Here is a 132,863-nt window from a genome sequence, read left to right as displayed (position 1 = left end):
GTACTTCCTGCTGCTCTTTTTTTGAACAGCAAATTCAGTTTCCTCTTATATCATCAGTAGACTGTCTAAAACAGTTATCATATACAACCAATCATAACATCAAATGATTCCTAGCTACTTTGCCCCCCACAAGATAGCTTGTCCCCTCTATGTCTAACTAAGATCAGCGACGATTCAGGGGAGGACAGGTCCAAAAAGATTTTTCATTACCCTACTAAAATCCCTTTCTTTTTCATCCTTTTCAAGCAAAGTTAATTTTCCGAACATCCACTCATCACTGATATACCATATTCAACACAGTGACAACAAAACCTGACCCATTGCAATTTGAATTACTCATTACAACGTGCACAAATATCAACACAAAAGAAGACCCTCCGGGATTTTAACAAGAACATAACTGTATAATCAATGATGAAAGTCAGTGAAGATTCATGGAGTTACAGACATGGTTTTCTGAGCTGAAATATAATACTAATGATCATGTAACTGAACAAAAATGAATGAAAAGCTTCAAAGTCTTGAGATATGAGTGAAGTGAGTAACTGATAGAAGGCTGAAGAGCAAAGACAAGTAGCATTTTCCAGAGGCTCCTCTGTCATAAACTATATCTTACCCTGAATGATTTACTCATTGCACTTTTGACGTTTCTCTTACAAGTTTTTACGCATGTGAACCAAAAAAAAAAACAAATGGTCTTCCTATAAAATGCATACAATGATCCAACTTGGGAAGTTGGGCCTTAATACTTTACCCAAAATCCAAAACTTGGAAGAGCCCAGGGGAGGAAAAAGGGTAACAAACGGGAGAGGTGGCGACAATTTGAAGGAAGCACTGTCTTGACTGCTTGACTAGCCCAAAGGAGCCTAAACCAAAAATGTCTAAAAATAATGTCACAAAAAATAGGACAATTTTCATGAAAAAATCCAACTGTTTATAGATTGCTTGTTACTAAAATTTTCAAGTCAAAGCCCGCTGAAAGCCTCTCTCATCTTTTCGCCTAATTCCATGTTACTTTCTAGAGTAAGCTTCGAATTCGTATAATTTTAAAATTTGAATATTCATTATGTTTCAGATCAATTTAATTATTATAATTTATATTTTTATAAAATATTATTTACTTTAATTCTTTTAACTTCATAATTTTATCTTATAAAAAATATTTTTTAAAATAAAAATAATATAAATTTTTTTTATATCTCAATGATATTTTTATTATATTAAATATGAAATTCATGATTTTTTTTAAATCGATGATATTAGCACTAAAAAATAAAAGTGAGTGTTCTTAGAGAATGTGCGTAATTCTCAGTCTGACCCCCAAATCCAAAGGCCAAGAAAACGTCAAAGAAAAGGTAATCAACCTGGCAAAGGCTTGAGATAAAGTGAGTGAGGGCCCCACAATTTAAGACAAAATCAATCTACTTTAAGAAACTGACAAGTAAAAATAATATTGAGAGACTTTGTCACATGAGTAGTCGCTTTTCCTTTTTGATTAAGTTTTTTATATACGTGATAATTTATATATTTATATTATATAAAATATTAAAAATTTATATATTTATATATTTATATCATATTTTATATAAAATTATATATTATAATTCATATCAATATAAAAGTATAAAATATATTTTTTAAATTTTATTAAATTTATTTATAATCTTTATTAAAATTTTAAATTATATTATTTTTATATTTTTATTTGTTTTATTTTTATATTATATCATTATATTTTGTTTGAATTATCGGATCTATCTTTTTTTTTTCTTCAACTGGTAACATCCATAAGTAACTTTTCATGCAAAGTAAGGCGTAATAAGAACTTTCATTTTCATGGAAAATATAAGAAAAAAAATCCATTTTCTTGGTTTTTTTTTTTTTTTTTTTTTTGCATGTGGCATTTTGTCTAACCAGAATACGAGCAAAAACAATGTTTTCTCTTGGACCAACCACATAAACATAAACATACATGCAATTTAGATTTTACCACTCATTTGCAAAATCTCAAAATCAAGGAAAAAAAAAAAAGGAAAGAAAAACTAATAATTAGTTTCAATTGTAAGGATAAGACGTGGATTTTCTTGTCCGAAAAGAGAGAAACCAATCTTTTCTTCTTCTATGTATATTGGTTTACATGTGATCAAATATTATGATCTCATATTCTAAATTGCCATTGCACTACTAAAAGAAGAATAAATATGATAATTTTAAACATAATAAGGTGACATGATATAAAAATATTACGAATAAAAAATTTTAAAAAAAATTATAAATAAATTTAATAAAACAAAAAAATATATTTTATATTTTTGTGTCGACATGAATTGTGATACGTAATTTTCATATAAAATACGATACAAATTCATAAATTATTAATATTTTATATGATACATATACACGAATTATTATATATAGATAGGAAACAAATCCCAAATTTACATTTGTTTCTTGCAAATCTTTAGTGGAAGAGTGAAGGGTCATAGATTCTAATTCCATTAATCTACATCCATTGTCATTCTTAAAAGAAATGAAAATAGTACAATTTTATTTGGTCCATTTTTCAATTTGGTTAATGGCAAAGCATTTGTAGAAATTTACTTATTAATGAATGAAATTTCAACATCCAATTCATTTTATTAATAAAGTGATATTATCTAATTCACTGAATGTATTTAAAATTTATATATTAATAATGTATCAAATATAAATCCAAACGAAATCTAATAGCTTAAATGGATTTGATTTATTATTTGCATCATTAGAAATGATAATCCTTATTATAACTAAAATACCTTAAAGGTAAAGTTTATGTGTTTTTAACAAATATCAGTTTAATTTAAGAAGATTTTAGACAATAATTAATAAATTTGAAAGAAAGACATAACGCATATGATGCGTGGTGAGAATAATTTTTATTATATGAAAAGTATCATTTTAATTAAATATATAACGGTTTAATTATAAAACGATATCACGAATGAGTTCAAATCACTCTCTTTAAAAAGACTTCTCTACTTGACTTATTTCATCACACTTAAGATTCCAAAAAACTATCTCCCCTTTCTCCTATAGATCTCTACATTTCCAGCCTCTCCTATGCCTTTCCTTGAGCAGCAGCATTTTCCTTTAAAGAAACTCCACTGCTATATTTATAGAGATGTCCACATCAAAACCTTGGATAAATCTTTTGGATATGAACCTGTTCAAATTCAAGCAGGTTTTGCTCTGCTGGAAAGGAACACATCCCCAATATCTCAGTCTTGTAACAGGAGATCAGGAAGAAGAAAGCAGGCCGATCAGCCCAGGAGGCTTCATGGAGTGAGGCGGCGGCCTTGGGGTAGATATGCTGCTGAAATCAAGGACCAAACAACAAGGTACTGGCTTGGCAACTTTGATACAGCTCAGGAAGCTGCTCTTGCTTATGATAGAGCTGCACTTTCCACGAAAGGAACCCAAGCAAGAACAAACTTCATGTACTCTGACAACACTACTACTTTCCATTCTCTTCTGTCTCCCTTTGATGTCCATGCCTTTTTACCAAAGCAAGCAACCAATATTCATAACAGTGAACCTCAGCCTGACATTTCCCACAGTAAAACTCCCATCCAACCTAATAATAATGACCCATCATTATCAGTTGATGATATATAATAGTTTCTTTTTCTGTGATAGTAACTCAGGTTACTTGCCCTGCATTGTTCCTGATAATTACTTGAAGCCTCCTTCCACTCCAACCAGCTCACATGTTTCAAACTTCTGCTCCATGAACCAAAACTCCCATGAAAACCAATCACATTCTGATAATTATGTTCTTCCTCCAGATACAACAAACTTGCCCAAAGTCTAATAACATTGAATTCCCCGGTTTTTATGAAGTACTCAGTCGGGTTTTGGAGTGACCAGCAATCATGGGAAATGAACTCCAATGAACTCTCAGCTATAATCAACCCTCCATTGATGGTTGAGGATGGGTGCATGGGAGCTTCTTATCCCTACAATGACAATCCTAGCTGCTACAGCATGATTCCACAAGCCACTACTTCAGTTACTTGCTCTCCTTCAGTGCCTCCTTTTGGTGATACAGTCGACTTTGTGTATTCACTCTTCTGATCAGTTTTATCAGAGTCTATCGTCTATGATCATCAGGGAAGTGTATTGTGCTCTTTCCCACCCGCATGCAATTTGTTATTATATAGTGTCGTTTTCAGTTTTTCTCTTATTCACTGTAATTAAACTTTTTGCTCATTTGAGGTAGAAATTAAGAGCCAAATTGAATGAAAGTTATATTTGAAAAGCAGCTTAAGCAAGTTTTTCAATCAGAACATGATGAAGCTCCACTTTGAGTAGAAATCAATGAATATGGACTGCATGATTGTCTGTACCTTTGCGGCTACTTGCTCTACAAATTTTCTCAACAACCCTAGCCCTTACACAAAATGCATGGAAACACCTAGGTCTTCAAGATGGTTTCATTCACCATTAATCTTTACAGCTGTTACCTTTTTACATTATGATTAATGATTGAATATCACCTTTCAGATTTTTTTTGCATTTCCATGCTTTCTTACTTTATCATTATAAAGTTCAAAACTCAAACTTTTTGAGTGTATATTTTTTTTATAAAATCCATGAATCCACACTCCCAACATTATGGGAGCGAGGGAGAGAAATACCAAGCACCTATTTTAGAACCACAAATGTCATATGTCCAACATATATTCGAAAAACATGGGAATAGAGATCTGGCCCCTTAAAATATATATGTATATATATATAATTTTTTTAAAAAATAAACATACTCGTGTTAAACACATTTGAATTCTACACTCACTTCCAAATCCGAATAATATAGTAGATTGATGAGCTCATGATAAAAAACTTGATCACAGCAAGCAAATATTGATCTCTTTTTAAATGCATTTGTAGGCACAGTTATATTATAATACCAAACAGCTTAAAATGTGTTTAAGATAGAAGATTGACAATTAAATATTACTGTCAAAAGTATACCCTAGACAGTACTAAAACAACATAACACCTCGTCTTTGAACATTTACAAAGGATTACTTTTGCTAATTGCTGGAAAATATATCTTAATGGGAAAGTGGACCTGTTTGTTTGTTTTCAACTTTCAGCACAACTGACCATAGGTGTAGTACTTGCAATTAGTTTTTGTTATATTATCAGCCTAGGCATGCACTCGCCGCTGCTTCCTCTGAAGAGAAAAGTTAAATAAAATCCTTTTCTTTTCTTTTCCCCTTTTTCTTATTGCGCAAAGAATTTAGAGCCTAAAGGGCTGTGAAAGTGACTAACAAGGTTCGCCCACAGTCTTTGACCCAGTTTTGATCCGTGCATTTGACTCAACGATGATGAATAAACTAATCTCAAAAAGGACGGTTTGAATTCCCTATTTTCAAATTAAAAAATGGCTAACATGGTGCAGAAAAGTAGCATTATTATCAGAACCAAAGGGGAAAATAATGGCAGCACAAAACTTGGCCATATCAGAGGAAATTTGTTTGAGAACAGGGGTTTAAAATGGTGGAGTGAGAGGAAAGACTTGCTAGGTTGAAGAAAATGAAGGAGAGATGATTCCCTATTAATCTAAAAATAGGAGACCATCCACTTCCTACTGAACATCACAGCTAAAAATGCATGTCACATATTCGGAAATGCTGATAATCACTTGCACAAGCAATATTCAAATCCAAATGATCTCGTCTAAATCAGGCACATTTAAAAGAAGCTTTGCCAAACAATAAAAAAGGTAAAATCTGAGGAGCTGGAATTCAAGTAAAAAACGTAAATTCTCATATAAGCATTTCCATTCTCACACCATAATTATGTATCTAATCCCATATATAATCATATTTTGATGCCTCCTTGGAGTTTTTCTTAAATTACTTCTGTTCTTCACAACAAACCTGATAAAAAGTGGGGGAATAAGAACACCTTCAAGTTCCTTTCTAGGTTGAATTGGAAACTTGTCCCCAAATTGAAAATAAAAATATGAGGGACGTGAACACACAGTTGATGTAAAGGGAAGAATGCTGCAGGTCATAACTTTTCGTTTTGGAAAAGATCAGACCATAAACAATGCAACAGACTCCAAAAATTGGACGGGTTGACACGGTTCTCCCTAATGTAACTACAGGTTCTTCAGTAGTTATTCAAATGCAAGGTGTATTCGGTTTGCTAAACCTTTTACGGTTTGGCCGTGGGCTTATTCAAGATGGAAGAGATGGCCCCATGAAGATTATATGAACACAGATGATCAGATCTGCTGTGTGCTAGACCTGAACCATGGAACCATGATAACAAAGAAATGAAGCCTCCTATTTTTGAAGACTTGCACAAAAAATAATGCTTTGGTTCATGAACTTGATCAAAAAAAGGGATTTGCTTCTTTTTCTCTTAGCTTGAGGTGTGCGCCTCACTGCTGCTGCCACTGCCAGTAGAAGGGGCAGAACTCCGACTAGACTGTTGTGTGCTTGAATGAGGAACGGGTGCAACTTTAGAAAAAACTGAACCAACTGATTCACTTGATGCACTCACTGATGATGACGATATGGCTGGCGCAGGGTCCTTGCTAGACCCTGAAAGAAGTTCTGGTCCTAACTCTGAAGATAAGGATGTTGGAGCTAGAGTACCATATGTAGATCCAACAGGAAAGGGTACAAAAGGCATATCAGTAAGAGAAGACACAGATGGACCATAACCTAATGTTCCCATAGAATGATCAAATCTGCAAGCAGCTCCGAACTTGCACACTCCATGTTGTGAATAATGAGTGCAAGGTGGTGCACCCTGATGCCATTAAGAAAAACACAAATAAATATATGAACAATTTACGAGGAAAAACTCAAGTTAATTTTTACATGATTAATAAAAAAAACCATAAGGCCCACTGTTTTAACAGCTAGCAAGAGCAACAAGAACTCATGTTGGAGCTAATATAACAAGTTTGAAAATAAAATGTTAAGGCAAAGGAAAAGATTGACAACAGAACAAACAAATGCAGGATAAAAAAATTACAGATCCACGAGAAGTTCATTCTCTCAGTGGAGAGTTCCTGCTATGAGTTGCAGGCAAGCATGAAGCTTACAATAACCATCAGTAGCATTGACAACTGTATTTCAATTAGAAGACCCCAGGGAGAGCATTGTTTGTTCAATAATACTTTCTACAAATTACAAAACCAAAGTTTAACCATACTTTAACTTACTTTGCTAATTCAACTTTATCAATGCTCTTGCAAATTGTTTGTAGAGGAAATAAAAGAGCGTGCACATAACACCGTTATGTCCTATCACAAATATATGTTGCACGGCTAATGTACTAAAAAGAAACCATAGAATAAAACATAATCAGACATTCATGTAACCATTTGATAGCAAGTCTGAATATTAAGTAGCTGGTTGTTAAAAAAGTCAGCATAATGACATCCAGAAAGAAAGCTAATGCACCTAGACCAGCACAGCCAACCGCAAGCAATAGAAATATATGAGGATAAGGAACATGAATAAATAAATAAAACTACTCGATTATAACAAGCTTCCTTCCTTGAACTTTTGTGGTTTTCAGCAAGCAGAGTTTACAAATGTATGAATTACAGTTCCAATCATGAACAACCTCACTCATTTTGGAGAGTGCAATTAAAGATGGTAAAGAAGGCCTTAGCTCATGCAGATTAAAAATTTTCTCCAAATCCTAGGGTTCTTCTTCGGCCAGTCATTATAACCAAAAATTAAGCTTTCCATCAGAAACCCTGCAACCAAGCTAGCTTGGAAGGGATGGCCAAAAATAAGGAGAAGACTGTTTTCAGTATCTTGGGCTGACTAAAGTCACCTATGCCACATTTATGACCATCCTGACTAACTCAATTTTTGCGCATTCTAAATTCCAAGGTAGAAAATGCTCAAAAAACTTAAAACATATAACTTAGGTGTTGTCATGTACAATTTATCAATATCCATCCATCATCCAAAAACACATCATCAAGCCCTTAAATTGACTTGGTCAAAAAGTATTGCTTACAATCATTCCTCATCCCAAAAGACCTGGAGATCTGTGTTGAATTTGGAAATCAACGCATCAAACATCATAAGGAACTTTATAACAGCCCCCCAACTTGTGCAGTTGACAGAACAATTATAGCTACTCTTTCACAAAAGAACTACTCAATCAACATCTATAAATTATCTAAAACCCCAATCTAGGTTAACTTTGAAGTTTACAAAGATGGCATAATATAAAAATCCTAGAAAACATGAATCACAAATCAACCCCAGCAATGTTAGTATATCCTTAATGGTAAATTAATAAATGTAAGAAAGATCACACCATGGATGATAAAGATATTACATACTTTCTTCTAAATTAAAACACGCCTATGAAATCAAGAAGAAAAGTAGTAACCCAAGAAACTCTAAGATGCAAAAACAGTAAAACAGAACAATCTTTTATCTTCCCAAAATCAGCACGATGATTCATGAAAGTCACATAATATACTCATTCATCATGTAAAAGTATTAATATGCAAACAATGAAGGCTGGCACATACATCCATAAAACAACAAGAGAATTGCACACCAGAAGGATGTTCTTTAATTTCACAAGTGACATGTTAACAATCTATTGAATCCAAGTCAAGGATACTTCAAATCAATAGTTATGGGGTTGAACCAAACACAGAAGTTTGCGCTAGAAGTGAAAGTTTCACAAGATGCATATCAACTTTTGAATCAAATAACAGGTTAAATGCTCCATATGCCACACATATAACTAAGAGATTCTAGTTTTTGTATAACCTCATATGTAATCCTTTAAAGGATTTTGGATTAATTAGAAGCTTCTAGTTATCCGGGTGGTCAAAGATCTTAGTTGTGGCAGAACTTACATACTTGTTCAAAACTGTATGTCTGCTTTCCACAGGCATACATAGTCACCTGTCCTACAGAGCTGCAATATCTCTACGGAAAAAGAAAACTCTTGCACGTTTTATTATGTCTATTTGCAAGTTGGAACACACAAAAGGAACCCAAATAGATGCCAAATAAACACAGAAACATAATCAATTGTTTCAAAAGCAATTGAGCAAAGAAAACTCTGATTCAAGCTGACCAGTAGAATGTATTAAACATGATCAAAATTTTAAATTCAATCTTGTATAAAGCATCACATTTATAGGACATTTTATGAAATGCTTACGGGACGAAGAGGAAAACGAAGAGGGCTGAGGATGACATCTGCTTTTGGTGCAATCACTTCTGGTGGATGATGAAATCTACAGGAGGATCCATATTTACAATCACCTGTCTTCATATAATACTGACATTCTGGTTGGCCAGGTCTCTCTGGAAATAACTGCTCCTTCTGAATACTACTTGAAGGCCCAACAGAAGGTACAGATTGATAAGATCCAGTATATGCAGGTGCTGAAGGAGATAATGGTGTTACCCTAAAAATTGAGCTTGATCCAACAGTGGGTTGAGTACCAGGACTGACAGGTGCCTGCACCAGGTGCATTAACAACCTCAAAAATAAAAATTAATAAAGTGTACTAAACGTTGAGGGAACTGAATAAAGTTTTAATTCACCTACTGGATAGGGATTCCAACTTGGAACACCTGGGGAAAGCAGCAAAGGACCATAGAGGCCTTGCACATATGGGCCTGGCATCAGAGGAGGCCTTGCCATTACAAGTCCATATTGTTGAGAGGAAGGGCCAGATGGTGATTGCACTGCAGAATATAATGGTGGAGCAGGAACTGGTGTAGGCACAGGTGCAACTTGGGGAGCTGGAGATGGTGCAGGGTGATGGAATTTACATGTTACACCAAATTTACACTGCCCTGTCTTCGCATAGTAAGAACACTCCTTTTCACCCTGTTTTACAGTATTGCTAAATTACTACGTGATCTTAACACTACGTTTCTAAAAGATTAAGTGTCAATGTCAAGTGATACAAACCGGGCGTAGTGGGTATCCATAATAATTTAGTGACATAGGGCTAACAGAACCACCCCCCTGCTTCGGATGATGGTACTTACAGGAAGCACCAAATTTGCATCTCCCCATCCTCATATAATACTGCAAATCAATAAAAAGGAAAGCCATAATCAACGTTAAAAGCAACTTACCATTTTCCTAAACTGTCAAACCAAACCGAATCTATTCACCAAAAATACAAGACCTAACTCTATCCTTCAAACATAAAATGAAGAGACATAAAGTTACCTTTACCTCCAAGAATTTAGGCAACGCACATTTTTTAAATCGTAATCTTTCGGCGTACACACCTCAAATTTGTCAAACGTTTAAGAAACAATATAATCAAAAAGTACCTGACAAACTGGCTGGCCCACTCTCTCTGGATACTCCCCTACACCATCTCTTCCAGCACCCATAACCTAAGGCAATCATCATCATCATCACATTTCTTTCATCAATCAAAACAAATGAACATCAAAGTTCTACCAAAATCTCCATTACCAGTTACACTAGATCTTAATGCAGTAACAGAAAACTTTCCATATTTACCCCAAAATTCAAACCCCATCACTCCAAAGACCATGATCAAACAAAAGAAAAATCAAAACCTTAAAGAAAACATCAAGTCAGATAAAAAAAACAATAATTCAATCAAATTATCTATTGTTTACTGCAGCACGGTCACGTGGATGATTGAACCGACACCTAGAGCCGTAGCCGCAAAACCCAGTCCTCAAATAGTAAATACAATCAGCTTCGTCGGGTCGCTCCGGGTATGATTCCGACCCACCCCCTAATCCCAACAGCCAAACCGGCTCTACATTTCAAACAAAAACCTCGTATCACATCCCACATTACACCCAAAAAAAATCCAAAAAAAAAAAAAGTTAAAGCGTATTCTTTACCTTCGAGCCCCGTTTCGGGTCCCGGAGCTGTCCATTCCGGTTGTGGATCGGACTCTGGGTCCCGCTCCATTTAACGTACGGACAACAACCCAAATAACCCAAATTGCAATCCGATCAAACGGGTGTGTTTGTCTTCTTTTCAAGAGACAGAAAGAAGAACAAATAAGCAACCGCAACCAACAAAAAAACCTGAAACTCTGTCTCTCTTTCCCTTTTTTCTTACACTCAACCAAAACACACACACTGTTCTGTCCGTTGTTTCTTTGGGTTTGGTTTGTTTGGCTTGGTCAGTTTCTCAAAGTTATTTGCCGTTTGTTTGATCTTTCTCTCTCTTTTTCCTTCATGGGTCGGTTTATATACGCGCCAAATAGAGGGAAATAGAATTTCCTGAAAAAAATTAAAATTATTTTAATCAACTGATTATATTAATGAAGGTGTTTCAAATGACAAATATGTCCTCATTTCAAGGGAATTTCCCTGTCGGGATAAGGTTAAAATAGTCAAAAAAAAGGAAGGGATTTCTTTGTACTGCTTTTTCCCAATAATTTTTTTCTTTTCTTTAGCTTTTTAAAATAAAAAATGATAATTTTTGCCGACATATTAACGGCGTTGGATTATAATTTAAATGATTAAAATTTAATTTTTGATAATTTTAAATATTTAAAATGATAATTTTTAGATAAAAAATCCATTTAAATTTTTATTTTGTATTGTTTTTATTTTTAAAATATATTATTTTTATCAATAATCTTTTTTTATTTTTTAATTAAGTTTAATATTTGTGAGAAATACTTTGAAAATAAAATTTTAATATATATCAAATTCAAAGTACATCTTAAAAATAATTTGAAATTTTATGTAAATAAAATTTTAAAATATTTTTAACTATATTATAAAAGAATCGTTTATGAACATCATTAAAAAAATAAATTTATGTTAACAACTTATTCGGAAAGGTAATCTAGTGGTTGAATTAGAGTGAAAAGAACGATTGAAATCTAATGTCGAATATAAATCATATATTTTTAATTATTCTATATTATAATATATTTATTAGTTTAGTAAAAAAATAAAAACTTAAATGATTTTTATCATATAAATTAATTAGCTTGTTACGAAATTTGAAGATGATGAATAACTCAAAAATAATATTTTAAAATTTAATAATTTTGATTAAATAATTCAAAAAAATAAAAATTACATTAATATAAGTAAATTTCTACTCATATATATTCTCCAAAATAAAATTATCGACTTCTTTATAACAAGACATTACTTAATTGGAAAACAATTGTCGTTTACTTTGATTCCATCCCATGACAGCAAACAACAAAATCTTTTTGGCACAATTTTCAAATTTAGGACATAACCATGACAATCTATTTGTCAAAACTAAGATCCAATTAAAATAAAATATAGGAAAAATATTAATAAATGTCCTTAAGAAACTATTAAGATGATATTTGAGGAAAGAAATGTACAATTGTGAAGTTTTTTCTTTGTATATTAATATTTAATTTGAATAGATGAAAAAGATTTTTTCTTCATTATTATTTTGTTTAATTATAGATTCATCACTCGTTCAAATGAAACAAAAATATAAAAGGTTTTTTATAAAAATCTTGAAATAAAAACTTTTGGAGCAATCATTCCCTTTTAATTTTATAAAAATTTACTCAAGGCAAAGTCTTGATTTTGGTTATTTATAGTTGTTTGAATTTCCTTGGTTTATTGGTGGGATTAAATTAAATTATTTAATTATCATATATATTTATATAATAATTAAATGAACTAATAATAATATTTTTTAATTATATAAGTGAGATTAAAATCATAACACATATCTCTTTAGTGTTTATTCGCTATATGTTAAATAATTTTTGAATAAATTTGGTTATTTTAATTCAAAAAGATCTATTAGAGTAACAAAACTTAGATTATATTTTGATAAATAGTGAGATTAATTATGATGAGATTAAAAATAATAATAAAATTATTATAACTGCGATTAAAAAAAATTAATAAAAAATTGATACTAATTTAATTTTATTAAATTTGATATTTAAATTCAACTAAAAATATAATAAACTTAATTACACCGTAATGAAAGTATAATAAAACCCAATTAGGGACTTAGCGTCCTAAAAGTCTAAGTGGTTCCTTCATTATTTTGCACAAAAAAAAAAACTTAATGTTTAATAAATAAATTAATAATAATTTTCATGCATTTACTTAAATAATACTAAAATGAAATAATATCGACGAATTGGAAGTATTAAAGATTTTTTGTTAAAATTTTATTTTTAAAAAATTAAGTTATTTTATTTGAATTTTTGTCAATTTTATAACGAATATTTAACTCGAATTACATATAATAATTTATGTAAATTCAAATTGAAAACCTTTAACCTACTAAAATATTCACTCAAATCAACTTAAATTGACTAAGTCATAAAATAAAATGTTAAATTTTTTATTAACTCAAATTAATTTAAAATTTTTAATTTTTTTAATATCATCTCAATCTCTCCTTAATAAAAATAAAATAAAATTTGACCTTATTAATGAACACAATAGAGTCAAAGCTTTATCTTCAAAGGAGTACTTTTAGGGCTCATTTAAATTCCTTTGCACAACAAGTTAGATGGAATTGAAAGTCGTAAAATAAAATCTATTGTACAAATTTACAATACTTTTAACCTCACAAAATCAACGGCTGAGATGTCCTTTTTCTCTAGAAACCAATAGCTAATATCGCTTTCATGTCATCAGTATATAAAGAAGACATAATAAATCGTGTATTTATATTATAAAAAAATATTGATAATTTATATATTTATATTATATTTTATAAAAAGTTATATGCTTATAATTTATGTGATATGAAAATATTAAATATAAATTTTATTTTATTAAATTAATATATAATTTTTATTAAAATCTTAAATTATGTTATCATCGTATTTTTATTTTTTTTTAATTTTTATCAATTTTTTGAGTTTTTTTAATATAAAATTAAATTAAATTCACGCAATTTGATCAAAATTTGGCCACATGCCCACACGTGGGCACTTTTATAATATTTGTGCATTGCTCTTGTAACCGTATCTTTATCAGCCAAATGTCGGCGAGGTTGAATTCATGTGTTTTGTCAAAGGGTTTTGGACTTTGGATCTCTCTTAAAAATTAAAAAGCAATATATATATATATAAATTATTTTTTCTAAACAATGTAATTTTTCATGCCACATTAAAATTTTTTTTTTCATTAAATTTTTTTTTAAAAAATTTAAATTTAAAACTTTTAATATTACCATTTATAAATTAAAAATCTAATATTTTATTAGCATATCATGACTAATGATATATATCCTGTCTTATTTGATATTGCGTTTGTCCTTGAATTTAAAGATTATAACAAAATGTCAACTTTAATTATAATATCAAATGAGATCTTATTTTATTACAAAAAAAAAAAAAACTATTGCCTGATAGAAATCCTATTTTAAAAAACATGGTCTTGTTTCCTAGCATTTGATTTTTAACAATGCAATCCTTAATTCATAAAAAAATATGTGTATTTTGGTGCTGCAATCATGACAAAAAATTATCAGTGGCAGACAAAAATATTTGAAGGATCAAATGCCACAGTAAAAACTATTCATCCCTTCTTTTTTTTTTTTTTTAATTTTATTCTTGGGATGTATGTTAGATTTGATAATTTATATTATTGTATTATGTAAAATATTATATTTGTATAATATTTTATATAAAAATTATATATCATATAATTTATATTGATATAAAATATAAAATATAATTTTTTAATTTTATTAAATCTATTTATAATTTTTTTAAAAATTTTAAATTATGTTATTTTTATATATTTTGTTTATATCAATTTTTATGTTACCATATCTTATTTTAGTTTACTGAATTTTATGTTGAATTTTTTTTGAGGAACCATAGCTTTAGACACCACTCATGAAATATTCTTATCCACTATGACATTTTTGATACTTTTGTTTATTGCAAATTATTTTTTTCTGTCATTAAAAAAATTAAAAAATTATATTATTAATTTATAATTTTTATATAACAAAGAAAGCAACTTAAAAAAAGTGAAAAAAATTAAAAATATTATAATTTAAATTTTAAATTTATTAAATGTTATATTTTAAAAATAGTTATATAAATTAATTCAACCTGTCCATTGAAAAAATAGTCTAATCTAGTAGTAAATGGACGATGACTTTTTTTTTATTGGTTTAAGTAATAAAAAGAAGGTGTTTTTTTTTTATTGTCTCAGTTTGAATTTGTTGAAAGATTGTAAAAAAATAATTTTTCATAAATTTTAATATAAATAAATTTATTTTAATTGATTCGAAGAGATAATATATGAACAAAACTCAAAAACACCTTATTATTAAAAAAAAAAAATCTTTTTATGTTTGCAAATGAATTTATTTGATTTGAATGATAAAGAGTTTAGTTTTTTAAAAATAAAATCTGAATTTTAAGTATTGTAAATAAAAAAAATAAATTTGAAAGAGCTTATCTTTTTTATGAAATTTAATTTAATTTTACTTTAGATTAATCGAAATTTAGAGTAATTACAGAATATTTAAATATCTCAAAAAAAAAAAAAAAGTAATGGAATGGGCTTTTTGAATTGTGTATCAACAACAAAAAAAATATTTACCTAAAACTCAGTCAGATCCACGAAAGCATTAAGACTGCATTTGGTAAGAATATGAAAAGAAATCCAGATGAAAATTTTTTTAATTTAATAATTAAGTTATAAAATAAAAAAATAATTATAAATTTTAATTATTAAATTAATAAAATTTCGATCCTTAATGATTTTCATATTTCATTTCCATCTTTTGTATCAAACCAAAGCCCAATTATAAGGACAAAGGTGTTTTATGTTAAACAGAGTTACAAAATACACGGGATTATCATAATCATGAATTAAAAAAAAATTAAATAATTGAAAACAACCAAAAAAAAAAAAAATTGAAGAAAGAATTAGAAAAAAAAATCGCTTTTATTTAGCCATTACTTTTTGTTTTTGTTTTTTAATTTTTTATTTTAAAATTTCGCGGTTATATCCCCAAATTCTCCCATTTTTTCCTTCTCTGTTCCATCTTCAATCTTCAATAATCCCAAAACGAAAGAGAAAAATAATTACTCATCGGAGAAGAAGCTCGCGTTCTTTCAATGTTCTCCGAAACTGTGTCGTTTTCGATCGGTACTTGGTAAGCTTTTCGTTTCCGCTTTTGAAATTCTTTTCTTTACTTCGATTTCTTCTTCTCCGATTCGTCTTTAAAGAAGCAATTTAAAATTTTCTTTTCGTTTTAATTGAAGTAATTTGACACTCAATTGAGTGAGCTTTTGTGTTACTAGTAAAATTTTGTTTTCGAACTGCAAAATTTTCATTTTGAGTGTTTTTCTTTTGTTTTCTCGGCAACCAAACATCACTTAATCGCGGTGGTACTTTGATTAACAAACATAACTGACCTGATCTCTTCTCTTTCCTGCTTCTGTAACTTAGTTTCTTTTCATGATTTGTAGATTCTGGATTCTTATTTTTTTTTGTGAAGCTTGAATTTTTGCTTTTCTTTTTTAGAGCTCGAATGAAATTTTCAAGGTTAAATTTGAAATTCATGGACTTTGTTTTTGATTGTATAATTTGATTCACTGATTTGGTGTTTCTATTTTGAGTACGTTTCAGGTAATTGAGGAAGTTCCTGATGGCTCCATCTAGAAAACCTAAAATTGCAAATAAGAAGTTTTCTTATGTTAATGAGGTTGCTTCTAGTAAAGATGGAGACAGTAATAGTGCTAAGAAAAGCGGGCAACGGGTGAGTTCTTGATTATTTTTTCCAATATTTTAATTTTAATTTCATTTCATTAGGTTTTATGGCTTAAGATTTGTTGCTCGTCCCTCTCTTGGGTTGATTTCATTTGTTGACTATATACTGTTCATTGGAGGTTTTTGACTTTTGATGCCGGATTTAGTTTATTACTGAGCTTTTCTTTTATGTTTTATGGTCTTCCTCCTTGATGGTTTTCCGCCTTCTGTAACTTTTGGTTTGAGCTGATATGCTGGCAAATTATAACTAAGTTTTGTGTACAAAGAGGGTTTGATTAAGTTGTTGTGTTAAAAGATAATCAAGTAAAGCATGAAGTGGCGTTAGTAAAAGAATCAAATGCTAACCAGAATTTTAAGAATTGCAGCTTTGAGGTTTGCATATTGGTGCTGGTAGCATTGCTAAGAAGAGATTTAGAAATTCAGAAAGTCACAATAAACAAAGTGCCAATTGGAAAACAAAAGCAAAAGATTTTCTTTGATTTATATTAATATAGTTCTTTAAATATTTTGTAGGGATCTTTCTACAAATAATGAAAACTGATTTGGTAAAAATTTTGTTCTAAAATTAATTATGTTAAAATGTATTATGTGCAGAAAAGGAAGTTGTCTGACATGCTAGGGCCTCAATGGACTAAGGAAGAGCTTGAGCGTTTCTATGAAGCATATCGTAAGTATGGAAAAGATTGGAAGAAGGTTAGTTCTGATTACCGTACTGGGTTTTATTATTGGTAGTTGACTTGTTGTGATTATGTTTTATTTAGATGGCATATGTTTTGGGTATTGTTACTCTAATTTTTTATATTTTTTTTATAAAATTTTGAAAAGTGACTTTAATATAGTTGCTTTTAAGGTCATGTAGTTGGGACAACTGGCTTTTGGTTCTTATGGTTTTACTATTTTCTGATTTTGCATCGTTTGGGATTCTAGGTGGCTACTATGGTACGTAATCGATCTGTGGAAATGGTGGAAGCTCTTTACACTATGAATAGGGTAAGCATGGTTTTAGTAACATAATACATGATAACTTATCTTTATTTCTTTATTTGGTGAAACTTCTATTCCTTATGCCTATTTTCTTTCCATCAGTATTAATTTCTTGCGTTCCCTTCTTATCTCTCAAGTATGAGCCAATGGAGTTGCATAAGCTTTTCCATGTTGCCTCCTATATATCATGAATAACCATTCTTGTATGATACAAAATACTGAAAATAAATATCATATTTGACGCTTTTTGTCTTAATACTATTTTAATCATATTATTGTCATCTGGTAATGAAGGGATGCTATTTTCACTATAATCATGTGTGACAATTGTTTACATGTAATTTGACTACATGTGACTGACAATCAAGGTGCTTGGGTGGTTTTTAAGTTAAAGTCAACAATAGAAAATTTTACAATGTTTTCAGGCCTACTTATCTCTTCCTGAGGGCACTGCTTCTGTGGTTGGACTCATAGCAATGATGACTGATCACTATTGTGTTATGGTGAGTGTCTAATTTAATCTAGTGCCATTCCCTAGAATTGAACAACGAACTGATTGAATAGATTTGCACTTGTATTCTGCAACTTTGACTATTTATTACTCTGTTGGTCACCTTAGTGACATTACCATCGTCCCTTACTGTCAAATGATATAATTGACTAGCTCTATGGTTGACTGGATCATCACCTGCTGTCATTTTTCTAGTCACTGTCTAAATTCCAATTTTAGTGTCAATGGAAATTCCTTTTTTGGTAGTCCCTTATCTTTAAGATTTGTATTAGCTTATTAATGAGGTATCTTTATGGTATGGTGTTTTGGATTCTATCAATGGAGCTTGGTGATGCATCTTGGAAATGTAACCAATTATGGAACTGAAGTTAGGAAATGTAATCTTTAAGGTATGCTTTTTTTAGAATGGCTTTTATGGAACTTAAGTTACTGGATTGTGAGATGGCAGGGAGGAAGTGATAGTGAACAAGAAAGCAATGAGGGAATGGGAGCTTCTCGGAAACCTCAGAAGCGTAGCAGGGTAAAAGTTCGAGATCAACCCTCCAAAAGTGTAGATAAACCACTTCCTGATCTTTTGCAATTTCATTCATCTACATCAAGTTATGGCTGCTTGCCATTGTTGAAGAGGAGACGCTCTGGTACAATCCCTATATCGCTCTCTTTCTAGTTTTCCTACGCATATATATTCCACACTTACATTGGGGGGGTTGAGGTGGTATTTGTATTTGCCATTTAATAATAGAAATTAGGCTAGTCTAGGGAAGCTCTATTTTGTCTTAAAATTTTAGCTCTTCACATTAGGCTGCTATACCTCATTTCCTTCCTGTAGTTTTTACTTTTTTTTTTGGCATTCATTTCAGAAAGTAGGCCCCGTGCTGTTGGAAAAAGGACTCCTCGAGTTCCTATTTCTTTTTCTCATGACAAAAACAAAGGGGAAAGGTATTTTTCACCTATTAGACAGGGCGTGAAACCAAAGGTGGATGCTGTTGTTGATGATGTTGCTCATGAGATAGCTTTAGCATTGACAAAGGCATCACAAAGAGGTGGCTCTCCCCAAGTTTCTCGAACACCAAATAGAAAAGCAGAGACACCTTCACCTGTCCTCAACAATGAAAGGACGGTAATATGGCTTTATTTGATACTCACAATGCTTTCTCAACTACTTTCTTACATTCTGAAATTAATTGATTACTTTTTCCAGAATGCTGAAACAGAAACTACTAGTGCCAAGATTCATGGTAGTGAAGTGGATGAGGATGCTTGTGAATTAAGCTTAGGAAGCACTGAGGCTGATAATGCAGATTATGCTAGAGACAAAAATTATTCAAGGAATATAGAAGGCACTGGTACCGTTGAAGTTGAACAGAAGGGGAAAAGATACTACAGAAGGAAGCCAGAGGTTGAGGAAAGTGTAAACAATCATCCAGAAGACACAAAAGAAGCCTGTAGTGGGACAGAAGAAGGACAAAAATTATGTGATTTCAAGGGAAAGTTTGACGCTGAGGTTGCAGATGCCAAAACTTCTAGAGCCTCCATCAAGGGTCCAAGGAAAAGAAGTAAAAAAGTGTTGTTTGGGGGAGGTATGTATGATGGTATTTGGCTCTAAGCAAAGTGTTCTTTCCTCCTCTCTATCCCTTTCTTTTTTCCCTCTGGTTTATGTCCACAAATGCTACTGTCTCTGAGTTAATTCTATGATGTTGGATACATTATGTTTTGGGTATTGCTTATTTGTATATCTGTCATGCTTCTTGTATACCTATGTTATCTGGAAGTCAAATTTTGGCTTGTTACTTTTCAGAAAAATAATTTACTTTAAATCATGTTTCTTAGAAAGTTTTTCTGCATCCATTTCCACACTGCTTTTCTTGCAATATTCAAAGATAATTTGTCAAAATCTTATTAGACTGTTAATCATACTTGAGCAGCTTTTTTTTCCCCACCTTCTCTTCGTGAATTTATTTGAGTGAGCTTTGACTTTAACCTTACCATTTACTTTAAATCTGTGGAACTTTGTCTATGTCTTGTGTCATCAATTCTTTTTGACACTTTTCTCTTGTAGTCGAAGACACTTCCTTTGATGCCTTGCAAACTCTGGCAGATCTGTCCTTGATGATGCCTGAAACTGCTGCTGACACTGGTAAGATGCATATGCTTTGACCACTAACCAGAAACTTTTGAATTGGTATTATTGTAGGATTTACTATTATTGAGCTGGCTATTTTTTCCCTTAGCTAAATCTTATCATTTTTTGTTTATTCTTCCTTTTAGGTGCATGGTCCTAATTAGTTGTGTAAGTTGGATAGGGTTTGACATGAATGACTTGTAAAAGAATTGTCTATTTTCTGGTTTAGTGAAATGACTTTGACAAATAATGCATCCAATGAAATGCCGGGCTATTAGATTGTGTTTACAACATATAACCTTTTTAATCCAGAAGTAGCACCTTGTTCAATTATTATTATACATGTAGCAGCCATTATATGATAACTGCTAGATTATACCTCTTTTGCAAGTATTTTCTATATAATAAGCCTGACTTGCCACCTTATTTTTGCCAAATTCAGCTTTCTGTCATACATTATAGATCTGATTTGAAGTGCATAATGAGTAATGACATTAAAATAATACCCTGTGAAAGAAATCATAGAACGGTTTTAGTGGTCAAAATATTTTGGGTCATGTATAAGTATCTTATTTTGAACATAAGGATTTCATTTGTAATGTGATAAAAACCTGCTCTAATTTTGAACATAAGGATTTCATTTTTAATGTCTCTAGCTTGAACTGCACACCATAAATCCTTCTTGAAACTCTGGAAGATCTCTCTGTTGGATGTGTTTATGTAATGTGTCATATCCCATGTCTTTTTTTTTTTTTTTTTCCTGTGTCAGAGTCATCTGTGCAGTTTAAGGAAGAGAAAAATGAAGTTGTTGAGAAGTCTAAACTGAAAGGAAACCATCCTGTTCCTGGAGCTAAAGGCACTGCCTCCAAAACATCTAAACAGGGAAAACTTTTTGGTCATGATGTTCATGCTATTCCCGAAGCAAAGGAGGAAACACATCCGGGTAATGTTGGAATGCGAAAAAGGAGACAGAAGTCCTTGCCATATAAAGTAAGAGTTGAGGCAACCAGTTTGCTTGTTTTTATCTTTTGTAGGTCAATCCTTTAGTTTTCATTGGTTCTTTTTTGGAAAAAAAATTTCATTGGGTTTATAACATGAGACAATGACCATCTGCAACTTGCACTAGATGCAGATTCTAAAAGATGAAACTGATGCTGATTCTCATTTGGGTGAATCTCCAAACTTTGAGGTTTGTATTTTCACTTTTTTAGCTTTAAAGAGTTAGGATGGCTCCTTTTGGTGCTTTCAGGTAAAAAAGAGTAAACAAGGCTAAATGTGTGATGTAAAATTTCATTTCAGTCCCCTGATTGATATGGTGGTCTCTTAGGATACTTTTCTTCTGCAGAATGTTAGATAAACTTTTTACTAGTAAATGTGGTAAATGTTCTTAATTCTGTGATTAAGTTTATTGAACTTTCTGAATTGGGTGCCTGTTTAAGCCTTGTTACATTTTGGTGCTACTATATGTGGCACCCATAGCTTCAGTTTGTGAGAAAATGAATAAGAGATATAACAATAAATCTTATAGGAGAAAATACTATGAAAAGAATTAAATAAATCTTTTATGAAGTGAAGATAATTGGGAGATAAATTGGTAAGGGATAGTTCTTTCAACATGCCACTGCTATTTGAGAAAGGAGGAAGTGAATAAATAGGTAAAGGTTTGAGTTGGTGATGGAGAACATTCTTTCAAGTTTTGGAAGAATATCTATTATAGACGTAAGTTTAGGAAATAAGTAAATGGTTAACTCAGTTTGAACTCAGTTTGTGGGTCAGCCGGGGCATTCTATGTTGGTATAGATGTCAAGCCCTGTTAGTAATTGTTTTTTTCCTCCCTCTTTCCACCATCATAATTTGAGGGTCTTCTTTGTAACTTAAAAATGTGCTAATTGTTTACATAGGAAAATTCATAAATTTGTACTTTCTAGGGTCATGGTCTTCCCTTCATCACTTATTACTGGTTCTGATATTGCTATTTTTATGTGCATTTTTTAGGCTTCAGATGAGGTAAAGAATCTTCAGAGTAAAGGTAAACGCTCTAATAATGTTGCACATTCAAAGCAAGGGAAATCTGTGAGACCTCCAGAGCATACGTCCTCAAGTACCGATCATGGAAGGGACTTGAAAAATTCAGCTCCATCTACTATTCAGGTTTCATCTGTTAACCAGGTCAACCTACCTACGAAAGTCAGGAGTAAGCGAAAGATGAATGCACAGAAACCAGTGATTGGGAAGGATATAAAGTCCTCTGATAATATTGTAAAGGGAAAATTTAGTGTTCCAGTTATGTTATTCCATGACAGAGCACTCAATCTGAAGGTAACACTATTTACCTTAACAATTCCAGTGAAGTTGAGTTTCTATTTCTTGGGTTTTATTTCATATATGTATATTTTGTATGACAGGAAAAGCTTTGTAGCTTTCTATCTTCATATCAAGCTCGGAGGTGGTGTGCCTTTGAGTGGTTCTACAGTACAATTGATTATCCATGGTTTGCTAAAAGGGAGTTTGTGGAGTATTTGGATCATGTAGGATTAGGTCATGTTCCAAGATTAACTCGTGTTGAATGGGGTGTCATAAGGAGGTATAGCTTTTCTACTTTGGAATCGTAATAGGGTTTTGGGTGTTGATGCTCTACTTACATAATGTCACATTGATGCAGTTCCCTTGGCAAACCGCGGCGATTTTCTGAGCAATTTTTGAAGGAAGAAAGAGAGAAGCTTAATCAATATCGAGAATCTGTAAGAACTCATTATGCTGAACTCCGTGCTGGTATTGGTGAAGGACTTCCAACTGATTTAGCTCGACCTCTATCAGTTGGACAACGAGTCATTGCTGTTCATCCAAAAACTAGAGAGATTCATGACGGAAGTGTGTTAATTGTTGATCATAGTAGATACCGGATTCAGTTTGACAACCCTGAGCTAGGAGTGGAATTTGTCATGGTAAATTTTTGTTCTATAGGATTGCTTCATATTCGATAGCTACATGTTCATTTCGTTCAACTGAAGATGTAGAATATCACCATTAAAGCCTCAGTCAAATGGATTAGTTACAGGCTAAGGCTTTGGGAGTTTCCTTTCTTAAATTTCTTGTGTCTAAATATTCAAGCAGATGTATTTATGCCTGCTTGTACATTTGTGTTTAATCTAATTCTCTGCCATTTGCTAAATCTATTTAGCTTGTTCCTGTTTTTCTTTTGTTGTTCTTACCTATCAAGTATCATGAATAATACATTTTTTATTGCAGGATATTGATTGTATGCCTTTATATCTATTTGAAAATTTGCCTGCTTCGCTTCTGAGACAAAATGCTGCCATCAGTAAATTTGCTGAGAACTACAATGAGCTCAAAATGAATGGGCAGCCAAAAGAAAGCAAGATAGAAGAGAAAATCAAATTCACTCAATATGATAATTTGGAGAACGCCAATAGTCCCTCTCGTACTTCCTTCTCAACTTTCAATGTTGGCAGTTTTTCACATCCAGTTAAGGTAAGTTATGACTGCAAAATAGTACTCATTTCATGTATTACAGCTTTTCAAGAGTAAATTGCTTTTCAGTTGGAGTATTATCGCTAAAAGTGTTGATATGTGAAACAAAATAAAATCAGAATAACTGTTATCTTATATAAGGATAAATTGCTTTGGCAAGGTTGATTCATCAAGTCCTAATTTACAACTTAAAGTTGGGCCTATTGAACCTGTTTACGCTCAACAAGCAGCAAATTCTCAGCCATCTGCTCTGGCGCTGGTTCAAGCAAGGGAAGCTGATGTTGAAGCTCTTTCCCAGTTGACTCGTGCTCTTGACAAGAAGGTTGTACACCATATTAGCTGTTATGCATAAAAGTTAACTTACCGGCAAATGTTTCTCTCTTCCTCTTTCTTTTTTAATTTCTAGCTCATTTAGAAACTTATCTTTGTTTTTAGTGACATATATAGTTCCTGTTGAATGTTGCGTCCTTCTAATGTTTGAGCATTGTTTATTCCTTAATGTTGTTCCCACTCTTTTAGTTAGAATGCTATTTTTAACCTCTCTCTCCATAATTGGTTCTTTTTGCTTTGTTGGGAGCTTCACCATTGTGATTCACTTTGTTGTAGCTTATTGCATAGTTTGTGTTGCATGTTTATTGTGTTTATCTTAGGCTGACATAGAATCCCTTTTCAAATCATCTTGTTCACATTGTGTCTGAGAAATGAACTGAAGGTTGTGTTAGCATTTGCAGGAGGCCCTGGTGTCTGAACTACGACGTATGAATGATGAGGTGTTGGAGAGCCAGAAAGGCGGAGACAACTATATAAAGGATTCAGATTCTTTCAAGAAGCAATATGCCGCTGTCCTCTTCCAGTTAAATGAAGTCAATGAGCAGGCATGAGATGCTGATGAAGCAGTTTTCAGTTTAAATCTCTTCACCATTGTCATTTATCATTTTATCTTAGCTTTGCCTGACAACTCTTTAGCAGGTTTCTTCTGCTCTGTTTTGCTTGAGGCAACGCAATACATATCCAGGGACCTCCTCAGTTAGGTTGCTGAAGCCCTTGGTGAAAATTGGTGACCATGGCTGTCAGTTGAGTTCTTTTGATCATTCTATGCATCACGTCCAAGAATCTATATCCCATGTGGCTGATATTGTTGAAAGTTCAAGATTGAAAGCTCGGTCAATGGTTGATGCAGCTATGCAGGTAACAAAGAACGTCAAACTGTTTTATCTTGATGGCTCCTTATGGATGGTTTTGAGTCTAAACCTTTTACCCCTTAACTTCCTTTTCAAGCATTTTGAAAGTTGTCCATTTCATTGGAACTTTACTAATTGTCTTTTACATATATGTCCAAGTATCAATCTAAAACCAATAAGCCATAGGTGAAAAAGCCGAAAGTAAATATAAGGCCACAGCAAACTGAGCTAAACCCTAAGAGCTGAACCATACAGGGCCATGGCAATGGTGTGGTAGCCTCTTTTGATTATTTACTTGAATACTGTACATTAGATCTGATTAAACCTGATTACCATCTCAGGCTATGTCAACCTTGAGAAAAGGGGGGAAAAGCATTGAGAGGATTGAGGATGCAATAGATTTTGTAAATAACCAGCTTTCAGTGGATGAGTTTAGTGTGCCTGCTCCAAGGTCTTCTACCCCAATAGACTCAGTCCACAGTACAGTAACTTGTCTCGATCATCAGACTGCCTGTGTTTCACATCCATTGGCACTGAGTCATATACCTGATAAAAAGCTGCAAAATTTGTCTGACCAAGATGATCTTAGAATCCCTTCAGACCTTATTGCGCATTGTGTAGCCACCTTGCTCATGATACAGGTAATTATTTGAACAGCTCCTATGTTCTTGTCAGCAGTTATTAGCAGAATACTATTTTTTCGTGATATTATGTATTTGATCATCTGATTCTGATTATTTTCACCCCCAAAAAAAAAAAATGCAGAAATGTACAGAAAGGCAGTTTCCACCTGGAGATGTTGCCCAGGTACTAGATTCTGCTGTTACAAGTTTGAAGCCATGTTGTTCACAGAATCTTCCAATCTACACAGAGATACAGAAATGTATGGGAATTATCAGGAATCAGATATTGGCGTTGGTACCGACATAGACTGTCATTCGTTTCTTGATTGTTGTTGTAAGAATTTGCACTCCTTTTCTCTCAACTCTTATATCCATTTTATATGCTCCTTTTTTCCACCTTTAATAGGAATAAATACATGTATCAATTATTATCAAAGTAACCCAGTAAATCAGTTTGTACACTTCTTGTCAGCATTGTGAATCTAATCTCTTTCTATTTTCCACTCATCAATATCTCTTTTGGTTTCAATTTTATTAGCTGAATAACTTTTGAGTCTTGGGATTGAATTAGGCAGTACATAAAATAATAATAATTATTATTTTTCTTTTGAACAAAATGGGATTTCAATGTTCGAAAATTCATTGTCAACTAGCAATTGTTTACTACATTGTAAGTTTGAAAGTCCAAAATAGACCTTGTTGTTGCTCTTTAATTAAACTTTTGGATAACAGATGTTGAGCTGTCAAAACCCCTCCGATCGATCCTCTTCTCAAAGCTCTGTCTCAAAGATCTCGGTTGATTGGCAAGATAAGAAGAATCGACACCCATTTTGACAGTGATATTTTCCTCGGAAACTGCAAAGCAGAATGGATACTTTCGGTAAACAATCCTAAAATCTCCGTCAGACTAACCCCATTTCTTATAAACATCAACCTTCCTCTCCCGAGTGGATTTCCTCATTCCGGCCAATATACAAACAGCATGACCAAATTTCAGTATCAGAGGACCTATTCAACCCAATTTCGTCTTTTTTTCCCACTATTTCCTTAAGGCTACCAGGATTTGTCAACAAAGAACTAGGAAATTGATAAAGTATCTTGATAATATTTGATTCTGGCATTCCATGATCTCGTAAAATATTGATATTACACACCAAATGACCATTAATAATATTCATACTATATGAAATAAGAAATGGTTACCCTTTTATAGCTTTGACAGTCTTTTCATCAGAACAAATCAGGCTGCTATAAGTATTGAGACAAAGGGCTAATTTGTCTCCCTAAATGTTAGCTAAGACGATTATTCATAGGGATTTATTGTTGTGACACAGCAGTGAGCCAAACCGGATTTGGAGGATTACACTGCAATCAACCATCCTTTAGAATTGCTGTATATTGCCCCCCAAGTATAGCTATGTCTCCTCTTACTATACCAGTCATTGTTGGAGGATAGAAGCGGCTAAACCAATTGGGGGGGGGGGGGGGGGGGGGGGTGTGTGGAGTAGAATGATTCCATTTCCATATTGTAGGGTATCAAGCTAACACTTTAAACATGCAACCTTTTGAGCCTTGCATAGTGGGCTCTGGTGGCATCCCACAGCCAATCATTGCACTCTCATCACATCAGAAACGAAATCAAGTTTGAGGAGTTAATTAGGTTAGCTGCACAAACATTAGCATAGTAAAGAACTCTATGTTCTTTTTTCAAATGACAAAAAATAGTTGAATTTTGGGTTCACAACCTGTATCATATAGCTTCCATTCTACAACCCCCTAGCCCACAGTCCCTGGACAACCAAAATGAAAGAACAAAAACCTGTAGAACATCAACAAAAAACAATATTTTCATGCATTATTAACCCCCAAAATGTCAGAAATTTACAAGGTTTCTCGTGATCGTAAGCTTTTCTTGGAATTATTTAAACACTTGGGGCTGGAGCATCATGGTGCACTTTCAGAATAGCGGGCAGGATATTAAACCAATCCTAAATATGCTCCTTGCTTAGACATGGCATGAGAATGTGCAGCTACAGAAAGCAGATATCAGGCAAAACAATAACTATAACTTGAGAAGTTTGTCTCCCAGCTGCATTGGATACAAAAGTAACACAAAATAGTACAGCTAATTGTCGCACAGAGTCAACTTCAAGCTTCACTAATGGCAGAAAATAATAAAGCTAAAAAATTCGTATTAGTGGCATTCCTAACCAAAACTCAAGTTTCAGATTAAAGAATCCAACTCAATCAAAGGAAAAAGAGGAAAATTTGAATCTTTTAATGTCAACAATCTATAAATGCTGCAGCTTGTGCCCACCCATTTTCCAGTTTTTTGAAAGATCTAACTTTTCTTGATATAGCTTTAACAGTTCAGCATCATAGCGGTTCACAAACTTCTCAATAAATGAAGAATCTGAAGGGCCCAACAATGCCCTCAAGTTAATGTGTTTGATAACACCTTTGGACAACAAATCTAGAGCAAACAGACCCCTCGGAACAATCCTTTTCTCCAAGCTCATCAACAGTATTCGGGGATGTTTGGCAATGCGTAAAGACTGAAAACCCATTCTGTTCACTAGAAAATCCATTATCGCCATAAATTTATCCTCGGACACCCTAATAAACGTGGGATGCCTCTGAAAAGCTTCTAAAACCTCTTGCTCAGACCAACCAAACTTCTTAAAAACTTCAAACCTCCTCCTCCATGTTGGTTTGGTCATTGAACTCATTGCATAGAGTGCTACCATAAACATTGGCCTCGAAGGATTAAACCCCATTTCCTTTGCTTCCTCTACCATATCCTTAAACCGAATTGGACTTTTGATCAATGTTGAAGGCAGAGAATAAAGTGTTTTAACAATATTACATTCAGGAACTCCATTATCCAGAAGAATATTGATATTGGGTAACAAAACAGCATTAGGGCTGTAACCCATAAGGCGCGGATTTTGTTTTACAGCATGAATAATCTTCTCATCAGACATAAGCACATTACTAAGGAAATTAAAAGAAGGGATTATTTTTTTCTCTAAGCTCAACGCCATTGTAGCTGGGGTATTACACACGATTTTGGCAAGGTCAGGGATTGAAAAACCTTTAGAGCGAAGAAATTCAAGTTTGGGCAAAAGGGTTTTCTCAGCATCAGATATAAGCACTAGTGGCCGTTTTTTGATGAGGCGGGTGATTTGGAGCTGTGAGAAAACCATGGTTCTTGAATAACGCAATGACAGAGTCAGGTTTTTCTGGGGTTTCGAAATGAACATGCTTGGAGGCAGTTAAAGCAGATTCTAAGGACAACCCACATTTATTTTTAAGGTACGAAACTGTAAATGACTGTTCATTCGAAGAGCTTGAAATGCGTCTGAAAATGAGAGATACAGTTACACCTCTAAGCGATGATGGGTCTTTTTGGCAAACGTATAAAAGTTTGTGACTTTGGGAAGCTGTTACAGCGTGACTCCCATGGAGAACTGATTTGCACTTAAAGTAAAACATGGGAATTGAAATCCGGTTAGCAAGGGAAGGATTTTACCTGTTTTTGAAGAAATAAGTTTCTCTTTGAATGGGCAGATTCTGAAGAAACCCTCCAGTGAGGCAGTAACGTTGAAAGACGGGTCTTTTTGGAGTATACTGTCTAGGGACTGAAGGCTTATGATTTATGAGGCTGTTTTACGATTAAAATCGGAAAAAATACATTAATATTTACAAAAAATTCAAGAAAATACAGCAATTTTTTTAGTAAAAAAACACCAACTTTAACCTTTTCTATTTTTTTATCTAAGATTTTCTAAGCTTAGTGTACACTATTAAAATTTTATTGTGAACAAGAACAAATCTTTCAGTTAATTGTATTTTTATCAGTCTCTATTCTCAGTTAATTGGTTTTTAACAAATATTGGATGGAAATAGAATCCAATATTATAATTTGGGACTTGAGATATACATGAACAAATAAGTTATCAATAAATTTGTGAATATATTTAATTTTTATTTATTTATATTAATTAAACGAGCATATTACAATTACAATAAAATTTATTTATAAAAAATAGTAAAGAGTTCGATAAATAATTTGTAAATAAACTTTATTTTTATTTATTAAATTAAATAAATAATCACAAATAATTCATTAATTAAACGATCATATCATAAATATAATAAAATTCATTTATATATGATTGGTTTACACCCCTCTTTGGGCCAGACCCTTACCGTTTTACTCAAGGTTTTGGAGCACTTATGTCAAAAGATCCATATTAACCGTCTTGGCTTTTGCCTGAACAAAGGTTGTTGGGAACATAACCCAAGTAGCATATCAAGAATCAGACTAGCAGAAACTAAGGCCAATGAAAGCTCAATAAAGTAAGCATGGTACCAGAATAATCATTCACTGTTTCTCCTCCCCATATCTTTACTTATAACTTTGAAGACAGCAATAAACTATTACAGGACACATGCATCCTGCACATAATGGCATCTACATTGGTGACACAATTTCTGGTTCAATACTGAGAATAACATGTGGAAGGGGGAGATGAACAAATTTTGGAAGAGAATGAAATCCTCTTTTAAGTTACATGCCTCTTTCTTTGGCCTAAAGTTCTAAAAAGAAGGCAACAAGGCAAGAGGCCAATCCAATGGTTGAATGAGATTCGATTATCACCGGTGTGATGTACTGCAGTCTCTTTGGAACACTGGTGCAGGGAATCGTGTGCCCACAAGACGTGGGAGTCTGAAAGCCACTGCGAAAACCCCTCCTAGATAGGTCATCTGCAATTACTTCAAACTAACCAAGCAAGAACTTGAAAATGTCAGTAAGCGAGATAATGCCTTCTACACGATTACTGCCGGCTTCCACTATAACAAGCCGTCTAACACCTGAAATCCGGTTGGGGAAAATAATGTCATGCAAGTAATATTTTTCACGATCATAGTACATGATTTATGGGGAAAATAATGGTGGCAATGCCACTTAACATATTGCAATGCTAAATCACTGATATAAAGACCAGCAAAAGAGCCATCCTAAAAATCATTATCCTTCTTTAAAAAAAAAAAAAAAACCACAAATCTAAAGGGAGTGTGGTGCCTGTCATTCAGCTCAGACATTCTAGCGCTACCACGTTCATTAAGGAAGGGGCTAGTTCTCTATTTACGATTCAATTCAGCTTTTGTCTCAAGAGATGTCAAGTAGGATTGTTGCTGGCATGGAGAGTATGAGAAGAAGTTTGGAAACTCACCAGGGTTTGCCAATTGTTCCATCACTTTAAGCAATGTATCGGTGCGCAAACACATCTGACATCTTTGACTTCTTGTCTCATAGGGAGTGTTAGAATCTTGTCCCAATTGCAATGCCTAACGAGTTAGTAGAGAAAAAAAGATTAGGAAGCAAATTTTCTGCGATATAAGAAGATATTGGTTTTCAACAATACGATCAGCTGAATCCAAGTAGATGCAGTGTACGTTAGTTGGAACATGGAAAATATTTTAGTTTTCATTTTCATAAGAAGGTGAAATGGATTCATTTAATCAGAGAAACACTTAAAATCAGGTCAGCTATGCACTATGTTCACAGTTTGATCAGATTCTTCAATGAAATGTTACCAACAATGTAACTGTAGGACTTCAAAAACATTGCATAGGTATGAAAGCCAACATCATAACATGTTAGCTTGCCGAGTACTAGCCACTATGAGCAATTACACCAAGAACCTTGTTTGAGACTACCAACAAAAAGTAAGGAAAAGAATCTTAAAATATCAACCTTTCCAAGCATTATCAGCTCAAAACTTCCTCGAAACATCCAACCTTGTTTGGGTAGTAAAATGCATAAACCAGAGAAAAGGAAAAACAGAAGTCACAACAGTTACCTGATAAACAGTCATTTCATTTAGATTATGTGTATATGCTCTGCCTTTTGCCAAAGCTGTTATATCGCTGAAAAAAAAAAGAACACAAAGTTATGAACAACTAGCTGACAGTAAGTTTTGCATGCTAGAAAGATAATCAATCATGAATGACACCTTACCTCCGACAATATATGTCCACTAACGAGTCATTATCATCAACTATAGGTATGGAACTTACTTGAGCTGTGAAGAGAAAGGGCTAAACCTTATCATACAAATATACAATACATAACTACATGAATATCTCTAATCAATTGAGGAGGCCTCTTGAGGTGTTAAAATTAACCTTCTTCTTCTAACTTTATGAAAGCCATAAATAATCTTCTTTTCTCCTCCTTATTCGTACTCTCTTATACCTTCCATAAAGTGTTGACAAAACATGACGCATACCTTGAATTAGCATATTTAATGCTGAACTAAGAGATGCAGTATGTCTCAGCATCGCAAATGGCCGACTGCTGGATTCTCCAATTCTTGGAACCCATGTACCCAGTGGGATTGCATAAATTGGTAATTGTAGTATGGGCAAAGAGCCAGAACAATGTTTAAAAAACCTGCATATGCCTAGAAATCAAACTCAATTGGTTAGGGAGAAAGAAGCCATGTACTTCCCATAAATTTTTTTTTTTTTAAAATTGACAAAACTATTAAAAGTCTCACATTTTAGTATTCCAGAAAGAGAAGCAAGATGTAATAATTGGGGAAATGAACCATCTTCTGATGATGAATGGATAACAGGAATTATAGCAACTCCATTTTGCAAAATTTTCAAAGCTACATCCTTCAAATTATCACATGGCCCAGCCTGCAGAATCAATGACAAGGGTCAATAACACCACTCATATACACAACTATAAAAAAAAAAAAAATGCCGCCTTTCTCAAATGGCACAGCACAAGGGAAATAAGAGATGAAGCAGAAAGGTACGAATCAAAAAATATAACAGAAAGGAACCAGAAGATGCAGCCTTCACAAAATGCAAAAAGGAGAATAATGATAGGAAAAAGAGAAAGAAATGACAGGTTTCTTTAATGAAAACCAATTTACTTGAACAAGGTTGCAACAAGAGGAGCATGGTTATTGATTCATTGTCATCATAACATAGAAGCAAAGCTGAATGGCAGTACTCTAATCGTGGTCCTCGCTTTTCAACAGTTCCATTATATACTTCTAGCTTAAAATTTCTTTTTTGGCATGATTGCTAGATAATGTTCTAAAGAACTCTTTCACTGACACTAGAATTCTTGCAGCTATATGCTATCTAATCCCTGAATCTCGTGTGAACTTGTTTTCTCATTGAATATGATTCTCAAAAATGCACTACAACCACATTGGAAGTTGAGCCAAAATAAGATTCTGGCAAGACATCATAGCAAAACAAGCATGTAGTTATGCTGGTCGTCATCCAGACCTTGGCTCACACTACACCTTGATGATATATGCATTTGTCTGTCCTTAAACGTAAACATAAAAACATGAATGAAGAAAAAGCTCCTTTGTTTGTACAAACAAACAGAAACACATGCACATGGATTAAAATAACATCTTTCTTAAATTATTATCCAAGGCAAACCACTATAATAAACACTAACATAGATGAGATGTCTTGGAATTGGTCTCCCATTCCCATCAACTTTCCCGTTCATGTATGCCTTTATTTCTTTCCAGGCAGATATAGTGTGCGTTTCAAGCTCTTCCTCTGTCAAATTTGATCCATGATTTCCAAGCTGCATAACAAAAAGAGTATCCATTAAGAGAAATACACAGAAAAAAGATCCATCTATCAGACATTTGTCGTGTTAATATCTAGAAACTTTCTAGATAGTTGGAATTAAAATAAAAAGAAAAATCTTGGTAGATTTTGGAAGACTTGCTAGTACCAACAAACTTGGTTCTGCATTATGAACATACCTCTCTCAGAATCAATATAAAATCCAAAGGAGTGATAACTCCAACAAACTTCCCCTTGCAGAAATCCCAAAGAGGAGCCATAGGGATACCCTGAAAATGGCTTGACTCAGAAAAGATACGTCTCCAAGCTCTTTATCAGCAACAAGCAAATATGCATGAATGTTGCCAAGTACACTAGTAATGTCCATGGACAAATCTAGATACATCTAGAGCTACAAAAGGCTCTAAGAAGCAATGATTAGCAAAAGAAAAGTACAGAGGTTCCCTCTTTCCCTCTCTCTTTGTTTTTCTATGGTGGCAGATTATGCGGCTATGCAGAACATTTATCTTAATCAACAAAAAGATCAGGAACCGTTAAATGAAAATAACTATATTCATTCCACAGACATCCCAAAACAATAAATAAATCCTAACCTCTGAATGAACTAAATAGATACCTGCTCAGACAGAATATGAAATGCTTGTTTTACAGGCAAATCAACATCCAAGGCAACAACCTGTAAGGCAGATCTGTCTAAATTAGCAAAGTGGAAGTAACATGCACGGATCAATGTGTACATCATGAAGGAGGGCCGATAGGAATGCATCCAAACCTTGCCTGACTCAGGTAGTAACTCATAAGCAGTATGTGCTGCCAAGAATACAGAGATGTGATGACGGGAGGCCTGTACATCCTCTTCTGAAATCCTAGGCATTGCTTGATTCAATGTAACTGCAGAAATTCGATGCTGTATTGCAAAAAGGTACTAAAATACACTTACTCGAGAAAGTATAAGGAAATAAACAGGCATTAATAAATGATTAAATAGATAAGGTACATGATGATTATGCAATAAGAACTAAAATGCAACAAGCACCAATCAGATACAGACTACAGTGTTTGCAATGCATAGCTAGATCTATGACAACTTAAATTAATAAAAAAAATGATACCAAATCATTAGAGGCTGTTTGGCATTGCGATTGGAACTGGATTTGACTACAAACGCAATGCCAAACGAGGTCAAATTTTCAATTAAAAAATCTCGATCACGATGAATTGTTGGCAATTGCAAAAAGCAAGTTCCTACCTGCTTTTGTGACCTACTGTTGCAATTGTAATGGTTTTCTATTGATTGCAATTTTTAATCTCAATCACAATGCTAAAATAGGCCTTAAAAAGAAAAATATTTTCAGCAAAATGCTATGCATAAAGTTAAGGAATATAACCGACTCTTATTGAGAGACCATTATCCACTTCCATGTTATTCAGTATCTCTTAACGGGGTTGTACCTGAGGGACCTCCGCAGGTCTATTTAGAGTGTCAAAAGTGTTAACTATCCCATATTCGCTATTCTTGTGTGGTTGCTGTTCATCATGTCGCCATTCACCATCAACAAGAAATTTGTACTACATGTAAGAACCAACACAAATGAGTGAATAAAATACAGAAGGTAGTCTTGGCCAAAAGATTCTGATCGACATGCTCCATTAAGTGCTTGACAATAAAGCCATCTTAACCTAAATACTATCAACAATGGTACCTAACATGCTCAAATAATAAAAAATAGCAAAGCAATTAGATAAGAGCATTGAACAAATAAGAAATCACCCATATTTCTAGAAGTTTTGAATTTCCAATTCCTATAGATCAAACTAACAAACCTCATGGCAACCATGTGGTACAGCACAAATGGCTTGAAACACATTGGGGCAACCTTCAACCTGTGACATTGGCACAAGCTCGGTCCACCTTCATTTTCAAACAATTAACCATTAATCCAAACACTAATCATAAGCCTAAACATCATCATTTTTACATCAATAGCATCTTAAAAAGAAAGCAAGATAGCTAAAGAGTCACCTATTGAAAGAGCCAGATAGGAAGACACTTCTCCCACCATGTGGCCATGTAAATTGAATTGTAAACAACACCATGCCGGCGGTGGTTACTCCGCCCGCATCTCGGGCCGGATTCATATCTGAAGCAAACATTTGGCAGCTGCCTGTTTAATAAAAATAATTCTTAAACCCCCAAAAAAACACAAAATTAAAAAATATATATATATAAAACCTTCCTAGCAATCAACGTTCTTTTTTTAACAATTTCTCTTCTCCCTTAAATCACTGCAAAATTTTTTTTTTTTTAAAAAGGCAATAAAGCAACGATTATAATATCAAAGACTCGCCTTTTACATGATTGTATGGACAAACCCCTAACTTTGATTTTTTTTTTTTTTTTGAAAAAAGGGGTCGAATTTGGAACTCACCAAACAATGAAGGCAAAAGGGTAGCTTTGAATTTAGTGGGAAAAAATTCAGTTAAATGTGAGATAAATAAAAATCGAAACTTGGGGAATTGGAAAAAAATAAAAGGAAAAAAGATTAAATTTTTTGAATTTATTGAATGTGGGTGTCAAGATCGAGAGTGGGTTTTTTTGCGAAATCATGAAATCTAATTTTTTTTTTATGCTTTTCATTATTTTATAATATATTTTCTTTTATGTTTTTTATAACCCTAACAAAAGCAAAGATGAAAGCTTTGAAAGAGACGTTGAATGGTAATTGTCGTCATTGTCCTGTAAAAAAGAAAGAGATGTTTTTAATGAAAAATAAATTTAATAATTTGTGTATTTGTATTATATAAAATATTAAATTTTATATATTTATATAATATTTTATATAAAAATTATGTATTATAATTTATATTAATATAAAAATATAAAAAAATATATTTTTAATTTTATTAAATTTATATATAATTATTATTAAAAATTTAAATTACATGATTTTTATATTTTATTTATTATAATATTTTTATGATATCAATATATCATATTTTAAAATTTTCGATTCAACTGAAAAAGTTTTTTAATCTGAGATTTTATTTACTATTTTCTTAATATGGAGTTTTAAGGGAATTAACGGTGCTTTTAACTGTCAAACTGTAAAACGATTCAGTTGATGTCCAACGTTTGTTGTGTTTGACAGTTGTTTTTGTTCTGCTAAACACGTGCGCTTGTTTGGTGGGACCAATTACTACCAACCAAACAATGATTAGACCCTTTTTTTTATTGCAATTTTATTTTAGTGAGATGAAATGAAAGAATATTATTAAACGGTGCCGTTTCCACGAGTCGCAATTGTCCCGTTTACTTGCATTGCGGCGTTATTTAGGCTAATTTTATTTTGGGTAAAATAATTTTTATATTTTTAAATATTTATTTGATATAAAATTAATTGATTAATAAAAATTATTTATTAATTAACAAAAATTAAAATTACTTTTTTATAAATTATTTTATTGATTTGAAAAGAGAAAATATTTTTTGAGATTGAATTTTTGACAAGTCGTATAATATTTTAGAAATGAATTTTTAAAAAATTATAAAACTTTTCTGTATTTAAAAAAATTACTAAGAATCTTTTTTATTAATTAGTGTAATAAAAAATTATTATTATAAAAGAACCATAAAATTTAAAATTAATAAAAAAATTAATTTTATTATTTTAATTTTATAAATAAAATAAAATTTTATAAAATTTTAATTAAACATTTCGGTTCTTAATATTACAAAAATAATAAAAGAAAAATAAAATCTAATTAACATTTGAATTTTTAAAGTTAAAACTCTTAAAAGTTGTATAAATAATATTATTTAATATTACATAATTTTGTTAAAATTCAATAGGTTAGCTCAAAAATTTTATAATAATAAGTAAATAGAAAGATTTAAAAAAAAAATTCAGTGTAACTAAAATTATTATAAAATTTTAATAATCGATATAAAAAATTTATTAAAAAATAAATTTTAAATTTATAAAAAATCAAACTAATAAAATAAATTTTTATTAATTTTAAAGTTTATAATTTTTCTTATAATAATTTTTTATTAATTTTAAAGTTTATAATTTTTCTTATAATAATTTTTTATTATATTGATTAATAAAAATTTTGGCGTAAAATTCTTATTTTGTAATTTTTAAAATAATGTTTATTATCTTATTTTTTTAAAAAATATTTTTAAAAATTATAAAATTTATTAAAAATAAATATTTTAAAACTTGTGACAGAAGGATAATTAAATAATTTTGTTTATTAATTTCTAAAAAAAAAAAATTTGGGGTGTGAAACAAAAAGACGAAAACGCATTTAGCAACCCTTTTATTTATTTATGTTAAAAAATAGAAAGAAATATATAAAAGAAAGCCAAAAAAAAAAGACCCACAAAAGCCATCGCTCTCTCTCTCTGCTGTCTCTCAGAAGAAAGTGTGAACAATTTTCTGGAACCCAAAAACGAACTCGGCACCGGGACGCGGAACGAGTCAATCACGAGTTTGCGGCACTAGTCATCACTTCTATCTCCATCGTCTGATCATCAATATCTATCTGATCGTGAGTTAAATAAAAAAAAAGAAGAAAGAATTGAAATATTAATCATCAAATTTATCAAATTGATGGATTAAAAGGGGGTTATTTATTTCAATTTTCTTTTTTAATTTGATAGGATCCAAGTCGGTTTTGGGAGATTTTCTTTGTGGGTTTTGGTGGGTGTTTTTCTAAAATATCTTATTGTTTTTTAAAAACTTTTGGTGATGTTGGATTTTCGGGAAATTTAGGAATTGGAGGAGTGAGGGATAAGATTAGGGCTAACGTTAGGGTTTTGGGGGTGGATTTGGAGATGGATGAAAATTCTGAGCCTGAAGAAGGAGAAGCTTTCTATAACAATGATAATGACGACAATATTAACCCCGATACAGCCTTTTCTTACATTGTAAGGGTTTAGTTTTTGTTATTTCTTTAATAAAAATTTAATCGTTTTTACGCCCGTATTCTCTTTCTGAAACTTAGGATTATGCTTCAGTTGTTGCCATTCAAGTTTTTGAATAATTCTCAGTTTGATTAAGCATTCATGGCATTTTGAAGGCAATGCGATTCTATTAAGCTTCGTTGCAAGCAATGATTAATTTCAAATTATGCTTAATTGTGGGTTTGATTAAGCATAAAAGGTAATTGCTAATTAGAATGAGCTGTTGCTCTTCACATGAATTAGAATTCTCTAGGGCTTTGAGTTTGAGTTTATTCATGGGATATGACCATCGGTTCACTGATACAATTTGTTGAGAAATGGAGTGAGGATGTCGACTTTTGAGGTTGAGATTTACTTCTTTGCAAACTTAATACTCAAAAGTGTTATTTTTCATATACAAGTACTTGGTTTAGCTAGGTTAATTTTTCATCACTAGGAATATTATAAAACAACTAGAAGAATGTGTTTTAAAGGGCCACTTCTTGTCTTTGTGCAGTTTTATAGCTAGTTACACAATGTGATAGTATTGATAATGATAAAGAAGATACACCATTGTCAATTCTTATTTGTGGGCTTGTAATTTGTTTGAGAAAGCTGAGCCATAGAAAAGAAAGTAAATAATAGGCTTCACTTTATAAATTTCTTGTCCTGACTATCAACAATAATTTGATGCATGATGAAAAGTTCCTTGCCTAGATGATCTTTGAAACTTCCTCAACATTTGGAATTTTTTATTTTGTTTGTGTTTGTTTGAATGCACAGTGGAATGTGATTAACTCTATCAGTTCTCTTGGTTTATTTGATCTAATTCGTATCTGTAATGCTAAACTATAAATAGTTCTTATGTTATTATTGAGTTCCTGAAGAATGGAGATGCTTATAACTTTTGGCTTGTTGTGCATGTTATAACTTCAATGTGGTCTATATATCAGTTTTAAAATAAATTAACTTTCAAAATTCTCCATGTTATTCCTTTAGTAATGTGGGATTTAATTTCTTAAAGGATGAGAAGATTAAAACTGTTTTGGGCCATTTCCAAAAAGATTTTGAAGGCGGGGTTTCTGCAGAAAACTTAGGTAAGTAGTTGATCGTGGTTTTAACAAATTTGGGTACTATTGCAAGCTTAAAGTTTTCATTGAAGATGATGATCTGGACTTAAATTAATTTTTCAGGGGGAAAATTTGGTGGGTATGGCTCATTTTTACCTACTTATGAACGGTCTCCTCCAAGATTATCATGTCCAAAGACACCACAGAGAAACTTCAGCACATCAAGGTCTCCCAACAATTTCTCTATGGAGGTACATGGACAATATCCTTACTATAGTTTCTTTGGAAAAAGATGTCCATAGCTGTTGCATAGACAGCTTATGAAATTCTAGTTTACTTGAGTGCTGTGGACTGTGTTACCATACAGGGTGCATCTCTGAATTTGAAAGCTCCTCCAAATGCACCCTTAACTGGGAGACCTGGGAACGCTTCCTGCCCAAGCAGCAATATAGCAGCTAAACAAGATTCACATTTGTCTTCTGCTCAAGTCGCTGTAAAGTCTGCCTTGAAGGATGAGAGTTTGAGCAGAGCAGGGATTCCCAGCAACCAGAAGACATTGAAGGTTCGAATTAAGATGGGCTCTGATAACAAAGCTCAAAAAATTGCTGCAATCTATAGTGGTCTTGGGCTTGATTATTCTCCATCCTCGTCATTGGGGAACAGTCCTGAGAAAAGTGGAGGAACAGTGACAGTATCTCAAGAAATTGCTAGGGAATCACCCACTAGAATTCTTCAGGTAGAGGTTTCTCTTGGTTGTTTTCAGTGTCTGCATATGAACTAAGAAGGATGCATTGATATTTTATGCCTTTAAGCAGGTTATGACTTCCAACCATGTCCCTGGTGGTGTACTCATATCTCCTCTTCATGACAGTCTGCTATGCTTATTAAGAAAGGAAAAGGAAAGGCCTTCTAGGGATAGTAAATCTATCCCGTCACTCAAGGCTTGTCAAGAACATTCTTCTTGGTTAATAGATGAGTTCATTTTGGGTAATGGAAAACAATCAAATGAGAATAAACCAAAATATTTAATGGGGAAAAGCAAAAAGCTGGTGGAACTAAAGCACGGAAATCGAGTGAATGTTGAGCATGACAAGACATTGCTCATAAAAAAAAAGTCTGAAAATGAGATTGCAGGAGAGAAGGAGTTGTTGCCTAATGACTTGAAAAAGACAGCTCTATCTAATTCAGTGAATGTTGCTGACTCTATAGAAGCCACTGCAAGGGCATGTGATGTTTCTGTGGAAGCTAATCAGAATGCATCAAGAGGTAGGTTATTTTCCTCTGACACTGCAAAGTATGATTCTTTGGAGTCAATATCCGGAAGGAATAGAACTAGTGGCAAGAAAAAGAAGGGGGTTAAGCAGAGTAGTTCAGTTGAAAAGGGTTGGGAACAGAGTGTCGTAAATTCCCCTAAGAATGCTTTGCTTGACCATGGGGACAATCTTGGGAGCAAATGTTACCAAAATTCTGCCCCTTTAAAATGTAAGGAAGATTCAAAAATGAAGATTGGGCAGATAGCTACATTTCGTGTACAGAATAAAACAAATATTCCCTCAAAGAAGGAAAAGACATTGTTTGAGGGCAAGAAGAAGTTCAAAGGTAGCAAAAATACTGGACTAATTGCTGATTCGATGAAGGAAAGTCTGAGACTCAATGTGGGTGCAACACCTAAAGATACTACAAGTTCTAGTCAGGGTTTTTCTTCTGGCAAAAATAAGATTCATAAGTTGCAGAAGGATATTAACAAGGTCCGAGATAATCATAGAGATGTATTGGAAACAAATTTCGAACAGAAAAGTGACCAAATGGAGCCGTCAATGAGGCATTTTCAGAATAGGAAAAAAGATTCTGGTCCAATGGATTTTGAGATGGAACAGAGTGGCTATTTGGATAAATTGAAGGAAACATTTAGTGGTAGAACAGTTGATAACCGGCTGTTGGGAACGGATGCTCTAGGTGTGGTTCCTCACGTCAATGATAAGATACTTGCCTCTCAGACAGCAGCACCAGCACCAGCACCAGCACCAGCAGCGACTGCTTCTGTAGTCATACAAGAAAATTGGGTTCAGTGTGATCGTTGTCACAAGTGGCGACTTTTGCCTTTTGATACCAGACCGGAACAACTCCCTGAGAAGTGGTTGTGTAGCATGCTTAACTGGCTGTAAGTTCCTTAGATGACTATCAAATAAAGGTTTTGTTGCATATGCCTGTCTCTTTGTTTGGCTGCATGCTATGTGTGTGTATTTGTGCTCGTGCATGTATGATCCTTGACATGCAAATAAGTTTAAAAGCCTGGTGAATAATAGGAACATGCACAGATGCATTGTCTATGTGCGTGAACATATGCGTTTATATTTTGCTTTTGCTGATGTTTGTTGTTGAATCATTGTATAGGCCTAGAATGAACCGGTGTGACATTAGTGAGGAGGAGACAACAAAAGCTCTCAATGCATTATACCAGGTTCCAGTTGCTGAAAATCAAAATAACCCACAAAATCATGCAAATGGAACTACATCAATAGTTACTTCTGCTCATCTTCAGCATCTTGATCAGAACAACTCTAGTTTCAGTTCTCAGGCCTCACATATTAGGGGGAAGAAGAAACATGGCCTGAAGGAAGTGCAGAAGGCAGGTAGCAGTGGCCTGAGTCAGATGTCAAACACTAAAATAAAATTACAGCAGGAATCTTTGAAAAATAGGAGCTTAAGTGACATGACCCAGTTCCATGTTGAATCAAATCTCAAGAATAAATCCACCTTTGAACAGAAAGAAAAGCATCCAATTGGAGGTATTTAGTTGACTTTATTGCCTAAATTTCACTAGCAGTCACACTTTTATATTGAGATTATTTATTTATTTATATATTTTTGGGCATTGTTTGATTGTAGGTGCGACCAAGCAAGCAAAAATGAAAAACAAGACGGAGTCTGGTCTATATGCATATGAAGATTCAAAGAAAACCAAAGCAGAAGTTATATACGCTACTGATAAACATCACAGTTCTAACTTGGACCCCAGAAGGGTGGGCCTTAGTTCAAGCACTGGCTTGCTAACTCAAGCAAATGGAAGAAGTGTGCAGAATTATAATGAGTGTTCTAATTCTGGGGATGTAAAGCATGATATGAAAGAAGGATCAGTGGTTTGTGTGAAGAAACTTGTGGATCAAACTGAGGCCTCATCAGATGGTGGGTTATTAGACATGAGAATATGTGATAAAAGGGCTTCTGTGAAGAAAAGGAAATTGGAGGATTGGCAGGATAGTCAAAATGGGCATGATATATTTATGAAGGAAGAAAGTAGTGAGAGTGGATTTAGGAATGAAAAGAAGTCACGAGTTTCAGAGATTGAGGGAAAGCAGTCCCATAGAAATGATGGTGATGGTACATCAAACAGGAAAAGTATGGATGATTTGATTGGTGGCATTGAAGAAGTCAGAAGTATTGATAGGAACCAGCAACCAAGTAAACTCAAGAAAAAGTCCTCGCCTCAAAAAACTTTGGATGGCCTTGGTTCATCAAGAAGGGATTCTGGAACTGGACAAATTTTGATGGCAGCAACTTCTAGCTCTTCAATGGTTTCTGGTTCTCGTAAAACCAGAGCAAACTTTGAAGAAGCAAGGGGTTCGCCAGTTGAATCAGTTTCTTCATCTCCCATGAGGACCTCATATCCAGAAAAGCTTGCATTGACCACCGGGGATGGTCCTTGGAAGGATGATGCTGCAAATAGTGGCATTCCTCTAAGTGGCAGTTTTAGAAGATGTTGGGATAGGGAAGGTACTTTTGAGCTTGCTCAATCTGGTACAGAAATGAAAGAGAAAGTATCAGGTGATTTTAACCCCAGATCCCGTAAATCCTCTACCCTGGATTATCAGAATAGAGATTCTATTTGCAAAATCAGCATTAAAACTAAACCTTCTTCTAGATTGGGAAATAGCCATTTGCTCAAAGTTGATACTCATTTTGCCGAATATGGGAAGCATGCCATAGAATGTTCCCATGGTGATGATAGAGTGAACAGGGAGTGCCATGGCAATGCATTTATTTCTCAAAAATCTGATAAGGGTTCTACTTTACAGACAAAAGGCAGTAAAAGTTCTGCTGCAGATAGGATGAAGGTTTATGATCCAACAGATGAACAGGAAGATTTGTGTTCAAGAAAGAACATAAGGTATCGATCAGATGTTGGGCCCAAGGGTCATGCATGTCTTCAAGAAACAATTGCTGATTGTAAACGCAATTTGCCAAAATCTAGGAAGGATGAGAAAAACTATGCTGGAAGGAGTGATCTTTCAGGACAATGGTCAAGTGATAGTAGAATGGAGACCCTGTCAAATATAAAGTATGATGAATTTGATGCAAAATCCAATGCTCCAGGCAGCACAAAGGCGAACAATACCCCTGAGCAAAACCTGATCCAGGCTTTTAGTGGTCAAACTATAGAGATAAGAAGTGGAAAGCCCAAATCGTCCTTGCATTGTGAAGTTGAAAGTTGGCAAGAAACAACAGGTCATCAAACAGTACCAGAAGCCCAACAGGGAGTTGTCTCTGATGGATTTCTAGTTGATGTCTCTGGCAATGTTGATGTGTCTAAGGCTATAAAACAGCCTGGAAAAGCCGGCAGCAAGAATGGATCTGCCCACAATTTGGGACAGTGCATGCCTGATTTGCGTGTGGTCAGAGATTTCAATGCTCACAGTCCTGTGGGAGTAAATTCCTCCAGCCAGACAGCAACTAATGCCCTGAATGATGCTAAAGAGCTTAGAAATTATGCTGATCATCTTAAGGTTTCTTTTCAGATTTTGTTCCTACATAGATATGCCACTTTTGTAAATGTTATAGAAAGAAAAAGATTTTGCTATCCTAACTGTTTCATTGTCCTCTTTCAGAGTTCTGGTTTTGTTTTTGAAAGCAATGAGATTTATTTCCAAGCTGCCCTTAAGTTTCTTGGCGCTGCTGCCCTTCTAGAGACCAGCAATAGTGAGAGCAGTAGACATGGGGACATGAACCAAATGCAAGTGTATAGTGCTGCCACTAAACTTTGCGAGTAAGTGAATGTTTCAAAAGTGATGGGAAAATGATGTTTCTTGAACTTCAATAGATTTCTTTTTGTTTATATTTACATTAGGAGTGTTTATATATCCCTATATGTTGCTCTATGCTGAAATTCTCGAGTTCACAGAATGTGTGCCCATGAATATGAAAGACGCCGAGAAATGGCTGCTGCCTCTTTGGCCTATAAATGCATGGAGGTAGCATACATGAGGGTTGTTTACTGCAAACATTCTACTAGCAGCCGAAACTGGAATGAGTTGCAAGCAACTCTACAGATGGTTCCTCAAGGTAAGAAGTCATACAATAGATATATACTTAGGTTAGTTTCTCTTCCTGTGCTTAATTGCTCATCCCTTTACATGGTATGAATCTTCTATTTGGTGATATTTTCCTTTAAAATTTGAATCATGTGCATTGGGGTGTGGTTTATTTTTTTGAGGCCAGCCAGCAGTGCATGTGGCCGTTTTAGGTTTCACTTGAAGCTAACATGTAGATATTTCATATTTGATTTTCCTTTCCTTCTGAACTCTCATTGGGCTACTGTCCCACTCGTAGTTTTATATCATGCTTTAAGGGGTTTAACGTAAAATATTTACTGTAAACGGATACTTTTTGTTTTGGTTGAGATGCAACTTTAGTTACTAAAATTGTTTCTTCCATGTTAATTAGTTGTCACATTGAAAGTCTCTGAGATTTGAGTACCTCACAACATCTTCTCAAATGGCTTCTTTCAGGTGAATCTCCATCATCTTCTGCATCAGATGTTGATAATAACTTAAATAATCAACCAACAGTGGATAAGGCTCCATTAGCCAAGGGTAATCTTTCACATGTTGCTGGAACCCATGTCATTGTTGCTAGAAACCGCCCAAATTTTGTTCGGCTGCTTGCCTTTGTAAGTTGATTCAGTCAGACGGGGCCAATCTTTCCCTGTCTCCTCTCTCTTTCTTGCTTCTTTATGATTTTATATATTTTATTAGGCAGTGATCTACACAGAGTATTTACTTCAGTATTATTATTATTAACTGCCTAAATATATGCTTTTCTTCAAGAATGTTCCTAGGTAGTGAACATCAATTATTATGGACAACTTGTAAAGTTGTTTTGAGGTGGTTGGACATGGACTTATGTGATTTTGGTGGAAATAAGATGATAATCTTAATGAAAAAGTGTCAGAAAGGGTAATGAGAACGCTTAGCATCTGGCCCTACAGTATGGATCTGCATTTGGCCCTACAGTGTAGATCTGCATTATCTGACTAAGGTTCTTTGGTAATATAGGTCTTTCTTTCTTGCTGGTTGGAAAACCAAACTCCCGGTTGCTTGAAGGATCAATAGATAGCCCTGCTATATTCGCATGTTTTTCTCGATTGTCCAATAGATTGATGTCAAAAGCTTGGCCAAGCTTGTTGGTAGACTTTTATTGTCAGGCTTATGCTGTTTTCGTTCTGAAATGGTGCTTGTCCCGCTTTGATTTAGAACAAGGGAGATTTTGAGAGTTTGCCTGTCCTTAAGTTTGAGAAAAATAAATTAAGACCTGAAGTCTGCCCAATGATCTTTATTGTAAAATAAAGCTAGAAATCATTTAGTACTAGTAACAGATAACCACCAGTATAATCTCAAGAACTTGATAGAAGAATTCCCTGTCTCTCAATGTGTATGGTTGCTGATAGGGTGGTTCAAGTAGGTAAATGTGTTAATATGTTACTGTTCTGCAGACACAGGATGTAAGTTTTGCAATGGAGGCTTCAAGAAAATCCCAAACTGCTTTTGTAGATGCTAATTCATCCCTGGAAGAAGCACAAAATACAGAGTGTATTACTTCTGTTAAAAAGGTGATTGATTTCAGTTTCCAGGATGTGAACGGGTTTATATGTTTGGTTCAGCAGGCTATGGAGGTCATAAGTCGTTCTGGTTTAGGCGTTGCTAGAGATTAAGTTACCCGTCTATATTGTGTATTTTGGTTTATAACCCCCAATGTGCATTGGAGAAGGAAGGGGAAAAAGATGCCTACTAAGACCTGCCTTTGAAAACAAGCAAAGATGTGGATCACCAACAGCCTGTTGCCTCTCTATACATGTGTACAAAGTGAGACTGATTTGCAAATTTGTAATGTATATTTTTGAAATTCACCTACTTCTTGACATTGATAAGAGCACAGCACGCTCACCCTTAAGTTTTCTGGGTTGGCCAAGAGGATAGAAGTCTAGTTTGTTCGGCAAGAGATTTGGAGCTCTATGTAAGATGTCAGTTCCATGTAGTACTATTTTTTTTGCTCCATTATTTTGGGGCTTGAGGAAAAGAATATATATATAGAGGTTGGAAATCATTAGGCAACCATTTTGAGGAGGTTGAATTCCGATGTAGTGTTGACAGTTTATCAATTTATTCATTAAAGGTTCTCTGTTCTGTTTACAATTTGTTCAAAATTTTATTGGAGTGGAAAATGATATTCTTTTGGAAGGTTCCAGTGTATTTTTGTTGTTGCTAAATAACGTGTTTTACTGAATTGCAAAATAACTTGTTTCTGTAAAGTTAAAACTTTTTTCATCCTCCAAGGTATGAACATCATAAATCAGATTTGTTTTTCTGTCAGTGGAGATGCGTCAGGCTGTTCTTCTCTTGCAATTCAGTTGCATGCACAGATAGCAATTCATATTCTACAATCTATAAAGGGGGAAAAAAGTTAGTGACAGTAAAGGGAACCGAAGGAAATGTACAAAGAAACTAGAGAAAATAGTGAGAAACCTCGAGTAGCTTCTTTTGGCTTCTGTTCTGCAGATAGCAAGAAACTGTGTCTCTTTCGTGTTTCAAGCAGCATTCAACCTAAATTGTCAGCATTAAAAGCAAGAGATTGATTAATCTCCTTTATTATATGAAACTTATATCCATACTGATGGAAGTCTTTATTGATACCTTAAGCATGTAATCCTTGTAAGATTCATTTTTTAACCAGTTAGAGGCCTTGGTGGAATAGAATGCGGCAGTATCTTTAAACATGGTTTCTTCAAAATCTTTTTCATAGTATTTCATTGATCCTTGTCCAACATCAACATATATAGCTGTAACATTCTTTATCAGGGCCTGATCAATGTCTTCTCCTTCACGCTCCCAATCAATCTGAAGATCAGAAGAAAACCATAAATGAAGGATTAGTGTAGATTTTAAACCATTAAAGTTCTGAAGTTGGCATTAGCCATATTTATAACTTCAGCAGAGAAATTTTGAATAAGCAGAAGAAATGCAAGAACTTGACCATACCATACACTTTATAGCATCTCTGATTTGATTGTTCATTTCTCCAAGTATCTTGGACAAAATAAAAAAAGACAGAACATGTAAGTTTGTTTAAGTACTATAAGATTTTCAAGAGAGAAAAACTATGATTTGGTATTGAGATATATAAGAATTTGGGACTAACCAAATTATAGAAAGACAAAAGGCCAAGTTCTTGGAGTGGAGGAACCTTCCTCATGGGAACAAAGCATCTATCCAGATAATGAAAGAATCTGCAAAGCCATCTGGTCATAGTTTTGTGATTTGACCATCTTTTCACTAATTCTTGTAGCAGAGCTTCATCTTTCTTTCCTTGCAAAGATGGCAAAACCTGGTAAAACAAAAACCAACCCAAAATCTATGGTGTAAAGTTTTGTACTTTTCTCCATTTATTTGGGTTTTGGCTAGGTTCTAAAAGTTGCTTGTCAGTAGATTAATATGTAAAAGATTTCATGAAAATTCACTTGTTTTTGTAGGTGCTGAGATTTGAATTTCAGATATGTTAGATGCTATTTCTTAAGTATGACTGAACAAATCAATCAAACTAAGCTTTGAGTTCAAAACTCACTTTGCTAGTGATGTGCTCTTCAAAAATGTTGTTATACTTCTCATATAATACCTGACAAATACCACCGGAAGGGTTTGGATTACACATGTTATACACAGTTCTAGCAATTGGTTAAGCAAAAACTGATCATTTCATTGATTGCTTCTCACCAGAAAAACAAGACAAAGACAGGAACTAAAACCAAGAACAAAACTGTGTTCTATTAGGATACGTGTAGTAAAGCATGTAATCTTCAGACGAGAAACTTTGATTTTTATCACCTTCTATTATCTTAATCAGTTTGTCTACTCCCTTTTGAAGAACCGGCCATCCTTCTTCAACCTTGATCAAGTTTTGATGTTCTTCAGTACTTGCCATGATTTTCTGAAGGTTGAAGGTAGAAGGAAATGAAGCTGAGGTGAAGAAAGTTTGTAAAACCAGTTTTATAAGAAGATGGTTTAATTATTATAGATAATGACAAGCATTGACTCAAGACTTTGAATTTTCTTGCCAAGACATTGATGGAAGTTTCTTTGGTAATTCCTCATTTGAACGTTCCGTGCACGGTTCTTGACAAGTTGATCACATAATGAAAGTTCTCTTTCATGAATTTCCAACAAAAGACAGAAATATTTATGATAGTTTGGGAGATCTTTGCACTGCTTGGCAACTTATCTATGATTAAACCATTTCTTGACTTACTGATAAGTATTTATTCACTTTGGTACGAAAAACTGTACAAACATTCATCAAATAAACATCACGATGAATGGATACCAGTTATATATATATATATATATATATAAAGAAAAATTATTAAATACACTGACAATAAAATTTTTTAATTTTATAAGTTGAATTAAGATGATGATATATATATATATTTAAATTAATTTTTTAAACATATATAAGACATGTATTATCATTTTAAATCTTGTTTGTGAAATTAAAATTTTTTAATGTATTTAATAATTTCTCTCGTATGTATATGAACATCAGTATATAAATATATATACTGGTAAAGAAGTACAGAAAAAAAAGGCTTACGAACCTCAATATATAAATATATATACTGGTAAAGAAGTATGGAAAAAAAGGCTTGAGGTTATTTCTGATAAACATCAGCAAGGCTGTTCTTTTTAGGCCGAAACATCCATCCATTTCTATTAAGTTCAGCCCAATCATTGTATCTTAGGCTAGCTCAGCCCCAACCATGTTATATTTTTGTGAAATTTTGACCATGCCCTCCATCCTACGTCTTACTGCTAAGGGAATGCCCTGTCTTACCGTTCTGTTGTACATGCTGCTATGTTTAAATTTAGCTCGAAGTTTGGACTCAAGAGGGTGATCAGAGAATAATTTAAAAGTCTCCATAAAATTTGCTGTTCTTTTGGCATGCAATAGGCAATTCGATGGTCACTAACTAGAGATGGAACCTTTGACTCAATGCCTATTAAGTAAACATACAAATTGTAGACAGGTTTGCTTCTTTGATTCATTGATTCATTGATTCATCAACATCAGGCCTCTCATGCAAAGGCCCCAAGATAAGCTCTTTGCACATAGCAAACCTGCTTTTGCATGAATTAGTGCAAGGTTTCTCATCGTTTAAGTTTCTGCCTCTCAATTGATATTTAATGCAGCTTACTGCAGAGCCTTGAGTGTCAGTTTGGGTCAACTTTTTTTTTCGTTCCTAATCACTTGAGATAAATGTAAAAGGACATGTACTTGAGTTTCTCTCATTGTTCTATCACTGTTGCTTAACATATCTGCAGGTTTCTTTACATAAATTTATATCTTTATTATCGGCATCCTCCTCACTGCTGTGCTGATGAAGTTCTGTTGCTCTTTATTTACCTGAATTTGATGCACGATATAAATGTGCATCAGTCTACAATGTCAGTTGTTGCAGTCTTTTATTGCCAGGAGGGCCTGATGCCAACTTCTTCACAATAATAGGTCATTATATAGTCTTGATAGTCAATTTAATATATCAGGCTAGTTGAAGAATTGCAGGCTACAGCCCTTTCATTTAACTGAGTTGCTAGCTTAAAAAAATTCCAGCACTGCTGCATGCATGGGAAATCAACACAGCAATGACATTAACTGTTTAGAGATCTCAATAAGGTTTGATTGTAATTAATTTACTAATTAAGCAGTAAAAATTGTTCCAGAAAGTAGCTGGGTAAAAATGCTGTGATGAGGATATGGGTAGCTTTCTGATGGATGCATAATACTGAACTTATGATCACTTTATTTATGAAATAAATTTTGCTCAGTTGCAGCCAAAATTTTGTTATTATTATCAAAATCTGCAATTTAATTAGGCTTACATACTCTGAAATGATTATAACCACAAGTTTGATCATTCTATATATTTAGACAAGTTTGATCATTTTATATATTTAGGACTGGCCAAAATGTTTAAATTCTCAACCTTTTTTTTTTATACAAAGAAAGCCGTAACCTGAGATAAGAGAAGCAAATGCAAATGATCTCATAATTAATCTCTAATGAATTAAATGATATGTGTATGCTTTTGTCTTTTCTTCGTAATGAAACTTTAAGTACATATAAGTAAGAAGATATATATCATAAGAAGAATATTTTATGATATAATGGGCAACAGACATTCTCGTTAAAGTTTGTGATATATAATAATCCTAAAACAAAAGGTAGCAGAATGATTAAGCTTGCACAGCTTTCATAAATGTTGCAATAGCCCTTTACTGATGAACTTCAATTCAACTATTATAAGCCCTTCGATTGACACAGCAAAAATGCAATCACACACCGGTCATGTAAAATATTTTATGAACAGTAAACTGTCTGGCATGGCATCTTGGCCTTTGGGCAGGCGGCTATGAAAGCACATGAAGACGGGCATTGCTTGGTACCAAGGCGACATGCCGTTAATCACATTGAGAGAATTCCTGCCTTCTTGGGTTTTTGTTTTTAACTTGACTGAACTGATACAATTCATTGCAAATATGTATATATATATATAGATATAGTACTTTTTGGAGTTTTGGGTGTTGGGGATTCCCTGAATATTCAATCAAATAATATTATCCTATGCTCCCTGAATAAGTGCTTCATACATGGAAATGAAAAGATTGGTGGATAGTTTCAAGGTTAATATACTTTTTCTGTCTGTCTCCCACCCTACATTTTTATTCTGATACAATGTGAATAGCAGACCATATGCTCCAATTAATAAAGCCCATAATATGTAAAACAATAGAAACCCTAATCTCTTGAACCTTAAATGTGGTAAAGCCTCAGAAGGTCAATAGCAATTGTACATATAATAAACCCAAAATGACCCAATTCATTAAATGAGATCAATGTCGTGAGCTTGCGCAGGACTTGTTTCGGTTTAAACAGTATTCAGCTAATACTAAATGGTGGCCCCAAGCTAAAGGAACCCTAATCCTAGATAGATACTTTAACCGAGTCAACATCTGCCACTGTTGATACTACAAAAGATGTGGACTTACTAGAAATTATAAAGGAAAAAAATGGCTATGATCCTTGTATATCTGGTACAGGTGATACTGGGTCTTACAGTTCATTTGGAAGCTCAGTAGGGGGGCTCCCAACGCACATGTTGGTGCGTTGGAAGCCCTCCTACCGGGCTCGATTCCAAACATAGTCTGACTTCAGACAACCAGGTAAAGGGGTAAAGTAACTAAATTGACGTGCTTATTGTGAAGATGAACACCCAGATTCAAGCATTATGGACCAACTACCAAGTAAGCAAATTTCAGGACTACCTTCTGAATTTCCCGAATGAGAAAAGTACTGTTTGACTAACCTGATGGCTTCCTTGTTGTTGCAGACGGAGCTGAAACAATGAAATATCTTGTCATCACCGACGCTGGGTCTTGAACCAGATCCAACATTCAAGTATAAGATACCAATATTTCCAAAATATATACAAGCTAGACAAATCAGTATCATATATAACATATGAATTTAGTTCTCCTAATTCCCAAAGCTAAGATTGATTTTGTATCTCCATCAAACAAACAAACAAAAAACTGCAGAAGTTTGGGTGAAAACCATGATGCACAAATTCCATACATGAAATAAAAGCAGCCTCAGTAGATCAGGTCAATAGGTTGCCTGTCATATGATCTATCCAACAGAACACATTAAATCAAGTAAATATAGGACCCGATCTTGTTGATTTGTGCTATCATGGTTAAATTAAGCTAGAAAACAACTCTAAAACCTCAATTAAATGGCCCCAGATTGGAGTTGTTACTGCTTCTCATGCTGAACTTCAATGGAATTGGAGCTACAACCTGGTTTCTTCCATATGAGTACTGTTCCTCCTTGTCTTCAATAGTACTGTTGCTGTTATTAACCTTGTCTTGATTTGCTGCTTTATCTCCTTCAAGCTCTCTATACTTGTGCAAGTATCTTCTTAGTGGCACTGCATAGTAATCAAAACCTAGAGTAGCCAAAGCCCAGCAAACATCGTCTCCATTAACAGTCTTGCGCCTTTCCTTCTTGCACTTCTCAGATGCTTCACTAGTGACAAAGCTAATGAACTCTGAAACACATTCTTGCATAGTTTCCCTTGCTTCCTTTGAGATTTTTGCATTAGGAGGCAGATTTTGCTTCATTATTCGGCCAACGTTGGCTATTGGAAGCAAACGGTCTTGCTCTTTGAGACAGCCATCATCATTTGAAGCACTAGCTCCGATATTTTCGGCCATACCCAAAGAACCTGATTCCTGGTGAACCTAGTTGCTCAAGGTCAAAAGGTTAGTTCTATCTTATGCCAAATTAATAAATGCTTCAAAGTTTATAAATACGCATGAAAATATATATACATACCATACACGTACACGTAATCACATATTAATATCACATAATACATTCATTCATACATATATATATATATATAGCATGTTTCTTTTTCGATATCGATGTGACATGTGATGTAGCCGAACCGGTTGGCATCAATGGTGGGGGCCATGTCTACCAGCCCAGTCAATTGGAAACACGTGATTCGATGGTGATTTTGGTACAATGTTGTTGTGAAAGTTGACCAAGTCCATCAGTGTTGACAGCCGGGCATAGCCATGTAAATTTCCAACCGGCAAGCAACGTTAATGTCGGATGTTGAGTAGATGCAGTAAATTTGTATTTTGTGTTAAATATGATTTTAGATATGATATAAATAATTTAATATGAAGATTATATGAATATTTAAATAATATGAATAGTTTAAATAAAAATATAATCATTTATTATATGTATTACATATGATATAATATGATTAATATATTTAAAATTAATTTATTTAATACAATTCAAATAACACGATATGATACAATTAACATGATTAGATCGATTAATCTATTTATTTAAACAAAAAACATCATTTAAATTAGTATTTCAATAAAAATTGTTTAAAAATTAAATAATTATAATCCACTTAAATATTAAAATGATACAATAAATATGATTATTAATTTATTTAAAATATAAATTAAATTAATTTTTATAATTTGTATATTATATATGCTTGTACGAATAATACTATATCTTATGTGGACACAATTAAGATACAAAACACAATACTAAATTCAATATATAATTTTTTTTGTTGTATTTTTATATCGTATCATCTTGTCATATTTAAAATTAACACATCTAATGCTGATAGGACTAATAAGGAATTGTAAATAAACAAATCAAGCACATCCAATCAAGTTTTAGTAAGACCCAGGTTTCTCACATTCAAACTTTAATGATGAACCAATGAGCTAAGAGTATAAGTATATGGTTAGCAATATCATAATAATAAATGTTGGTTGATATCATATTAATTGCTCAAGGTTTTTCTAACGCTCATAACCCACAATTCTTAGTATTAAAACCTAACTCTAACACCAATATGGAGATTTACATTCAATTTACGAGGGAAAATACACTTTGATTCAAAAAAATTTTAAAATTTATTTTAAAGAATACTTTGCAAGTATAAATTTAAATATATATATATAATAACGCTTCTTTATAATATTCTAATGTGATATTGAAACATTACAATTTCAGAATCGATTCAACCAAACACTTTATTAGAAAAGAAAATTTTATTAATTATTAATAGCATAGCGAAATTGGTCAAAAGGGAGAGGAAGAGACAAAAAAGACAAGAGAGGAAACTATATATATATATATATATAATGAAAAACATTGATGAAATATGTGATCCCATTTATGACTTAGGGGTTTGTTGTTGTTTGTGGTATGAAATTGGATTATGAAAGCATAACTTGGCTAACTGTCAATGAACTCAAATCTTGTTGAGATCAGTTGAGACATGGGTTGGAATTGCCTTTTTAAAAAATGACGAGTTTTGCAAAGATGCACATTGGTCCAACACCACTTCATGAATTTGTCTTATTTTCTTTTTTAAATCAAAATTGCACATAAGTACTTTAATTTGTTAGCAAACTTTATTTCTATTGGATATACTGATGCAAAACGGAGAAAAATAGGAATCCGAAATTTAGTTTCGTGTAATCATTTTTAAAAATTGAGATTTAAATTTCAACATTTATAATATCTTCTTTTACCATTTTTTTTATATAAAAAAAAATAAAGATAGAGATTAAGTTCTTGGGATTTTCTTAAACGGCAGGCAAAAGTATCATCTCCCACTACTTGTTGGCCTTATCTCAAAGGGAAGGCAAAGCCTTTAGACCATGTTTCAAGCTATTATGGCTAGCTACAACCAAATAAATAGATTTTAAAAAGTTGGTCCTTGGTACATTCGGTACAATTCTATTTATTACATGGTGTTGGGAGAATTTATGAAGATTATCAATTGTTTAAGTAGCTAGAGCATGAAACGTGACTGGGGAATGAGCTACTAGTTTGGTGGCTTTGCAAATAATAAGGCTTTTCACATTGTATTGAGAAAGAGTAGATAGGGCAGTTACAAATGATGAAACTGATAGACAATGGATCAATTATTTCTAGGTTTTGGTTGATGAGAGCAGATCCGATTCTTGTAAGTAGATTTAGATAAGTCGATTGTCAAGAAATGATGCAATAAGATATCCTTAGCTGTCCCTAACCTTAGAGTGGAAAAAAAAATTTTTTTAATTCGAAAATCGATTCGAAATAATAATATTTAGTTCGAATTTTTTTTTATTTAGATCGGATCAAATTTAAATATTAAATGTATATATTAAATTTAGATTAGATTTTGGATTGAGAGATAAAAAACTGAACCGAATTGAATTGTATATTTGTTTTAGTTTTTATATATATTTTAAATTTTTATAAAATAAAATTAATAATTTTATATCAAAATTTACTTAAATCTACTAAAATTTGATATCAAAATATATACAAAAATTTAAAAATTTTAAACCGATAAACCAAATCGAACCGATTCGATAAAATTCAGTTCGATTCGATTTAGATCGAATGAAAGTTCGATTTGAATTAGAATCGAATTTTAAATTTTTATAATATTTCATAATATTCAAAAAAATCGAATTTTTCTTGCTTTGTCTCATATTTAAACTTCTTTTGTTTGATAGTTACGGAAGGAAAACAGAACATAAAGCCATAACTTAATAGCAAAACAAAGTGAACTAATTCTATACCATGATAAAACAAAGGAAAACATACATCCGCTTTCTTCTTTGAGTACTATCTTAGTTTGGATTTTCATAGATCGTAAAAATTTGCATTCAACTTCCATGATATTATTTATTTTGACATAAATATTTTATAATTTTATTTTATAAAAACATTTCGTTCAAATCTTTATATATACCATAACAGATTTCACAATATTTCAATATGGAATTGCAACATTACAAGTTTTGGCATTAAAATTTAATGTTATCAAATTTAGAACCGAATCAATATTACATCAAACGTTTAAATTCTAGGTAAACCTCTCACCGTATGATCATGGCTTTACATATATGGTACCTTGGCTAGCAGTCCCAAAAAACTGGTTCATTAAAAATATGTATCTCTGTTGGTGGGTCTTCATTGTTTGCATCTTGAAGTCTTTTCTAGTCAAGTGGATAACCTAAGACTGAAGAAATAGAAAATTTCAGTGGAAGCAGCAACTACCAAAAACAAACCTGGAAATAAGCTTTTAGAAATGGTGGTTGAAATTTGACATAGAGCTTTGAAAATCTTAGGAATATCCCATATATGATGTCCTGATCTTCTCCTCTTTTCGTAATAAAGCACAGCTACTTGTGCAAAGATTCCATTTCCCCTTGTTTTTTTAATACAATCTGATAACGATTTAAGCCTTGGCCCCCACCTGCTAAGTGGATATTTCACGTTTTAGATTCTAACAGACCATACTTCTACGGGAAAAAATTTACATAAAAATTTTAGTATGTTTAATAATTTTTTTTACATATTATTGATTTTCATATTAAATTTCATCAGATTTAAATTTTTTTATTAAATTTTTATTAAATCATCTTTTTTAAAATTTAGAAACTTAATCTAAAAAATTTTATGTAAGTGTTTTTCTATTTTTGCTTCCCTCAAATACTAATTTGTAAACTCCTCTGGATTGGTCCATGGGTCTAATAATTAACCACCCAACACCTACTGTCAAATAGAAGAATTATTCAAACTTAGGGCCCTTTGATTCTATCCATTGGCCCCAACTTGATTTTTATTTAGGGCAGTTCATTGCTTTAGTATTAAATTAAAAAATAAAAAAAATTTCAATTATAACAATTAATTATTTTTATAGGACAATGACTGCTATATCTAATCTTATTATTACAATTATGTTTACATTTAAATACATATATTTAATATTAATTTTAATCCAACCATTCTAATTGAAATTAATTTCATTACTCGTTCAAATGATACTTATTTTTTAAAAAAATATTGTAATTTAAACAAGATGTTGCTTTTCAACTGCAATTGATGGTGTCAAGAGCCAGATTCAATGCATGTGCACAGTCCACCAGTGATGGTGGATTTTTTATACTGTGAACCAATGAGGATCAGCCTTTTACTAGGGTGAGAGTTGAAACAACATACCAGACATCAAACCACCATTTATTTAGCTTTCATTCCTTTAAATATGCCAATTTAATATATCCAACTTACTGTTTTCCTGTTTTATTTAACTTAAAACCAAGTTAGAAGCATAGTTACTTTCAAATTTCTGTCTTATTCTTCTATTATGGAAAGCTATTGAGACCTTAATTAGATATTGTTTCTTCACTCAACTACAATTTTCTTTTACTTTTTCCCCTCATCTACAAGTACTATACTTGGGATATGATTTTATATTGGGACTCGTATTCATGCTGCAGGCAAAAGCATAATTAAAACTTTTCACGTTATTCATGAGAAAAAACCTTTTCTATCCGCAAAGTTCAGACTTAAAATTTTCAAATATTTTAAATTTAAATTTATTAATTTAAAATATGATACAATGACATAAAATAAAATTGATATAAAAAATATGAAGATAATATATACAATTTAAAATTTTTTTAAAAATTATATATAAATTTAATAAAAATAAAAAAATATTTGATATTTTTTATATTAACATAAATTATGATGTATAATTTTCGTATAAAATATTATATAAATACATAAATTATTAATATTTTACTATATATAAATATACAAATTATCAGCCATACAATCACAAACCGATATGAAAGCAACAGGTCTCTGATTTTACATCAAAAACGTTAATTTGAATCGACAAATTAATTGGTTTTTCAATGTCGTGTTGTTCGGCAGTTGAAATTCCTGGGTACTGGAAGGTGTTCATTGCTTAATCTCCACCTGCTCTCCATCCTATCCTAAACCAGATTACAGATGCGCTCAAGAACTTTGGACTTTGACCATTTTGTTGCAGCCTGTAATGCACGATATGAAGCTGAGGCAAGTAACAACTACGTCTACAGTAGACCCAATACCTTCATAGTTGACAAATCCAGTCAGATGCTAAATCTTAATAACTAGATGCTGTGAAACTGTATCTGACTCGAAGTGCTAGTTGGGTTATTTGCCTGTCCATCTTGGATGAGTGCATCAGCACTTGGGTTCAGTTAGCATGTCCATATAAATATTGTGAAGACTTTACTATGAAATGTTTCTGCAGTTACCTTGCTTGCGTTCTCCTTGAAGAACCCTTCTTTCTTGAATGAATTTATCACTCTGTTTCTGGCTTGGAAAGTTTCAAAAACCAATGCAGATAATCTAAAATAATAAGATATTGCAGGCTGCAGTACAGGCTTATTTTATGCATTCACTCATTTGACAAATTTATAGTTATTCTGACTTCTAAGTAGTGACTTCCCCAGGAAATGAAATTTCATCTCGCATACTTATAATTGCAGAAGAAATATCTTTTAATGAATCAACACCCAAATTCCAATTCTGATCTAGTCAAAGATGAAACCTGGCCGGATCCAGTCTAGAATCAAAAGCCTGAAGCTGATTCCTCAATGTTATCGTTTCAAAGTTTGGAAAAACAAGAAAGCAGACTATTGCACAGAAGATTCTTTTGTCAACCATGGCTTACGACTGTCATTATCCATTCGTCAGCCATGGTTAGATCTCTTTTTCCCGGCGCCCATATAGCGTCGACATGAAGTTTTTTCCAGGCAATTTCAAAAGTGAAAAAGGGAAAGATCTTCAATTAGTTTGCCCAGCCTCCACCCAAGTTCTTTCTTTTTCCTTGTAGCTATGGCGCATAAAACCTTAGAGATCAACGTCATCTCTGCAACAGACCTAAAAAATGTCAATCTCATCGATAAAATGGACGTGTATGCCGTCGTGTCCCTCAAGGGTGATTCATGGAAGCACAGGCAGAAGATGAAAACCCCTGTAGACAAAGATTGTGGGAAAAACCCAACCTGGAATTTCCCTGTCAAGTTCACCATGGACGAGTCCTTGGCCAAGAACAACGAGCCGAACCTCAAGTTCCGGATCAAGTGCGAGCGTACCCTTGGAGACAAAGAACTTGGTCAAGTCAACATTCCAGTTAAGGAGCTCCTGGATTCACCAGGTGAAGGTAGTTCCATCAAGTTCGTTAGATACCAGGTAACGAATCCGTCAGGAAGACCTGAAGGTACCCTGAATTTTTCTTACAAGATTGGAGACAAAGTTTCTAAGCCTGTCAAGTCAGAAAAAAGCAAGGGTGATCAGCCCGTTGCTGCATATCCGACACACATGGCGGCCGGGTCCAGTTCAGCCCCATATGGTGTGCCTGTACCTTATCTTCCACCACAGACAGCTGGTTATGGATATCCACCGCCTCCTGTAGCAGCGGCGTATGGCGGATACGCTTATGGTGGATACCCACAAAAGGCACCACCTCCACCAGGCTATGGCTACCCACCTCCACCTCCACCTCCAGGTTATGTTTACCCTCCACCAGGGGGATATGGGTACCCAGCAATGCAACAGCCACCAAAGAAGAATAGCAAGTTTGGATTGGGATTGGGAGTAGGGTTGCTTGGAGGGGCGATTGGTGCGATGTTGATTTGAGATATGGTCTCGGATGCTTCAGCTTATGGTACTGGATATGATGCTGGCGCTTTTGATTTCTGATATTTCTTTTTTATGGTTTTCAATTTGGCTTTTTGTTTTGTATAACTACAACGTTGGTGGCTTTTGAACTTTTATTGATCTTATTAGATTAATACTTGCTAATTGCTACTGTTTCCTTTTGGATATCATCACTTTTTTTTTAATGTTTTATGGTTGTTTTTTACTTACTTGAAATTGTCAGGCTTGAATCTGGATCATTGAAAATCATTGAAATAGATCAGGCATTGTTGACATAGTTTGTTTAGTGATTATTGAAAGAGAAAAAACAAACAAACAAAATATGAAATATCATTTCTTATTTTCTTGTGAACTATTACGCGTATATTTAAGTTTCTTTAAGCTTGTTATGCTTTTCATTGAACTTGATTTTGGAAGGTAGATACCCTTTTTGTTATCAGTCATATGGGGCACTCCCATGGAATAAGAAAGAAGGCAATATATTGGACTTGATCAGGAATCCCAAAGTAATAACCAGGTATCCAATAATCAAAGGCAAGCTCAATTTTCTAGATAAATCTCATGCATTTACATCCATATAATTTATATTTTAATCAAATTACAATCACTAAAAAATTAATTAACAAGTTATAATATAATTAAACGGTCAAATTCATAATGATATTTGAACCCAAAGGCGTATTCAAAGGAGGACAGGCATGAGCCATGGCCTCCAAAAACATTTTTTGATAACATTGTAATATAATAACTCAATCCACCTAACATCAATATCGGTCTTTCTTTTTTCATTAATTTAAAACCTTAGAATTATAAGATTTCTTTTTTACCATTAAATTAAGATTTCATCAACAAATCTCAAATACTTAATTACGATATTGCAAATACTTTAAGCAAGTTTAGTCAATTATAAGTTTTAACCCTTCAATAGTTCATGCATCCATTTCTTCTTCTTCTTTTTTGTAATGGATTGATGTGAGCTGATGTCAAATTTCAACCCAAATTTATCAATAAAAATAAAAATTTAGTTTTTAAACCATGTGTAAGTTACAAATAACAAAATAGTAAGTTTAAAGATAGTGAAAAATTAGGCCCATTAAGCCATCGATGGATATTTCTTTGATGTCCACTATTATAGAGCCCAATCAATTTAGTCTCAGCCATGAAACCTGGCCAAGAAAAGAATTGAAAACAAATCCATCATCTAAAACCCTAGTAAACAAGCAGCAACATATCCCAAAGCCTCTGCAAATCTTAAGCAAAGATGAGACCCTTAGACGAGAAAGAAACCACCGCCGTATTCGAAAAGCTCTTCAAGTTTACAGGCAACAACTTGAAGAACATAGTCGAAAACCCATCTCACGAAGGCCCTGACAAAAATCCAGGGCGCTACTGCTTCAGGCTCCACAAAAACAAAGTCTACTACGTCAGCGACTCCCTCGTAAAACGAGCCACCAACGTGGCCAGACCCAAGCTGGCTTCTATAGGAACCTGCATAGGCAGATTTACCCATGGAGGCAACTTCCATTTAACCATTGAATGTTTAAACCTGTTGGCTGCAAATGCAAAGCACAAGGTTTGGCTAAAACCCACCTCGGAAATGTCGTTTTTGTATGCAAATCATGTTTTGAAAGGTGGGTTAGGGAGGATAACGGAGAGTATTGCACCTGGTGATGGGGTTGTGATTTTTTCCATGTCGGATTTGCCTTTGGGGTTTGGTATTGCTGCGAAGAGTACCCAAGATTGTAGGAAATTGGATCCTAATGCCATTGTAGTGCTTCATCAGGCTGATATTGGGGAGTATTTGAGAATGGAGAATCAGAGTGAGCAGATAATTGAAGAGTAATTTGGGTATATTTATATGGCTACTTGTCAATGTTGGATTTTGAAGTTGAATTTTGTTGTAACTTTGGGGGTTCTGGGGTTAGTAAGCTGTTATTGCCTTATTTAATTTTGCTGAACTTACATTTTTTCTTTTTTCTTTTTATCTGTTATTATAGTAAGTATTTGCTGCTTCTTTTGTTGCTATTATTTTTTAGTTCAAATATTTGATTGATGCTTACCATTGCAATGGCATATGCTTTTGTATTAGTCTGAATTTATGAGTGATAGAAGGGAATAGTTTTGTCATTTCTATTTCAATGTCTCTGTTGATATATGTTCTGTGAAAATTTGAAAGATTTAAACATGGATCTCATGTTGTTGGTTAATTAAAACCCAAAATTGTTGCTTGTAGTGCTTATATATGTGACTTGGATTTCAAAATCTTAAAAAGCTAGGAGAGTTTAAAATGCAGCTTGGTATGATAGTTTTCTTCTTGCCTTAAACATATGAAAAGCATTAGTTAAGTTATTTTGGTTATACATTTTTCTGAGATATCCTAAGTTTCAATTTGAATCTTTTGACAATTGAGTCAAATTCATCGTTTTGGTATCAGAAACCTCACTTGAAGCCTCTGAGTGCATTTTTCTTGTGCAATGCCTAGGTTAGTATTTCTTTTTATTTTTCTTTTTCGATTTAGTCTATATAAGCTCTGAGTTGTGTATCTGCAACCACATGTAGGAGCTGTCCCTGTTAATGTATTTTCAGTTCAAATCTTTGTAGAGTTTTTGGTTTGCTTGCTTTTTACATTCTGCGTGTTCTTGTATACTATCGTTAACATGTTCTCTATAAGATTTGATTTCTCTCATTCATATCCCCAGTACGCAAATCTGTGTCGAATACTTAGAAGTATTCAAATTGATTGGATGCCAATTGACCTCTTTGAGATGGTCCCAAGGATAGTAGTGTTGGTCAAGAGATGAAAACCCCTTTAAGTGTTGATACTAACAAGTATGCAAATGCTCACAGTTTCAGTTTCACAAAGGATACTGCAGATCCTTAAGTGGAAGCGTCATCTGATTCATTTAGGTATGGTGTGCTTGATAGCCTCCAATGTGATCCAAATCAGGCTGAGAAAGATTTCTTGTACATGCGTCTTCAGGGAGAGCTTTGTTTACACTTGTAAAGGTATGTTTCTGCTAACAAAATGGAAAATTGTAACAAGGCTGCTAGCATTAGGAGGTTTACTATGTCTATGTGCACTCATGCATGCATAAACGACTTTGCAGTGTTATCGATTTTACATTCACTAGGAGCATTTAAACAATATAGCTGGCTGGTTAGCGTAAACAACCTGCAGTTCTTTATAGTTTTTTCTCTAGTGTCACAACCCTGTAATCCGTATGGTGGACTGTGTAACCTGGGGTAGGGATATGGCTACATTCAGGTATCAAGTGGTTGGGATTCATATTTTGTAGTCTAAGTATTGGGTTGTGACTAGACTCTGGACTTAAAACAATTGCACATTCGGGGAACCAAACCCTCATTACCATGGGAGGGTACTATGATCCCACTATCCAGGATGCGCATTGATGGTTAGCTCTTCTGGTAAAGCTTTTTTTGCCATTTTCAGATGGGAACTGATAAAACAGGAAAAGATCAAAAGCTGCAGCCTGCTATCAAAAGAAAGAAAAGGAGATATTAAATCAAAAGAGTGTTGATTCTCTAAATAACTTTAGATGAATCCAAGTTGATGAATATCAACTTGTTCTAACTCATTGAAGAGAGCAAGCAACTCATTGGCTAACCTCAAAATGTGTCAAAGTATTTGTACAACGTGAAGAATTGAAGTGTGTTTGCACTAGAAACATTTGTGTTTTTAACAAATCCAATGAGGTTCATTTAGTTTGACACCAATAAACAAGACGTACTTTGATAATGACTACAAGCTGTAAAATCCTTGATAATATTCCAAGCTTTAAACATGTAATAAATATATATATATGCTATGTTGCATGCACATTAATGTAAGTTCTCATATGAATTTTGATCTTTGCCTTTTAATTATTTTGATTTGATTTGATTGTTACATTTCTTCGAATGTAACTTTTACAAATTCACCGATCATCTTGTCTTGTCATTAATATGATCCAATTAATGTAATCAATTTTTTTTAAAGTTTTTAATTCACTTTTAAACACTCCCTATCTTATCACATACTTGGTTAAAGAAAGCATTACGCATCTAAATTCTTTCGAATCTATAACCTCTAAGTGTTACCTCTGATATTATACCAACTAATTCAAGAGAAAATCGACAATATGATCAAAATTTCTAATTTTCTTAATTTTGTTCTCACATGTAAAGGAATCGATCCTACATTCCAAATGTCTTTGTAGTATAACTTTATTCTCAAAATCAATGTAAATGGCCTAATTCCATCTTATTTTAACCAAAGTTGAGCATAATATATATCTTAACAATGGATTATAGAGAAGCAAAGCATTATTGATAATTAGCTTTTTAATTTATTCCCCCTTTAGCAAAAATTCCTCTTTATAATAACAATTGCCATTGAAATATACTCCAAAACTTTAATACATATAATGAGTTTGGTATGTGTTTGATATACAATATTGTAATAAGATAGGATAAGATGATATTATGAATATGATTAAATTAAATAATGTCATCCTATCTCATGTTTGATGTGTGCAAAAATTAAGATAGAATAATTTATTTATTAGTCAAAATTATTTTTTCTTTAAATTTATATAATTTAAATTATTGATGCAATCTTTAAATATATAATAAGACATAAGTTTAATCTTATAGATTAAAAACAATCATCTCTATTTCAGAAAAATTGAATCATCTTATACTAATAAGATGATAATCCTTCTTGTAATCTTATCTCTTTTCAATTAGATACAAATCAAACATAATACAAAATGATTATCATCATTTCATATATATCATTTTATACATTAAATATGACCTTAATATCTTAATTATTTAAAGTTATAAGTTAGTGGAGAATAAGTTCATCTACACGAAATGATCCATAAATATATAATTAAATTTGAAGACACTCTAAATATATATGTGTGTGTGTTTATGTACACGTGTGATTATCGTGAATAATTACATGTTTTTGAAAATCTAATCTCCTTTTAAGGGAGAATTTTCGCTTTTGTTTTATAAACAATTATCACTAAGCATGGAGTTGGCCATATTGCATGGTGGAATTTGCCAGTTGCTCATCATTAGTTAAAGAGATTAAAGCATCATGTTTTAAGAGAAATAGTTAAGAGCCATAACCCAATTGTTCTTTTCTTTAAGGATTAATGTCTTGTCGTCACTAAGAAAAGTTCGTATTTGTTTGTGTGTATATTATATATATATATATATATATATATACATACTGAAGAGAATATAAAAATAATTAATAATTTAAAAAAGTCTAAAAATTAAAAAAATTTATAACTATTGATATTTAATATTAAACATGAATATTATTTTTAAAAAATAATTAAATAAATCAATAAAATTAAATTTCGAATTAATCATATCTCAACTATTCTCATTATAATAGCACATTTTTTTAATCTTGTCGGCATAGATCCATCTTCGAGGGTATTCGACAATATTATTCGTCACTAGCGTGCTAGATTAGCTAGTAACTTTTGCATTTACTTAAATATTGTTAATATTAATTTTAATAATTAAATAAAACAGACATATAAATTGATGTCACGTTGGTGATCTTACTATATATATTTATTTATTTATAAAGAAACCCAACAAGTCAAAAGTAGTGATTAAGATGGATGCATGCTTTTATTAAAAAAAAGAAGAGAAAAATGGAAAGTGATGAAGGTATCTTGTTTGGTGAAATATATGCAAGAGAACTTGAAATTTTGGCTTGTCTATACATGGGACAATCACATGGGGTTGTAGTGACTTGATGATTTAGATTTGAGAGACCTAAGGGGTTGTTTGGAGATTTTTTTTGTTTTTATGAAATTGGAAATAAAATTACGTTCGGTGGGTTGTTTTTGTTCTAAAAATTAAAAATTAAAAATTAAAAACAAAATTTTGGAAATTATTAGAAGTGAAAAAAATATATATATTTTTAATATTTTGAAAATATTTCGATCACTGTTACTACATGGGAACTTCGATTCCAATCCCAATCAATTAGTAAACCATGTGCTCAACCAGTTTTTATTGTGGTCCCTTGTCTTAGTGCTTCTACAACAAAAAAAAAATCAAACCTGTTTTCAACTTAAATAAATTGAAAATAAAACAAAACAACATTTTTAAAAAAATAAAACTTAAAACTTACAACAATACCAAACGATTCTTAAGCTTTTCATTTTGCTTTGTGGGATTCTTATCAAGCTTGAATTTAGGATTTAAAGCAAGGCATGTTTGGGAAAGTTGGTCGAATTTTGGGGTCTCTAAAATTGTTCCTTGAATAGCTTTATATAGACAAAAAAGCACGAAAAATTCTACATACGGAAAGCTGATTGGTGGATTGAGAGAGAATCATCCATGTCTGCAATGGAAAAAAAAATGTTGGGTGGAACATTTTCCTTTACGCCTGCCTCATTATTTTTCCCTCTAGAAGCATATGTTAATATTAACTTTTTTTTTTTTTTACGATTATTCTTTCTTCGAGCAAGTGATACCGATATATTTATTTTTAAAAATTTTAGATCGAGTTTGGATATCAACATCAATTTTAGTATTCTTTTTGTGAACAATTGGTATCGATATATTTATCTTTAAACGCTTTAGATTGTGTTTGCATATCAACATCAATTTTAATATTCTTTTCGTAAGTAATTGGTATCGATATATTTATCTCTAAATCAGCTGGATCGAGTTTGGATATCAACATCAATTTTAAAATACTCTTTCAGTGATCAATTGATATTGATATATATTATCTCGAAACATTTTGAAATAAATTTGGATATCAACATCAATTTTAATAATATAACCGAAAAATCTTTAATTTTGTTTGAATTTAATTTTTTGGAAATGATTTAGCTAGGCTTATTAAAAAAATTTGCAATAAGTTAATATCATGAATAATTTTTAAATTATAATAAAATATTTAATATGATATTGAAATTATAAATATATTAAATAATATGATATTCACTCTTAACGCGACTAACTTCAAATACTGATCTATGGTGAATAAATAATTTTTTAAGTACATAATAATTAATAATTTAATAATTTAAGTATTATATTAATTTTTTTTTAAATTTAAGTATTATATTAAATATTTTATTATAATTTAATGGCCGAAAAAAGTAAACACACTAAATTAAATTCTTGAAGGAATTGTAGACTATTGAGGGGAGAGGACCATGTGGCACGAGGAGGGGTAGGAGGCGCTGCCATGGGTGAGACCGTGGTGCTGGATAAAGGAGGGTTCTGTGCCCTAAAGGCCTACACTAGCATGCGTCGTGGCCTGGGTTTGGTATGGTGTCATAGTGGCAGAATCTAGCATTTACTTTTACAGAGTTTCACGTTGTTGCTATTGCTTTGCTTTCTTCCTCGACATTCCTGGATTTCTGCAATCGTGTAGGAAACCAACCCAAACCTTTAAATCATTCTTCTAAGTTTTATGAAACAAAATAAAAGGACAAAACACCTTAATTACATTTTTTTTTAGACATGAAAATTTTAAATATAATAAATAAAATAATTAAAAAATTATAAAAATGATATTATTTAAAATTTTAACAAAAATTATATATAATCTTTCACATAATTAAGGTTTTTTGGTACCATATATGTATTATTCTCACCAAATTTAAGAAGTAGCAATAGAATAATTACAAATTTCATTTTATAAATATATATTATCTTAACTAATGCTAATATATGCCTTTTTTTTTTTTTAATTAAGAAGCAATGCCTCTATTATTGGTGTTTGGAGAAAAATAGTTGATAACAAATATTTTGGAGGCAATAGTCAAACAGTTAGGCAAGTTAAGGAAATTCCTACAATGAAGTTCCAAGTTCCAATGCAAAAAGAATTCTCCCATTCCCAACAACAAAAGAATTGAGAATCCTTTCATTTTGGTCCCACCTCTTCACTACCTACAATCTTAAATCATACTTGTACACAAACCATTCACAAATTTTGGAAAAAGGATATTAGAATATGTTATATTTTGGTGGTTGTTTTATTAATACTCACTATGATTTTACACATAATTTCAAGAAATACAATCATTTTATACAAATAATTATCTCATCATTCATAAAATATAAAAAAAAATTGATAAAAAAAATGATAAGAATAAAATCATGCAAGCAAACTACTCTACTTTCTACTATATATTTTTTTCTTTTTACTTGCTTTCTTTTTTTTTTTTTTCCTTAGATATTTAGGTTACATTTCGTGCATAGGATGATAGATAAGATAAAATAATAATAATCTTATATTATTTTTAATTTATATCTAAATAAATGGATAGGATTACTTACTCAAAAAAAAAAGATAAAATTATAAGAAAGATTAATCATCCTCTTAGTATAGGATAATTCAATCCTCTCAAAGTGAAGAAGGTTATTTTTAATTTATAAGAATGAATTTATATATCCTATTATATCGTTAAAAATTACATCAATAATATAAATTGTACAAACTTAAAAAAAAAATAATTTTGATCAATAAATAAATTATACTATTCTAATCCTTACATATATCAAATATAAGATATTATAACATTATTTAATTTAATGCTAATCATAATATTATTTTAACCTATCTTATTATAATCTTATATATCAAATACAATATTAACTAACTAGCTCGAATGTTAGAGCATACCTCGAGATCTTAACTTCAATGCCTTTTAACCTTTTTCTCTTTGAAAATTTTGACAAGCTCACTGATTAAACTTCCAATAAGTTCTGCTCTTACTAATTCCATAAATACTTCAAGAGACCTAAATTACTAAGTCTTTCATGTCCTCCCATTTCCCCTATGGAAATTCTATTCCATACTTATAACAATATTTGACTTGGTTTTCCTGCTGCGCATGCTTCACAGCTCTCCCTTTCTCTCTCTGTCATGATTCCATATTAATGCAAGCAAACCTATGTAATCTTTTAAACATATAAGTTTAAAGGGAGAGGGGAATTGGAATTTCATTCCCAATCCTCTTAATGAGTGATAACAATAAAATTAAGTCATATCTATTCATCATTAATGCAAGTTGCAGTTATGTAATTTATTCATACATAATCATATGTCTAGCATTTGCATGTTAAAATACAATTCATTATCCTAAAATCAATTACTTGTTTACATATATATCACAAGGTATATGAAAATTTCATATATATCCACAAAAATTAATGCATCTGGTAAGAAAAATAATTCCGTTTTTATAGGACCCGATTTTCATGAAGAGAACTATATAGAAGTAAAATCGTGAGTCTTTTAATCTACGAGTTTTATTAAAGAGTACGTCTTTAAAATTGTTTGAAAAGAGATTAAATTTAGACAAAATTTTAAGAGTAATAATGTATATAGATTTTGTGCATTAATTGTCCAAAATGGATATTCATTGAGATTGAAATATATTCCATTTACTTTGAATGGTGAGACAGCATTTGTTCATGTAGCATATATAAACCGTGGATATTTGACACACTTTCTTTTTAGATGATGCCCAGTTGCAGCCCCTGGATTCTAAATCGAATATCGACAGCATTAACTCCATGATCCTAAGTGTGTACAAATTTTCTGATAGTTACGCCCACAATAAACCAACAGTATTACAAACTTTATATATATACAAGAATACGAAGTCATTTTCGATTAGGCTTCTCTAAAACTATTCTCTCATTCCAATATTTTTCCTTAAAAAACAAAAACAAAGACAAAGATTCCCATGGTGGGGTTGATATAAAAGAATTACCAAAAAAGAAACAGGATTCCTTTCAATCCTGCTATGCCCACATCGATGGTACAATTTGTCCCTAGCAGCCTGACCACAATGCATCCTTAAAAGTTAAAAACCCTCTCTTTGGCCCCTCCTTGCCTATGCCTATACTAAACATCCCCGTGAATAAAGTTTTTTAGACGAAATTCGTCAAGTTTTTTATTAAAAATGATTAAATAAAAATTAAAATCAAAAATTAAAATTAATATATTAAAAAATCTCATTACATAAATTAAATATATAAAATTTAAAAAAAAATTATATATATTTTTTAAATAGGCATTTTTAATAAAAATTAATAAAATTTTTATCATTGAATAAATATGAATCAAATTTGAATTATAAATAATATTTTTAATAATTTTTTATATATTATTGATTTTTACGTTAAACTCTATCGATCTATTGATTTAAATTTTTTATTAATATTTTAATTAAATTATTTTAAGAAAGAACTTCATAAATTTCATCTAAAAGCTTCATGTAAGTTTTATCCACATCCCCATACCTTACCTATGCCGTAAGTGACCTATATATATACCTTACAATCCCATCATCCCATGTAACCCATCGCCAAGAGCCTTGTTATAGCTATATTTTTCTCTTTTGATCCATCCAATACTTTAAGTTTTGTTGATAGCTTAGTTGAGATAAAATGTCTGGTGTTTGGGTTTTCAATAACGGTGTGGTTCGCCGGGTTGAGAACCCTGGGGCTGAGTCATTGGATGGAAGCCGGCAGGGTTCCAACACCCGTCGCAAAGTGCTTGTGCACACTCCTTCTAACGAAGTGATCACTTCCTACGCGGTTCTCGAGCGTAAGCTATCGTCTCTGGGGTGGGAGAGGTACTACGATGACCCTGACCTTCTTCAGTTCCACAAACGATCCACCGTCCATTTGATCTCTCTCCCCAAGGATTTTAACAAGTTCAAGTCCATGCACATGTACGACATCGTCGTCAAAAACCGTAACGTGTTTGAAGTTAGGGACATGTAGCTCTACTGTAGCAGCACCTGTCTTGATCTGTCTTCATCATCTTTTCTTCTTTCTTTCTTTGTTTTTGTATGTGATGCTGAAATTGTTTTACGATTTGGTATTTGGGTTTTGGTTTTTAAAATGGATTAATTATATATGTAGCCGTTACTTGCTTTTGTCATCTTTCTGTAAATTACTATAGTGATTGTGAATGAAAATCGGTGTTTCTTAGTGTGCTGAAGTGTTTTGTGTACTATCAAGAGCAGATTATAAATTTGACATCTAATTCTATATTGAAATGTTCTGAAAATTTATTTTGATATATAAATTGAAACTTAAATTTATATTTATAAAATATCTTGTGAGATTAAATTATAAAATTTTTAAATCAAAATAAATAATATGTTACGGATTGAGCCTAAGAAATAATAAATGATGCAAATTCTAGTTGATTGAATGCAAGTGTCGACATGGAACCACCACGACCGGCTGTCATGCAAGATTATGAAATGGAAAAAGTGCTGTTATGACACGACAAGAAAAGTTGTATCTTCCTTTAAACACGACAAGAAGAGTGCTACAACAACTATTTGTCTGATATTATTAGAATTTTTAATTTTAATTTTAACAATAAAGATTCAAATATTTATGAGCTTAATATCATTTTAATTTAAGGGAAATGTGGGCATAGCTTTTGGGGTAAGACTGAACAGAAAGAAAAAAGTTTCACTTTGAGTTTGCTTACCAACAACGTGCATGGCAATGCCACGTAATTGAACCCAAGTAGACAGGTCTATCCAAATTGTATGGAAGGATACTGTCTTTTTTGCACTTTTTTTTTTGGTTCTTTATGTCCGAAATTTAGTAAGGAAAACAAAAAAAAAAAAATGATCAAATTGCCAACTTGCGAGAGACAATCAACTGGTAGCGAATGCCTGCACTTGAAAGCTGGAAATTTGCAGGCAAAATTAGATATCCAGTGCTGTTTTCGAAGCAGACAAAATGTGAGATTTGTTAACCCAAAATAGAAAATTTTTTCCTGAATTGGAGGTAAAGAGTTTATATCTCAAGAAATCACGATTTTCATATGAAAAGTATTTCGAAAATAAAATTTTAAATATATTAAATGATATGGGAAAATATACCCTTAAAATCGTTAAAAATTTTGATTCAAGTTAAATCTGAAAATACTTTTAATTATATTTAAAAAATCAAGGATAATTAAGGATATTAAAGCTTTAATTAAACTGATTAAGTATTCTTAACAAAGGAAGTTTGTACTGGTCATGAAGAAATCAGATGAATTTAGACTCAGATTTTCTATTTTAATTGCCAATGTTCGAATTCATGCAAAGTTGTATAAAATGACAAACTGTCCTCAAAACTCTCTTAATCTCCCAAACAAAGGAAAAATGAACATGTTCTTGTTGTTTTTTAACCTTTAGGGGGATATAACTTGTCTAGTTAGGCTTTTATTTGACCTCATATATTCTTAAAACAATAATGCGACTACAACATGTTATCACTTAATAATTTTAAATACGATACAACAACACAAAAAAATTATATATAAATTTAATATAATCGTATTTCATATCTTAATCGTGTTGATTAAAACATAATATTATTCGTATTATATTTGTGTCAAATAATAATGATACGCTTAAGATACAAGCATATATAATATTTAAATTATAAAAATTATTTTTATTTATTTTTAAAATAAATTAATAATTGTATTTATTATGTTTAAATATATTATAAATATTTAATTTTAAAATAATTTTTTATTTAAATACTAATTTAAATAATTTTTTATTTTAATAAATAAATTAATAATATTTAATCATATTATTCATATTTAATCATGTTAATTGTATCGTATCATATTATATTACTTGACATATGTTAAAGAAATTAATTTTAAACATAATGCTGGGGCATGCATGAAGTAATATCAACATTAGAGAGTGGCCTGAATTCAATCTTGGTATATCCTAATGGAACAACGAAAATGTTTTAGAGAAATGGCATAAATATCCCAAACCTTTGGCTAAGACCAGGGATAGTTCCAAAAAACATGTGCTCCAATTTGTTGAGAGCATGGTCTTCGCCTCATTCTTAAATTTTATAGGCACCATTAACTCGTGTGGATAAGACTCTAATCAGCACGTGTGGAATTGCAGAGAAAATCGCACAAAAGAAAAGTCTTAATTTTGTTGTTTCTCAGTTATGGCAATTGCAGCCCATTCCTTCTTCGAATGGGCTGCTATTTCACTTTACACTGAGTAGTCACTTTCTTCACTTGAGTTGTTTCTTTTGTGACAGAGAGAAGAGAAAGCACCTACTTTTGATCATATGTATCCACAAAGGATGGGGCAGGAGAGATACTATTTTCTGTGAGTTTGGTTTGGATTAGCCACAGCACTTTGTCTCGTCGTACTTTGCCTCCTGCGCTTCGTGACCCACATATTTGTTTTTTCAGTAAAGGGCGCTTAAATAATTCACATTTCTACCTTTAAATAGTCTTCCGTTCAGGGTCCGATGCAGTCAAAGTTGAGTAAATATAGTGGTAAGTTCGAATTTAAATTTGATTTAAAATATATTATTTAAAATATAGTTCGAATTAGATTAAACTTTAATTTTTAAGCTTAGATTTAATTTAAAATAAAAATTAAATTGGTTAAATTGGTTTGATTATTTAATAAAAAATTAATTCAATTTTTATACTTAATTTTAAATTTGATTATGTGTTTGAATTTAAATTTAGATTCAAATATATATATAATATTAAAATAATAAAATATATTAAAAACTAAAAATTTAATTAATTTTATGAGTTATTTGAATTAAATATTAAAATATTTTAATTAAACTCACTGATAAATTAAACTGTTTAAATTTAAATTTAATTCGATAATAATTTAATTAAATTTAAATAATTTATAAATATTAATATATTATCTATATCCTTATTTCATTAGAGAGAGAGCAGTTCTTTTGACCATATATTTCCACAAAGGATGGGGCAAGAGAGGTACTATTCCGTGTGAGTTTGGCTTGGATTAGCCACAGCACTTCGTCTTGTCACGGAAATGGAAGGCTAGCTTTGACTTTGCCTTCCACTCTTCATGACCCAGATATTAGTTTTTCCATTAAAGGGTGCTTAAATAATTCACATTTCTAAATAGTCTTCATTGATGTAATTGAATCGAGCAGATTAGATACAGGAAAAAGTTTGAGTATTTATCTTATTTAAAATTTAATTTGAATTTAATTAAATTTAAATTTTAAGTTTGAGTTTGATTTAAAATAAAAATTAAATTATTTAATTAAATTTATTTTTTAAAAAATGAGTGTGATTTTTATATTTAATTTCAAGTTCAATTATGAGTTTAAATTCAAAATTTGATTCAAATTTATATATATAAATAAAATAATATTTTTTACTTAAAATAATAAATATATTAAAAATTTAAAAATTCGATTAAATTCATAAATTATTTGAATCAGATATTAAGATATTTAAATTTGACTTATTTGATAAATTAAATTGCTCAAATTTAAATTTGACTTAATAATTATCGAATCAAATTTAAATTTTATCTTAATTAAATTTAAATAATTTGCGAGTATTGATATATCATTAGAACTTTATTTCATTCGATGTTATAAAATTTTGATTTCTAAATTGAGAAACAAATTAATTGCTTCAACTTTTAGATTAAAAATATGTGTCTCAAAACACTTCATTGATTATATTCGAGATTAACATCAAAGAGTTTTACGAGCTTCAAACCAAAACCGTCTCTTAATGAGGTGAATAAATTCAATTGGGGAAAGATTATTAAGTTGAAAAAGCAGTTGGGAAGCAACTTTAGCCTTTTTAGCACATTTAATTTGTTCATCTTCCAGGGCCATTAAAGTGTTATAAAAATTGATAAATCTCTACCAAAAACTGAAACAAATAGCATGACAGAATCATACATGATTTTTCCTAAAATTTCATTATTAGAGCCACTGATAATAATTATTAGTTCAATTTATGAGATTTTTTATTTGTAAAAAAAATTTGGAGATAAATAAGTTATTAAATCTCTCAGGTCAAGATAAAATATGTTATACCTGATAACTTAAGATAAGTAACTGCAGGTCGTATATTTGAGATGACCTCAACAAGTGGTCACTGATATGACTCAAACTCAATATTTTATTGAAAAAGACGAACTTTAACCGATTGAACCAACTATTTATTGATAATTATGAGATTGAACTTTACATAGATCATGCTAAAATCAGAATTTAATTAGGCATACATGATATACTCAGTTAAAAGTAATATTTTGTAATATTTTAATCAAACATAATATTATAGGTTATAATATTATGATTAGCATAATATCTAAAATTATTATACGATTACGATATTTCATGAGATTTATATTTATATAGATAAGAGTTTATATACTTTTCAATTAAATAAAAATATTAATAATATAATCCTTCAAGTTATTCTCTCATTATGTAAATCACTATAGTCGAACCACTATTTTGTATTTTTATTTTTTTATATCTAAAAAATAATTATATTATTAATATTTCTACTTATGAAAAAAATTACACCAAATTTTTATCTATAGATGAATGATTTTCACTAATTAAAAAAATTTCTTATGATATTATAATTGTATCGTATTCTTTGATATTATTCCAATTATAATATCATATCTCATAATTTTACTTCTACCACTTTAATTTAATATGCACATTACTATGTTACAAGCTGTAAATGTTAGATAACTCTGGAAAAAGTTGCTGGAAGTATTAGCTGACAAGTCATAGTTAGTGATGCCAAGAAGTTAGGGTGGGAAGAGATTTTTCTCACTGCAATTCTTATCCGACTTCATAAAGTATGTAATTGATTTCGACTTAACTCAATATTATAATATTACTTTTTATATCCAATTTGACATATATATATATATATATATATAAAATCGTATTCGATTAGATTAAAAATTAATTTAATAATTTTAATATAATATAATATTTATAAAATATTTTTTAATATAAATTATATTTTAATTATTTATAAATATATTATTTTTATTAAATTAATATTTTAAATTAAAATATTTAATAATAATTTTATTAATATAATATATATAATTAAATAAATAATAATAAAAATATTTTTATATATATCAAGAATGGACAGTTTTACCTAAAATCTAACTCGATCCCAACTTTATTTATAAAATTCGATCTAATTTGATTACAACTTTTTTTATAAACACTCGATTTTACTAAAACTTAAAATTTTTTATAAAAATTCTAATCCAACCAAAAATCTGACTTTAAAAAAAATTTATAAAATCAAATTGATTCGAAACCGATAAATTTATATTGTTTGCCATCCCTAGACATAGTTCAAAAGTTTTATAAGAAAATGAAATCTTGTCTGTTGTATTTGTTGTAAATGATCCACAATTAGAAGAAATTTACATAGTTTGAGTAACCATTGGCCTATTGGGCCTTCAAACAAAGTAAGGCTCTGAAAATCTGGCCTTAACCAATTGGAAAGCCCATAGTACAAAGCTATATTCATGTTGGGCTCAGGGTTATTTTGTAAGACAGCCAAAATTAATTTATACTCAAAAAATTTAAAATAAAATCCAATCATATTTGACTAAAAATCAATAAATTCGTCCAAATCAAACTCGAATTGATCCGAAAACTAATTCAAAATGACATGAATTTAAATTAATTTAATTTTAAAACTCTCTAAAATAATCCAACCCGAATCTAAATTGATCCGGATTTTTTCGACCCACCCAATTGCCGCAACTTGAGCAATTCTCACTTCCTTTTCTCTTACGGTAGGATGATCTGATAGTTCTCTTTTGGGGCCAGAATTGTTCTTGCAAGAGATATCAGTTAGCCATTCATCATTGTGTCAAAATATTTTCTTCATACAGTTTTATTGCTATAGAATGAAAGTAAGAAGAAATAAACAAAAAATCATTGTGTTTTTCTTCAGACAAGACCACCAAGTATAACACATGGTACACATTTCTCTCTCTCTCTTCCTGTTTTGGTGTTTCAATGAAGATGGTAAGAAAACCTTAGACTTTAATTGACCAAACCATCCTGTTGAACATAAAGCTGTATGGAAACAGCTCCATTTGTGTATCACAACAAGCTAAATTCTCCATGAGACTCAGACACCACTACTAGTTGGTGCAATCAAATCCATGACAAACAGAAAGCCAGATTACAAGGACTAGAAGTAGCAAGATTCCAAGAACTACTAACTTTATCTTCATGTTTTGATACCACATCTTACGACGGATTTGTGCTCCTTGTTTCCTGTATACTTGGGCCTGAAAAAGGCAACAAGAAAAACTGCTTTGTATCGATAGAAATAAATGTGGATTACCATTGAGCTTAACCTGGAATATGGAATTTACCTGATCACGCAGATTCTCAGTCTTGTCAGCAAGAGTCATTAGGTTTTCTCCTCTATCAATTGCCTGAGATGCAGAATAGAAGGTCATATAAACTTGATTCAAGTGACCTTTGAAAAATACATTTCATGCAAATAAGCTTTGATAAAATAAAAATGGCTATTGCAGATGGCAGAAAACAAACCAAACCCAAATTGAATCAAATATCCCACTAACAGATACAGCATTATAGGGTTATTTATGGCTGCTACAGATTTCAACTATTACTCATCGTATTGCAGGTAACTTTCACCAAGCCTTCGGACGTATTAATGGCACTAGCTAAATTAAACCAAAGTTCAAGAGTTGTCTGGCACCCTTTTGTTCGCAGCCTATCTCCTATACCAAATAATCCTCATTATTACTTTAAACCTAATCACTTCATACTTCTGTAACTAGGCTATGTGATACATGGCCTCCCAACATATTCACAACCATTATCAACCTATGGTAACCTTGAATATCTATGTCTAAAACAGTATCCCATTGTGCATAAAAGGAAAGCACCTTTTTGACATGAGCACCTCCATTCTATTCAGAACTTTAGTTATTCCAATTATGTTGTGCAAGTGCATGAGCATGCAAAACACAGAAAAGAGTGGGAAAGGTAGGGAAGAGGGGGAACCAACAGCATGGATTCTCAATAACTAACCATAGCACCATTACAAGCAATTCTAGAAAACCACAGAAGGAAAAGAATACCAATGCCCAATTACCTTGTCGATATTCTCCAACATTATACTTTTAACTTCTGAAACTTGAGCCTTTACCTTTAATAGCTTTTCAATTTCTTCAGCATGTTCAATAATATATTTCATGTGCTCTTTCATAATTAGCCTGTAAATCACATTGTTTTGTTTTAACAGAAAATATTTACGTAAACTGAGAAAAAGGAAAAAGGAACAACAATATCACCCATCTGTCAATAGCATGGATGAACATACCCAAACTCCTTATTGAGACTTTTCGCAATAGCTGTATCTGCTTTTCCACCCCCATATCTTTTCTTGAAGTCTGCTTTCATCCGTTCCAAAAATGCAATAGAGATTTGCTTTCCCACAGAATCTTTGGCCACAACACAATAAGCTGCATAGAGCAAAAGGCATGTTGTCAAGAGTATTGATTGCAGAAGCAATAAAATACCGGTCCCAGTGTAGATAATTGACAGTGCATCACCGTAGGCACTAGTAAAAGATAAATAAAATGGTTAAATTACTTAGTTAAGCACTGGAAGTAACAGTTGGCATACAATAATTGTAACTTTAGTAGCACAATTGTTATGCTTTCATTAAAAGCAGAAAAAAAAACTTGTTTAGCATGTCAGTTTGTGTCATCCTAAAAGCACTTAAAGAACTAGAAAGATCTAGATAGTTATAGTCAATGCTTAGCTTGGTACTATTTTTGTAGCCTCAGCCTCAAAAGATATTGTGGAATAAATGTTTAAGGGTAGAGATTAACAGGCTCTGTTAACAGAGGCAAGCTTAACATCAGTCAGAAACAGAGGTGGAGCTGTATGGATACCAGAAGCTCTCATCCCCAACCCCCTCCCCTCCCCTCCCCACATCAAAACCGTACAAGAAAAGTCTAAATTCTTTCATTTCACATGCAAATTGAAATCTTAATGCACTGTCTCCCGAAACTTTTGGCATGTATATAGTAACCCTCCTATCTAGTTACTAGTTTTTTTTTTCAACCACATCTTTGCTGTGCTCCCAATCAATCAAAGCTAGCACTGATATTGTTTAGACCTATAACAAACGTAAAATAATATGTCCAACCAGAACTTAGATAATGCAGACTTGTAGATTAGTCAGCATAATTGCAAGTGAATCTTCGGTACTGATCAAGGCATCGGCGTTCACCATTTTCTTCCATTTGACAAGCTTCCTAGGGGCCAAATGCCCTCACCACAATGCCATCCAGACTATTCAAATTCATTAAAATGCAAACTGGAAAAATACATTTAAGACCAACCATGCCAGACCAAGAGATAGCTTTCCAATTCAGGTGCCAAGCCAAGCCAGTCAACTGTTGAGTCAACTATTTGCACAAAACAAACATGCATAGAGAACTTAATACGCACAAACATATCTCGCCTCAATCAGACAACTCAAGTCAAGCAAATTCATTTCCAATCTTGAACTTCCTTAAAAACTACCACCATCAAATTCAAGTTTAGGCATTACCAAGGAGCAAATCTCACATATCTAATTAATAAAGATCAAACTATTATCCAAAATCCACAACTTCTTAAGGTCTAAAAGAAATAAAAAACAGAGACTTTGAGAAAAAGAAAAAGATCCATTCCCATCCAATTTTGATATTACTAGTATTCAACTTACTTTAACCAACATTTATAAATCAAAATTAGACTCCCGCATCATTTTCCTCAGTATTCTCAGCAACTAAACCAAAAAAAAAAAAAAAAAAGAGAAACTATCCATCCAATAAAAAAGAAGCCAACTTTCCAATGTTTTAACAAAAACCCACCAAATCCCACATCCCATTTCACACTTTTCAGCTAGATCCAACAGCCTTAAGCTCCAATTCAACTTTTAAAATCCCACTACCCTGTTTGTTTCTCGAGAAAAAAAAAAGAGAGAGAGAAAAACAAAGAGATCAGAGTTCTGGAAATTACCGTAACCATCCTCAACAAGAAAATTAAAGGTATGGTGATCACAGTTGTAAGTAAACTTGTTGTTAGAAGAAGGGAGTTTTTGCAAACACTGAGCTGCGATGGCAGGGAAATTCCCAGTGAACTCAGTGTACTCGGCCAAGATCATTGTTCCTCGAGCCACGAAGCTGTAAATAAACGGTTCCAGACTCATTTTTCTCTTTTAAGCTAAACTGAGTTAGCTCACGAGTTGATCGGAGAGACAAAACAGAGAAAAGACAAGGAGCTTGATTGCTTGTTGCAGTTCAAACGTTAAATCTTTTTTTATTTGTAAAGCCGTGTTTGGCTTCTTCAACAAATTTGCCTTGGATTTGGTCTTGCATTAACGGAAATGGGACTTGGTAAAATGGAAATTATTGAATTCTTAACAATGGGATTTACTGTCTGTTCGATTTGACAGATGAAAGGCAAAGAATGATTATCAGAGTATGACAAGGATAGAGACAATTGGAGACTTAAAACAGCGATCTGCCTTGGCAGGCGATTTTTTTTTTTTTAATTTTTGGAAATTAATAAAGTGGTTCTAAGTTGAATGTTTTTGGACCTACAAATTAATTTGTGGATACAAAAGAATGAAATATTAAATAATTAAACAAACAAAAGCATGAAAACAATATGATAATAGCCAACAATAAAAATATTGTTAATGAGTGGTCAACCTTTCTAGATTTTAGTAATATATATGGGTGTGATACATCGTCATTGGAGACTTGATTCAGGTTCGTACAATAATTTTTAGTAATAGATTTAATATTTAAATTTAATTAATAATTTATTATAATATAATTAATTAATTTTAAAATTATATAAAATTATAATAAATTTTACATAAAATTTATATTTATAAGTAGTGAATCTTTATATAATTTTTATTATAATTAAATAATTAAAATTTATATGTTTATATATATATATAAAATAAAGAATGAAAATCTTAAATGAAGAAAACGAAAATAGGTTTTATATAAAAATATAAATGATATATTAATATTTATAAATTATTTAGATTTAATTCAAATAAAATTTAAATTTAATTTATTTAATATTAAGTCAAGATCAAGTTTAATAACTTAATTTATTGAACAAACTAAATTCAAATATTTTAATACATGACTCTAATAGCACACAAATTTAATGAAAATTTTAAAATTTAATATATTTTTATTATTTGAATTTAAAAATTATTATTTTATTTATATATATATATCAATTCGAATTCAAACTCAAATTTAAATATATATAATTAAATTTAAAATTAAATATAAAAATTAAATTTATATAATTAAATTTTTATTTTAAATTAAACTCAAATTTAAAAATTAAATTTTAATTAAATTTTAGACAATAAATTTTAAATTAAACTTTCATTTAAATTTTTCATTATATCGATTTCACTTTATTACACAACTAGTTCTACAGTTACGTTGATTTATGTGAAGCTAAAGCATGGTGAGATCAATGTCTGATTTTCTGTCTTAAAATTAAAACAAATCCTATCTTCGATTTGCCCGCCCAAACACTCCCCACTTCCCCCAAATTCAAAATTCACCTCATCAAATCAATTTCCATTTTTCTTTAAAAAGAAAAACCCAATCTTTAATTTTTACCCCTTTTCCTTTTCAATCTCCAGATCTCCCCTTCAAAACAAATCACCATCAAAATTGAAAATCAAATCAATCAAATAAATAATCTCTGTTTTTAATGTTACAAATGACATCCTCTGATTCAGCTCCTCTTCCTGTCTCTGCTCCCCCAGCTCCTGTACTTTTTCTGTTTCCAGTTTTTTCCTTTCTTTGTTTTTATACTAATAGTCAAAGATATTTCCTTTTTTTATTTTTTGGTTGTTTCCTTTCTTCAAGTTTGGATATTTATTAGAAATATTAATCAAATTTGTTTACCCATTTCACAGAAGAAGGAGAATATCACTTCAGTCGGTCCAAAAATTGCAGTAAGTTTTGGAATTTTTTTTTGTTCCTGTATTTAATTTATTGTTTATTTATATTCTTTCTAAAAAAAAATTATGTTTGATTTGACTCATTTGGTTTCTAACATTTAATTTTGTTGGGGACTTTAGGAATTGAATGAATCAAGGACTGAGCTGCTCAGTAGAATTCAAGGCTTAAAACAGGTAATTGTGGAAATAATATATTTTTTTAAAATTTTTTACATTTTTCCTTATTTTGGGTTATATATTTCAATTCTGAGAACAAAAGAGCTGTCAATTTTTTCCCTAATAGGATCTGCAAAATTGGAGATCAAAGTTGAACACCCAAGTCAAAATCTACCACGATGTAAGTTCAGTTTTGCTTTTATATCTCAATTATATACATACATACATACATATATATATATATATATATGTATCTGGTTGTTATAATGTGCTGTGTGTTTAGTTCCTGCTACTTGGGGTTCTTGGTCTGTGGTGTTTTTCATGGATTCTTTTCATTCTTTTTTGTTTATTAATGTTGAGATTGCCCATGTTATAGAGTAATAGGAAAGGCATGGAAAGGAAATGTGTGGGAATCTGTTGAAGTTGCTGGATCTTTTACCATGAAATGAAGGTTCTCTAAATCTGTGAATGAAAATATCAAGTGGGGGAAAATCTGGCCTCAAAACCCTGGTTTAAATTTTCATCATTTGTGTATTATGTAGACAACTGCAATTGAATTAAGAAATGCATTTGAGTTTTGCTTATGTCTCTCTGCTGGCCATCAGTGTCTTGGATATTTGCAAACATGATAGCAATGAGCTTAACTTACAGAGAAATTTACTGGGCGTTTAGTATATAAATATATTAAATGGATTTGCTAGACAAATCTTTCTGATGTGAAGCCTTTGCTCATGCCATTGATTGGTTGAGACCAAGGATCTAAAAATTTGTGTTAATTGTTTGAAAATATTGATGGAAGGAAAGATTTTAGAGTATGAATACTTGCAATCAAGAAATAAATTTCTTGTCGTTGTTTTTGGTTGATATCTCTATTAATAATACTTGTTTATATAAAAGAGGCCATAGCTTGAGGATGTGGGAAAGTGTTGCATGTGTGAGATTTGAACTCTCGGCCTTCTAGATGTCACCTTTTACAAGTGGCTATATTAATCAACTGGGCTAAACCCCAAGATCATTAATAATACCTTTTAATATCATCATTTCTTAGGCTAATATGCATGCCTCTTGCAGGAGCTGACAGAACTCAAGAAAACACTTAATGTTGAAGTGGAGCAACTCCGTACAGTAAGTGCTTCTGTAAAAGGATTTCATTCTGAATGAGGGGAATAAACTATCTAAAATGTTTCATTCTTGAAACAAGGAATTTCAAGAACTGAGGAACACTCTCCATCAGCAACATGAAGATGTTACTGCTAGCTTAAGAAATTTGGGGGTAAGTTTCCTAAAGACTTTTTGCATTCCATATGCTACTTGTTTTCCTAGCATCAATCTATGCTTTCGGAAACTAGTACGTGCTCCATCGTTGAATCATTTAGAACTTTTGCAGTTGCAGGATGTGTCACAAGGTGCCAAAGATGCTGAAGATCCGAAGGTTGAAGCTAAGGATGAGGAAGTGCATACTTCACCCACAAAGGAAAATGGCAAGGGAGTAGAGAACTGATCGAGTTGATATTTGGATTGTGCATACTTGTACTTCTTGCTCCTCCTGGAGCTTGTTATGAACTATTATCATGTTTCTTAGGTTGAAATTCGAAGTCTACCTTGTTGTCTATCAAAAGAAAGAGCTTTCATCTGAATCAATTGATATGGTATTGGCATTTAATTATTCCTTTTTTAAAGCATGCTTCCGTGTGGTCACCATGAAGCCAAAACAATATCTTTTGCCTTCCAGCCTGGACTCAGGATAGTGGAAAATCATATTGCACTTGTGTGATTGTTTTTTGCCAGGATATGTCTTGTCCATGGTGTGGAAGAGGACCACGGTACATACCTGGCATCAATCATGTCAAACAATGCCACAATTAAAACACGGCACAAAATTCCATTCAGAGAAGCTTGTGCTTGTAAGAGTGAGATCATGTTGTGCTGAACTCAAGTCATTACCCCATTGAGAAAACTGTATAAATTTTGTTAACAAATCTTATCAATTTTCATAGAATAGTTCAAAATTTGTTGTGAAATGGAAATGAAAAAATAGTGAAAAGATCAGCTACTTATTTACACTAAAGACCCTACTGCATTATTCAAGTAATACAAAAATTGGTTTGCAACAAATTGAGAGGAAAATTATCTGAACTTAAGCTACATACAATTGAAAATTATAGTATATAATAAATCTACTATTGCAATTTGCAAGAAAGAAAAAGTTAGTATAATAAATTCACACACAAGTTGATGCGTTAGAGGTGCGATGATTTGTTCCGAGAATAATCACAATAACAGTGACATCATCATGGTATTTCCTCCTCCTACCAGCTGGAATATTCATCAATTCTTCCTTACTGAAACCTGTGATGATAAATGAACATACACGAGTTGTTAGTGTCTTACATGAAATAAATACGCGAATTGTCAGGTCTATAAACAAGCAAACAACTGTAAGACACAGGTCATGAAAGAAGAATTTGTTCATTGTTTAAATTAAATCAGACAAAAGCTTAAATCCGTTAAGGTCAACAGATAAAATCAAATAAAGCAATTTACCTGCAGAATGAGCTGCTTTTATAACAAGCTGCTCGACAAGAAATTTTGCAGGATCTCCAGAGGGGTTGCTTGAAATGTAGGAACGGACAAGCTTCACAGCCTCTTCATTGCTGAAGAAGTCAAATAAACCATCACTGCCAACTATAACAAAGTGATCAGATCTTGATATTTTGTGCACATTCAATGATGGTTCTGTGGAGATATATGGAGGGCTAATGAGGTTACGGACTCGAAGAATTCCCATCAGTGCATCATTCAGTTTTCTCTGCAATGAATAACAAAAATGATATGCTAGAAAGACTGGACCAGCAGCAATAAAATAGGTTATATAACAGTTGGCATAAAGCTTACTCTTGCATAAAGCAGTCCAAGATTGCAGAAATAGCAACCACAATAAGGCAGGTTATACTCATTTGTGACTTAGTTGTTATTTCCAAGTCTTGAAGATTAATTTCATGCTAGGATGAAGTAAAAGTGGTTTTTCTTTAGTGGTTAAATTAAATATAACGGAATATAGAGTTGTAATTTCCAAGTCAGAGTGATATAAGCAAAAATCAGTCTTCTCAAGGGGTTAATAACCAGTACTGACCTTTTTCAAGTAACCGACTCCAAAAGCACGAGTGACCTTCAATTTTCCTTTCACTTTTCCAGCTACTATGGGCATAGAGTCATCAGGATGCTCATGCAAGAGTCTAGTTCTTTCAACTTCATTATCAACAGAATGACTATCAGTGAGCTGAATGGCTTTTAACCTTTCATTCTTACCCATGTCATTGCCTTCATCGTATGTTGCCAATACAGCTCGACTGTCACCTAAATTGAGTGTATACAAATCTTTCCCATGAAGTAGCATAACCAAAACACAAGATCCTACTGAAACTAAATCAGGGCGATCCTCCATTTCCTGCTCTACCATGTAGAGAAAATCATTTTCGGCTTGACCTAGAGCTCGTTGGAGGCTATCAAGCACCCCATGCCTAAACGAATCAGATGAAACTTCCATTTTAGGATCTGCACTTTTCTTCTTGAGGCTTTCAGCACCTGTGTACTTCTTGCTATCAACCCTAGAAGGGGTTTTCGCCTCATTACCACCTATACTATCATCAAGAAAATATTCAAAAGATACATTTGCATCCAAACCATTAGGTGCTATGGGGAAATCCTGCTTTGATTCCCAGTCTAGTAAATTAATGTAAAATATTATAGTTTCATATAATGTCCCAGCAAGAAAATCAGCTGCATCCCTCCCATTGAATCCATCATAGATTGCACAAAATAGCCACTCATTCTCTTCAGAACAGACAGCTTGAACCCTGTCTTCACCAGCAGCTCCACCCGCCACTTGTACTTCCATAGCATTAAGGAAACTGTCACTTCTAGAAGAAGGAGCACTCATTGGTTTCAGTAAATATGAATCAGTTTCAGGTGAATGAACTGGACATGGTGGACTGCAACCTAAGTTTGACATACTGCTTTGCAGAGAAGACGATAATATATCCAACCTTGAAAGAGATGGAGAAGAGGGAACTCTACGAAATGAATTAGGGGAATCCAAACTAGGAAGAATTTCAGCACCTATCAGACCATTGCAGATATTTGTGTTGGCCAATGTAGCATTGGCACTCAAGGCAGCACCAGACAAGCAAGTGAAACTGCCAGTCCTTGGCATTTCACTTCCCTGTCGGATTTCACACCTATTTGCAGCACCGCAAGGAATACCTTTGTGGCTGTTGCACTGATAACCAAAACTCACCTTAATTTCCCCTTCAGAATTACTAAAATCTTCTCCTAGCATCATAGGCTGAAACAGAACATATATCTCCATTATGTAATTTTTATACAGCAGGAGAGCATAACATTGTATTAGCAAGATAAAGTTCACACATTAATAAAAATTGCCATAAGTTCATGAAATAAATAACTGATTAGATATGCAATCTTATATCTCTAACAGTTCAGTCCAACATTTTACTAAAAAAAGCTATCATATTTCTCAGAAGGTCACAAAAACTTGAAAGGTAACAATCAGAAACTGAAGTCATTAAACACAGAACTTTGATTACAAGAATTAAGCTCTTCTTGTGACCAACAGGACATCATGAATCTTAAACTAGAATAGAATATATTGAATCTCAGGATAATAACATTAAAGGCCAATTAATGATGATAAACTGCTAATGCAGGCTGTTTAATATATAAAATGCCCTCTACATCATAATAAAAATAGCAGAAACAGTTCTGAGAGTAATAAAAGATCATGGGAATAAAAACAAAGCAATGAACTTAAAGTCTTCCAATTCCATAAGAATTTTAAACTCAAACATACTAATACTAAAATACAAAATATTAAGTAATTCAATAAAACATAAAGGTAAAAAGAAAAACTTGGTATCGAAATGATAATGAAAAACAAAGCTTTGTCTACAAAAACAGAGGAAATACATGAAAAGAAGAAAAACCCACCACAGTTTTTTATGCCAGAGAGAAGAACAAGGTCAACAAAACCAAAAGCACCAAAGAGGAGTGAGTGAAAGATGTGAACTTTGGACAAAGCCAAAGCAATGAAAACAAGAGGTAAAAACAAAGAAAAGACGTAAAGATAATAGATTTGGGTATAGTAGATCAAAAAAGAAGAGAAAGAGAAGCAAAAGAGAGAGATTTAGTGGAGAATCTGAAAGAGTAATGAAGAGGGCGCAAGGCTGTATCGTTGGTAGAGAAAGGGCCTCTGCTAAATTTGGAGGAACCTTTTTTCTTTTGTTTTGTTTGGCTCTCGTTTTAGCTTCTCTTCTCCTGTTAGATTCACAATTAATTAGTAGCCCGTTTTTTACGTCACGTTTGATCTTTTTTTTTTTCGGATTTTTTTAATTCAGAATTGACTTTTTTTTATATATTTATATAATATAAAATATTAAAATTTATATATTCGTAGTATTTTTTTATGTTAAAATAAAAAATAAAAATATTTTTTTATTTTATTAAATTTATATATAATTATTTTTTAAATTTTAAATCATGTTTTTATATATTATATTTTAAATTATTCAATCTAATATTACGCTAATTCAATATTTTATAATCCATTATATACAATTTGTTAGATCATGAGATTGGGGGTATTCTAGGGATTTTGAAGAGTTAAAAAAAAAAAAAAAACCAAGAATTTGTTCAATTATAAAGTGCGCGGTCGAAATTCAAAATTGGTAACCGGTGAAATTGATCAATTTCCAAACCAATCAGAAATTGACGGTTGGATTAGATTCCTGTTGGATTTGATTTTACAAGATAGAAACTGCTATCCGGTGCAAAAACAAAGGAATGGTGCAGTAAAAATTAGCAGGAAATATCAAATTTCCACTATAAAAATAACTTTTCGTAATTTATCATAAAATAATTTGATATGATAATATTTATTTATAATATTTAAAATAATTTATGATATTTTAATTTTATATTTATAGATTAAAATAATTTTTTTACATGTTTTAATTATAATTCAGAATTAATATTTTATAAAATTCATAAATATATTAAAAATATATAAATAATGATTTTAATGTCAGATCGTAATTTTTTATTATATTATTATTTGTAAATATAATATATTATTATTTATATAAATAATAATTTATATTTTTATTATAATAAATAATGATAAGCGAAGGCAACACTATCGATAAATAATCGTTGTTATATCATGTCACAAACCTTATCCAAATCCGTGAGTGTACCAACGGGGCCAAATTTTCCTAGTACAAGAGAGTGATACGGCTGCCAGAAACCATTTGACAGAACCTGGGTAGCCCACGTCGTCACCAAACTATTATAGAATTATAGAAAACAACGTTATAGAAAAGAAACGTAAAAGAAAACAACAAATCAATGGGATTGTCATGTGTTGAATTGAACCCAAGTTTTTATCCGTCATTCAACAGAAAGAGAGGAAGTGGCCAAGCCATCATTGCCAGGTGGCAGGTTCTTACAGCCTACAGCATCAGCAGAAAATGAGGGAGCTTGGACTCGAAAGTAAAGCAGATTGTTACTTCCAGGAGCCAAACCAGGTAATAATAAAGGTCTAAATTAAGTTTGGTCAGAACCTGAAGGCATTCAAACCAGTAAAAGTTGAGGAATGTATTGTTCTATGTACATTGATTAGTAATTACTACCATTGTATCATATTTTATATTAGATATAATTTTAAATGTGACACAAATGATTTTAAAATAAATATAAATAGCCAAAATATAAATACAATGTATTTATTTTATATATTACATATGACATGATATGATTATTATATTTTAATTTATTTTATAAATAAATAATATGATAGGATATGATTAACACGATTATATATAATTAATACGATTTAATCAATAATTCAACATTAAATCAAAATGATAATATAACAAAAATATTAAAATATCATTATAAACTTGTCATTTATATGTATTGATACGATGATACCATTAAAACATGATTAATTAATTAGTCATATCTTAAATTTGTAACACAGATAAGATATAAAATATCATACATACAACATCATATTTTAAATGTATCGATACAATTAAGATAAGAAATATTATTATAAAAAATGCATATATAATTTATTATAATTATTTTTATATTATATTAAATATCGTATATAAAATTATCAGATCTAATCTTGTATGCTGCAATGCCACTATATAAAACTGTGAAAAGCAATGGTTCAAACTTAAAACAAAAGAATCTTATACTTAAGTTCCAATCTTAACATTATATAGCAAAAGAAAATTATTAAAAAAGAGGTATTTTAGAATACCTCCACTTTTAAAGAAACCCTAAACAAGAAACCTTCTTTCAGGCTTTGAGCGCTGGAATTGAAGGCCGGCTTAGATGTGCCTAACCATTAAGACCCAAGGGAAGTCTTGGTGAGAGCTTCACAATTAAACATTTGAGACTAAAAAGCTGCAGCTGGGCTGATAGATTATCCACCACATGATGAATGCAATTCCGTTTTTGAGCTCAAAAGAGCCCAAAGGAATGGCAAAAATTCACCGCAGATAGATGACAGTTTCTAGTAAATGTATTTATGAAAGGCAACGAGTCAAATTGGAATGAATTTTTATTTGTTTTAAATTCGTCTTGATTTTTTTTATTTAATATTTGAATTTGATTTGATATTAAAATATTATTTTTTATATTTAAATTTGATTTAATTCATATATATTTAAATTTATAATTGATTTGATTTAATTTAAAATTAATAAAATATTAATTTTTAATATAAATATAAATAAATAAAAATAAATAATAATATATCTAATTAGTTCCTAACGAATTTGTATAAAATTTGACTCAAATTTATTTTTGATTTTTTTAAAAAATTACTCAATCAGATTTGAAATTCAATTTGAAAAAAAAAAATCTTAAAAATCAGATCAAATTAAAAATCCATCAAGAATGAATTGAAGTGCCAATCCTAAATATATTTGATGCTCCATTGTTTACTACTATTAACATGATAGTACAAGCTTCCTGTGTCACCTGGACCAACAATTGCAAAAGTGAGAAGGTAAAAAAAAAAAACAAGAAAAAGCGGAAAGGCAACTCCCTCACACATGCACAAATCCATTCCACATCTAATGTATGATCATTGAAGTGGATGCTAGCTATATCAGAACTTTCTATAGGTGTCAGGAATTGCCAGGAGGTAGGCTTTCAAGTGCTTTGAATAACTCCAAGGCCTTTTCTTTGCCAGCCTTGATTCCTCCTTGTGCAAAAAGCACAAACCAATTATCTCTGCTAACTCTCGAGTCTCATCATAATTAGAACCCGTTTCTCCAAATTATGAACTCATCTTTGTGCAAAAAGCTGGCATCATAACCCTGCTAATTGGACAAAAACATGCAATGAAATGATATTAACAATTGAAATCTGCTGTTGCAGTTCAAATTGACAGCAATAAACAATTGAAAGGCGTGTGCCTTCCCCATGATGCCCTTTTTAAAAAGTAATAGAAGGAGATAAAACAAAGGAAGTGGTTGGAATCATTTAACTTGATCCAAGCTTCACCTATTTCTGTTCAGAGGGTCCTTGCAGTCAACAAAGGCAGATGTTCAATTAACTTTTATCATCAGAAGATAAGGATGCTGCTCAATGACAAAATTTCTACACGGAAATCAGAATGAAGTTGGAAAAACAACTGGCTTTAACCCCACAAATAGTAGAGGGTTTGGCCTTTGGGACTCCAGAAAACGCATAGGAATCATCAGTTCATCACACAGCTCAAAGTTTCTTTACCCCTTTTTGTTTATTATTAAAAGGCTTCTTTATCCCATGGAGAATTTCCAGATAAATGTTTCTGAAGTGAAGGAATACGAGAAACACCTAAGTTTTCCATCTCATGGAGAAACAACTATGTAAATGTGGCAGATGGTGTAAAACAGTTTCCGTGTTAAATTTATGTGTAAAATACGAAAATTATTATCTTATAATTCATATCAACAGATCAAATTATAAGCATATTTTTTATTTTTATTAAATTTATATATAATCTTTGTTAAAAATTTAATCATAAGTTTTTTTTTTATTGTGTCGTATTTAAAAGGTCACACAAGTATTTAATTTAAACAAATTTTCTTTAGTTGAAATCAAAATCATAAAATACATTATGAAATCAAAGCAAACAGAAAACTAGAAATTTCAGCAGTAGTCTCGACAGGCACATCGGATCTTCAATTCACAACCCTACAATTCTTCCTTATTTCCCCTTGTTTCCCAGTGAGCACATCAATGGAACCCATGTGCACAATTGCAGCAGCAAACTTTGCAGCCCAAGTCCTTGGGTGGTTCACATTCTCTTTCACAATCCTCCTTGTTAATATACTATTCCAAAGCACTTGATCTGAAGCCAACAGTCCCCTGCTGCTCTTCAAGTTTTTATAATAGTTATTATCAAGCCGGTTCGGGGTTACAGGATGAAAAGGCACCAACGGATCAGGACCAGTTCTGGTGTTCAATTGCCGAGGGCATTTAGTTTTCAAAAAACTAGCATAAGAAGGATCCATGGATGGATCTTGAGCAAAAGTCTTGTTAAAAGAGTATAAACGTTTTGAGAATGAAGAACAATGTGAATCCCCAATAGAGTGAGCACCTGAAAGTGTTACCATTTCCTCCATTGACAAACCTTTCCGTGCAAAATTTTCTTTCAATTGTGTCACGTTAAAGAATGCATCAGGGAGGTTCTTAGTCACTTCTGCCATGTAAGAAACCCTTCCATCGCGGCGTCCGGACCGAACATCATAGTAAAGGCCACCTGCAAGAGTGACACTGTCACGAGCTGCAATGGCAAGGATATCTGAACATGAAACAGTGTTCGGACATTGAGCTTCTATTTTAGCCTTTGCTTCATCGATGACTTGGAAGCCTTGGACACCCTTGTTCCCCATGCTATCTTTCTCTGCTTGATTGCTTGGTGTGGAATCGAGAAGTATGGAAGCATCACAACCCTGTTAGAGAAAAAGGATGTAAAATTTTAACAGAAATGGAGTCTATGAAACAAATAAATAAGTATTACCCTCACAAAACAATCATGGAAATGAAGTCTGATCAGAGCCGCAGCTGATCCTGGATCATTAATCAATGCTGTTTTTATTGTACTTCTCACAATGGCCTCAGCCGATGGGCATGTTTTCTGATAAAACCCTATTTTCAAAGGCAATGATAAAAGTGGAGAGATAATCAAGAAGATGGCCAAAAAGAACAACAGATAAGTGAATAACTTTGCCATTTGAACCTTCTGAAACTTTTCCGGACAAAGAGAGAAATGTGCATGAAGCAAACAAGCCATTGCTAAGGATTTATATAGGGAGTCCTCAAAGCAAGTAGACAATAATAAAAGCTGAACAAATATGCATGAGAATTGTAAAACAGGCAATGGAAATTTGAAAGGAATCTTCCTGTCTAATTCATTTTTTAGATAAAACAATTACAACATGGAAATCAAAAGATTGAAAGGCGTGTGCCTTTCACACGATTTCCTTTAGAAAACAATATATTTGTGGAAAAAGCAGATCAAACAAATATGAAGTGAAGCTGTCTGACATGGCCTACGTACCCTTTCAACATCGATCTTTGAGATGTTAGAACATCCACAGGTCAAGTTGTTATTTAAAATTAGAAAGTAGAAACTCAAGCTAAACATTGCTGGGTTTCTATTTATAATCTGTGAGCATAGTTTTCTTAAGGTCCATAGGAAAATTCAGCATCTTGAAAACCATGGGAGTTAACATCATCCTACATGTTATTAATAACTCGTCTATTTTTTTTTTTTTAAATAAAATCCGGAGTAAATAACTTATTTAATCCTCCAAATTATGAAAAAATATACTTTATCTTATAAAATAATAATTTCATATCATGTATTTAAGATGATTTCAACAAAAAAAAAATTGATTGGACTTGAATCCAAAACTATTAGGTTGAGAAAAACAATTCTTATCAATTGAGCTAAAGTCTTGTAAGAATTAATAACTCGTATCTACTACTTACATTTAGAATTCGAAGGCTTGAAAACTGGACAAAAAAAAGTGGCTTAAACTTGAATGCTTAAGTTCCAACCTATACATTATACAGCAAAAAAAAATAGACAAAGAGAGGTCTCTAACTATCAAGAAACAAGGGAGGCTGAACCCAAAGCTTCACAGTAATATATTTGGGACTGAAAAGCCGCAGCTAGGCTCATAGCCTATCCACTATTTGAGCAAATGCAATTCGGCTTGGACCTCAAAAGAGCCCAAAGGAATACACCACAACCCAAGATCTTGATAAGGATAATCACCACCTTTATTTAAAAGCTCTAGGTGGGCTACTAGGCCATATAAATACAATCACGACCTTTCCCAACTCATTTAAAAAAAAATACTAATAATTGCAAGATCAGTCAACTCGAGCCTTAACTCTGCTAACTCACCTTGTTATAAACATAGGAAAAGCTTGTAAGATCATAGTTACATGGAAAATGCTTCTTAATCCTACACCCTTTTTTTCTTTTAATCTAAGTCTAATAGAATTTTTTTCCACTAAATGAAAAGACAGTCATTGGTACATTGCCAAGAAATAACCATAAAAGACCATAAAAAAAAATATTGCAAATCGAATCAAGCCGCATAATTCACAAGTAACATATAATTCGCTTGTACTCCTAACTGCATCCACCCATATGCTACTAGTTTTTAACTTAAGTTTCTTGAGCCAGCATTTGTACAGTTGCCAAATTGAAAAAACCATCAACCTTTTCTTTCTCGTTTTAATTTAGAGATGTTAATCTTACCTATATTTAATGGATAATTGAATTTTTTTAATCTAAATGGAGATGATAATTGATATTACAATGTGGAGATAGATATACTTTTAAAATTTTTATCCGATACGAAAATAAAGATAGGTAATATAAAATTTATCTTTAACTATATTCGCACCCTACATATATATTTTTATATATTTAATAAATAAAATTTTTATTAAATAATATGAATTATTATTTTATATTAATTAAAATTAATATATTTTTTAAAATATATATATTTATAAAAAAAATTACATAAATATGCAAGATAAAAATTAAAAAATAATTTTTGATTTTTATTTTTTTGTAAGTTATAAGTACAAGGATAACTCATACCTATTAAATATTTGCAAGTTCATACAACAACAATAATACATTAAGCCTTATATTTTATACTATAAGATCGACTAAATGAAAAACCAAATAAAAAATTCAAATTAAGTTGTAGTTTAAATTTCTTGCACTACTCATTTTTATCAATAACTTAAATTTAAAACATCCCTACTTCAATCCCTATTTGTAGGTACATAATGAAAATAAATTTAAAACATTCGTTTCGATATGAATATAAAAATTTGATAACGAGAATAAAAAAAATTCTACCCTTCCCATACTCCGTGTCACATTCCTATTTCAATCTCAATCTCTCGTATGAAATGCGATCGCTTAAAAAAAACCAAAAATTTAATTTAATGCTGCAAGAAAAAGACCTCAGCGGTCCCTTTATACTATCAATCAGCATCAATAGCACAAAACGTGCAAAAAATTTCTTGCCAATTGCTTAACATTCAATTGTTAAGCACTCATTCTCCTTTGCATTCACATGATTTTGAAAGAGAAAAATACCTTGTTTTTCTCCTTCAAACCTATAGTTATCAATTGCTTCCTTTTGTCTCTCTCTCACCATAGTTGTCCACTGCCTGGCGCTTTGCTGTCTCAATGTTTCATCATAATGCTTATGGTTTTTTTTTTTTTTTTTGTTGAAAGAGAGACAAATTCAAATGAGAAAATCTAAGAATTTTTTTCATTTTACATGCTGTTATTAAAAAATTATTTTGTTAAATGTGTATACTATATGCTATAAATAATTCAAATTGGCCATTAAATCTTATCCCAATGTTAGGAAGAAAGTCATAAGATTTCCATGATTCTAATTGAAATTACATAAAATATGTTGGTTTATTAATTTGATTTTTATTCTTAAAGTTGTTGAAGTATTTTGGGGTTTGTAAGATATGATTTCTTTTTTTTTTTTTATAGAAATTGTAAGATATGGCCATTTAAGTTGCTTGGAAAAAAAAAAAAACATGTTCGATTTATAAAAAGAAAAACTCGATCAAAAGAATGTTGAAATTAAAATTTTGAGATAAAGAAGGTGATGTTCGCATAAACAAAGCCAGATACAAGGAAAAAAAGAGACCAGATAGTAAATTCAATGAAAAAAAGAGATCAAATAATAAGTTTCATAAAAAAAAAATTATACAATATAAAAATGTTAAAATTTTTTAAAGGTGCTAAATGCACCCTTTTTTTTTTTCAAAATTTTTAAAATGAAATTATTTAATTATCATTCTCACAATTTTCTAGAGTTTTATAATTTTTTAGAAATGAATTTTTGAAAAAATATATAATTTTTTCAAAATAAATTTTTGAAAAGTTATAAACTTTTCCGGAAATAAATTTTTAAAAAATTATATAACTTTTCAAAAATTCATTTTCAAAAGATGAGATAGTGAAAATTTTACTCTAAAATGTTTCTTAAATTTTTACTATCCCATATCTTGGAAATTGAATTTTAGAAAGTCAAATGAAATCTATTTTTGAAAATATTTATAATATTTCAAAATTTTATTTTTGAAAAGTTATATATCTTTTTTAAAATTTACAACTTTCAAGATTTTATTTTTTAAAATTTATGTTAAAAAAAGAGATAATTAAATAATTTTACTTAAAATTTTTTTTTTACAAAAATGCTAAAGTGTAAAGAAAAAAAATTTATGCTCCATTTAGCACCTTTTTTTTTTTTTTTTGTCATGACCATGTCTCTCCCCTTAGCGAAGCTCTTGAATGCCTGCAAGAAATATATTTATGTCAGAAAGTAGGGACAGTCTTATAATTTCCCCTAATTCCTGTGATTTTATTGAAAAATACTTGAATTGAACTGTAACCAGTGTTCTTTTCACTTATAATTAAAAATATATATATATATATATTGTTACGAATAATTCAAATCCAACAATCATGCCTTAGAAGATTATACCTATAACTGATTTTTTAGTTTTTATTTTTATTATTACTTTTCTTTAACAAATGAAAGAAGTAAAAGTCAAAAGATGATTAGTGGATTACCATAAAGTGATTGACGCTTAAATTACAAATAAGCCGGACACGGCAAGTGAAGTGGCATAATCGTAAATAAGTCCAAACCCCAGTGGCTTTCTCTTAATAGCAATCACTTATAATCCTAAAATCGACGGAAACCAATCCAAGACCCGAAAATGGGAAGCCTCAGATTCTCCTTCAGTTTCGTCGCGATTTGCGCGATCCTGGCCTTCCACGTGGCGGTTTCAGCTTCGTCTCCCACGTTCGATTTCGGTGGCAACCATTTCCTCCCGATTAAATCGGAGTGCCGCGGATCCATCGCCGAGTGCCTGATGCTGGGCGAGGAGCAATCTTCGGACTTCGATGCCGAGTTCGCCATGGGCTCCGAGATCAGCAGGCGCATTTTAGCGACGACTCGGTACATTAGCTATGGTGCGCTTAGCAGAAACACGGTGCCATGCTCGCGACGTGGTGCGTCGTATTATAACTGCCAACCGGGAGCTCAGGCAAATCCCTACTCACGCGGGTGCAGTAGAATTACGCGTTGTCGGAGTTAGATTTATTTATTTTCATGTCCTTTCTTAATTAATATTTGTTGCCTCCCTAATTTTAAAAATGTAATTTTTCTTTTTTTATTTCTTACATTTGATCTTTAATAATGAGTATTGCTGATGGGATGGATTGTTGCTTTTAATATTTTTCCAAATTTTTATTAAATGCGTATATAAAAGTGAGTGGTGAATAAAGATGAAGGTTATTGGATCAATTATGATTAAACCCTGTTTAATTTTATTTTTTATTGGATTTATTTTTTTTATTTTTTTTATTTTTGGGTCCGTGAAATTTTGGATTTGAGGTTATATAACAATTTGTTTTTTTAAAATAAGAAAATGAATTACAGATTCTGATATTTAAGCTTTGAATTTGTTAAATGTCATGATTTTATGAATTATTTTAACTAATCGAGGGTTATATACAATTTGTTTAAGAATGTCAATAAATAAAATATGAAACGGTTAAATAATTTTTATTTTTACTTTTAAATTTTTATATTTTATTTATTTTCTAATGAGTATTTAAAATTTATCTTAATTTTTATTTTCGTAAATATATATGCATAGATAACTTTTTTATCCATAATTTTAAAAAAATCAAAATGTATTTTCTAATTTTTTAAAAAGAATTTTATTTTGCATATTTATATAATTTTTTATAAATATATTAATATATATTTTAAATAAAATATATTAATTTTAATTAATTTAAAATAATAATTTATATTATTTAATAAAAAATATATTTATTATATACATATAAATATAAATATGAATACGAAACAAATATTATATTATCTGTATCCATCCTTATACCCAATAAAATATTTAAATCATATATACCTTCATTTTTATTCTCACAATATAATATTTATTTTCATCTATGTCCTCGTTAGAATAAAAATTCAAACTTCTCATTTGATACGAATAAAATTGACATATTTAAATTTACCTTTCAACATTGGACACAAGAGCTAAGGAATGCTTCAAAAAGGCTATCAGTATCCTATGAAAATAGCACTTAAGAGGAGGCATTAGTTAAATATATTAGGCATACTTGTCTGTTCCAAAAGTTGAGATTTACTACAGATTTAGCATATGAGAAAGGCTAGGGATCAAAAGAAACACGGAGTCCAGAAATACCATGTTGTAGTTGTAAATGCTGGATTCATTTAAGATATCACAGAACACCTTTAGGATTCTTTGGGTGACTTGGAATCATCCTTTGGCCCAGATGGAACCGAAGGAGAAGGAGAAGGAGAGTTCTCTGCACCCATCTCTGCTCTGAGATCATTGATGCTTTGCTCTAGCTCATCAATCCTGCTGCCCATCTCATCAAGTGCATTGAAGTTAAGGAAATCAAGAAACTGTTTAAAAATGGAATGCAGTGTTTTATTTGCTTCACTTTGGCAACCTTCACCAACAAAATAAAAACCCAATCTAGTAAAAAGGCTAAAACATTGGCAGTGAGCAAGCAAAGAAGCCTGCATTATTGCAAAGTCAAATCTTTAAGACCAACCAAAAGGACCCCAAAATCAACAAAAGAACACTTCTTTGATGCTATAGAAACCAATGAAGGAATTCCATCTCCTCAAGGTTCAGTTACTGAGTATATTGCAGTTACTAGATAATAAGAAAAGGATATTCTTTGTGATGATGGAGTCCGACATTGTTTGGAACCTTGATTGCTGCAAGATTTATAAATAGTGTAAGCTTAGCTACATCTGCTTAAAATTCATTGCGACTTAATTCCATTCAGAATCTCAAAGCAGTTGAAAATAAGAACTCACCATCTGTTGAAGTAGATTCTGGACCTGCAAAATGATATAATAAAATTCAGTAAAAGCTGGATGAAAATCAATTAAACCATAGAACCATAACATTGCAATATGTATAAAACTAAACATAACAAAATTCCCATGCTTTACTCTATTAACTAAAACCATAAGATGGTCCAATGCACCCCAGCCGATTTGAGTGAAATATTCAGAAAACCCCGAAACAGCATGGTTGGTATTGACTGCTCTAAATAACCATTAAGAGAAGGAAATAGTCTAAAGTTATTTGTGATATATAAAAGTGCCGAGGGACTTGTAAAGGAACTCACAAAAGTTGCCATATCAGTAGTGTCCTGTTTTGAATCTACAGAATCATTCCCATCCTGCAGGATAAAAGATAAAATGAAAATTTTGCAACATGCAACAATAAATGCTATCAAGAATATTTACATCTGGTACAATATCAAAGCAGACCACATGATAGTTGCCAAAGGAAGCAAATTTTTCTTTGATGAATGTAAAGTTCAACCCCATACGTAAGGGCTAATGAATATGAACTTAATTAGACCCAAAAGTTCATTCATTCTACTCTAACTTCAATTAAATGTCACTGCAACACAAAAACAATTAAAACCATAGCTACATTTAACAATTTTTGTTTTCAGCAATAGATTATTACATTCTAACTCCATTAACAAGCTGAAGATAAGAAGCAAATTGCCAAAACTGGTCAATTTCCACATACTTCAACTTTTGAATCTAATATTCAAATTTGCTTTCCAAGAATTTCTTGGCAACCAAACAGAACTTCAGCAATTATAACCATAGCTACATAGCACAGTTCTTGTTTTCAGCAATAGATCATAACATTTCTCACTCCATTAAATAGCCAAATCTTAGAAACTTATCATCATAGGGGTGATAATGGCTCTAATCGAATCGGATTCAGATCAGTTTTTTTAAATAATGCATAGTGTTATGAATTTTTTAAATTCGATCTGAATTTGAATTGAACTTACCTCGAAACCAATCTAAACTGAATTTTACTGGAACTTACCTTGAAACCAATCTAAACTGAATTTTACCGGTTCAGATCAGTTCCGTTCATTGGTTTTTAAATTTTTTTTTTGTTTTTATACATTATTTTAATATAATTTTTAATATATTCATATATATAATAATTATTTTTTTAATAAAAATTTAAAATATGTACAAAAACTAATAATATGTACATATAAAATTTTAAAATATGTACAAAATTTTAAAAATTTGAATAGACTCTGTATTTCTTTTTTATACCCCGAAATGAAATTCCATCTGAATTTAATATATTCATTTAGTATCCATCTAAATAAGAAAAAAAAAACCGATTTGAAACGGTTTCAAATTGGTTCAGTTTTTTCAGTTTTTTTCTCACCCTATCATCAATAGACTCAAAACTGGTTGATTCCAATATAATTAAAGTTTTGAATCTAATACTTACATTAACTTTCCAAGCATTTCTCAGCAACCCAACAGTACCTCAGCACATTTAAAATTACAATTTAGAAGAAAAAAGAGGAAAAAAAAATCCTCCTAATATGGCTACCTCATACAACAGAACAGATCAGATTGACTAAAAGAAAATCCAAAACCCTAATCAAATACTCTTCCATGAATGTTTAGAAAACAATGAAACGAAACAGATTTCACAGAATAATAGTTTAATTATGAAAGAGGAAATTTACCATTCTCGAATTTCTTTTTCCAAATGGGAAACGGTAGGAGATTTTTCGCTGGTTGGCAAAGGAGATGAAGAGAAATGGCTAAGTTTGGGAGAGTGAGTGAAAGCGTGAGAGAGAAGATCACAATTAGAGTTATGAAATATGAAATTACCTTTTTCTCCCAACTTTGGTGAGGATACAACGTATGAGATACGACAGTCCAATGGCATTTTTGGTAAAACAAAATAAATCAAATGCGTAAATAGTTAATAATCTTGATTTTTTTTTTTTTTTTATTTCAAGAGGGCAAACCCGCAAACTTAAAAGCGTTTTTGGCCATTAGGTCGCTGAAGATAATAATCTTGGTATTTAATTTTTAAATATGTTGAAGAAATTAGATTAATATTTTAAATTTGAGATATATATTAATTCAATGATATTAAAATCGACTTCAATAATAAATATTTCGAATTTAAACTTTAATTATAACACAAAAAATAAAAAATAAGACTTCAAAAAAATACAAATTAGTTTTTTATTTTACAAGAATGATTTTGATCCAACTATTTTAAGATTAGCATTTCCAAATCTAACTTATTAATCAATTAATTTTTAAATAAATCTTTATCTAATTATAATATAAATTAAAAATCACAATTGGATTTTTAGGTTATATACATTTTCTAAAGGTTTTTCTTATCAAAGTGTATCAAAGTCTACTTTTCTTTCTTTTTTTCTTTTTTGATGAACAAGATTAAAGATAAGTAAATTGTTTAATCACTTACTAATTTAAGTTAAAATGTATGTATTCACTAGATAATATATTTGCAATTAATACCTGTGAGAAATTAAAATGATTCATCTTCAAAAACTTTAATCATTGAGATTAAAAATTAATTTGGTAACGTTGTTGGAGTGTGATCTTAATACTAAAAACTTTAATCATTGAGATTAAAAATTAATTTGGTAACATTGTTGGAGTGTGATCTTAATACTAAATTTATATCAATCTACTGTCACTTTGACACTTTAATACGGTAAGAAAGATTCTGATATTAAATGAATTTTAAATTAATATTAACCATAAAATCAATTGACTTTTTTTTTTGTTGCAAATCTAGAGTTTTAATTTAATATATGTGGAAGTTATAGGAAACAAAGTATAAAATGTCAAAAAAAAGAAAAAAAAGAACATGAAGCCAAAATTTCTTTTTATAGGAATTTCATTTCATTTGGGACAAATTAATTTGAGAAAGAATAGGACAAAACATGACTGGTCAAATAGATTTATTCCAAAGATGCATTTTAAACTCATTGGAAATTAATTAGAATCATCAATTTCATTTATGGAAACCCAAGATTTGCTCCACAACTCTCATCTCCACCCTATATTTTCCTTTAATAAAAATGCAATTACAATGCTCTATTTCTATTTACAATGGCCTCTCAAATTTTTCACAACAACCCCCAAACACAATATGATCGTCAAGCAAGCCGAGTCACCCCTGCCAGGGTCAGGCCAGAAGACAAGAAGACTCGGGCCAAGAAAGCTCTTTGGTCACTAACCATAGCCATTGTAATCCCTCTTTCCTTGACCCTATTCATAATTTTCAAGTTTGGTTCGGGCAAAAGATATCGAGCCATAATGAACAAACCCTTTTGGTTTCCTCCATTATGGCTTATTCATCTTGCATCAATTGGGTCAAGTTTTAGCATGAGCCTAGCTGCATGGCTCATTTGGGTTGATCGTGGGTTCCATCTAAATTTCAATGCTTTACCTCTGTATATTTCTCAAATTTCACTAAGCATTGTTTGGGATCCTCTCGAACTTGTCATGGGTGCGGTTTGGCTTGGCTTTATATTTTGTTTATTACATCTCGGGATTCTTTTTGCTTGTTATTTGAGCTTTAGAAAAGTTAATCCTTTTGCAAGAGATCTTGTTAAACCTTGTTTGGTTTGGTTCACATTCCTTACAATTGTTAGTTATAAACTCATAGCCCTTTAAATTTGGTCTTTGTATGTATATTAATGTTTTTTTTTTTTTTCTAAATGATTTTGTAACTTGTAAATGTGAGAAGAGTAACAATTTAGAGAAATGTTAATTAGTGTGATATATAAGAGATAGGGATGCATTTTTTAAAGAGATTATAATGTTTGTGGACATACCAACCTTGTTATTTGAGGATCACCATTTGCAAAATTGCTCCAATAAAGTTTCATCTACCAATTTATCTGTAAAGGCTCCAATTGGAAGTGTATCGAAAGTATTCCCATCGTGTTGAAATTTACGTTTTATGATTAAATTCTTTTGACATGGTGAGAGGGCTCCCAATACTCTCAAATGGAACCTAACTCGAGGGCTGTTAAGAAATATAGTAGTGATTCATTATTGGTTCTATGTATTAGTTGTACAAATGCAAATGCTTTTAGTTTTGATGTCATTAGCAGATAAATGATCTGAAAGAGAAATTTACTGTCGTCAAAACACGAAAAGCTGATCAATCTATGATGATGATGATGATACAAGTAGGTGAGATACATGTCTTTAGCCCCAATTTTCTCTTAACATCCTCAAAATTTTTGTTTGACATCATTTTCGTTGATAAAATTAATAAATTAATTTTTTGACGCGTGGTTTAATTTTGATTTTTTCATTTTTTGACTCACAATTTAATACCGATCTCATCACCTACCGATTCGCGGTTTAATCTTGGTAGTCATTATCTTTTTGACTCACGATAACAAAATGAAAAAAAATTTTGAGAAAAAAACTCTCAAGTTAGCTTTGAACAAAATTGGCGTCTTTATTTTTATCGTATTCCTGATTCTCAGTAATGTGCAAAGAATGGTAGTAGTAGACATCAAATTTGTTCGAACTTTAGTTGAGTCTTGATTTAAAATTCATCGAGTGTATTAGATTTTTAGACCCATGCCTGATTTTATTCAACTGGGCTATAGGCCCAATTTCAATTCAACTAGACTTTAGGCCCAATTAGATTCAATCAAGTCCGAAACCTCATTTCCTTCTTTAAGCCCAAGGCTTGATTATCTTTTATTTATTTCTTTTTTATATTAATTTATTAATTAAATAATGATAATTAAAAATTTAAAAAAAAAAAAGAAAGAAAAAAATAGAAAACAAAAAACAGGGGGGCTGATGTACGGCATCGCCATCGCCCCTGTTTAGGCCTTGTCTAGTCCTATCACCAACCACCCGACCAACCAACCTACAACCTACCCCTGCAGCCACCTTACAGCCACCCCCTACTCACCATCCCGGACACCCAACCTCCTATAAAGTATCCAACTTCCACACCCAAAAATCTCTCTCGGACACATCTTTTGATACACAGACATTCTGTCCTCCACCTACTAGAAACCTAAAGATCCCCATGCTCAAGAAACCCTAAAACCAAGCTCCAATTTCCTGAAACCTAAGCTCTCCCCCACCCATATCTATTAGAAAACTAAAACCCCGAAACAAATCCACAAAAAAAAAAATACAGTCCTTTCCATAGGGGGAACCTCAGTGCCAAAGCACCCTGCAAACAAACAAAAATCAACCATCAATTTCATTTTAATAATAAAAAAAAAGGATACTAAAACTTTAAACCTCGATCTACGACAATCAGGGTTATTTTCAATAAAAAGAAGGCCGAATCTAGAAAGATTATGTTAAGGGGAACATTTTGGAGACTTTTGGTATTTTTCAACCACCGGTAGTGACCACCGACTGCGACTGACATGGCGGCATGGCATCAGACACGGACAAGCCAAAGAGATTTTTTTTTTTAGGCTGAGGACCTTTTTTTTTTTAGAAGAGGAGAATAAATGAGCTAAAAAAAAGATAGCCTTTTATACATAAAACAAAGAAGCAAAACGACGTCGTTCTGAGCAGAGAAGATCCGCGCGTTAACCCGGATCCGACTCGAAACCCACGTAAATTGACCCGACATCCCAGTGCCTTTCAGCTCCTAGCCCTGACCAGTCCAACTGAATCGGTCTGAACCACCTCTTTCTTGAATCGCCCAACCAAATCGGACTGTTGATCAATCCGATTCAGGTATTTTATTTTATTTTTTATATATTATATATGTTATTTTTAACTTTATTATTATTGTTATTTATGCATGTTTTTAAATCTTTAAAAATTATTAGAATAAATATTTCTTGTTTTATAATAATAATAATAATAATAATAATAATGATTAAATAACAACAATAATATTATTATTATTTTTAAAACTTTTAATTCATTTTATTTTTTTAATAACCCAAATGTTAAATAAAATATATATATATAAGATAATGATAAGATGAACTAGTAACAAGGAAATCTTTCCTGTCTAGATGTTGGAGGGATTGTAATCGCGTTTTAAATAACGATAATTCCGCCTAAATATTGGAGAATTATTATTATAAAAAAAACAAACACTAAATAAATTAGTAATATTATTAATAATAGATTTTCATAAAAAAAAATTTAAATAGTTTTTCAAAAAATCATAAAAATCGAATTTACTTCGAAAGTCTGCTTAGATGTTAAAGATTTTTAAAGATGTTTGCATTTTTTAAATTCAAAAATCAAAACCTCAAAATTGGAACTCTTAACCCTCAAAACCTTAAAACTAAACCCTAAAACCTTTAAACCCCGAAATTGAAACCCTAAACCTTCAAAACCTTAAAACTAAAACCTTAAACCTCAAACCCCAAAAATGAAACCCTAAACCTCAAACCCCAAACCCTAAAATCCTAAATTCCTAAACCTTAAATTCAACACAACTTTGCATCATCATCAAAAAGTCACCAAATTTTAAAAATTTAGCCTAAATCTATTCCGAAACTCTAAGGATGCATGTGAAAATATTAAATGGAGTAATTTGTTCTCGAATGCTTCCTAGATGATGGGGTATTTAAAAAATTTTATTCCATTAAGTTTTTCAAGCGGGTCTTTAATTCGCTTTAACAATTGGGTTAACAACTAATTAATAATAAAAGTATACTAATAAAAATGAGATATTAAATATAAATAGTCGCACCTAAGCTCTACCTAGATATTGAAAAGTCAGGATGGTCTCATTATATTTAAGAGTCCAACTTTAAAATTGCATTTCATCTTACATAACATTAATTGGCATACATACGTTAGCATATTATCATTGGCAATCATTTGCATTCTTCTGTCTTTAATTTTTATTTATTACTTGATGATAAAATGTTTTATAATAAAAAGGGATAATACATTTTTTTTAAAATTTGTGATATTATAAAATAAAACAAAAATAACATTTCGAAGGAAATAATTCTTGGTACTCTACCAAAATGCTGGAGAGTCACCCCCAATTATCTTTCATAAAGAGTGTTATTTCATTTTAAGAATTGTTGTGTTAAATCTTAGGCGAAATGAGTTATTTTAAATTCTACCTAGATGTTGGAGAATTTTAAGATAATTTTTTAACTTAAAGATTTTCTCAATTTCCCTAAATAAAGAATTTTTTAGCAAAATTTTATTTTTTAAAAACTAAAAGGATTATTATTAAATTTCAAATTAAAACTAGTTCATCCAATACTGAAAATAACGCATAATTAATTGGTACCAATTTATGGGCGTTGTAGAGGTGTTAATCCTTCCTCATACGTAACCAATTTCCGAACCTAACCTGATTTTCGTAGATCAAAATTATTCTTTTGATAAACTTTAAACATGCTTTTATAGTTTTATTAAAAAGATAAACTTTTTGATGGCCAATCACACCCTTAAAAAAAGGATTGGTGTCGACTCATCATTTTTCTCGATTTTAAAATCTTTTACATCTGGCGGTCCCAAATCCATTATGATAATTCTTAACCTTTTCATCTGTTTTGACCATGCATATGTGCTATATTACTTTTCCTGTGGTTTTAGATTGATGCTCAATTACATTTCTTCTCCTTCTTAAGCTGGTGCAAAGCATGCTTATGCTATTGAAGCTTCTGAAATGGCAGCATATGCTTGCAAACTTATTGCTGGGAACCCCACATTAGGTCAACGGATTATTGTATGTGCTTGTCTTGTCATGTTATTGGTATTGTCTCTAATATCTAGATTGACCTGGTTTCTAATTTGTTTGGTTACAAATGGCATACAATATATAGGCAATCAAAGGAAAGTTGAAGAAGTTGAGTTGCCCGAGGAGGTAGATATTCTGATCTCTGAACCAATGGGTATGTTGGTGTGTGAGGCTTTGCTTTTGTCATTATGTGTGATGATGAAAATCATATGATACTGATGCTTCTATCCATGCTTTATTCTCATGGAGATGAAGTTATTTCAGTCAGAATATGAAAAATAAAAATGCTTTGAATATGTGATGAATTATTTTGTGGATGTTTAAATTTTGCTGCTTACTTGTCATTGAAGCAATATTTTTTAATTGATTTTTGTGTCACTTGCAGGCACCTTATTAGTTAATGAGAGAATGTTGGAGTCCTACATAATTATTGGGAATATTGACTCAAATCCAATAAAAGATTTGTTTGAGATTTGTTAGAGATTTTTCAGATATTACTTGATGGACAAGAAGACTTGCAAAAGAAGAATTCCAAGAGAAAGAGGATTCTTAATAAGTAAGTTTGACTTGTAAGAGAAGAATTCTAAAAGGAAAGGGATTCTTAATAAGCAAGTTTGACTTACAAGAGAAGAATTTTAAGAGGAGAGAGATTCTTAATGGGCAAGTTTGTATGATTATAAATAGGTGAAGTCTCACAGGGTTAGATATGAGAAAAAGATGTAAGAGAGTTGTAGAGTTTTGTGGGATGACATCTCATAGGAGTATTGGGGCTCTACGTCTTATGGGTGTGTATGTTTGTTTGTGAGTGGATTAGAGGAGATTGAGAGGGTCCACATAGGTATGGTGTATGGGAGCATAGGGGTATGTGTTTGGTTATGTTGAAATGGTGCACAAGGGTTTGGGTTTGTGTTTGTTTGGGTTGAGAATACTTCATAGGACTAGAGGAGATTGAGAGTGTCTTATGAGTATTGATTGTTGACTGAGGTTGATGATTTGATGTAAGTTTGTAATTCTCTACAACTAGTGGATCTTTTTTCTCATCCGTGGATATAGGTCAATTGGACTGAACCACGTTAAATTGTTGTCTCTTATGTGTTTGATTTATTGTTTGATTTCGCTTCCGCTGGTGTGATTGGATTGGAGGCTTTTAGCCTAACAAATGGTATCAGAGCTGTGGTGTTCCCTGACAATAATTGCAAGAGATCGGTTTCTTATGCCTAATGGGAAAATGTTTCCTTCAATTGGAAGGTAAAAGTTACTATACTGAATCTGTTTGATTCTCATGTGGTAGATAAATGATTTTTGATTTGCAGATAATATTTTCCCAATGCTTTCAGGACTTTCACTTTAAATGAAGACATGCATTTTAATTCCTTGGTCTGTTGGTCTTACTTTACCAGTTCTTTTTAACGAATTATCATGCTTAACCGGTTAAATTATAAGCAATTTTATGATTGTTGTCATGCCTTCTTCTGGTGGTACCTCTTGGTTACTAATTTAATTGTTTTACTTCATATAGTTTTTCCCCTTTTATCTTAGAGATGTCTTGTGTTCCTGTTGTTAATTTCATTGATTTGTGCTTGATCATCAAGCTGTAAAATGCTTAAGGTCTTTTTCCTTGAGTTAGTCTAATGCTGTCTTAATCTTGTAGGATACATATGGCACCTTTCAGCGATGAATATTTATTTGTTGAAATTGCAAATAAGGTATGTATTTGACATTTTTTTACTGGAGTAATATATGCATCGTTATACATGCCTGTGTAAATTTATACGTCTTTGGAGAAAGTTGATTTAAGACATCTCACGACTTGTTGGCGTGAATCTTTTTCCTCCCGTCTCATTAAGAGAATTACTTACAAAGTAGTTGGCTGTATAAATTGTTTTATACTGTTGCTATTCTTCCAGTGAATGATTCATGTCAGACATTTCCAGAGCATTGTTTTCTCTTTTTTTTTTGTACCCGGCAATATTTTTCTCTTTAAAAACCTTATTATAGATTTCACAAGTTTTCTAAGGGGAGTTTTATAATATTTACAAAAGTAAGTGAAAGATGCTTAGTTTTCAGACTTTGCTTTATCAGAAGACCATTCTTTGTTAGCAGTTTTATCGAACTGTATGGTTTGCTACCAGAGACTCTCTTGAAACATTTTATATATGTATGCATGGTAATGCTGTCAAACACAATGTTTTCTTTTCATTGTGTGTTTCATAAATTATACTGCTCAGACAGTGTCCCGCTCTGCATTCCTTGATTTGCTATAAATTTTCTCATACTGTTCCATTTAATTTTGCATTGTCTCTATCTTTTCCTCCCTAACCCAGAAAAACTTGCAGGCCCTTTTTTGGCAGCAACAAAACTATTATGATGTAGATCTCACACCGTTATACGGGTCCACATTCCAAGGTTACTTCTCTCAGGTTTGTTTTGTACACCATCACATGCTTCTCTAGAGAGAAAATGTGGCACTTCTATAGAATCATCACTAAATTTCAAGGTTTACATTGGTTTTCTCAATACTTGCCTGTTAAATTTCTTTGGCAACTGCCATACTGGTCTTCCTTCATGTGTTTATGGTTACTCCATTGATGTTGCATGCTGTTTCAACTAAATTTCAATGGAATGCCTTTTTATTTTATACAGCCTGTTGTGGATGCTTTTGATCCAAGATTATTGGTGTCTCCTCCAATGTGCCATGTAATTGACTTCAATGAAATAAAGGTATCAGTCCACTGACTCACGCCTTTGATTAACTATTTAGTCTCTTATAGTAAATTTCATGTCATATTCCTTGAATCAAAGTTCTGTATCTTGTATTTGCATTTGTACTTTTGGACCTGAATATGAATTTCCAAGACAATAAACTTATTTTTCCTGCTTGCATCATATTCTGTAGCATCCATTATGATCTATATTTTGATCCTTGGTTGCTTTGTAGAACTCTGTTCATGGGAAAGCTTGTTTTAGTTGCTGGCTTGTTGCAGGCTTGTAGGTTGATTTTAATGTCCATGGGACATGAAGACCATTTTTCTGCATGGTGCAATATTTTTCACCTAACCATAGCTGTTTGATTTAAAGTTCCTTTCTCTGAATATAGTCGACAACTTTTGATGGTTATTAGTAAAATGTGTAGTCAAGAGGCTGTTCATTCTTTTTGCAGGAAGAGGACTTGTATGAAATAGATATTCCATTGAAATTCATAGCATCTGTGGGGACTAGAGTGCATGGGATGGCTTGTTGGTTTGATGTCCTGTTTAATGGGAGATAATATTTTCAAATTTCGCATTTTCATCAGATTTGTGGTTTCATCCAATCCAACTGCTGTTGAACTGCTTTATCAACAGTATTGTGCAAAGATGGCTTACCTCCGCCCCTGGTGCACCTACAACCCTTTGGTACCAGATACGATGTGTCGTTTCTCAGCCAATTTATGTTATGGCTGGGCAAGAAATAACTGGCCGACTTCACGTGATCGCCCATAATGCTCAAAGTTATCAGCATATTATCCTGTCAGCTCGAATCTGATTTATTAGTCATCTAAGATAAATGGTTTTTAGCTAATTTCAGGAGTGCATTACATGCATCTCTGAATTATCAGGAGCATGAATAGAAATCTCATTGCTATTCATAAGCCGTATTCAATGGTTTGCTTTTTAACCGGATAAACAGATCCACATTGATGATTTATAGAGGAAATCGAGTTGCTGCAGCAACCATCAGAAAATTCAGGGGCTCAGCTCCAATAAGTAGCAGATTAAAAATATTTGAATTTCAGAGACAAGGATTTAACGGTAATGTCTTTGTAACATAAATATTGCTTTTACCCTGGTAACTGCTAGGGTTTCGCCATTAGTCATCATTGTTTACTTTTAACACCTCTAGTCATTTGTGTCACTATTATTGTTTGAATGGCTGTGCGGGATCTTGTACCATTTTTATAATGATTTAACCAGTTTAATAATCAAATCTTGTCCTAGTGCAAAATAAGTAGTAATTTACACATTGAATAAGGTTGCTCAAAACCATAAAAAAAGTAGGTTCTGTTTCGTTGAAGTTTCAGTTCAGAATACCTACTAGGTTGCTAAAATATATTAAGGTAGCCGAACTAAAAATTTAGAGCCATTAAGGGCTGTAGTGGGCCCCTAATAATGAAAATGCTAGTATGCAGAACTTTTAAATCAGAGCCAGGATAGATCATCCGCAAGATGGAGGCAGCAATTGGAAGAAAAGAAGCAGAACTAAGATTTGGCTGGCCGTTAGACCAATGCGATAGGAAAGTGCCTGGTTTTGAGTTTAAGCTGATCGTAAAAAACGGTGTTTGGTTCATATTGAAATTTCTGAATTTTGTTTCGCCCCTGAAGATGTAAGCAAGGTGTTTTCCAACAGTGTGGATATCGAATCCTGCCATTATAGATCCTTTCTCTCCATGTTTTGCAGAGACTAAGGAATACAAATGGATATTGAACTCTCTTTTATCCTTTGTGATTTGAACAGCAAATACCCGAGGAAGAAAACCAGCTATAGCACACCATCATACCCAAACTCATGATCCCAAGCCTGTGCGATCAAAGCCCGCCACATGAGAAGCTGAGTTGCAGAATCCAAAAACCGGTAACGGTAAGTAGGGTTATCCCCACCAAACGAAGGAGGGAGGAGCATGTTAAGCAAAGGGACTGGTACAGTTTGAGAAGCATGATTAGCATCATTGCCCATAATAGAATTCTTTTCCTCTATCTCATAACCATCGCCATGTTTTAACTCTTTTAACAAAAGCTTCCAAGGGGTGGGGATGGCGGACAGCTCTGTTGTTTGATGAGCTTGTTCATCTTCAAAATGGGGCCTCGAGAGTAGCTGCTGTTGTGCAGCTTGTCTGACATCAAACAAGAATGTCAGCATTTTCATCTGAAAGCATAAATAGCTGATACTTTTTCCTCTGCTTCAGGTTTACAAAGCAGCATCTTTTCTCTTCTTGCCCGTTTGAGTTGCCCGGGCAATGGGCAATGGGCAATGGGCAATGATATTGAAAGAAACTAAAACCTGAGATCCATTGTCCCTTGCACTTCTAGTTGTCATCGATTGTAATTCTTGTTTGACTATCTTTTTTCTTCTTATATGGTTAACAAAGGAATAAAGCTTTTCCACTACAAACAATAAGCAGCTAAGTTGAAAACAACAATTATTTCATGCATCAATCTCCATCTTTACTATCTTTCATGGAAGGCATATATAGCCAAAAAAGAAATTGCATTTATGAATAACAAAGGTAGCACCAGCATATCTCATAGAAGGCAAGATCATTAATACCAGTCTGTCCAGATTGTAAGACAGATCCTGATTTCAGCCACTATTCTTCTTGAACTTTAAAAGGCACGCATAGTAAAATTAAGCAAAGACGTGGAAAAGATAGTTGATCACTTTACTGAACAATTAACGGATAAAAAAAATTAAACCAATATTGTCAATGCTAGACAAAAGAAGATTAGAGAGATAAACTTGACCTTCAAAAATGACAGGCAAATTCTCATTGGCTCAGTTTTAGCATCTACATCATACTATCTATTCTGAAAGCCCTAGCTTCTCCTTATATAGTTTCAATAAGTAAGGATCCTCATAAGGGGTCACAAACCTTTGGAGGAACTTCTTTTCGGTACACCCTATAGAATGAACACTGAATTTCTCAATCAAACCTTTGGATAATAAAGCCTGAAGAACCGAATACCGAGGGATAATTCTCCTCTCCAAGCTATATGAAAGAAGAACCGGACAGTTTGCAATATATGAAGATTTACAGCCCATTGTGTTGACGTAAAAGTTCATTGTTGATGCGACCTTGTGCTCAGAAAAAATCATGCACCTTGGATACTTCTCAAAAGCAGAAAAAATATCTTCATCAGACCAACCCCATTTTTTAAAAGCATTGGATTTCCTTTCCCATGTTGATTTGCTATTTTGCATCAAAGCTTGAAGAGCTACAAGAAAAAGTTGCTTTGAGGGCGTAAAACCCAATTTCTTTACTTCTTCTGTAGTTCTTCTAAACTTATCATGATTGTGAGCAAAGATTGATGGGTGGACAATAAGTTCAGCCAAAAGAATTGATTCAGGCACCCCAATTTCTCGCAGAATTGCAAGATTACAAGCAAAAACAGACTGTAAATTACGTGTAAGAATGCCTGACCAATGCTTGTAGGCTAGAAAAACCTTATCATCAGCACAGTGAGTTAAATCCTTGATGAAATTGAAATTGGGGATGATGCGTTTATCTAAATCATTTGCCAACACAAGGGGGTTAGAAGACAGGATTCTTGCAAGGTCAGAGCTTGAAATCCCTTTGGAGTAAAAGAACTGAAATTTAGGCAAAAGGGTTTTGTCAGGATTGCTCAAAAGCAATTTGGGTCTTCTTTGAATGAGGTTTCTGATTTGGGTTTGTGAAAAGCCATGGTTCTTGAAGAAGCTAATGACAGAGTCAGGCTTTTGGGGGGTTTCAAAGTGGACTCTTTTGGAAACTGATAAAGCAGATTCTGGAGAGAACCCATAAGAGTTTATGAGATAAGAAGCTGTAAAAGATTGTTCATTGCTAGCAATCCTTGAAACATATCTAGCAGCTAATGGAATCATTGGATGGTTTTGAAGAAAGATGAGACATTGGGAAGTAGGTGAAATCCTGGAAATTCCACCTCTAATGTAGATTTGTGTTTTGCAGAAAGAGCAAAACATGGATCCGATCATCCAAGACTGAAACTTAACTTTAAAATCAGCAAATTCAGCAAAAGTAGTGGGAAAACGACACACCTTTGAATTTAACTCATTGTCGCCCTCCTACAGTTTCTGCTTCTGCGAGGGTTCTGTTTGACGAGCCAGGGGGCGAGGAGGGGTGGCTTTTCCCTTTTCCAAATGTAAAGTTTTACCCTAGATTTCTATTTCTTTCTTTTTGGGCAAAAACTTTTTATTGCTTTCTATTTGCCCCCCTTAATTTTCTCAAATTTCTGAATTAATATTTAACTTTTCACACTCTTTTAATTAATGCAGTTCAATTTTTTTTTTTCAATTCTAATTATCTTATTTTCACATGATTCCTTTTTACATTATCACTAGCGTCAGTCCCCACTTTTGTCGGGGTTAAATATTTTTTATTTTAAAATATAATTTTTTTATTTTTTATTAATGTAAATTATAATTATCTATTTCAATTATTTAATTTTAATTATTTTTAATAAAATATCAAATATCAAATTTTAGAAATTATAGTAAAGATGTTTTAGTAATTTTATATTATATTAAATTTTAATATATAATTTAATAAGATATTATAATAATTTTAAAATAAAATATTATATGTCAACTTCTTAAAAGGCACACATAAGTGCATTTACATAATTATAGTATAATATACATTATAATAATTTAAATCCATTATGATAAGAAAGAAATTTTTGTATGCTACGAAAAGTATTATAGTGATTTTGGTCAAATATAATAATAAGAAAGTATTTTATAATTATAGTAGGAGAATATTATAATAATTTTGAGTAATTATAAAAAAAATATTTTCATAATTATGGTAGAAAAGCATTATAGTAAATTTGGGCATGTGTTAAAATCATAACAAATAAATAAAAGGATATTATAGTAATTTTCATAGGAATTGTTTTAATATATGTTATTTAATATTTTATTAGTAATTTAATAAGGGTATTATAGTAAATTTAAAATAAATTTCCACAAATCAAACTTTTATGAAACAAAGTTAAGGGTATTTTAGTATTTTAATATGTGAGTAATTTTATATTATGTTAAAATTTTATATGTAATTTAATAAGAGTATTACAGTAAATTTTAAATAAAATGTCACATTTCAAATTTTTATAAAGTAATGACGATGATATTTTAATAATTTAATGTGATTAATTTCATATTATGTTAAAATTTAATATATAATTTAATAGAAGTATTAGGGTAATTTTGAAACAAAATGTCACGTGACAACTTCTTATAAAGTACTCATAAAAGTATTTTCATAATTATGATATAAAAGGTATTGCAGTAATTTTTAGCCAATTATGATAGGGGTATTTTTGTAATTTTGATAAAAAAGTATTGTAATAATTTTAGCCAATTTTATTATTAGGGATATTACTATAATTATAGTAAGATGATATTATTATAATTTTAACTAATTATAAGAAGATAAATATTTTTGTAATTATCGTAAAAAGATATTTTAGTAAATTTGGATACATGTATCATATCAAATAAATAAAGGTAATTATAATCATTATCAAGATGATTATTTTAATATATATTATTGATTTTGAAACAAAATATCATATATCAACTTCTTATTAAGCATTCATACAAATATTTTTATACTTATGATAAAAAAATATTATAATAATTTTGATTAATTATGAGAGAAAGATTTTTTGTAATTCAATAATAAGAGAATGGATTTTTTGTAATTATAGTACAATGGTATTATAGTAAATATTTATAAAAAATGAATATTTTTATAATTATGATATAAGAGCATAATATCGATTTAAGAAAAAAAAATATTTTCATAATTATAACATGAAAATATTATAGTAAATAATTATAAGAGAAATGATATTTTCGTAGTTATAATATGAGGATATAAAATTTAATTTAAACACTTATCAATTTATTATCAAACAATAAAAATGGTAATTTGATCATTTTTAAGGAGATTATTTTCAATGTATGTGTAAATATAAATTTATTGTTTCCTTCTCGTTTTCTAGAATTTATTTATTTATTTTTTATCTTAACTTAAGCAAAACTCGTCGTTTTACTTTCATACTAAATGAAAGAAAGTAGGGTTCATCAAAGACCCTATCAGTGGATTATTTTCAATTATATGTAAATTGAAATACGATAAAGTATAGAAATGAAATTTTTGTTTCCATTGGCACAAGTAATTAAGGATTAGGATTTGAATATAAAATATTTAAATTTAAATTTTTATAATATTTTATTAATAAATAATTTATAAAGTCAAAAAATTTTAAAAAATTTATATATTTTTTTTGTGAATTAACGACTTCCCCTAACTAAAAATAAAATTACCTCTTCTGTTCTTAAATTTTTTTCGATAAAAAAAAAAAATCTTTGTATCACTTCCCAATGGAATCTATGCTGAATTCAAGAATTTATGCTACAAAATTTTCTGTGGTTCATTAACTTGAAATTAACTGGTTTCTTCTTTTTTTTCTGAATTGAATAGCAAATTATCTCCAAATTTCTTAATTTCGAGTCAATCAAAATGCAATTATGAGAGGCAGTCAAGCAGTTAATTTTTTACAATCTCAAGTATAAAAAAATTTTAATTTCAATAATCAACCTTGAATTTTAAAAGTCTCAAATATCAAAAAATCAAGTCAAATAAATTATTTTTATCAGCTTTTTGGCCTTTTCGTGATTTCATTAATAGCATGCTAATAAAATGCAAAATGTAAAAAAAAAAAAAAAGAAAAGGCAATAACTCTGTTCAATTTTTCTTTTTGCACTAAATCTCAAATTTCTTTTCAAATGCCTTGTCCATCAATTCTCTTCCCATTTCATGGCATTTTAAGTCGGAGAAAAATCTTACCTTTTTAATGCGGTTTTCATATATCTCGGTCTTTCAAGTTCTGGGTTTTCAACATTTTACTTGAATAACCGTTATTCTTGTTTATAGGCTTTAGGGGTTTTTACATGAAACCCTAACCTCCTACATCTTTTTTTTTTTTATATAGTTTTCTTTAAATGGGCATTGAGTTTTTAGGGTTTTAAGTTTGTAAATTTCATCAATGGGTGCTTTAGTGAGTAATTGTAAACGCGGTGCTGATGAATATTTCAATTCCAATTTCAGTCACAAAAGCAAAGCCCTGTATTCAAATTCCCTAGATTTTCAACTTTCTAAAAAAACCCAGATTTTATTTAATGAGTCAAAGCCCAGAAAAGGCAATTTTATCCTTGAACGACACTGTTACGAGAATCTCTTGTTATCCAGAAGCTAAGCTTCCTTTTCCTAGAGAAGTTCACTCTCCTGTCAGACACCTTAAATTTGGGTTATCAGTTTCAAATCCTAATCAGGATTAGGTTAAAAGCTGTATGGGTGATTTATTGACTCGTAGATTGAGTAAAGCAAAAAGGCAAGCTTTCGATTTTCTGAGGTACTTTAAGAAGGAAAAAGAAGTGATTTTTGTGGAGGATGATGAGGAGAAAGAAACAGAGGTGGTTTCAGATGATTGTAGTGTTGAAGAAGTTGAGGTTACTGAGAAAAGGAAGAACAATGTGGACGAGGAAGAGAGGCATATTCAGCCATCATCTTCATCTGTGGTTACTGAGTTGAATAATGGAAGTTTGAGATTGGAGAATGCGTTGGATATGTTATCATTGAATCAGGAGGTTTCCAATGTGTATGATTTAGAAGCTTATAAGAAGTTGCTGAAGAGTGCAGATAGGAGAAGTAGCAAGTTGAAAGATGAGAAGCGTATAGCTGGACTTCAAGCATTGAGACCTGAGAAGAAACTAGAGGACGAGCCAGAAGAGGTGAAATTGTTTTGCTTGCTTAGTTTTAATTGAGTTGCATTTGCATTTTGTTTAGAATGATTGGCATTAACATTGTCATTGATCGAATTTCAGGTGATACCTCGTGAACCTTTTATCCCTCTTACAGAGGAGGAGATGGCTGAGGTTTCCCATACTTTTTCTGCAAAAAACTGGTAGTTAATAAGTAATAATGCATGTCTTAGCATTTGATTATTTGATTGGATGTCACTTGTGCTATAACATTTTTTGTGCTTGCTTTTGCAGGAAGAAGATATTGGTCTCCCATGAGAACTCAAGCATTGATATTAGAGGAGAAGATTTGCAATGTCTGAAACCAGGCGCATGGTTGAATGATGAGGTCATTTTCATTTACTTTCAGTGTTATATACTGTGTTGTGTATCTGCAGATGGTAATCACTGGAAGGATTTGTTAATTTGTCCACATTCAATGCGGGCATACTGGAATTAAGTGAGCTGGTAATCTGGTTTTAACACACACGTAATTTCTCTTTTATAGGTCATTAATCTCTATCTTGAATTATTGAAAGAAAGAGAAAACAGAGAGCCGAATAAGTTTTTGAAATGCCATTTCTTCAACACCTTCTTCTATAAAAAGGTAGTTGCTTGCTCTTGTACCTTCTTCAATTTTTGCTTTCCTTTCTTTGCTCTTTCATGTAAGTCTTTGTAACTATCAGTTTTAAACTACCTTTTCCCTTCTGAATTGTGATGCTTAGTTAGTGAGTCCAGAGAGTGGCTATAATTATAGAGCCGTCAAAAGATGGACTTCACGAAGGAAGTTGGGGTACTGCCTATTTGACTGTGATAAAGTAAGTATTTATCTTTTCTTTCTAATCATTTGTTTTGCATGATTGAACATTGTATTTATCCTTAAATCAATTATTCCATTTTGCTTAGATATTTGTCCCCATACACAAAGATATACATTGGTGCTTGGCAGTTATCAATAAGAAAGATCAGAAGTTCCAATATCTGGATTCACTAAAAGGAAGAGATGCCAAAGTGCTGAATGCACTGGTATGATTTTCAGTGAGATGCTTTTCTTTTTAGATGTCATATTATTTTGATGCATGTAATTAATTGATTCAAAGTGCATTATGTAGTTTAAATGTAAGAGGATTTGGAGTTTAAGATCCTGTTAATTGCAAGACTCCTTGCCTGGCTAATTCTTTATGCTGTAAAACTTTATCATGTAATTCATGATAATAGGGTTTGCTTTTGCTTCCAGCTCACCCTTCCCACTCTTCGCCCTATAAAAGAATATCATCAAAGAGGAAATACATATATGATTTTTGGCAGCTCCGCAAAACTTGTTTAATATTGGTTGTTATGTGACAGGCAAAATACTTTGTTGAAGAAGTGAGGGACAAGAGTGGAAAGCACATCGATATAAGCTCTTGGGAACAAGAATATGTTGAAGACCTTCCCGCGCAGGAGAATGGGTGTGTATTCCAATATTTGTTGCAGTCATGTTTTAGAGATCAATGCTCAGAATTCTTCTTAAGCTTATTGCATGAAGAAATAACTTTTACCGTTAAGTAATTTAATGTATGGTAGCTTTATAGGTATTTGATCCTTTTTGTACTAACCCTGTACGGCAATTGGTTCCAAAAATTTGATGGACCCAAATTAATGTAGTATTTACATTATCTCCCCCCAGGGTGCTCCTATTACTGCTAGTTTGATGGTGTCATGTGCCTTTTCTAATAGAATTTGAATTGTTTCCCTAAACAATTTTCTTGATGTACAGGTTTGACTGTGGCATGTTTATGTTAAAATATATCGACTTTTATAGCAGAGGCTTAAGTCTGTATTTTGACCAGGTAAGTCCATAGAAAATGATTTCTTATGCTTGTAATTCTCCTTTTATATCATTTGTTCTGTGATTAAATTGCAGTACTTATGTCGATAGTTATTGGGATGTAAAATGTGTTTTCCATCTGCCAATATATGAGGAGAGGCAGAAGCACATATTAATGATGTTCACACATGCACACACATTATGTTTGCAACAAGAGGTCTGATTATTCATCTTTGATTGTGGAGAAAAAATTTGAAGAATTTCTTTACTGAGGCATCCAGACTGCTCTTATGCAGATTGCTGCCGAGAAGACATTTTTCTGGAGTTTAAAGCAAATCATGATCTGATGTCGTCTTTGAACTGAGTAGTGATTTTCCCTGCTTTTGTAGGAACACATGCCCTATTTTCGTTTAAGGACAGCCAAGGAAATTCTGAGATTGAGAGCTGATTGAATGAAAGTGCGAATACACAGTGGCACCGCATTTTCAGGTTTTTTATTTTTTTTTTTACAGGTATGCGTGTTTTTGGTCTTTTATACAGCCAGACTTTAGAGTTACGAAATATAAGATTTAGTTTGTTATAATTGTTGTTTGTACAGGTATCCCTGCTTGTGTAGTTTTGGCTACTAAGAAGGCATTTACTAGGGAGTTGGAATAGTACTTTAATTATAAATACAAGCCAGGGGATGTAGGGAAAGGCAGCACAATTTTCTGAAGAGTAGATGTCTTGGAAAGTAATAGGTTTTTGCTTGTATCAAAGGTCTCTCCTCTTTCTTTGAACATCTTCCCATATCATTTCCTTTTGTATACTAAAATTAGAAAATAATTTTAGTAAGATTTAAGTCATTCACTTTAAAGATATTTTTATCATAAAAATTTATTTTTATGACTGTGAAGAGCAAAATTTGAGCTGCATACAAAAAATTTCATTTGACATAACTCGCAATTTATTAAGAACAAACAATCATATTTCTTAAAGCTAGAATATTACATGCACAAGTTGCTTTTGAGGTGAGAAAGAAAAAATACTTTTTAAGAAATGTAAATGGAAAAAGAGAAAAAAAAACACTATTTTCCTTTTTCTCCTTTCCTAGAATGACATAGGAAAACATTTCCTTTGTCACAACTGAAAAAAGAAGGCCACAAATCCATACCAATCTCAACAAGAACACTTGAGGTTCATCTAAACAATGCATTTTGACAAGTAAAGGATCACATAAGGATGCACCTGAATCATCACCATTGCTATTGTATCAGCAGGAAACATTATGTGAACAGCAACATTGATGCCTGCAAGAACGAGACCAAGATTTGTACATTGCTTAATTTCCTCTCAAGACCCTAAAATAGCTCCATGCATTGACTGCCAGAACCGAGTAGATTCATTTAAAAGAGACAATTTATCCATTTTTAGCAATTCTTATTTTAAATGTCCATCAGGACAAATAGTGCCATAACAATCTACATGAGAGAGGAAATTACAGGACAGGGTCTGATGCAGAGAACAATGTGTTGCCTTAACGAGGAACTCTCTTCCTGCTCAGTATCTCCTGCTCTTTCAGTCGATGCTGGAACCTGGCAAGGCGAGCTTGAAGGCTGACCAGACCAGCAGCCTTGCGTGAAAGCATAAAGCTCAGCTGGGTCACATAGTTGTCAATGAGGCTGCCTGGTTGATCCACCTCTGCCAAAAGCTTCATTTCCTGTTAAGATAGACGCAAAACAAGATGAACAATGGTTTAATTGGTGCATAAATATTTGAAAAAAAAAAGAAAATGATATTCTCCAGCTTATTCCCGTGGGTTTAGTAGCATAGTTCAGAGGGAGCATGTCACAGAAAATAACTTAAATCCACCACAAAAAGTAGTTGACTTTCTGCAAATCACTGATGAGCAAGGATGCCAAACTCAATTCCTTGCCAAGTATAATGAATGTAAGTTCCTTATAACATAAGTACTCAAAAACGAAAAATTTTCACCACTGATCAAGTGCAAGTTTACTTACTTCACGAACAATCTCCATTGTATCCTCAATTTCTTTTCTGTGAGCAGCAATCAGAGCCTCTTCCTCCTGCAACAAACCATAAATATACACAGAATGAAGAAAATCCTAAGACCCCCAATATGATAAAACAAAATGAAACATATTGATGATGGCATACCTCAAGTATTGCATCAATATTCCCATCAGAGGGAGGCTCAGGATCATATTGTCTTCGTCCAACATTATTGTTGTTCTTATAATTAACAGCATTTGCCAGCCTAATGTTCATAGAGGAAAAATCAGATCCCCCTCCATCTGTCTTGGTCCAATTCCCTGTCTTCTCCGATTTTTCTTCTCTTGTCACTTTTCTACGAGGTGGTGATACCTTCTGCACTTTCTCTTCTGTATCAGCTGAATTTTGAAAATTTGATGAGTAAACTCTTCGATTTGTAGAACCACCATAAGAATTATTCACTTCAAACTTCTCCCTATCTGTTGGGCCAGAAACCATTCCACTTTCCTCCCTCTCATTGAAAGGGTAACTTGGCAAAAAAGTTGAGGGTTGGTTGTCAAAGTCAACAGTGTAAACATCTTTCTCTACAGCCCTTCGACCTGTATCAACAACTTTTACTTCTTGCAGTCGCTCATAAGCATCTTCTACATCTGCAGTAGCTGACAGAGAAGATGCTGAAGAGGCATCCTTATTACTTGGTGGTAAAGAATTTACAGCCTGATCTTTTTTGGGATTACCACTTTTGGAAAGACTTTTAACCCTGTTGATTTGGATAACAATAATATTTATTTAGTCAAGTACAACAATTCAATCTACGGCAACACAGGAAGTCCTTTTTGTGGAGGCCCATTATAGAAACAAACATACCTATCAGCATATCTCAGAGTATTGAGAGTGTGTTCACATGAACCTGCATTTGGAGAAATACACGAGATCATAACTGTCCTTGAGTCACCAACAAAAGAGTCACGGAGCACTTCAGTGAGTTTGCTCCCACGAAATGGTATATGGATCTGGTCATTGTCCAGAGCACGAATGCACTCCTTAAGAGCCAAAAGGCTCTTATTAATTTCTGCACCCTCAATCCTGGCAACAATTCAAACCGGTGATATCAGAACAAGCCAAAAATGAACCCGATGGGGAGAAAATAATGATGTTAAGACAGTTAACAAGCTGGCAGAAAAAGCCAAACCTGTATATAGACCTTTGGAAGAGGTTTCTGCACCCTTTTTACCCACAGAAAAATTCGAAACTTACCTAGTTTGCCGGTCATTGTCAGTGGTGTCTGCACCTCTTTCACTGCCAGCAAGATCAATAAAAGAAATCTTTCCCACAACCTTCCCACCTTTAGACTCATTCCCATCATTGTTGCGCTTGGACTCCTTTATCTCAGGATGCTTCTTGATGGCCAGTTGTAAAATAGCATGTGACCTTGAAGATTCCTCATTTGCACCAGTAGATCCTGTGCTTCTAGCAGCATTTCCCCTCTCAATGCATTCCTTCACAATTTGCACGTCTAACACCTCAAATTCTTGCAGTCCAACAATGCAGACTTGTTGTCTCCCATCTTCTCTCATACAAAGTTTCCTATTCGAGAACATTTAGATTATTCAGTGATCTAATTGTTACTAATATGTATATGCATCCACATGTACCCTAGAGATACATGTCGAAAGAAAAAATGTGTGCTTGACATAGGACAAATTTGCTTAATAGACAGTCAGACCAGCAGACATTTCAAAGTCATTACACATCATAAATCAACCACGTACTTTTAAAGAACAAAAATTTATAAAAAAAGAAAACGAACACATCAATAAGCAAGGAAAGAAAAAAGGAAAATACTTTCTATCAGTCAGAAGGTCAAAGAGTTTTCCACCATATATCTCAAAATAGCTAAGCCACAATTTAAATCTCTGATTGCGATAGACCGGCTGATGCAAGAATCTAATAAGGTCTTGTGCAGCTCTGAGAGGTAATGGTTGCATTGTGAATGTCTTGCCACTACCTGAAATCAAAAATATATTCCATGATACAGTGCAGAAATTAGCAACAATGCCATGCAACCATGGAATGGAAAGACAAGGAGTTGTGCAACAAGAATAATGACCAAGGAAAATGGGAAAATGACTATCATGTGATTTTTTTAGTTTAGAACAGAGTGTTCTCTTTTTTCAGGAACTAGTTGTTCTCCTAGCACTAATTCTCTCATCAACCTAATCAAGCATACACTGTCTCTAAATTCCAAAGGCCAATCATACGCATCAACTTTCTAGCAATAATTCTAAACCTCCTAAAGAGTTTCATCCCGTATGTTTAAAATACAACAAAATAACATGTACATCATTTAACGAAACAATTATGGTTCTCACTAGAATCTAATTTCTTCCTAACTCTTTGAATATTAAAGAATGATTTGGGCTCTATCAATAATCTATGTAAACCAAAGGGAACGTTCTTGATAAGGCATAAGGTCAAATAAGCAAATGTCAAACAATGGAATAGAAAAAACAAACAGAGAGCTATACTTTTCACATCCAAATACAATTCTCCTAGAAGTTCTGACAACTAATAATGAACCAAAAACTACCACTTTAATCTTCATGTAGAACATATAGTTCAGAAAAAACTGAAAGGAATAGATGCCTAGGTGCTATCCAAGATGCATGTAGGCTTTGATGTTGTAAATTTTCCTTCTAACATGAATATAGCCTTTTCATTTTAGGGCCATAAATATAAATATAGCTTCAAGCATACAAAAATAGAACATAATACAGCACGTGTCATTAAGGAAGAAAATTTAAGGAACTCTATGCACCTGTTTGCCCATATGCAAAACAAGTGGCTTTTGTTCGCTGAAAAAGGATGGGAATAATTGGCTCAATAGTAACATGATAAACCTGTTGAAACAAACAAGAAATCAATCTTTATTCTAACAAATCAATAAACAAAGAGAAGATGAACTTTGGTCATAATATACTCGAAAAATTATTCAGAATCCATGTTTGGCTACCACTAGGGCAATAGATTTCAACTAAGAATTACCTTGTCATTGGTAACATGCTCATCCAGAACAGCATCAAAACAGAACTCATGCTTCTCTACATAGGCTGTCAAGTCCACCTTTCACATAACAATCAAAACAGATATAAGAAAGAGAAGAAGACAACATATCAAACAAGCACACAAAAATAATAGTTCTAAAATATTCATCTCAAGAACACATAAAGATGTTGCAATAACTTCTGTGAATAAGGGACAAACCTTTAGCTTAGGTTCATGGACAGTTAAAGCATTATCACTCACAGTTACTATATCATCCTCCTTCCGAGAAATCTCCTTCTTGTTTAATGGTCTTTTACGTACCTTATACCACATGTAAGACAAAAATTCAGCTTTCCTCGAAATTTAAAAAGCAAGGCACATAACACTGTGTCATGAACATGCATGCATGCATACAAGCATCAACTATGCCCAGCCAAAATAAATTATAAAACACCAAGGCAAGATAACAATGAAAGCAAGAACAAGATATCAAACATAAACTTTAATTTAAGCAAGGAAAAAAGGATGTCCCCATCTCCATTGTGGGGTGAGAGATGAGAGAGAAATGAAGCACCATGGCTAGAAATTAACATACCACAACTTTAATCTTAGCAACATTATTTTCCCTTGGGCTGATTTCTTTTTCATTGGTAGAGAATAATGAAGCGGAGGCATCAGCATCACTTTGCTCTTTTTGCTGCCAGCTAGTTGTCACATTAAATTCATTTTCAAATGCTTTATTAACACCAGGAATGAATGGTGATGGCTCAAAAGGTTCTGAGATAACATGCTGCAAATAAATCAAATCAAAATTTATTTCCAAAGGAAAGGAAAAAGATGCTCACCAAACTTAAATTGAAGTAAATTTTCAACTGAATTTAAAAATATATCAAAAGGGAACAACATTTAGAAATACCTTAACATTTCACCACAAAAGTGAAAGAAAAACAGTAGAGTTGCATGAAATCAATCTAAACTTCAAGCAATCAACAATTGTGGAACTCTCCTGCAAAACTATGTGCATTGCCCTATAACCATACCTCAGACAGAAGCTCTGTATCATCCATAGCATGAAGATCCAAAAGCCCAGCTCCAAAATCCCCCCTGAAATCTGGCGAATAGAACCCATCAGATGAAGCTGGGCCTCCTGAATTTTGGGCAGTTGGTGTGTATGGTTCTGACCCAGATTCTCCATTAAAATTGAGGTTCCTCATTAATTTGAATTGCCTCTGCTTCTCTTCTGCAGATTGAGCTTCATAACCCTTCAAATAGTGTAATAGTAACTTCTCATTATCTCAGAACATGTAAATTGTAAACCCATTTAAACATATAAAATAACCACAAGAGGAAGTATTTAAAATACAGACAGTTCATTCCAAAGGAAATAAAAACTAATAAACTCAAGGGAAAAATAAGGAAACAAGTATTGGAAAGATCAACTAATCATAAACTCAGAACTCCAACTTTCTTAAAGGCTCACCACCTTACTTTCAATACTAAAAGTGAATTTTTCATAACTTCATGCAAAAGAAAAAAAAAAAAAACACAATCCATCAACTCGGCATGGAATACAAATTGCAAAAACGACATGTGATTAGGTGAAGAACAATGCACAAACTTCATAAACATCTCCCTTAATGAAAATGCAAAAGCAAAAAGCGTGTTCACTATAAATTCATCAAAATTGACAATCTAACGTAAATTTAAAGCAATTAAAAATAGGATTAACCCAACCCAAATTGCATGCATCTGAATGGAGCAATGAAAAGGTAATAATTGAAAACAACAGAAAAGATAAATAAATAAATAAATACACATGGAAATTCAAAGCAAAGCGTTGGTTACCTGCCTGAGGAGAGTGGGAAGGAGGCGTTGGTCGATGGCCGTAGAAGCCAACGGAGAGGCCAGATGCTGCAATCCAGCAGACTGCAACCATCGCGCCATAACGGCATCACCGGCATCGCCAGCGGGACCCGCATTGTGCAAGGACCCGCCGCCGGCGTGTTCGTATAAAGCCGTCGCTGCAGCATTGCTTTGCTGCATCTGGCCACCCATGTGGCGCTGCGATCGCCTTTGCGGAGCCAATTTTTAAGATCTGTTTATCAACGCTACCATAAAAAATAAAAAACCTCCAAAATCAAAATTCATAAATAATAATAATAATACTAAAAATAAAAAAATTAAAACATAACTGAATTTTACTTACAAAATGAAGAAAATCCGAATCCGAAGTAAAACATGAAAGTAAATTCTTCGAAAATGCGATTTCCAATAATCCTTGCAATTTTATTAACCCTATCGCAAAAATGTCACTGAAAATTCACGCGTTTAAATTATAAAAAAAAATTAAAAATAAAAATTACCAGAGAAAGAGGTAAAATTGAAGAGAAACGCTGGCGATTCAAGATCTGCGATCAGATCTAAAAGAGAAATAAAACTATAAAAGCAGAAACAATGATTTAAATCGATTGTACGGTCGCTTTGATTTTATTTATTTCATTTCCCTTTCTCTCAAGAGAAATGAAAAAAATGCGATGAAAATTGAAAGCAAAACGAGAGACAGGGCAAGGGTTTTTTTTTTTTTTTTTTTTAATTTGGATGAAATTTACAGAGAGATACTAAGATTATATAAAATTTGATCAGTAAGATTTGTTTTTTTGGTAACGTCTTGGGTTTTTTTTTTAAATTATTGAACGGCTAGGTTGAATTGTTACAAGACTTAAATGCCCTTATTTCAGTTTTTTTTTCATGATGACAAAAATGCCCTTTATTGAAAATTTTTGTGTTATAGTTTGAATAATAATTTGATACATATTGGTAGAGTTTTTAATTTTCACAAGCTAAATTAAAATTATTCCCATTTTTTTATTATATTAATTTATAATTTTTTTAAATATATATCTCAAGAATCTGTATTGATTTTTAATTTTATTGGTGGAATTTAAATTTTCAATTGAAAATATATTAGAAAATTTTATTCTTAAGTGAAATTTATTTTGATTTTGGCTTGAATTGAATTCCTTTTAAAAAATAAATATTTTATTTTATTTTATGTTTTAAATAAACTAAAAGTTTAAAAGAAAATTATGAATCTAAAATTTTTTTTATTCATAACCTTTAAAATTTTGATTAGCATGTATATCTTTGGAATCTTTTAATATGTAAATAACAAGATATTTGTTTTGGTTTGATTGGTTTAGATATTTTTCAATAAATTGTGAAAACTTTGGTGGGCATTTCAACTAGCAATGATACGAGACATGAAAGAAATTTTATTGTGAAGATAAATGCCAAAAATAAATAGATAAGGGTAAATTTTAGAAATATAACATTTGAGTAAGGTTGAAATGAAAATACTCATAAGATTTAAAATATGACACTTAATTATCTTATAATTTATTTTATTATTTTTTCACTCAAAATTGTTATCTTTTTCATTTCCTTTTATTTTTTAATTTTTTTCATTTCAACTTCATATTCTCTCTCTAAAAATTTATTTTTTCTCTTTAAAATCAAATCAATTCTTTCTCTAACTTCTCTTCAATTTCTCTCTCTAACCAAACCAAACCCCTAAGTATTCTCCAATTCTCTTTACTAACTTTAAACTTATGAACAAAACCCAAAAATCAATTAAAAAACCACCACCAGCTCCGTCATTGCATCAACCATGGCTTCTTTCCTTCTTTATGTGGCATTGTTCTTCTCTTCTTTTATTTGCCTAATATCCAACAAAATATCAGTATTTAATAAAAGTTACCATTACTTTCTTCTTTATTTGAACACTCCAAAACACAGATCAAAACCTAAAACCTTTTAAATCATCTATGCCACTGTTCACCACTCAATAATTTTAAAATAATATTTTTTATTTTATTTCAAAACTTAAAAAAGAAGAACCTCACAATAAAAAAATCAAAAACTTTTATAATAAAAACTTATTATTTTGTTTTCGATTTTTTGTGTGGATATTTTACTACTAATTTGTGTGTTTATGATTGCTTGTTGATGGGTGATTGTTGATTTTACATTGTCAAATAGATCTTTTATGGGTTTAGTTAGTTGCTGATTTTGGGTTTACCGATTGCTGATTTATGTTAAGGCTTTATTGGTGGATTTTTTGCTGTTTGTTTTGTGGAATTTGGTTTTGAATTGCTTGCTAGTTATTTATTTTGTATTGTAAAATTCGGATGAGTTCTGGTTGTTGAATTGCTTGAGATTACTCATAGCCCAAAATTTATTCTTTTTTGGTCCTATGCCTGTCTGTATTTTGCCCCTATTTTCTCAATTGTCTAGGCTTTATTGAATTAAAAATATTGTTTGCTGTGAATAACTTTGATTGAATTTTTGGATTGACAAATTTATTTTTTCTCTCTAAAACTAAACCATTTCTTTAAAATTAAATCAAATCAAACCATTAGAGAGAGAATTTGTTTGATTTAAGAAAGAGAAATAATGAATTATTAGAAAAAAATAAATTGAGATAAAATAATTAAAAAAATAAAAAATAAAAATTTTGAGTAAAAAAATAAAATAAATAATAGAGTAATTAAGTGTCATGTTTTAAATCTCATTAGATATTTTCATTTTTACTTTAATCACATGATATATTTTTCAAGTTGACCCATAATATATCATTTATATGGATGGTAAGTCATTGTAATTATGAAGAACTTGGTGGTCAATTTGGTTTGATACATGATTGAAGTGCCAAAATTTTAAAATTTTAAAATTATCCCTAAACTTTTGATCTAGTGGTTATCGTATTTGAGAAACATCAAGAGTCTGATTTTGAGTCTGATTTTTTTCATTCTCTTTATTTGTATTAAGATTTTACCTTCTTGATATAAAAAAAAAAATTCAAATTAGTCGATGCATGATGGCATCCTTGAAAATATATCATATTTTATAATTAATTAATTATAATTAGCATATAAACTAATTTTTTTATTTAGGTACAAACACGTGTACTTTTAAAGAAAGTTGTAATGCATATTTGATTTTGTTTTGAGTTAAATATACTTTTTTCCTTTTAAATTATATCATTTTTGTTAGATTAGATTCTAAAAAATAAAAATTTGTAATTATCTAAATATTGTTATTTTAATCAAATAAATGATGTGACATAATTGTTTAATAAAATCATTTATGTGACAAAAACACCGTGTAATTATGGCACAAATCATGTCATTTTTATTTTTGTTTTTTATTTTAAACTTAAAAATATATAAAAAAAAAAAACAGATTAGGAGGGAAAAAAATTATAAAAAAAATGAAAGAAAGAGAAGGAAGGAGATGGTCGAGCAACCGCCGATCGGTAAATACGAGAATATTGATGTTGAGATTTCTCAAATCAAGCGAATCGATATTGGTTGCAACAAGTCCAATCAGAATCGATTTGCTTAGTTCGAGGCAAATTGACATTGATCTTCCTCAAATCGATTGATCTGTCCTCCATCCCGACCATTTCCCTTCTCTTTTTCTCTTTTTTTTCTTTTTCAAATTTTTTTATTATTTTTTTTAATTTTTAAAATTCCTTTTTGAAAAATTTTCTATGTTTTTAATGAAAATTCATATTTAATATTTAAAAAACTAATTTTTTAAATTCATATATTTTGTAATTTTTCTTTTTCTTGAAATTTTTTTTAAAAATCTATTTTTTTTAATTTTTAGTTTTTCTATTATTGATACGGCAATCTACATGTAATGATGTGGCATTATCATGTTTGCTTGCCTAACATTCACGTGACATTTGGCAATTAATCATTGGTTTTAAAAGCCAAGTCATCATTCTTAGCAATGATTTTAGTTAAAATAAATAAAATATCTAATTGAATGAAACTTTAAATATTTAATTATGAGTTTTTATTCTTTAAATACTAATATAACAAAAATGATATAGTCGAGACAAATGTATAGTTAACCCTTTGATTCAATCATTCAACTTAAATTCATGCAAACTCAAAATCAATATTTATCAAAAAAGGAAAACGTGAGTAAATTGCATTAATATTTCTTAAATTTGTTGTAAAATTTCATTTTCATCTTTGACATACAGAATTTGATTCTTTTTATTCATGATATTTTGAATTTGTTTCGAATCCATTAATTCATCCATATTTTATTAGAATTTAGATACATATATAAACAAAATTTATCACATGATGTTTTCATCGATATACACTAATAAATTTTAATCAAATCTTTATGGTACGTTAATTTATAAATTTATAATAAATTCAAAAGATTTTTTAAAATTATAAATAAATAATAAAATTTACTCAAAAAAATTAACCGCGCTCAATCCGGAAAACTTCATTCAACCAAATTGTCATTTTGTTAGTATTTTAATTCATGTTTTGTTATGTAAGTAAACAGGCTGCTGCCATTGTTTCCATGGTATGGAGCTATGAAAACAAGTGAGTATCTTTTTAGCTGCTGAATTCCAAATCCGATACCCAAATTTGATAGTTTAGAATCATTATTACAAGAATAAGAGTGTCAGAATTTACTGAAGTTGATGGTTGAGTAAATTCCATGTAAAATGTGACAATCATGTTAGGATTTTACCCATAGCTGGTTCTGAATCTAAGACATTTTTAATCTTATATTAGAAGAATGTATGAATATGACATGATATATATAAAGATTTAAATTCAAATTTATGAAGTATCTTTTATAAAATAAAATCATAAAATTTTTAAATTAAAATGAATAATATCTCACAAATTGAACGTGAATCTTCATAAAAACTCATGTTGAGCAAATGCACCACTAATTTGCGCTGCTCAGTATGAATCATCTTGCCAGGGCACAACCAACATGTCCCATACTATCTATCTGACTTGCTCATCATGTATTCCAACCCAATGATAATTCTGTTGTGCAGAGACAGGTTTCCTCACATTACATTTTTGTTTTGGGTATTTGCATAAATTAGTAAAGATTTGAGGTTTTCAAATGATGAGAGCTAGCTGAGATCTTATTTTTAGTAATCCTTGCTTGTTATTGTCAAGATGCACCACCTTCTATAAATTTAAGATTTGGTTGATGAGTGTTGTTTATAATAGGGTGTTAATATCATTATAGTACGCACCATATTATTGGTCGATACATTACAGTTATGTTAAAATATAATATATTTAAGATAATTTTTTATCAGATTTGATATCAAATAATATTGATTATTTTTGTTGGGTTCAATTGATTTTAGTGAATTTCAATTAATTAACCAATTTCGACTAATATATGATTGTGAAATATGTTTTTAATTTTTATGATTTATTTTTTAAAATTATTTTTTACCAAATAAAAATTTAAGAATGAAATAAAACCTTTAAACTCTTTTTATTTTTTTAACTTTGTTTTTTCAAAATAAATGTTCATATATATTTTAATTTTTTTTAAAAAGCAACAATGGTCTTTCTCCAAGGTTTAAGAATCTTGAAGTTAAGGTTAATTTTTTTTATCTCTTTATTTTTATTTTAATATATTTTTATATTAAAAAATACTCATTTAAATATCATGTGAGCAGATTAAGTATTTAAAAATATCATAATAAATTGATGATATTATTTTTTATAAAACTTATTTATTTGATATTTGAAAATATTGCATATTAATTTTACATATTGTAATTAGTATTATTATGTGAAAGTTTAGGTATATTTATAAATATATTTATATGAAATCGAAAAACCGAAAATAATATGTTGAAACAATTGGTATTAACATATATTAATTTTTAAAAAAAATCAAAACGTTGTCTAGTACAATATTAATAATCTTGGTTTATAAGCACTTGTTAAAATTAGTTAAAATTTTTACTAATGTCTAAAGTACATTATTTTTTTATATAAAAATAATGGAAGAAATAATGACAACAACAATCTAAAAGTAAAAAAAAAAACATGTTGTCTTTTAGTAAGTGAATTTTATGTGATACATATAAAATAAAATTCATTGAAAGATTTCTTTTTAACCTTATGCATTTATTTTAATTTGATAAAAAAATACTTTGAATGAAAATTTTTTTTAAATAATAACAAATTAAATAAATATTTATAAATATATGTTAAATGGACCCATTAAAAAAATATTTATTAGCCTTAGAAGTTAGAAATATGTTTTTTATTTTAAGGTGTGTTGTTTTGGTCATTGTGGCCAACATGAAGAAGCTTGATGGCTGATTGGATCTCAAGGTGGGTCAAACTAAAAAAAAAAAAAAAAAAACCTTTTTCAATGCAGCCTAACCTCGCCTAACTTAATTTGAATTACACTTCTTTAAATCATTGCTTTAACTTAAAGCATGTGAGGGTGAGATATAATAAAGTTTATCAAGGAGTTATTAGTAAAAAGAAGAATATGCTTATATGGATCTAAAATTAATTTAATTTTATATAAGTTTATATTTTGTTAATTTGATTATTGAATTTTATGCTTTCCTCATATAGTTGTTATATTAATTCGATAATAATAAAATTTTAACCGATAATATATATAAAAAATATTATTCCCAATCCAAATAATAAGAATATTAGATCGATTCAAAATTTTATATGTACAATAAATACGAATAAATTATCAAATTTAATAATCATTTGTAAAATATTAATTATATATAAAATTATAAATAGGGTTTAAAATAATTTATTTTACATCGATATAATTTAATCTCTTATCATTAGTAAAATATATATATTTTGAATTAAAGTGTATTATTTCTTGATCAAATTAGCTAATTTGACATCATTTCTAGTATACCAAATATTTAGTAGTAATTATTAATTGATAAAATGGCAAATTAACTCAATAGAGATGTTACAAGCTTTTTATATGGTAGTAAGTCATTAATCAAATCAAATCAATTAATATTGGAGGTTTTGTCATAATGTTGTCTGATTTAACCCATGCTTATCAACTTAATCAACTAGATTTGTTTGGCTTACTTAGGAAGTAGAGCAACTTCAACCTCCAAAGATGGATTTGTTTCTTGCCTTAAAAGGGGAAGGATACTAAGATGAATGATATTAATCCTATAATGAGGCTTAAACTTTTTTTATAATAAAAGAAACAAGACTTAAACTTAAAATATTAATATTATAGCACTTGAACATTTAATTCAATAATAAATATATGTTTGAAAATCAAAGCTCAAATTTTGCTCAAAATTTTCATTTTCCGATGGTCAAAGACAAAATTTAACATTATGAATTTGTCATATCAGATTAAGAATTATTCTTTTATAAACAATCGGTGAAGCTTTTAAAATTTATAAGTGGAATTAAAATATTATCACATATATTTTTTTAAACCTATGTTAACTTAT

At 31.6% G+C, this 132,863-nt stretch overlaps 16 protein-coding genes and 5 pseudogenes across 41 annotated transcripts; 10 read left to right on the top strand and 11 right to left on the bottom strand.

Moving 5' to 3' along the window:
- The first annotated feature begins 3,099 nt into the window (after window positions 1–3,099).
- Window positions 3,100–4,113, top strand: LOC111298292 (ethylene-responsive transcription factor ERF086-like). The gene is made up of 2 exons (XM_089745701.1): window positions 3,100–3,476; window positions 3,825–4,113. Exons 1-2 carry the CDS (start codon window positions 3,100–3,102, stop codon window positions 4,111–4,113), a joined length of 666 nt encoding a protein of 221 aa, XP_089601827.1.
- Window positions 4,114–5,791: 1,678 nt separating this feature from the next.
- On the bottom strand, window positions 5,792–11,229 carry LOC111292763 (zinc finger CCCH domain-containing protein 32-like). Of its 2 annotated transcripts, XM_022885323.2 has the most exons (7): window positions 10,902–11,229; window positions 10,668–10,813; window positions 10,350–10,415; window positions 9,976–10,095; window positions 9,607–9,891; window positions 9,214–9,516; window positions 5,792–6,810 (listed from the first exon to the last, which is right to left on the bottom strand). In XM_022885323.2, the coding sequence occupies exons 1-7, from the start codon at window positions 10,969–10,971 to the stop codon at window positions 6,418–6,420; spliced, it is 1,383 nt and encodes a 460-aa protein (XP_022741058.2). In that variant the 5' UTR covers window positions 10,972–11,229; the 3' UTR covers window positions 5,792–6,417. The 2 variants fall into 2 exon arrangements, with proteins under 2 accessions (XP_022741058.2, XP_022741076.2); XM_022885341.2 differs by lacking the exon at window positions 10,668–10,813 and having other exon boundaries at window positions 10,902–11,040.
- A 4,814-nt stretch (window positions 11,230–16,043) lies between these two features.
- Window positions 16,044–26,903, top strand: LOC111292697 (protein ALWAYS EARLY 3-like). 6 transcript variants are annotated; one of them, XM_022885216.2, is made up of 21 exons: window positions 16,044–16,161; window positions 16,638–16,767; window positions 17,373–17,471; window positions 17,706–17,768; window positions 18,188–18,265; window positions 18,722–18,911; window positions 19,134–19,393; window positions 19,475–19,853; window positions 20,333–20,410; window positions 21,165–21,385; window positions 21,522–21,584; window positions 22,391–22,714; window positions 22,801–22,979; window positions 23,058–23,340; window positions 23,645–23,887; window positions 24,048–24,209; window positions 24,619–24,762; window positions 24,857–25,075; window positions 25,410–25,709; window positions 25,834–26,025; window positions 26,424–26,903. In XM_022885216.2, the coding sequence occupies exons 2-20, from the start codon at window positions 16,657–16,659 to the stop codon at window positions 25,996–25,998; spliced, it is 3,561 nt and encodes a 1,186-aa protein (XP_022740951.1). In that variant the 5' UTR covers window positions 16,044–16,161; window positions 16,638–16,656; the 3' UTR covers window positions 25,999–26,025; window positions 26,424–26,903. The 6 variants fall into 6 exon arrangements, with proteins under 6 accessions (XP_022740951.1, XP_022740959.1, XP_022740945.1 ...); XM_022885224.2 differs by lacking the exon at window positions 26,424–26,903 and having other exon boundaries at window positions 21,528–21,584; window positions 25,834–26,198; XM_022885210.2 differs by lacking the exon at window positions 26,424–26,903 and having other exon boundaries at window positions 25,834–26,198.
- A 917-nt stretch (window positions 26,904–27,820) lies between these two features.
- LOC111292780 (uncharacterized) lies at window positions 27,821–29,325 on the bottom strand (annotated as a pseudogene).
- Window positions 29,326–30,019: 694 nt separating this feature from the next.
- Window positions 30,020–37,855, bottom strand: LOC111292727 (sucrose nonfermenting 4-like protein). Of its 10 annotated transcripts, none has more exons than XM_089745102.1 (14): window positions 37,720–37,855; window positions 35,356–35,497; window positions 35,157–35,244; window positions 34,785–34,901; window positions 34,105–34,257; window positions 33,949–34,008; window positions 33,512–33,601; window positions 33,193–33,327; window positions 32,261–32,405; window positions 31,991–32,164; window positions 31,720–31,783; window positions 31,562–31,628; window positions 30,932–31,046; window positions 30,020–30,569 (listed from the first exon to the last, which is right to left on the bottom strand). In XM_089745102.1, exons 2-14 carry the CDS (start codon window positions 35,484–35,486, stop codon window positions 30,478–30,480), a joined length of 1,431 nt encoding a protein of 476 aa, XP_089601228.1. In that variant the 5' UTR covers window positions 35,487–35,497; window positions 37,720–37,855; the 3' UTR covers window positions 30,020–30,477. The 10 variants fall into 10 exon arrangements, with proteins under 10 accessions (XP_089601228.1, XP_022741010.1, XP_022741018.1 ...); XM_022885275.2 differs by lacking the exon at window positions 37,720–37,855 and adding an exon at window positions 35,762–36,061 and having other exon boundaries at window positions 34,105–34,239; XM_022885283.2 differs by lacking the exon at window positions 37,720–37,855 and adding an exon at window positions 35,762–36,016 and having other exon boundaries at window positions 30,020–30,477.
- A 20-nt stretch (window positions 37,856–37,875) lies between these two features.
- Window positions 37,876–46,864, top strand: LOC111292786 (cysteine-tryptophan domain-containing zinc finger protein 3-like). 3 transcript variants are annotated; one of them, XM_022885363.2, is made up of 11 exons: window positions 37,876–38,265; window positions 39,305–39,377; window positions 39,474–39,601; window positions 39,718–40,086; window positions 40,166–41,511; window positions 41,745–42,139; window positions 42,240–44,134; window positions 44,237–44,394; window positions 44,530–44,690; window positions 45,137–45,297; window positions 46,120–46,864. In XM_022885363.2, exons 1-11 carry the CDS (start codon window positions 38,173–38,175, stop codon window positions 46,336–46,338), a joined length of 4,998 nt encoding a protein of 1,665 aa, XP_022741098.2. In that variant the 5' UTR covers window positions 37,876–38,172; the 3' UTR covers window positions 46,339–46,864. The 3 variants fall into 3 exon arrangements, with proteins under 3 accessions (XP_022741098.2, XP_089601226.1, XP_022741106.2); XM_089745100.1 differs by having other exon boundaries at window positions 45,683–46,864; XM_022885371.2 differs by having other exon boundaries at window positions 37,876–38,644.
- On the bottom strand, window positions 46,854–48,667 carry LOC111292810 (cullin-1-like). Of its 2 annotated transcripts, none has more exons than XM_089745105.1 (7): window positions 48,457–48,667; window positions 48,297–48,345; window positions 47,823–48,008; window positions 47,663–47,710; window positions 47,318–47,521; window positions 47,150–47,227; window positions 46,854–47,068 (listed from the first exon to the last, which is right to left on the bottom strand). In XM_089745105.1, exons 1-7 carry the CDS (start codon window positions 48,600–48,602, stop codon window positions 46,994–46,996), a joined length of 786 nt encoding a protein of 261 aa, XP_089601231.1. In that variant the 5' UTR covers window positions 48,603–48,667; the 3' UTR covers window positions 46,854–46,993. The 2 variants fall into 2 exon arrangements, with proteins under 2 accessions (XP_089601231.1, XP_022741135.1); XM_022885400.2 differs by having other exon boundaries at window positions 48,246–48,345; window positions 48,457–48,666.
- Window positions 48,668–50,862: 2,195 nt separating this feature from the next.
- Window positions 50,863–53,225, bottom strand: LOC111298569 (nuclear transcription factor Y subunit B-1 pseudogene; annotated as a pseudogene).
- A 4,662-nt stretch (window positions 53,226–57,887) lies between these two features.
- Window positions 57,888–59,953, top strand: LOC111298570 (protein SRC2-like; annotated as a pseudogene).
- A 1,016-nt stretch (window positions 59,954–60,969) lies between these two features.
- On the top strand, window positions 60,970–63,630 carry LOC111292817 (uncharacterized). Its single transcript, XM_022885410.2, has 2 exons — window positions 60,970–61,706; window positions 62,634–63,630. The coding sequence occupies exon 1, from the start codon at window positions 61,048–61,050 to the stop codon at window positions 61,627–61,629; it is 582 nt and encodes a 193-aa protein (XP_022741145.1). The 5' UTR covers window positions 60,970–61,047; the 3' UTR covers window positions 61,630–61,706; window positions 62,634–63,630.
- Window positions 63,631–70,161: 6,531 nt separating this feature from the next.
- LOC111298571 (flowering-promoting factor 1-like protein 3) lies at window positions 70,162–70,813 on the top strand. Its single transcript, XM_022893297.2, has one exon. The coding sequence runs from the start codon at window positions 70,242–70,244 to the stop codon at window positions 70,578–70,580; it is 339 nt and encodes a 112-aa protein (XP_022749032.1). The 5' UTR covers window positions 70,162–70,241; the 3' UTR covers window positions 70,581–70,813.
- A 5,697-nt stretch (window positions 70,814–76,510) lies between these two features.
- Window positions 76,511–80,025, bottom strand: LOC111298572 (vesicle-associated membrane protein 724-like). Its single transcript, XM_022893298.2, has 5 exons — window positions 79,704–80,025; window positions 78,010–78,151; window positions 77,782–77,902; window positions 77,030–77,092; window positions 76,511–76,942 (listed from the first exon to the last, which is right to left on the bottom strand). Exons 1-5 carry the CDS (start codon window positions 79,891–79,893, stop codon window positions 76,793–76,795), a joined length of 666 nt encoding a protein of 221 aa, XP_022749033.2. The 5' UTR covers window positions 79,894–80,025; the 3' UTR covers window positions 76,511–76,792.
- Window positions 80,026–81,199: 1,174 nt separating this feature from the next.
- On the top strand, window positions 81,200–83,511 carry LOC111292824 (uncharacterized). The gene is made up of 7 exons (XM_022885431.2): window positions 81,200–81,500; window positions 81,649–81,687; window positions 81,814–81,867; window positions 81,977–82,030; window positions 82,921–82,974; window positions 83,051–83,122; window positions 83,237–83,511. The coding sequence occupies exons 1-7, from the start codon at window positions 81,441–81,443 to the stop codon at window positions 83,348–83,350; spliced, it is 447 nt and encodes a 148-aa protein (XP_022741166.2). The 5' UTR covers window positions 81,200–81,440; the 3' UTR covers window positions 83,351–83,511.
- A 367-nt stretch (window positions 83,512–83,878) lies between these two features.
- Window positions 83,879–87,176, bottom strand: LOC111292838 (putative protein phosphatase 2C 40). Its single transcript, XM_022885441.2, has 4 exons — window positions 86,857–87,176; window positions 84,983–86,194; window positions 84,394–84,658; window positions 83,879–84,198 (listed from the first exon to the last, which is right to left on the bottom strand). The coding sequence occupies exons 2-4, from the start codon at window positions 86,189–86,191 to the stop codon at window positions 84,071–84,073; spliced, it is 1,602 nt and encodes a 533-aa protein (XP_022741176.2). The 5' UTR covers window positions 86,192–86,194; window positions 86,857–87,176; the 3' UTR covers window positions 83,879–84,070.
- A 3,801-nt stretch (window positions 87,177–90,977) lies between these two features.
- On the bottom strand, window positions 90,978–92,629 carry LOC111298573 (peroxidase 5-like). The gene is made up of 2 exons (XM_022893299.2): window positions 91,955–92,629; window positions 90,978–91,886 (listed from the first exon to the last, which is right to left on the bottom strand). The coding sequence occupies exons 1-2, from the start codon at window positions 92,225–92,227 to the stop codon at window positions 91,113–91,115; spliced, it is 1,047 nt and encodes a 348-aa protein (XP_022749034.2). The 5' UTR covers window positions 92,228–92,629; the 3' UTR covers window positions 90,978–91,112.
- Window positions 92,630–96,149: 3,520 nt separating this feature from the next.
- LOC111298574 (protein RALF-like 33 pseudogene) lies at window positions 96,150–96,812 on the top strand (annotated as a pseudogene). The gene has a single exon (XR_016328526.1). The product of XR_016328526.1 is annotated as a protein RALF-like 33 pseudogene (transcript).
- Window positions 96,813–97,604: 792 nt separating this feature from the next.
- Window positions 97,605–100,250, bottom strand: LOC111298575 (heat shock factor-binding protein-like). Its single transcript, XM_022893301.2, has 5 exons — window positions 100,106–100,250; window positions 98,708–98,761; window positions 98,391–98,414; window positions 98,246–98,288; window positions 97,605–97,939 (listed from the first exon to the last, which is right to left on the bottom strand). The coding sequence occupies exons 1-5, from the start codon at window positions 100,106–100,108 to the stop codon at window positions 97,794–97,796; spliced, it is 270 nt and encodes an 89-aa protein (XP_022749036.1). The 5' UTR covers window positions 100,109–100,250; the 3' UTR covers window positions 97,605–97,793.
- A 1,269-nt stretch (window positions 100,251–101,519) lies between these two features.
- Window positions 101,520–109,539, top strand: LOC111298294 (putative histone-arginine methyltransferase CARM1). The gene is made up of 9 exons (XM_089745700.1): window positions 101,520–101,919; window positions 106,022–106,123; window positions 106,217–106,285; window positions 106,517–106,554; window positions 107,321–107,379; window positions 107,783–107,837; window positions 108,468–108,551; window positions 108,775–108,852; window positions 109,292–109,539. Exons 1-9 carry the CDS (start codon window positions 101,520–101,522, stop codon window positions 109,397–109,399), a joined length of 993 nt encoding a protein of 330 aa, XP_089601826.1. The 3' UTR covers window positions 109,400–109,539.
- Window positions 109,540–110,105: 566 nt separating this feature from the next.
- LOC111292854 (uncharacterized) lies at window positions 110,106–113,084 on the bottom strand. The gene is made up of 2 exons (XM_022885457.2): window positions 111,758–113,084; window positions 110,106–111,001 (listed from the first exon to the last, which is right to left on the bottom strand). Exons 1-2 carry the CDS (start codon window positions 112,855–112,857, stop codon window positions 110,650–110,652), a joined length of 1,452 nt encoding a protein of 483 aa, XP_022741192.2. The 5' UTR covers window positions 112,858–113,084; the 3' UTR covers window positions 110,106–110,649.
- Window positions 113,085–115,620: 2,536 nt separating this feature from the next.
- On the top strand, window positions 115,621–119,216 carry LOC111292884 (ubiquitin-like-specific protease ESD4; annotated as a pseudogene). Its single transcript, XR_016328525.1, has 9 exons — window positions 115,621–116,682; window positions 116,776–116,855; window positions 116,947–117,040; window positions 117,200–117,298; window positions 117,417–117,509; window positions 117,598–117,717; window positions 118,039–118,142; window positions 118,451–118,523; window positions 118,891–119,216. The product of XR_016328525.1 is annotated as a ubiquitin-like-specific protease ESD4 (transcript).
- A 195-nt stretch (window positions 119,217–119,411) lies between these two features.
- LOC111292860 (kinesin-like protein KIN-13A) lies at window positions 119,412–126,138 on the bottom strand. 6 transcript variants are annotated; one of them, XM_022885479.2, is made up of 15 exons: window positions 125,902–126,138; window positions 125,741–125,833; window positions 125,384–125,646; window positions 124,579–124,800; window positions 124,134–124,328; window positions 123,758–123,859; window positions 123,539–123,616; window positions 123,312–123,393; window positions 122,339–122,501; window positions 121,751–122,080; window positions 121,361–121,579; window positions 120,659–121,253; window positions 120,502–120,567; window positions 119,983–120,200; window positions 119,412–119,790 (listed from the first exon to the last, which is right to left on the bottom strand). In XM_022885479.2, exons 3-14 carry the CDS (start codon window positions 125,591–125,593, stop codon window positions 120,018–120,020), a joined length of 2,445 nt encoding a protein of 814 aa, XP_022741214.2. In that variant the 5' UTR covers window positions 125,594–125,646; window positions 125,741–125,833; window positions 125,902–126,138; the 3' UTR covers window positions 119,412–119,790; window positions 119,983–120,017. The 6 variants fall into 6 exon arrangements, with proteins under 6 accessions (XP_022741214.2, XP_089601225.1, XP_022741221.2 ...); XM_089745099.1 differs by having other exon boundaries at window positions 125,388–125,646; XM_022885486.2 differs by having other exon boundaries at window positions 125,745–125,833.
- Window positions 126,139–132,863: the final 6,725 nt, after the last annotated feature.

The sequence above is a fragment of the Durio zibethinus genome, chromosome 16 (genome assembly GCF_047325235.1).
Source record: "Durio zibethinus cultivar Kanyao isolate XHJ-2024 chromosome 16, ASM4732523v1, whole genome shotgun sequence".
Classification (NCBI taxonomy): domain Eukaryota; kingdom Viridiplantae; phylum Streptophyta; class Magnoliopsida; order Malvales; family Malvaceae; genus Durio; species Durio zibethinus.
The sequence above is the reverse complement of the archived record's forward strand: the minus strand, read 5'-3'. Positions and strand labels throughout refer to the sequence as shown.

What these genes read in the sequence shown, in the direction of transcription:
- LOC111298292 (XM_089745701.1), top strand. Translation starts at nt 3,100, where the DNA reads ATGCCTTTCCTTGAGCAGCAGCATTTTCCTTTAAAGAAACTCCACTGC. An exon ending in CAAGCAAGAACAAACTTCAT is followed by an intron (nt 3,477 to 3,824) that starts GTACTCTGACAA and finishes TTCTTCCTCCAG; the next exon opens with ATACAACAAACTTGCCCAAA.
- LOC111292763 (XM_022885323.2), bottom strand. Translation starts at nt 10,971, where the DNA reads ATGGAGCGGGACCCAGAGTCCGATCCACAACCGGAATGGACAGCTCCG. An exon ending in ACCCGAAACGGGGCTCGAAG is followed by an intron (nt 10,814 to 10,901) that starts GTAAAGAATACG and finishes TTTGAAATGTAG; the next exon opens with AGCCGGTTTGGCTGTTGGGA. An exon ending in CAAGTTGGAATCCCTATCCA is followed by an intron (nt 9,517 to 9,606) that starts GTAGGTGAATTA and finishes CACCTGGTGCAG; the next exon opens with GCACCTGTCAGTCCTGGTAC.
- LOC111292697 (XM_022885216.2), top strand. Translation starts at nt 16,657, where the DNA reads ATGGCTCCATCTAGAAAACCTAAAATTGCAAATAAGAAGTTTTCTTAT. An exon ending in ATGGAAAAGATTGGAAGAAG is followed by an intron (nt 17,472 to 17,705) that starts GTTAGTTCTGAT and finishes TTGGGATTCTAG; the next exon opens with GTGGCTACTATGGTACGTAA. An exon ending in TAAATGAAGTCAATGAGCAG is followed by an intron (nt 24,763 to 24,856) that starts GCATGAGATGCT and finishes ACTCTTTAGCAG; the next exon opens with GTTTCTTCTGCTCTGTTTTG.
- LOC111292727 (XM_089745102.1), bottom strand. Translation starts at nt 35,486, where the DNA reads ATGTTTGCTTCAGATATGAATCCGGCCCGAGATGCGGGCGGAGTAACC. An exon ending in CTATCTGGCTCTTTCAATAG is followed by an intron (nt 35,245 to 35,355) that starts GTGACTCTTTAG and finishes TTGAAAATGAAG; the next exon opens with GTGGACCGAGCTTGTGCCAA. An exon ending in ATTAAATATGCTAATTCAAG is followed by an intron (nt 31,784 to 31,990) that starts GTATGCGTCATG and finishes TTCTCTTCACAG; the next exon opens with CTCAAGTAAGTTCCATACCT.
- LOC111292786 (XM_022885363.2), top strand. Translation starts at nt 38,173, where the DNA reads ATGGATGAAAATTCTGAGCCTGAAGAAGGAGAAGCTTTCTATAACAAT. An exon ending in GGTTTCTGCAGAAAACTTAG is followed by an intron (nt 39,378 to 39,473) that starts GTAAGTAGTTGA and finishes TTAATTTTTCAG; the next exon opens with GGGGAAAATTTGGTGGGTAT. An exon ending in TCTACAGATGGTTCCTCAAG is followed by an intron (nt 44,691 to 45,136) that starts GTAAGAAGTCAT and finishes GGCTTCTTTCAG; the next exon opens with GTGAATCTCCATCATCTTCT.
- LOC111292810 (XM_022885400.2), bottom strand. Translation starts at nt 48,602, where the DNA reads ATGGCAAGTACTGAAGAACATCAAAACTTGATCAAGGTTGAAGAAGGA. An exon ending in GATTACATGCTTTACTACAC is followed by an intron (nt 48,346 to 48,456) that starts GTATCCTAATAG and finishes ACCAATTGCTAG; the next exon opens with AACTGTGTATAACATGTGTA. An exon ending in ACAAGGATTACATGCTTAAG is followed by an intron (nt 47,228 to 47,317) that starts GTATCAATAAAG and finishes CTGACAATTTAG; the next exon opens with GTTGAATGCTGCTTGAAACA.
- LOC111292817 (XM_022885410.2), top strand. Translation starts at nt 61,048, where the DNA reads ATGAGACCCTTAGACGAGAAAGAAACCACCGCCGTATTCGAAAAGCTC.
- LOC111298571 (XM_022893297.2), top strand. Translation starts at nt 70,242, where the DNA reads ATGTCTGGTGTTTGGGTTTTCAATAACGGTGTGGTTCGCCGGGTTGAG.
- LOC111298572 (XM_022893298.2), bottom strand. Translation starts at nt 79,893, where the DNA reads ATGAGTCTGGAACCGTTTATTTACAGCTTCGTGGCTCGAGGAACAATG. An exon ending in TCTTGTTGAGGATGGTTACG is followed by an intron (nt 78,152 to 79,703) that starts GTAATTTCCAGA and finishes TGCTCTATGCAG; the next exon opens with CTTATTGTGTTGTGGCCAAA. An exon ending in AGTCTCAATAAGGAGTTTGG is followed by an intron (nt 77,903 to 78,009) that starts GTATGTTCATCC and finishes TGTGATTTACAG; the next exon opens with GCTAATTATGAAAGAGCACA.
- LOC111292824 (XM_022885431.2), top strand. Translation starts at nt 81,441, where the DNA reads ATGTTACAAATGACATCCTCTGATTCAGCTCCTCTTCCTGTCTCTGCT. An exon ending in AAGTCAAAATCTACCACGAT is followed by an intron (nt 82,031 to 82,920) that starts GTAAGTTCAGTT and finishes TGCCTCTTGCAG; the next exon opens with GAGCTGACAGAACTCAAGAA. An exon ending in AAGTGGAGCAACTCCGTACA is followed by an intron (nt 82,975 to 83,050) that starts GTAAGTGCTTCT and finishes TCTTGAAACAAG; the next exon opens with GAATTTCAAGAACTGAGGAA.
- LOC111292838 (XM_022885441.2), bottom strand. Translation starts at nt 86,191, where the DNA reads ATGATGCTAGGAGAAGATTTTAGTAATTCTGAAGGGGAAATTAAGGTG. An exon ending in GAGTCGGTTACTTGAAAAAG is followed by an intron (nt 84,659 to 84,982) that starts GTCAGTACTGGT and finishes TATTCATTGCAG; the next exon opens with AGAAAACTGAATGATGCACT. An exon ending in AAAAGCAGCTCATTCTGCAG is followed by an intron (nt 84,199 to 84,393) that starts GTAAATTGCTTT and finishes TTATCATCACAG; the next exon opens with GTTTCAGTAAGGAAGAATTG.
- LOC111298573 (XM_022893299.2), bottom strand. Translation starts at nt 92,227, where the DNA reads ATGGCTTGTTTGCTTCATGCACATTTCTCTCTTTGTCCGGAAAAGTTT. An exon ending in TCCATGATTGTTTTGTGAGG is followed by an intron (nt 91,887 to 91,954) that starts GTAATACTTATT and finishes TTTCTCTAACAG; the next exon opens with GGTTGTGATGCTTCCATACT.
- LOC111298575 (XM_022893301.2), bottom strand. An exon ending in CTACTGATATGGCAACTTTT is followed by an intron (nt 98,415 to 98,707) that starts GTGAGTTCCTTT and finishes ATCATTTTGCAG; the next exon opens with GTCCAGAATCTACTTCAACA. An exon ending in GGACTCCATCATCACAAAGA is followed by an intron (nt 97,940 to 98,245) that starts ATATCCTTTTCT and finishes ACTTCAATGCAC; the next exon opens with TTGATGAGATGGGCAGCAGG.
- LOC111298294 (XM_089745700.1), top strand. Translation starts at nt 101,520, where the DNA reads ATGGCCTCTCAAATTTTTCACAACAACCCCCAAACACAATATGATCGT. An exon ending in TCCAAGGTTACTTCTCTCAG is followed by an intron (nt 108,552 to 108,774) that starts GTTTGTTTTGTA and finishes TATTTTATACAG; the next exon opens with CCTGTTGTGGATGCTTTTGA. An exon ending in TTGACTTCAATGAAATAAAG is followed by an intron (nt 108,853 to 109,291) that starts GTATCAGTCCAC and finishes TTCTTTTTGCAG; the next exon opens with GAAGAGGACTTGTATGAAAT.
- LOC111292854 (XM_022885457.2), bottom strand. Translation starts at nt 112,857, where the DNA reads ATGATCGGATCCATGTTTTGCTCTTTCTGCAAAACACAAATCTACATT. An exon ending in GAAAAGAAGTTCCTCCAAAG is followed by an intron (nt 111,002 to 111,757) that starts GTTTGTGACCCC and finishes GTTTGATGTCAG; the next exon opens with ACAAGCTGCACAACAGCAGC.
- LOC111292860 (XM_022885479.2), bottom strand. Translation starts at nt 125,593, where the DNA reads ATGGGTGGCCAGATGCAGCAAAGCAATGCTGCAGCGACGGCTTTATAC. An exon ending in GACCTTCTGACTGATAGAAA is followed by an intron (nt 122,081 to 122,338) that starts GTATTTTCCTTT and finishes GTTCTCGAATAG; the next exon opens with GAAACTTTGTATGAGAGAAG. An exon ending in ATATTGATGCAATACTTGAG is followed by an intron (nt 120,568 to 120,658) that starts GTATGCCATCAT and finishes GGTTTGTTGCAG; the next exon opens with GAGGAAGAGGCTCTGATTGC.